Raw genomic sequence first — 144179 nt, 5'->3', positions numbered from 1 at the left:
TGTGTGTGTATGGACTCAGCAGTCTGTGTGTGTATGGACTCAGCAGTCTGTATGTGTGTATGGACTCAGCAGTCTGTATGTGTGTATGGACTCAGCAATCTGTATGTGTGTATGGACTCAGCAGTCTGTGTGTGTCTGTATCTAGGACTCAGCAGTCTGTGTGTGTCTGTATCTAGGACTCAGCAGTCTGTGTGTGTATGGACTCAGCACTCTGTGTGTGTGTGTGTGTGTATGGACTCAGCAGTCTGTGTGTCTGTCTGTGTGTATAGGGACTCAGCATTCTGTGTGTGTATGGACTCAGCAGTCTGTATGTATTTGTGTGTGTGTGTGTATGGACTCAGCTGTGTGTGTGTTGGATTCAGCAGTCTGTGTGTAAGTGTAAACATCAGCCTGTGTGCATTCAGCAACGTCTGTGTGCATTCAGCAACGTCTGTGTGTGTGTGTGTATTTAGAAGTTTCTCGGTGTTCGTATGTGTGTACTGTGTGTATGTACTCAGCAGTCTATCAATAATTACAATTTTTATTCCTGGGAGTTGTTGTGTAGGAATGGCCCCAGTGCACTGCTTTGCCCGGGGGCCCTTAACACTGTTAAGATGGTACTGCTTGTGTGTGTCAGTGAGCTTCTATTTATTGAGCATGTGTGTGTCCCTGAACTTCTTTGTAGTGAGCCTTGTGTTTATACAAGTGAGTCTGTCTGTAGTAAGCCTGTGTGCGAGTCAGAGAGTTTTTTGTCTGTCAGTGAGCCTATTTGCGCATGTCAGTGAGCTTGTGTGCTCACTGTAATATATATATATATATATATATATATATATTGACCTGTAGGAATGGCATACATTTTTTTTTCCAGGGCTGCTTTCCAGTTTGGCTCTGCCAGCGAGTGCGCTTTACCGCTGAATCATCTGTGTGAGCTGCCGCACACTTTAGCCCTGTTACACGCGTCTGGGAGCTGCTGTTGACAGGTACTTGTAGTCTAGAGATTGGGACATGGGGTATATGCTCAGCTATCTGTATAATACTATAGTGCTGTTCTCTGTATAATACAGGTCTGTGTCTGTATAATATCCTGGGACAATCATTGTTCCCTGTATAGTGCTGCTCTCTGTCTTGGGATATTATACACAAACAGATCTGTATTTACAGAGAGCAGCACTATACAGGGAGCACTGACTGTCCCAGGATATTATACACACAGACATGTATTATACAGAGAGCAACACTATACAGGGAGCACTGACTGTCCCGGGATATTATACACACAGCCATGTATTATACAGAGAGCAACACTATACAGGGAGCACTGACTGTCCCAGGATATTATACACACAGCCATGTATTATACAGAGAGCAGCACTTTACAGGGAGCGCTGAATGTCCCAATTTCTCAAATGTTGGCAACTATGGCACTATATCAAGGGAAATGTTTGTTTTTTTAATAATCCCTGGTGAAAAATAATGAATCCTCCACCAGGGATTATAAAAAAAACGAACAAAACAAAAAAACACATTGTGACGGGGGCGGGACTAAACATGCGGCAGGGGCGGGGTCAAACTGCGGCGAGGGCGTGGTTAAATGTGTCCCCCTACTTTTGTCCCAGGCCCACCATGTGCCCCCCCTAAAAATGAATCCTAGAGACTGGAGCCTGGAGCCCTTTGCAGAGACGGAAACAAAGAGGTTCTGCGGCAGCTGGCCGTCCTGCAAGCATCACATTAAACAGCTGTTCCCCATGCAGCCACAGGTGGCGCTGTGCTGGGAGAATGTGATTACTCTTCACTTCCTCCCAGCCTACAGAGCAGCGCATGGGAGAGAGAGAGGAGGAGGCATGATTTAATCTTACAATAAATCCTCTAAGCAAATCTTTATAAATTTGGGGGGATCAGCTCTGTTTCCACAGTTTATTGGTGTTTACTCTGATGTCTGTATTAATATTGAGGGATGTCTAAGTAGTAACGTCAGTTTGTGTCAGCAGGGCCAGCCGTTGGGGTGTGCACGCTGTGCGGTCACGCAGGATGCCTGTCAGGTCTGTCAGGTTCACTTGAAAATTCTGAATAGATTTGGAACACAACTGCAGATATCTGATGATTCTTTAATAAATCAATTTGGTTTTAAGCAAGCAAAGAGATTGACACAGTAGCTTTAATTATCAGCGTAGTTAGGCAGAGCAAGTAGAAGCAGATTCAGTTGAAGCAAGAGTTTATACTGATACTGTAGCTTTAAATGTCAGCGTGGTTAGATGAAGCAAGCAGAAGTAGTTTGCAATTTCAAGAAAGCAATTAGTTAGTCCATGAAAAATGACTGCTTCCTGGGAGTAACAATGAGGCAAGTTTGCAGGAAGGATTGTTAGTTGTAGCAATAGAAAGTAAGACAGACTTGCGTGTAGGTGAAATCCGAATTAGTACTGAAGATTCTACTTAGCTTTTGATGAGAGTAGTTCCAGCTTGCGTTTAGCTTGTCACTAAGCTGGGGAGGTTATTGAGCATGCAGGGGTGGTCCGTGATACAATCCAAGGTCGTGGTGAGAAGAGAGGGAGTCAGCGGTATCCAGTCCGGGTCAGGTACACGTGTAAAGAGAGCGAAGAACTTCAGCTGGGTATGTGATTGCGGTCGTAACCTTTTTCAATAATCCAGCAATTTAGATCTGGCGCGGTCTCCCTAAGTAGCGCGGGATGACCGCGTCAGAAAAGGGGGCATGGCAAGGCTCCGGCTACCCGGAAGTCTCAGGGTATCGGTGATACCATCAATTAAGCTATGACAATACCCCCCCGTTATGGAGCAACCTCTGGGTGCTATTGACATGGTTTGGAAGGGTACCGTCTGTGAAAGGCGGTGATTAACCTATCTGCATGAACGGTAGAGGAGTCTTCCCTAGAGTCTTCATCAATTCCGTATACCTTCCATCTAATTAAGTACTGGAGGGAACCACGATGGATTCGAGAATCCAGAATCTTTTGGATCTCATATTCTTCTTCACCTTGTACCAAAACAGGGTCAGGAGAAGTAGTTACATCCCTGTGGAAAGGGTCAGATAGATGTGGTTTCAGTAAGGAAACGTGGAATACAGGGTGAAGTTTTAGAGTTGGAGGAAGCTTTAATTTAACAACGTTACTGTTAATGATTGATACTATGCGGAAAGGACCAAGAAAGAGAGAACTTAATTTCTTCGAGGGACGGTTAGTGATTATGTTTTTGGAAGAAAGCCATACAAGATCGCCTACTTTGTAAGTAGGAGGAGGTTGCCTTTTGGTATCAAAGAATTTCTTTTGGTTATGTAATGCTATTTTGAGATTTTCTCTTAATTTGAGGAACAAGGAAGACACAAAAGAGTTTCGATCAGAAACGGCAGGGTTGGATGAAGGAATGGTGTGGTTGGGAAACGAAGAGGGATGGAACCCATAATTTGAGAAGAAGGGCGTCATTTTACTGCTGGTGTGAATGGAGTTGTAATAAGCAAATTCGGCCATAGGTAACCATGTGATCCAATCATCTTGTAGGTATGAACAATAACATCGTAGATATTGTTCTACACATTGATTAACCCTTTCTGTTTGCCCATTGGTTTGGGGGTGATATGCAGAGGACAGTTTGCGTTGGATTTGTAGAGAAAAACATGTTTCCTTCCAGAATTTGGAGGTGAATTGAGTTCCTCTATCTGAAATAATTTCATCAGGAAGTCCATGAAGTTTAACGATGTTATCAATAAATGCTTTAGCAAGCTCAGATGATAAGGGCAATTTCTTCAAAGGAATAAAATGGGACATTTTAGTGAAGCGGTCCACTGCTACGAGAATGGTGGTATAATGTTGAGATGGAGGAAGTTCTACTAAAAAGTCCATAGAGATGGATTGCCAGGGCCTTTCTGGGATAGGTAAGTTTAATAATTGACCAAATGGTTGATGATGTTCAGGCTTGGACCTCTGGCAGGTTGGACAAGTTTTAACATAGGATTCAATGGTTCTGTCCTGGCGAGGCCACCAATAATGTTTTGTAGATAATTCTAAGGTCTTTTTTATACCAGGATGACCAGCCAAAGGAGAGTCGTGAATCATTTTGAGCAATTCATCCCTAAATAAGGGAGGAATATAAATCCTGTTTTTGAAATAGAAGATGCTGTTTTTCTTTGTTAGTTTTGTTGACTTGGGAAGATCAAGATCTTCTTCTTTTAGATTTTTAATGTCATCAATCAGGGATGATATGACCCCAATGCTTTTATAGGGAGGAGTTCCTTGCTCAGGAAGATTCTGTATGCCAGGGTCTTGAGTGATTCAAGAAAGGGCATCGGCTTTTTTGTTTCTGGATCCTGGTCTAAAAACGATTTGAAAATTAAAACGAGAAAAGAAAAGATTCCATCTTACTTGTCTGGCTGAGAGTGTCTTGTTGGTGTAGAGATACTCAAGATTTTTGTGGTCTGTATAAACCACTATAGGATTTTTTGTTCCTTCGAGAAGATGTCGCCAAGTTTCAAAAGCTGCTTTTATACTGAGTAATTCCTTTTCACCAATAGGGTAGTTTTTCTCAGCGGGAGACATAGAACGTGAAAAGAAGGCGACTGGTTGGAGGGGATCTTGAGGTGATTTGTGTTGCGAAAGGACAGCTCCGATAGCTGTCTCTGAGGCATCTGTTTCCAGAACATAAAGAAATGTAGGGTTAGGCAGTTGAAGAATAGGAGCAGTTGTAAATCTTTCTTTTAGTTCGTTGAAGGCTGATTGAGCTTTTTCGTTCCAAACAAATGGACGTTTATTGCTGTTGAGGAAATTCAACGGATGGGCTATGTCGGAATAGTTTTTAATGAATTTCCTATAAAAGTTGGCAAACCCAGGAAAATTTTGTAAGTCTTTTACATTAGCAGGAACAGGCCATTTAATAATACAATCTATTTTGGAACTATCCATTCCTATGGAATGAGGGGAAATGACATACCCCAAAAAGGTAATTTCACTCACTTCAAAAATACATTTTTCTTTTTTAGCGTATAACTTGTGAGTTCTCAATCTGGATAAGACCCATCGCACGTGTTTCCTATGTTCTTCGAGATTGTTAGAGTATATGAGGATGTCATCTAGATAGATGATGACACAAACATCTAGAAGATCCCTGAAGATGTAATTTATGAAATGTTGAAATGTAGCGGGGGCATTACAGAGCCCAAAAGGCATAACAAGATACTCGTAGAGGCCATATCGGGTCCGGAAGGCAGTTTTCCATTCATCATCGGCTTTTATTCTAATAAGGTTGTATGCTCCACGGAGATCAAGTTTGGTGTAGATAGTAGCTGTTCTTAATCTTTCAATCAATTTGTTTATTAGAGGAAGGGGATAACGATTTTTAACAGTTATCTTGTTCAAGGCTCTGTAATCTATGATAGGACGGATGGTTTGGTCTTTATTTCTTACAAAAAAAATACTAGAGGCAGCTGGTGAGCTAGAAGGTCTAATGAATCCCTTTCGGAGGTTTTCATCCAGGTATTCTTTGAGATTTTCTAATTCTGTTTCTGAAAGAGGGTAGATGTGTCCATAAGGAATAGGAGCACCAGGAATAAGGTCTATTGGACAGTCATATGGACGGTGTGGTGGGAGAGACTCAGCTTCCTTTTTACTGAAAACATCTGCAAACTCAGAATACTGTGTAGGGATAATCGTTTCCCTGGTAACTTGGCAAATTGAGAGATGCTGTAAACAGGTTCCTTTGCAATAGTCCGAGCAAAAGATGAGAGAGAAAGGAGACCATATAATTTGTGGATTGTGTGTTCTTAACCAATTGATTCCTAATATGACTGGATAAAGTGGGGAAGTGATAACAACATCAAAAACAATAAATTCGGTATGAATATTGTTAGTAGTCATCCTTAAAGGAATAGTTTCATTTTTTATAGGACCTGAGGAAATAAAGGAGCCATCAATTACTCTGACAGGAACAGAAGTGTTTTTTCGAACACAAGGGATTTTATTGGTTGTTACAAATGCTGAATCGAGGAACACCCCATTAGCACCAGAATCGATGATGGCCTTAGTCGTAATTCTTTCTTTGTCCCACTGTAAAATGAGAGATATGGAAGAGAGGTGAGTGTTTGAATTAGGAGGAAGTACACTCGGTATAGAGGTAACAGAAGCATGCTTACCACCTCTAGAACAATTTAGTAAAGGACATTCTGGGATCCCACGATCTTGTGAGGCGCAGTACATGCAGAGGTTTAGTTGTCTTCTTCTTGTTCTCTCTTCTGGGGGAAGAGGACTTCTTATGACCCCTATATCCATAGCTTCTGTTTGTATTGATGGTTTCTCAGGTAACCTTGAATGAGTGACTGTTTTTTTCCACAATGAATTGGAAAGAGCTTTTTCAGCCTTTCTTTCTCTAAGTCGTCTGTCAATACTGATTGAAAGTTGAATCAGGGTGTTTAAAGTAGGAGGAAGTTCAGTTCTTGCGATTTCATCCTTTACTGCTTCAGATAACCCAATACGGAACTGGTTGCGTAAGGTAATGTCATTCCACTGAGTTTCTGTTGCCCATCTTTTGAATTCAGCAATATCATCTTCAACGGGTCTGTTTCTTTGTTGTAGGGTTCTAATGGTTAAATCCGCTGTGGCTTGTTTGTTTGGATCTTCATACAGAAGAGACATTGCTTCAAAGAATTCATCCAGGGAGTCTAGTATGGGATCATCATTTTCCAGAAAGGAGTGAGCCCAAGCCATTGGTTCACCTCTCAAAAAATAAATAACGGAACAAACTTTAGACCTTTCAATGGGATAAGATCTGGGTTTTAAGGCAATTAATAATTTGCAGGCATTAATGAACTCCCTATATTTGGATCTATCTCCACTAAACTTCTCAGGGTTGCAAACCGCAGGGTCACTGGTGGAGTGCAGAACCTGGTGGGGAGTATATATTTGCAGGTCTCTTACATAGGTAAGGAGTCTTTCATTTGTAATCTGCATATCTTGCATGCCTTGAGCAAGTGTATCCACTCTTTGAGTTAGTGCATTCATTCGAGAATCGATGTCTGCTGGATCCATTAAATTGGCTGGATTATTATGTCAGGTCTGTCAGGTTCACTTGAATATTATGAATAGATTTGGAACACAACTACAGATATCTGACGATTCTTTAATAAATCAATTTGGTTTTAAGCAAGCAAAGAGATTGACACAGTAGCTTTAATTATCAGCGTAGTTAGGCAGAGCAAGTAGAAGCAGATTCAGTTGAAGCAAGAGTTTATACTGATACTGTAGCTTTAAATGTCAGCGTGGTTAGATGAAGCAAGCAGAAGTAGTTTGCAATTTCAAGAAAGCAATTAGTTAGTCCATGAAAAATGACTGCTTCCTGGGAGTTCCTGGGAGTTCCATGAGGCAAGTTTGCAGGAAGGATTGTTAGTTGTAGCAATAGAAAGTAAGACAGACTTGCGTGTAGGTGAAATCCGAATTAGTACTGAAGATTCTACTTAGCTTTTGATGAGAGTAGCTCCAGCTTGCTTTTAGCTTGTCGCTAAGCTGGGGAGGTTATTGAGCATGCACGGGTGTTCCGTGATACAATCCAAGGTCGTGGTGAGAAGAGAGGGAGTCAGCGATATCAAGTCCGGGTCAGGTACACGTGTAAAGAGAGCGAAGAACTTCAGCCGGGTATGTGATTGCGGTCGTAAACTTTTTCAATAATCCAGCAATTTAGATCTGACGCGGTCTCCCTAAGTAGCGCGGGATGACCGCGTCAGAAAAGGGGGCGTGGCAAGGCTCCGGCTACCCGGAAGTCTCAGGGTATCGATGATACCATCAATTAAGCTATGACAGTGCCATGACAACAGAGGCGCCCGGCGGCCAACACAGCTCACAAGTTGGGGACACCAGCATATTCAATTTAAACGATTCGCTGGTGGTCCACTGGTGCGCACCAGCAGTAGGTGCAGTCAGATCATATCCTCTCCCTCGTGGTTCCGACGCTCAGTTAGTGAGTCAGAGCACAGGCTCAGAGATTCTCAGCCTGCGCTCTGACAACATTGAAAGTCAGAGCTGTGAAGGAGCGGGTATGGCAAAGAGCTACTGATTAGCATAACATCAATATCCGTTATAAAACCAGGAAAAGGTGGGCATGGATGGTGAACTGGTTTGGTGGTGCAATGGGCCACTTGACTGGTTTTGCCCCCCAGGCCTAAGGCTGCCAGCCTTCCCCTGTGTGACAGGGTCCATCGTTTTTAGGGAGGAGGCTTGCCTTCAACTCTCTCCACGAGCCAGGCCATCAGAGGCCTAGTGAAGTACTTTATGGGTGTGGAGTGGCCTCTTCAAAGAGGTAAGTGCCCTTACGTCTGGAGACAATGTAGGGGGTGCAAGCAACTGTGTATGAAAATATGAGATTGGGGATGATAAATATTTAATGATAAAGGGGTTTCAGTAGTCCAGGCAGGAAACATTGAGTGAGTGCATGCATAATGTTTTGAAGTACAATGAAAGAGATAATGGCAGTTTCTTCATATATTTTAAAGAAAAATGGGGTTGTAGGGCACAAAAACTTATGCTTAAAAATTCTGTCATACATATTTAATGGGGATCTGGATTAATCCTGTATACACCAGCCAGTGAGGGCGAAACTGCACGAGCATTGTAACCAGCGTCTTGCTCAATCTCTTACGCACAGCAATGAGAATAATTAAACTACCCACAGAAATACGAACAATGCAATAAAAAAGGCTCGTATTGGCAGCACAAGCACAATAAAGAGGCTGATGTTGGCATATTTATTTTAAAAATATCCCTACTACCAAATTAGCTTTTTCACTAGTCGCGTGTTACTAGTCATCACACATGACCTTACCATCCAAGTTTAATCTGTATATTTAGACATCAAATCAACTCGTGTATCAGACTGACTTGTATAATATATGGAAGACATGTTCTGCATGCACACTACTTGAAATACATGAGCACTTTAAAGGAGATCACTCTGAGCAACCTGCTGCATTAGTTATGGTGTAATAAGTAAGCAGTCAAAACTTTTAAGAACAGCTTGACAACTTATTAGGGTCCCATAGGGTACCTAGTGCCATAAACCCATTGCTCCTACAATAAGTGGGGTTCTGCAAATCCTGGCTTAGTTTAATTAAATAGGACCTATCACTTTCATGATTTTTAATACTATGTTTACTTATTTCCTTCCATTATGTGTGTGTATATATATATATGACTTTTCTTTCTGCATTTGTATCCAATTTTTGTATTACTCAGCCTTGTTACAATGCAGCCGCCCATCCCATGTGTTCCCTATTAAGGGTTAATAATGTATAGGGGTGTATATAAAAAAAAATAAAAATACCCCTTTCTGTCTCATTAGAGATTTTTGCCAGAGGCTCAAGGAAGCAAGGTGAATGGTTAGAGTTAGGACCCACCTAGGGGGGTCTGCCTTGATGTGGCAGGTGGGCTCAATCCTCTCATGGCCATTGGGGGTAACTAAAAGACCTCCATTTGTTTTAAAAATACATAGGGATAAAGGATAGAGCACAAGTAACATGTTTTTCTTTGGTTTTTACTATGTATTGGGGCTGATGTGTACTGTAGTCATTGCAGCCGCCCAGTAGTGATGGGAGTTGAGCGCAGGACTTTTCTTTCTGCATTTGTATCCAATTTTTGTATTACTCAGCCTTGTTACAATGCAGCCGCCCATCCCATGTGTTCCCTATTAAGGGTTAATAATGTATAGGGGTGTATATAAAAAAAAAAAATACCCCTTTCTGTCTCATTAGAGATTTTTGCCAGAGGCTCAAGGAAGCAAGGTGAATGGTTAGAGTTAGGACCCACCTAGGGGGGTCTGCCTTGATGTGGCAGGTGGGCTCAATCCTCTCATGGCCATTGGAGGTAACTAAAAGACCTCCATTTGTTTTAAAACTACATAGGGATAAAGGATAGAGCGCAAGTAACATGTTTTTCTTTGGTTTTTACTATGTATTGGGGCTGATGTGTACTGTAGTCATTGCAGCCGCCCAGTAGTGATGGGAGTTGAGCGCAGGACTTTTCTTTCTGTTTTGTATCCAATTTATATATATATATATGTGTGTCTATATATGTAAGAATATATTAATAAGTAGAGGTAGATGTTGTGATGGTCCCTGGCGAGTCTCCTTTAAGATGATAAAATAAATGCAGGATAAAAAAATATTGAAAAACCATACAATTTTGAGGGTAAAAAAAACATTTATTGTAATATACCATACAAAGTGAAATAAAAGCAAATTAAAAAGTCCTTCTGAATAGTCACAACCGGTTTCGCCCTTGGGCTATCTCACTTGATCACTTATATGCTAAATGAGATGCCAAAAACAGAAATGCCTACCTCAATCAGAACCTAATTTATTTAAAGGATCACTATAGGGTCAGGAACACAAACATGTGCTCCTGACCCTATAGGGTCCACCATCTAGCCCCCCTGGGCCCCTCATGCCCCCATAAATATATGTAAAAATCTTACTGTATTCAAGCCTGAAGCTGTAAATCTGCATACTGTTATACTCAGAAAAACAAGCAGTCTGCTGACATCATCAGAAGTGGATAGCCTGATCCAATCACAGTGCTTCCCCATAGGCAGGGCCGGATTTAGATGAAAAGAGGCCCTAGGCTATTCAACTTATGAGGCCCTTTCACCTCCCATTTTTAAGTTTGTAAATTACATGAGAGACAATAAAATAAATCATTACTGTGATATATATCAATATGTTAAATGAAACATGTTGTGATTGGTACTTACCTTTATAAAAAATGTGGCACGGATAATAAATTAAAAAAAAAGTCGAGAACACTTATTTGGACATTTATTCTCAGCACCATATATAGTACTTGTAACAATAACTAATCTAACATAACACAACTGTAACGGAACCGCTGGCACCCCGACCGGGTACCCTCCGCTGACGGATGCTCCTAGTGCTTTCCGAGGTCTCCAAGCACTCCACCAGACACCATAACCACTGTAGACTCCCACGAACCGCCGCAGCTTGGTTGGGGTCTCGCCACGCTACCCACTCTGGACCCAAGACCAGGGTCTAGCTTCCAGTAGATGGACCTCTCCGAATTCCAGAGCGCAGGAACAGGAACCAGCTCTTAGCAGAGCTCAGCAATTATACCCTGGGGAGTATAGTGATTATAGCAATCCCCAGAGTGTAGTTCTCCAATCCCCCCAAACATGAGCCGAAACTTCATGAAGGTACAAGATGATCTGAGGTGCTAGCACACCCAGTCTGCTTTTATTTCCATCTTACACATAAAAGCCCGCCCACAGGGACGGGGTAAAACAGCCAATAGCATAACGGTTACAACCCACAAGTTCCCTCCCCTCAGATAACCAGTTAACATAATTATTACAGCCAGGGAAAATACAGTTTTTATACATGTGCTATAACTTTAAAACCGTACATCCAATCTTCCCAAAAACCACATATTTGGAATCAGCACACTTTAAACATACACCCTTCCAAAAATCAGCCAAATCCCTCCAGCGGATCAAAAGTTAGCTGGAAGTCCTTTATGACCGACCGCAAGCACGTTTTCCTGCCCAAAACAGTTCCATAGATTTGGGCTGTGCGGCCGGTCAATTTCATGCGAAAAAACGACTAAGTCCCATTTCGAACGGGACTTAGTCTCTGGAGCTGCAAGTTCAGTATGGGAGAAGGTAAGGGTCAGCGGTGTTCGGTAAAATGTGTAGCCGATTTTAGTTCCACAGAATCTTTAGCATACACCGCTGACCGCATTCGAATGACTAAAATGGCCGCCGCCACGTGTTCGGCTGCCGAATGGCGGCCACCCAGCGCTCGGCAATTAACCTGCAGTAACCTCACAGCCTGGGAGGTAAATTGCCTGCACACTTTAGTTTCTGGGTGGTCCGCCTGTGTGGTACTTGGTTCAGTAAGCCCTATTTACTGAACCAAGTGGGGGAAAGCCAGGAACAAGTTATTTTACAGGTCTGGGGACATAGTCTTAAAGGGGCATTGTTCAGCAAAGTCACAATATGTCCCCAGACGGTTCTTAAAGGGCCATACACACACAATAAAAGTTCATACTTTTCAGGGGCCATAGTCTTAAAGGGTATTGTTACCCAAAGTCTCAATATGTCCCCAGACAGTTCTTAAAGGGCCAGCAGCAGTACAATAAAATGCCATTCACTGTGCTTAAAGGGCCAGCAGTCGCACAATAAAATACAATATGCCCAAATATAGTTCTCTAAACGTACCAATTTTCAAGGGGCCATAGTCAGCAGGTAGGAGGCGGGCAAACAGGCTTCTCCAATGCCCAGTGGCGAGGTTGGTTTCGTCACAACAACATTTACAAAGAAACAAAATTCAAATAATGAAAATAAAATATGCAGTAAAAATTATCATATTTTCTATCAAATAATTAAATATATTCAATACATTGAAGATTAAACCAAATTCAGTTCAGATACATTTATTTCACAATAATTCGCATTTAAAGTTTAAGTATGAATTATTATGAATTTTAAGTCTTAAACTAAACCAAAAATGGAACTTTATTCAAACAAAATCCAGATCACAAGAAAAGAAAATATCAAATTGTATATCATATTAAATGTTATGTTAATAGTTATTTTATTTAAGAACTGATTCAATCCAAGTATACATTTAAAATGAAATCAGATTAGAAGAATTTCTTTCTAAACTTTTTCACACAGAATTCTTCTAACGTTCATGAAAATCTATTTTTCTGAAGGTCTCATTTGCGATGCACAAAATACTCAATGAAGACAACCTCGTCTGGGTCATTGTGCTTCTTAATTGATTTTTGATATTTTTAAGTCTTGAAAATGACCTTTCTCCAGTACAATTAGTGACTATTAAACTGAGAAACAGCCGTAAGATTGATTCCACATTGGGGGGGGGGGGTGATTGTGAGAGGGAGGGGGTGACGAGGAGGGGGGGGTGATGAGGAGAGTGGTGGATGATTGTAAGATGGAGGGGGGTGAAGAGGAGAGGGGGTGATTGTGAGAGGGAGGGGGGTGATGAGGAGAGGGAGGGTGATTGTGAGAGGGAGGGGGGTGATGAGGAGAGGGAGGGTGATTGTGAGAGGGAGGGGGGTGATGAGGAGAGGGAGGGTGATTGTGAGAGGGAGGGGGGTGATGAGGAGAGGGAGGGTGATTGTGAGAGGGAGGGGGGTGATGAGGAGAGGGAGGGTGATTGTGAGAGGGAGGGGGGTGATGAGGAGGGGGGGTGATTGTGAGAGGGAGGGGGGTGATGAGGAGAGGGGGGGTGATTGTGAGAGGTAGGGGTGTGATGAAGAGAGGGAGGGTGATTGTGAGAGGGAGGGGTGTGATGAGGAGAGGGGGGGGGTGATTGTGAGAGGGAGGGGGGTGATGAGTAGAGGCGGGGCCGGTGCTAGGATTTTTAGTTACACAGGCGAAGATGCATTTTGGCGCCCCTCACCCTTCTTTAAAAAAAAATATGCATCTTCACCTGTGTGTATTTCCTCCCAAGCCACAGGCATCATTTTTCAGTCACACAGGTACACTGTCATACAAACACAGAAATAATCATACAGAGACATACAGACACAGACACATATAGTCAGAGACATACAGGCAAAGACATACATGCATACAGAGACATGAAGGCATATAAAGACACGCATACATACAGAGGCATACCGTCATACAGACACATACAGGCATACAGAGACATACATACAAAGACATACAGGCACATACATACATACATACATACAGAGACATACAGGCATACAGAAATATACAGGCATACATACATACAGGTATCCAAAGACATGCATGCATACAGAGACATACCGCCATACAGACACATACATATATACAGGCATACAGAAACATACATACAAAGACACACAGGCATACATACACATACATATGTACATACAGAGACATACAGGCATACATAAACATACATAAGTACATACAGGCATACATAAACATACATACAAGACATACAGACACATACAAACATACATACATACATACAGAGGCAAACCGTCATACAGACACATACATACAGAAACATGCATACAAAGACATACAGAGACACATACATACATCCGTACATACAGAGACATAAAGGCACAGAGTTACACACATGCATACAGATACATGCATGGATACAGAGACATACATACATACAGAGACATACAGACAGAGACATACAGACAGGGACATGCATACAGAGACATACATACATACTGAGACATACAGACAGAGACAGACAGACTTACATACAGACAGAGACATACAGACAGAGACATACAGACAGAGACATACAGCCAGAGACATACAGACTTACATACATACAGAGACATACAGACAGAGACATACATACAGAGACATACATACAGAGACATACATACAGAGACATACATACAGAGACATACAGAGACATACAGACAGAGACATACATACTTACATACAGACAGAGACATACAGACAGACACATACATACTTACATACATACAGAGACATACAGACAGAGACATACAGACAGAGACACACAGACAGAGACACACAGACAGAGACATACATACTTACATACAGACAGACAGAGACATACAGACAGAGACATACATACAGAGACACACAGACAGAGACACACATACAGAGACATACATACAGAGACATACATACAGAGACATACATACAGAGACATGCAGACAGAGACATGCAGACAGAGACATGCAGACAGAGACATGCAGACAGAGACATACATACAGAGACATACAGATACATACATACAGAGACATACATACTTACATACATACAGACAGAGACATACAGACAGACAAACATACTTACATACATACAGAGACATACAGACAGAGACAGAGACATACAGAGACATACAGACAGAGACATACATACTTACATTTGTACAGTTCAATCTTGTCCCCTGGGTGCATGCTGTCCGGCTCTGTGGAGTCCTGTAGCCCAGCCACATCACTGGGCGCCAGCCGTGCTGTGCGGTACACAGGGAGGAGAGATATGATGTCATTCATATCCCCGCCCCCTCCACACAGCCTGCGGCAGTCGGCAGACAGCAGGGTAGGAGGTGGGCGGGCAGAGGCTGGGCTCCGCGGGCGGGAATCTATGGGCTGCGCTCGGCCACGCTACAAATAGTAACCGGCTGGAGGGGAGCGCAGTGTAATTTTAATTTTGTTAACAATTTGAATGTAGGCCCCTCTTGATCTTGAGGCCCTAGGCTGAAGCCTAGTTAGCCTATAGGAAAATCCGGCTTGGCTGACACTGACAAAGAGGCAGATCAGGGGCAGAGCCAGCATGATTCAAACACAGCCCTGGCCAATCAGAATCTCCTCATAGAGATGAATTGAATCAATGAATCTCTATGAGGAAAGTTCAGTGTCTGCATGCAGAGGGAGGGAGATACTGAATCACAAGATGCTGTGCACAGTGCTTCCCTGTGCTCTGCGGACAGCAGATCTGAGTGGATGGAGGCATATTATGCCTCCATCAACTCCGAAGTCCCTCTGGTTCACTCTGAGTCACTGCAACTGGAGGTGTTCGTAGCTTTCAATGTAAACACTATTTTCTCAGAAAATAAAGTGTTTACATGAGAGAGGCTGCAGGGAGCTATAGTTCTCACCTGAACAACCTCATTAAGCTGAAGTTGTTCGGGTGACTATAGTGTCCCTTTAAACGCCAAGAAGGACTTTTGACTGAACTACACTAACGCATTACCTCCTCAAATCTTATAGAAAAAGACCATTGTTTTATTCCTCTGGGACTTTTTAAATATATCTAAATTATTTCTATCACTATTTGGTTTTATTGTATACATATATATCCATACTTATTTCAGTTTATACTTGGTGCAGTTTTCTTGTTTTCTACCTATTGTTAGGGTATCCAATTAACAGAATCTGCTGCCATTTAAGTGAGCGCTGTATCTCCCCCTCTCTTTTTTCTTATTTTGTATAGGTTCCATACTGCATTGGCTTTTACCCTCTACCACTCCGTGTATTGCTATTGTGTTTCTCTTTTCCTGGCTAATCATGGCAGCATATACAAATGGGTTAGCTCCGCCCCTTACAGCCGATAGGACAGGGAAAACACCAAATACTTTAAAAGGAGGCTCTATTCCTAAGGTCCTCAGTCTTTTTCCTATCCTACAGCCCTTAGGATGTGAGCATTTTGCTCCCTTTACTTAAAGACATATATGTGTGTATATATATATTTGTGTTAGGGGCACATAGCTGTATAAGGAGTAAGGACCAAGTATAAACGTAGGATGGTATAAAAGAGCAAGTTGGTTGTGGTGTGCCGGAACCGACGATGCGGTAGGCCTGTAAATAAAGAGAGCCCACCAAGGAGTAAGAAAAGAAAAGAAAAGAGAAAAATAAAGGAAGAAAAAGTGTTGAGAATGTGGAGTGGGGAGAGGCTCATTCAAACGCTGACCTCGAATGGTATGGAGCCAGGTAAGGGGTATTCCTTAAATAGGTAAGTAAAATAATAAGCTACTCCCACAATTACAGGCCAAATGGCCTTAATACTTGTGTTAGGGGCACATAGTCGTATAAGGAGTAAGGACCAAGTATAAGCGTAGGATGGTATAAAAGAGCAAGTTGGTTGTGGTGTGCCGGAACCAACGATGCGGTAGGCCTGTAAATAAAGAGGGCAAAAGTTATCAAAGATTTAATACGGTCAACAAGACATACAGATTAACCAGACATTTCCTTAAATGCATTACATATCTCTTGTACTGGTTTTGTATATGTAACGTGTATAAGCGGAGGATTTCCACCGCCCAAGTGATTTGATAATGTGTACCGGTATGTTGGCACTGGAGGCTGCCCATTTACGGAAGGAGTGGCCTGAGTAGTTGGAAGGGTTGTGGCCTAGCTGGGTTAACAGAGACCTAATATGTTTTATGAAGGTAGGGGTAGTAAGTACTGAGCCTTGTAACGCAACTAAAGGCTGTGAAGGTTGTAATTTGGGATTTTGAAAGTAGGGGTCTAGAACCGCAACTGGGCACCATTTATTGTGGGTTGGATAGTATGTCTGTTAACGAACAGACAATGTAAATTGTCTGCAGGACATAAAACGTACGAATGAAAACCGTAAAGTGTGGACCCGACCCGTGAGGACGCCGTGGGACTGTGCCTGGTGCGACGGGTAGATCCAGGGCCGGACTGGCCCACCGGGATACCGGGAAATTTCCCGGTGGGCCGTCGGCACCTGGGGCCGGGGTGACCTGCGGCCGCAGGGAGAACTTGAAAGGCGGCCGCAGGGGAAGCTTTTCATGAGGCCGCTGGGGGAGCAGGCTCTTCTGGGGGAGCAGGCTGTTCTGTCTCTGCTCCCCCTCCCTCGCGCGCTAGAAAGAGACCGGGGCCGGAATATGACGTCATATTCCGGCTCCGGTCTCATTAAGCTGCGCGCGAGGGAGGGGGAGCAGAGACAGAACAGCCTGCTCCCCCAGAAGAGCGTGCTCCCCCAGCGGCCTCATGAAAAGCTTCCCCTGCGGCCGCCAGCACAGCAATCAGTCTGCCCACCCACAGGTACCAAAAAGTGTGTGTGTGTGTGTGTGTGTGTGTGTCTGTCTGTCTGTCATGCTGTGTGTGTGTCTGTCTGTGTCATGCTGTGTGTGTGTGTCTGTCTGTCTGTGTCATGCTGTGTGTGTGTCTGTCATGCTGTGTTTCTGTCTGTGTCATGCTGTGTGTGTGTCTGTCATGCTGTGTTTCTGTCTGTGTCATGCTGTGTGTGTGTCTGTCTGTGTCATGCTGTGTGTGTGTGTCTGTCTGTGTCACGGTGTGTGTCTGTCTGTGTCATGCGGTGTGTCTGTGTCATGCTGTGTGTGTGTCTGTCTCTGTTACGCTTTGTGTGTGTCTGTCTGTGTTACGCTGTGTTTGTGTGTCTGTATGTGTCATGCTGTGTGTCTGTGTCATCTGTGTCACGGTGTGTCTGTATCATGGTGTGTGTGTCTGTATCATTGTGTGTGTCTGTGTCATGGTGTGTGTGTGTGTGTCAGTCGTGGTATCTGTGTGTGTTTTTAAAAATAGTGTTTTACTCACCTTTTTTTTTTTTTTCCAACGTCGTGCTGGTCTCTGCCTCTATGACTGAGATCATCAAGCTTGATGATCTCAGCCAATCCGCACTGACACAGGAAGCGCCTCTAGTGACCGTCTGAGTGTCTGTCACTAGAGGTGTCACTAGGAAGCAATGTAAACACTGCCTTTTCTCTGCAAAGTCAGTGTTTACATTCAAAAGCCTGCAGGGACAGGCTATAGACACCAGAACCACCACATTAAGCTGTGTGTGTATGTGCGCCTGCTAGTGAGCTTGCTTGCTTGCCTGTGTGTGTGTGTGTGTGTGTGTGCCTGCTAGTGAGTGAGCTTATGTATATTAGTGAAATTGTTTGTCTATGAGGCTGTGTATCAATGAGCTTGTGTGTGTCAGTGAGATTGTCTGTGTCTGCATGTGAGTATGCTTACTGTATAATTAAATGTTTTACTCTGAAAGGACCAATATATTATATTAGAAAAAGCAATATATATATATATATATATATATATATATATTTTTTTTTTTTTTTTTATATATATTACTCTATTATCTGGGGTGGCAAGACATATCCTTACATATTACATGCGACAATATATGGCGCAATGACTTATGGGGCTGGCATAGATTTTTTTTTCCAGGGCTGCTTTGTATCCCCAGTCCGGCCCTGGGTAGATCAACTTACGGTTTGGTGAGTATCAGGACTCAATCTGCATCGCTGATTAAAGGAAGAAAAGCTGTTTGAACGGAAAACCTTGCGGCTTGATTCCTAAAACACAGCTAAAGTAGAAGACCTCGTGGAGAACAGGTACTATCAAAATGGCGTCTGTATGAACCCGGAAGTGGATATCATTCAAACGCTGACCTCGAATGGTATGAAGCCAGGTAAGGGGTGTTCCTTAAATAGGTAATTACAGGCCAAACGGCCTTAATTCATATATATATCTTAATTAATTTATTTGTATTTGTTATTTTAGGTGTTTGGTGCCTTTATACAGTGGTGCCTTTATACTGAGATGCCTTTAAACTCTGGTGCCTTAATCAAGTGGTGCCAGAAAGTACCTAAAATGGAGGGGAAATTACAGTAAACGTCCCAAACCTATTGGAAGGCATTAGCAGGTTTCCCAGATATGGAGATAGATATGGAGATAGAAATTGATAGTGCCCTTTTGTACTTTAGTACTTTGCCACAGGGAATATTTTTTTATTTTTATTTATTTTAGTGTTTGTGTGATGTCTGAATCTACACCACATCAGCACTAAAAGGGCCTTGGAAACAATGCATATACGGAGTCACATCTGCATACAATGATAAAATCCTGCACTAGAATAATTAGAAGGCAGCAACATTCTTCCCATAGGGTTGCAAACTGGTGTACTGCTGTACGACCTCATACTCCAACAAACAGGATCTCCTACGGACCTCTACCCACCTCCGAGGACATCTGTGGTGGAACAATAAATACGTACAACAATGTATCATGCCGACAGAGTATAATTAATACCATGCATACGCTACGTACCCTGTTCGCCTTTGTTTGATTACCTCTGTTTGTTTAGGAGCTATTCCACTGGAAAACGTACACCTGTTTAATGTGCACTCCTGCTGTTTGATATATGCTGTAAACCCCTGGCATATACCGATAAATATATATTATACATGTGTTCAATGTGTAACACCATTGCTCCCTTTTCCCCCTTTTTTACAAAATAAAAATGGTCAAATGAAAAAAAAATGGTAAAAGATCAATATTAAGAAAATGTGTTTTCTTGAAAAAATCTTTTAGTTGTTTAGCAAATAGCACCATAATGTGGTATCTTTGTGTGGGATTGACATGGGATATGTTATGAAAAGGGCTTTTCTGAATTTAATCTGTCAGCTGTTCAGTAGATAGCTCTCTAATTTGGTATCCTTCTATCTAAAATATACATACACGAGGTGGAGAATTTCACATCAACCTGGTAAGCAATATATATAATTGATACAGAAGATGAGGTGGTCTACAAATAGAAAGAGAAAAAGACCAAATACTAGTGCAATGTTGTCTGTATGTAATATCAGGACTATATTAGTACATAGGTAGTACACTCGCAAGGTAGGAGCCAGTAATCACTAGGCTCAATGTGTAGCTTTGATAGCATTTTTAGGGATCCTATTCCCTCTTCTATATCTTGCGGTAGTGGCTTTCCCTCTGGCTTCAAGTACAGATCCACCAACTTCCATTCGCAGTAACAACAATGCTGTATTGATAATAAAATGTAGGAAATTTTCGGTATGGGGGATAATCTTACCCCCTATACCGAATATTACCTATAGGGGGCAAGGAATCTCAAAAATGTATTAGTTAAAGGAACACTACAGTCACCTAAACAACTGTATTTTAATGAAGCAGTTTTTTAGGTTAGATGGTGCCATGGACCTCATCACACCATAACAATGTCATTGTGATGAAGGTGTTATGGTGGCCAGAGTATCCCTTTAAAACCACAACCACAACTTGGAAAAGTAAGTTGGTTATTTGCCTGTCATTTAAATGCTATTTACATTTTCAATTTCATTTCATTTCCATAGACATCATGCAGTCAGCCATTTTTCCTACATCATAGATCATCAGGTTCTATTGTGATGTCACTGAGCAGATAACACATTGTGATGTCACTGACCAGATAACAGATAATCCTGTTACTGCTGGTTACACTGGCATTTCACAAGCAGTTTCATTGCAGTGAGATGATTTACAGAGACAATGGGTAACGTTATTTCTACGATTGAACGTCCCCTGGTTTCATGGCTGGCGGGTACTCAACCCCCACCCAAGAATTCTACTAAAAAAGAATTCAGAAAACAGCCAAACATCCAGCCTTCTACGGACAGGTAAGTGGTCAGCGGCTGCATGTATATTAGAAGATGGGGGTAGAATAAAGGATGGTTTATTAATGGGCATCATTTCTATAAATAACATTGTTTTCCTGTAGAATAAATAGTCATTTTGAAATGAATGGGAGTAATATATGGGCTAAAATCCTTAAAATGTGAATTTGAGTTTCACCTTCTCAAATTAGATAAAAAATGAACAAAACAAGGAATGTGTGTAGCCTAGCTCATTTGTAGTGATAGCTATAAAATAAGCCGACATACAGGGGTGCAAAGAAAGTAACATTTATAGAAATTAATAAAGGTGTTTTGAGTCGATCAAAATTGTCAGAATGATCAGACAGCACCATCCTGAGATGAAAATGAGTGTCGAAGAGTTTCACAGGTTTTACACATTAAATCAAATTATTTAACAATTACAATACAACCCAAATAACAATTCATAATATATAATGACGTATTTTATCATCTCCTAAACACACTCAGTTATTTCAAACACAAAACATCAAATGTGTGAAATATGAGACTTCACTAATCACTTTTTCTTTCCTAACTAGGCTACCTCTTAAATCAGAGCCCCAGACATTCCCCCAATTATCAACTAATCTGGATATTTCTCCAGAAACTGAGAAGGGGAAGAGATGGGAGCCACGGGAGCAGAATGGTGGGTTTGTGGAAGAAACTCTAAAATGTTGCCAACAAGGCACAGAGAGACGTCGCCTTCCCCCTTCTGTTTATTCTAAATTTGCTGTGCTTGACAAAAGGTAAATACTATATGATCACATTAACAAATTGCGATAATAACCTCTAGGCTGGGTGCTGTAAGAATTAGCCTGACCTTTTTTGTTTTTGTGTTTTTCTTCAAAAGCTTTAGGCATTATGATACTTTCTACTATGACAGATATAGAAAAGAGGAGAAGAAACCCGATGTACCATACTATATTCGGGTGACTCCAAAAAAATCCAACTTGGAAATTCGTTATGCTCGACCACCTAGGTAAGTGTATCACGAGACACAGAATGACCAACCATAATCTTATAAGGTTATCCAAATAAAACTGCAGGGTCCTCAGTAATCCAATACCCTGGTTCTCTCACTGGCTGTCTGTGTACACAGGAAACCAATGAGAGAAGATCCACAGATAGAGAAAGATGTCAATGCCCTTTTTGAGCCAACATCACAAATTTCTGAGGAGTACTACAGCAAGTGACTTACCAGGAATTACCTAATTTCTATAAAATATGTATTTTAATATAAACAGAAGCTTTTTTTTTTTTTTTATTCTTTATTTTTCTTTGTGCAAAGATTGACAGAACGTTTGCCCATGCCACAACAGCAGGAGTGAGAAATATAAACACAGTAGTTATACAGTAGTGACATGGAAATATCAGCACTTTTAAAAAAAATTTAAGTATTGAATAAGCTATTCGGACGTTGCCATTTGTGGTACACAGCTGATTAAAATCGTTTAGGAAACAATATGTTAGTGGTTCGATTGCTCTATGTGTTTCGATCATTTTTAGCAAAACTCAGTGCTAAGAACTACTCTCATGGCGGTAACTTGGGAGTAATTTGCATGCTAGGTGGTGCTGTTATGTAAAGTTGAAATAATTGGTTAAACGAGTGTTGGGATGTAAGTCAGCGGTTAACTGCGGGAAGCATGAAATAAAGCTGTTCGCACACACCTACAGTGAGGTAACGTGGTCTAGCTTTAGTCTTATGTGTCAGGTGAGATTATAAGACCAGGTGTAGGTACAAATTCACTTACGGACCCGTTATAACATAATAAGGTAACAAGCTTAACTGACTTACGTGTTTAGATATAATGTGCTACACCAGCATGCATATGTTGTCTATCGAGATTCACAGATTGGTACGAACGTACTGCACCTTAATTTGTGTTGACAACGTTATGGTTCAAGCTATACACATATATACATTTAGAGACATAAGTTGATTGGTGTTGTGTGGATGTCTCAGTGGGGTAGCGTAATGTTTATCAAGTTTAGCTGATGTGTGCGAATGTGTCGCCTGTACATAATCTGGGTTCCTGTAGATAATACGTGTTGTGTTACAGCAGTAGGCTGTATTGGTGCGGTGAGATATGCGGGTATATTATGTATGAGAATTATACACTGCTGAATAGATCTAGTGTATGCCTGTGTGGTTCGAGGGATTCTAGCCAGGAATTGCTGTAGTGTCGTTATTTTAGTGAATTGAACCCAGCCTAGATGTGTATGATGCTGTGTCGGCAGGGGTTCACTTATGGAATGTGAGGTGTCGCAGACCTGTTGGTAGGCATGCAGTGTCTACTGTGGTGTGCCTTGTCAACTCTAAATAAATGATGAGCTCAAAACTTAGGTTATCAATGAGAAGTAACATGGGGACCGTCCCGGTCGGAGAGCCTCTCGTGGCTTCATGTAGTCGCTGTAGCATACAGGTCCCCTGTGTGTCGTCGTGGTGTAAACGGGGCAATTTTGCTTGGGTCCCAGGTATGCGTGGTCCTGGTATCGGGTCGTGACTGAGGTTTTAATAAAAGGTCCTGTGGTAGTCCCAAGTCCCTTAGGAGTGTGCCTGCATCTCGTAGCTCCTGGAGCTGGTGTGTGGTCTCTCCGTGGGTGACCTGGAGCATGCGGGGCAGGCGCCAGCGGTATCCTATGTTGCGCTGTTGGAGCAGTGATGTAAGGGGCTTGAATTACCTCCACCAGGCCATTGTACTGCTGGACAGGTCGCTGTAAAATTCCAATGCCATATTTTCAAAGCGGTAGTTCAGCTTACCCCTGATTGTTTTCAGGATTGCCATCTTGTCTCCCCCGTGCCTGAACTGGATTATCAGGTGCTTGATGCTGTTGGTGGGGCTTTGGCTGGTTTGGGGATACGAAAAAGCCCGTCCAGGGGTGTTGTTTTGGCCTGCTTGGGTGGTAATAGGTCACCTATCATTCACCGCATTAAGTGCGGCAGCTCCGCGTCGGGTACCCCCCTAAGTTTCAAATTGTTCCGCCGTCGTAGGTCTTCTTGGGCTGCAAAGCAGCACTCGTGGGCCTGATTTTTCCGCTGGATGTCCTGCACCGCTTTCTCCAGCACCTGTATACGCTGGGAGTCCTGGTGAGTGGTAGTTTCTAGTGTGTCAATTCGGCCTGTTAGTCCCTGCAGCCCTCCACTTATCGTGGCAATGTCGGCTTGCAGGGTGGTCTGTAGTTCAGCAAGGAGTCCCTTTAAGGCAGATATAGTAACCGGGGATGTGTCCGAGGTTGTGGGTTTTGTCGGCGGGGGTTTTGCCGGTGTGAGTGAAAGTGTCTCTTCCTCCTCCGAGGCCAGGTCATCCGAGAAATCGGAACAACCACCCGACAGCGCGGCCATCTTGGGCCCGCTCGCACCATGTGCTTGGCGCCACATTTCGCCAATGTTCATCCCCAGGCTGGGTCTGTCCTGTTTGGGCTTTTTTGTTTTGCATCCCATGGTGGTAGGGTGTGTGGGTTTGATGTCAGGGATCTCGATATAGCGGGAAACAGCCCTTAAAAGTAAGATTTTGTTGGCTTTTGGTTAGGAGCTGCAGTGGCGTGCGACTTCTCTCTTTGGCAGCTAGGCTCCGCCCCCCAAAACAGAAGCTTTAATGGTACAAATTAGACTATTTACTGAAATTACTGTAACCAGAATGAAATGTATGCAACATAAATGATCTGATAGTGTCACTATAAGCTGTGCAATACTGACTGATAGATAACGAGTGATAGGGTAGCTGACGGACTGAAAGTGAGAGGAAAGCTGAAGAGGAATAAGATAAGTGACAAAATGGGCTGATGGATGGAAAGGGAGAAAAGGATATAATTGTTACAACTGTATTTTAACTTTTCCTATTGTAATTGCAGGGACCCATTCATATTCTCTAAGGTGAAGCCTAAATTACTTCCAAAACAATACAAAACAACTAAAAAGGCTGAAAGTGGAAATTATTGTGCAGAGTGTCATAAACAGGATAATATTCTACAACCTGAACCTGTCACAAGACAGCCTTCTACGGACAGGTAAGTGGACAGTTGCTGCAGGTATGTTAGATGGGGTTATTGGAAGATGGGGATCAGAGTTTGATAGAGATTAAATTAAAGTTTGGTTTGTTAATGGGCATCATTTCTGTAAATAACAGAACTTCCCAGTAGATTTAATAATGTTATCTTTAAATGAATGGTAGTAATCTAAGCGGTAAAATCTTTAAAATTTTATTTGAGTTTCACCTTTTAGTTATTTTTCTAAACAGATGAGATAAAAAAAAATGATCAAATCCATGAATGTGTGCAGCCTAGCTCATTTGTTGTGATGGAAATTGAAATAAAATAAGCAGGCATGATATACAGGGGTGTTAAAAAAAAAAAATAAAAGTCAAATATAAATGAATTACAGGGACATTATAGACACCATAACAACTACAGCTTAATGTATAAAATGTGTTTACATTGCTCCCTAGGGACAGGGCCCCCATCAGAAATTGTGGGGCCCCTAACACAGCTTAAGGTCTGGGCCCCTGGGTGCCCACCCCACAGGAATATACACACACAGACACACACACACAGAAAGATACACACTGTGGCGGAACCAACCTCGCCACTGTGCACTGGAGAAGCCTGTTTGCCCGCCTCCTACCTGCTGACTATGGCCCCTGGGTTATTTGGGCTAATGGATCTATATTGGGCTGCTGCTGGCCCTTTAAGAACTGGCTGGGGCCATATTGAGACTTTGGGTAACAATACCCTTTAAGACTATGGCCCCTGGAAGGTATTACCTGTTAAAAACTCTTTTAGCAGATTGGATTTTATAAGACTGTCCCTTTAAATAATTTGGAACAGTGCTGCAGCTTTAAATGGGCACTTCGGATGCAGCCGAAGTGCCGAAGTAGTCGAAGTGGCCGCCATTCGACAAACGAACACGTGGCGGCGGCCATCTTTGTTCAGCGGTATGTGTAGCCAAATTCATGGAACTGAAATCGGCTACACATTTTACCGAACACCGCTGACCCTTACCTTCTCCTACACTTCGTTTTTCAGCTCCAGAGTCATCTTCGAACGGGACTTAGTCATTTTTCTGCATGAAATTGACCGACCGCACAGCCCAAATCTATGGAACTGTTTTGGGCAGGAAATTGTGCTTGCGGTCGGTCATAAAGGACTTCCACCTAACTTTTAAGGTCCACGTTCATACCCAGTGGAGCCAGAGTTTTCAAGACAATATCCAAGACATTTCTTGGTATATTAGTCTCTTGGCCAGTTCTCCCCCTCTCCATGGAATATTAAACTTTTTGTATTCCACACTGTGAAAAAAAAGCCCGGCAGAGCGGGCGAAACGCTTTGAAGTGTTATCGGATACAGAGGTCTGAAGACAGCAACCGGCGTGGAAGTGATCACACACTGACGTTCCCATTCTGCATGCTATACCCCACCGTATCAGCGCTGAGATCGGGCGGGAGTTTTGAATTGCTGAGAGCAGTGGACGGTAAACGGCTGTTCAGCCTCTGATTTTACAATATGTGTTTGTGATATCTTGGAGACAAGTATCACCACTTGCTAATGTAAGGGTTCCTATTTGGGGGGAAGGGTATCTTCTTTATTATTAAAGCAGTTTTACACTATGCAAGCTTTTTTTTGTATCCTTTTAACCCCTTAAGGACACATGACATGTGTGACATGATTCCCTTTTATTCTAGAAGTTTGGTCCTTAAGGGGTTAAGGTATTATTTACGGAAAAAGCTACAGTGTATCCGTTGATGTTACATCTCCTACTGCAACACAAGATTAACCCCTTCAAGACTCCTTTGTAGAACTTTATGGACTCTTAAGCAAGTTCTTTACTTTGTGTGTACAATCTAACTTACTGTGGGATACAGGTGTTGATATATATATACCACCAATTTACAGAGACAAGTTTGATTTGCTACACATTTTTTATAGATTGCCTTATTGTAAGGCTATCGAATGTAGCGCTTTACACTTTATTTAAATGAAGACACTGAACATTCCTCTTCAAGATGCATCAATTTATGATTGTCCAGGGCAGCGTTGCCTCCGCCCCCAGCATGCCTTCTTGGCTGGGATCATTAAAATTAACTAACTCAGTCAATCCAATGCTTTCTAAAGGTAAAGCATTGGATTGGCTGAGATCATCAATTCTGTTTATCAGCCAAGAAGGCAGTTTAGGGATGGAGCCCCGTGTGGCACTGGAAAAAGGTGAGTTTAAACCCTTTTACTTTCCTGACAGGGGGGCTGAGGCCATAAATAGTAATATTAGAACTATAGTGTCAGAAATACATATTTGTTTTTCTGACACAATAATGTCCCTTTATTAAATGTGTTTTGAGACCCCAAATAGACAGCACCATCCTGGGATGAAATGCAGGATGTAATTAGTCTAGACGTGTCAAAGGTTTTACACATCAAATTGAATTATTTAATCATTACAATACAACCCAAATAGCAATGCATAATATCTAATGGCTTCTTGTATCATCTTCTAAACACACTCTGTTATTCCAGAGATATAACATCAATTTATTAATGAGCTCTTTGTTTTCTGGTGTGTTTTTCTTCAAAATCTTTAGACATTATAATAACTATGTCAGATTTGGAAAAGAGGAGAAGATTCCCGATGTACCATACTATATTCGGGTGACTCCAAGAGAAACTAACCAACTAATGACAAATGCTCGACCACCTAGGTAAGTGTATCATGAGACACAGAATGACCGACCACAATCCTATAACGTTATCCAAATAAACCTTCAGTGTCCTCAGTAAACCAATACCCTGGTTCTCTCACTGGCTGTCTGTGTACACAGGAAACCAATGAGAGAAGAACCACAGATAGAGAAAGATGTCAATGCTCTTTCTGAGCCAACATCAAAAATCTCAAATTGGAATATTTAATAATTACAATATGACCCAAATAATAACCTATAATATATAATGGCTTTTTCTATAATTTCCTAAACACATTCTGTTATTCCAGAGATATAACATCAATTTATTAATGACCTTTTTGTTTTTTTGTGTGTTTTTCTTCAAAATCTTTAGACATTATAATAACTATGTCAGATTTGGAAAAGAGGAGAAGATTCCCGATGTACCATACTTTACTCGGGTGACTCCAAGAGAAACTAACCAACTAATGACAAATGCTCGGCCACCTAGGTAAGTGTATCATGAGACACAGAATGACCGACCATAATCCTATAACGTTATCCAAATAAACCTTCAGAGTCCTCAGTAATCCAATACCCTGGTTCTCTCACTGGCTGTCTGTGTACACAGGAAACCAATGAGAGAAGAACCACAGATAGAGAAAGATGTCAATGGTCTTTCTGAGCCAACATCACAAATCTCAAATTGGAATATTTAATCATTACAATATGACCCAAATAATAACCTATAATATATAATGGCTTTTTCTATCATTTCCTAAACACATTCTGTTATTCCAGAGATATAACATCAGTTTATTAATGAGCTCTTTGTTTTTTTTTGTGTATTTTTCTTCAAAATCTTTAGACATTATAATAACTATGTCAGATTTGGGAAAGAGGAGAAGATTCCCGATGTACCATACTATATTCGGGTGACTCCAAGAGAAACTAACCAACTAATGACAAATGCTCGGCCACCTAGGTAAGTGTATCATGAGACACAGAATGACTGACCATAATCCTATAAGGTTATCCAAATAAACCTTCAGTGTCCTCAGTAAACCAATACCCTGGTTCTCTCACTGGCTGTCTGTGTACACAGGAAACCAATGAGAGAAGAACCACAGATAGAGAAAGATGTCAATGCTCTTTCTGAGCCAACATCACAAATCTCAAATTGGAATATTTAATCATTACAATATGACCCAAATAATAACCTATAATATATAATGGCTTTTTCTATCATTTCCTAAACACACTCAGTTATTCCAGAAATATAACATCAAACGTGTGAAATATGAAACTCCAATAATCACTCTTTCTTTCCTAAACAGGCTACCTCTTAAAGCAGAGCCCCAGAAATTCCCCCAGGTATCACCTAATCTGGATATCTCTCCAGATCCTGAGAAAGGGAAGAGATCGGAGCCACGGGAACAGAATGAGGGGTTTGTGGAAGAAAGTCAAAAATGTTGCCAAAAACGCACAAAGAGACTTTGCCTTCCCCCTTCTCTTACATCTAAATTTGCTGTGCCTGATAAAAGGTAAATACTGTGTGATCACATTAATCAAAGGGGAGACATCTTCTTTTTTTTCTATTGTTGATGTTTGTTTTAACAAATTGAGATTTTAGCCTCTCCACTGGGTGCTGGAAGAATTAGTCTGACCTTTTGGTTTTTTTTGTGTGTTTTTCTTCAAAAGCTTTACACATTATAATAACTATGTCAGATATGGAAAAGAGGAGAAGATTCTCGATGTACCATACTATATTAGGGTGACTCCTAGGGAAACCAACAAACTAATGACATATGCTCGGCCACCTAGGTTTTTAATGAGACAAAGAATGACCAACCATAATCCAAAAAGGTTATCCAAATAAAACTGCAGTGTCCTCAGTAATCCAATACCCTGGTTCTCTCACTGGCTGTCTGTGTACACAGGAAACCAATGAGAGAAGATCCACAGATAGAGAAAGATGTCAATGGTCTTTCTGAGCCAACATCACAAATCACTGGGGAGCACTACAGCAAGTGACTTACCAGGCATTATCTAATTTCTATAAAATATTTTAATATAAACAGAAGCTTTAATGGTACAAAGTAAACTATTTACTGGAATTAGTGTAACCAGAATGTAATATATGTAACATAAATGATCTGATAGTGTCACTACAAGCTGTGCAATACTGACTGATAGATAACGAGTGATAGGGTAGCCGATGGACTGAAAGTGAGAGGAAAACTGAAGAGGAATAAGATAAGTGACAGAATGGGCTGATGGATGGAAAGGGAGAAAAGGACATAATTGTTACAACCGTATTTTAACTTTTACTATTTTTTAATTGCAGGGACCCATTCATTTTATCTAACGTAAAGCCTACATTACGCCCAAAGAAATATAAAACAACTAAAATGGCTACAAATGTCCAAGAAAAAGAAGTGGACAAAAAAGAACTGGAAAATGAAAAAAAATATTCTGCAGAGTATTATAAACACAATATTATTCCACAGCCTGAACCGGTCACAGGTCTAGAGGATATTCCCTGTCACTTGCTGCAGGCAAGGTCTCTAGAGCGTACAGAGATTATCACACATCTAGAAGACAACACTTCTCTAGAATGCTCTGTTTCTACTATTGAACCTCATACAAGTGGATTGCCAGAGGAGTTGCCAGTAAACCTTGGTCAGCCACAGTCCACTTTACATTGTTCACCTGAGCCTGCAAATCTATATTCTCAGAACCCAGTTACAGTTATTTTACTACAGCCTACCTCTGTAGAGCCTACAGAGGTTATCACACATCTAGAAGACAACACTTCTCTAGAATGCCCTGTTACTACTATCGAACCTCATACAAGTATATTGACAGAGGAGTTGCCAGTTAACCTTGGTCAGCCACAGTTCACTTTACATTGTCCACATGAGCCTGCAAATCTAGATTCTCAGAACCCAGTTACACCTATTTTACTACAGCCTACCTCTCTAGAGCCTACAGTGGTTATCACACATCTAGAAGACAACACTACTCTAGAATACCCTGTTTCTACTATCGAACCTCATACAAGTGGATTGACAGAGGAGCTGCCAGTAAACCTTGGTCAGCCACAGTACACTTTAGATTTTCCACCTGAGCCTATGAATCTATATTCTCAGAACCCAGTTACAGATATTTTACTACAGCCTACCTTTCTAGAGCCTACAGAGGTTATCACACATCTAGAAGACAACACTTCTCTAAAATGCCCTGTTACTACTATCGAACCTCATACAAGTATATTGACAGAGGAGTTGCCAGTGAACCTTGGTCAGCCACAGTCCACTTTACATTGTCCACATGAGCCTGCAAATCTAGATTCTCAGAACCCAGTTACACCTATTTTACTACAGCCTACCTCTCTAGAGCCTTCAGTGGTTATCACACATCTAGAAGACAACACTACTCTAGAATATCCTGTTTCTACTATCGAACCTCATACAAGTGGATTGACAGAGGAGCTGCCAGTAAACCTTGGTCAGCCACAGTCCACTTTGGATTGTCAACCTGAGCCTATGAATCTAGATTCTCAGGAGGCTGTCAATGATCAAGATCCAGGTATTCTGCTAGTGGGCCCAGTTTGTCCTGCCAAATCAGGCATTGGTGAAATGTTAGAGGAGCTGCCAGTAAACCTTGGTCAGCCACAGTCCACTTTGGATTGTCAACCTGAGCCTATGAATCTACATTCTCGGGAAGCTGTCAAGGATCAAGATACAGGTATTCTTCTAGTGGGCCCAGTTTGTCCTGCCAAATCAAGCACTGGTAAAATGTTAGAGGAGCTGCCAGTAAGCTCTGACACTGTGATTTATCACTCCGGAACTACTTTGGATTGCCCCACTGTTCAGCCAGAGGAGTTGCTTCTAATTATTCAAGAGGGCACCCCTGAGGAAGAACAAAATGAGATGAAGAATAATCAGCCAGGAACACATGCGAGTCTGAGCAGTGACCATGAAGAGCAGCCATTGTCAGAAGAAAAACAAAAAGAACCTCCTGCTGAGGCTGATATCGTTCAAAAGAAAAGCCAAGACCTTCCAGTACCTGTACTCCAAGAGAAGACAAATATTAAAACAAAGGTAGAAAGGATACACTATGACAGGGATTCTTTACTTAAATTTAAATCTATTACACAGGAGCCAAGGGACTTGTCTGAAATTGCTAAACTCTACCAAGGAATGCTCATTAGACCTCACCTTCGACCACGATTTACCAGCAGGAAATGTACACCTCTAACTGGAAATTTCATCCACCCTGCTGAGGATAATTACAGATTGCCATGTGGAATGGGCCAAATGAGGTCTCAGCAGGGTCCTGGTAAGGAACCTCGCAAAATCCTTCATGTAACTGAGAATGTAAAACCGCATACATCTGAAAAGGCTTGGAAACCTCCCATTAAAAGGACAAACGAAGATCCGACTATGGCCAAGGCTCAAGAATTGGTTCGCAAAGTTCGCAGTATTCTAAATAAAATCACACCTCAGACATTCCAGCACCTAATTAAGCAAGTGAAAGAGCTCTCTGTAGACACAGAGTATCAACTAAAAAGTGTTGTAGAAGTCATATTTGAAAAAGCAGTAGTAGAGCCACATTTTGCTGTTGTATACGCCAACATGTGCAACTGGCTAATGATGGTTGAGGTCCCAACAGAAGACAAGCCTGAAGAAAGCATTACATTCCGTAGGCTGCTAATAAGACTCTGCCAGAAGGAATTTGAGAGAGGTGAAAATGGGAATGAAAGAACTGAGAAACTGCAAAAGGAACTGGATGCTGCCACGTCACCGAGAGAAAAGACTCGACTAAAAGAAGAATTGAGTGATGCTTGCAGTAAAGCACGCAGGCGATACCAAGGAAACATCAAATTGATTGGGGAGCTATTTAAGTTAAAATTTCTCTCTGAAGACACCATGAAAGACTGCCTAATGAAACTACTGAACAGAAACAGCGAGGAGTCCATGGAATGTATTTGCCTTTTGCTCACTACAATTGGAAAATCCTTGGAAAATGGACAGTGTCGCTTGGACAACTATATCAGCAAGATTGACATCTTTATTAAAAAACAGAAAACTTCTTCGCGGATTCGATTTTTGGTGCAGGATTTGATGGAATTAAGAAGTAATAACTGGGTACCTCGACATAAACCTCAGGGACCGAAAACAATAGATCAAATACATAAAGAGGTAGAACTGGAATATAGACAAAAAGAGCAGTGAACAAAAAAAAAGACTACTCATTGCAAGGACACATGGATAAACACAACGTATGCACAGGGACACGGCTGCAGATTCATTCCCATAAATACATTCAAAATCATTCAGGCAGCAACACCAACTTTTATGCACAAAGAAACACATATGCACAAGCACAAACATTTTTCAAAGACAAATTTAGACATTCATGCAAAGTCAAACACATCCTACCTATCGGCAGCTTTAACACGTGAACAAACAGAATATTTATTCAGATACAAAGGCAATCCCATGTTATGAAACAAATACATTAACGGTGGCATAAAAACATGATTTAGAATTGCACTTGGTAGTTTCATCATAGCCAAATAATATACACAGTGAAACTCACATTAACCACATGCATGGCTCACTGGCCTTCACACTTGTCAGAACCACTATTGTTTTCCTACAAACATATTTTGTATATTGTTAATTTTATTAAAACAATAAAGTATATTTTTAAAATTTATCCTGTTATATTGATGTCGGTTTGTTCTTTGGAGTGTTTTATTTCCGTGGCCGTTGCTGGGTTTCAAATATAACTATAGATTCAGTCCGTAATATAACTATAGATTCAGTCTCACAGACACCTTCCTAAGGCCTCATCCCTTGGTTTTTTGTAGCTGTATAGTACACAGTCCCTTAAAGAAATCCTCCAAGCACCAGCAGTCTGTGGTAGTTATAGAACCTGGAGTGCCCTACTGCCCTCACAGGATAAGTAGTCAAACTTTTTGAGACAGAGAACATCCACTTGCGGCCCAGAATCTCCTACATTGAGCTAAACCAGTGGTCCAGGGCTCAGCTCATTGGTTGAGAGAGCTCAGCTGACTCCCTCAGCCAGCGAGCTTAAAAAAGTGGAGTTAATGGAAGCTCCTTCTTTGACTACTTACCCTGCGGGGGTGCGAGGGCACTCCTAGTACCATAACCACTGCAGCGGACTGGTTAAGGTGTTGCAAATATTCCTTTAAACCCTTTCAGGGCTGGGTATAAATAGGGAATTGTTTTGGAGCAAATTAATGCATGGCATATGTCAGTCACTGAAAGGGTTAAGGTGTGCCGGCTGTTGATCTATGTCTCCCTTGTTGTAGTCCATTGGACATTAATATTAGGAAGTTAAATTATTAATTTAATGTTAAAACCAAGGCACATATTTGATGAACATTTTCTGGGTTATTCACTACAGTATGGCTTTAAAGTAAATTTCAATTTAAGGACAAAATAGCCAAATTGGAAGCATTGCTGTCTTGGAGAATGTTTCCATTTCGCTTTTTTCACTTTGAATTCCCAGTAATTCTCACTTTAGTGCATAACTCTGAAAGGATCCATACTCACTGGCAGACTGAGAACCATCTGTGTTTTATGTAATTACTATGACAGCAAGTTGCCCCACGTGTATTTGGAGAAACAATGAAAATCATAAATGTTTCAGGTGAAATCCCCTTTAATTATGTACAAAGCCGTTATTGTACTTTCATAAAGAATTATCAGAAAACATTTATGTTGCATATTGCTACTCCAAATAAACGTGATACTAGTGCATCCTTAAAGGACCATAGGCACCCAGACCACTTCAGCTTAATGAAACTGCTATGTTTACACTGAGGGTTAATCCAGCCTCTAGTAGCTGTCTCATTGACAGCCGCTAGAGGCGCTTCCGCAATTCTCACTGTGAAAATCACAGTGAGAAGATGCTGGACATCCATAGTCTATGGACTGATTGAATGCGAGCGCGGCTCTTGCCGTGCATGCACATTCGGCGGATGACGTTGGAAGAGGGAGGAGAGTCCTCAGCGCTGAGGGAGCCCGGCACTGGAGAAAGGTACGTGTTTAACCCCGTCCTCCCCCTTTAGCCCGGTGGGAGTGGGACCCTGAGGGTGGGGGGACCTATTAACACTATAGAGCTAGGAAAACAAGTTTGTTTTCCTGGCACTATAGTGGTCCTTTAATATGCTATTAACACTTTTAGCTATTTGTCCTGGCTTCATACTGTAAATTGCATTGTAAGAACCAAACAGTGATACTGCTAATGGCTATATTTGGCAGCATAGGGGCAATCGTATCGTTCAGGTACCACATTCACCTGCTATATTTTTCATTTTGAATTGACGTGTCTATGATAGAGAATAAACAAAAAAGGAAAAAAAATGCCATTCTACCTGTGTATGATTTACTGAGAAGATTATAGGCTTAAAAAGTAACTTTTAATAAATAAATCTAAAATAAAAATATATTAAAGAAAAATAATAATATGAACAGCAGGAGTGAGTGGAGACTACACTCTGTGACTACTTATACAAGCTGTAAAAGTGTATACATAATAACACGAATGCTGAAGCAATACTGTTTTACTACAATATAACATCAGGGTATTCCCAAGTAATAGAAGTGATACTATATTATATATCACTAATAGCTGTAACAAGAGGGGGGAGATAAGACGACTGCTAAACCAGTGCTGTCAATAGTTGAAAGATTTATGGATAAGTAAATCCCTACATGATAGTACAACTAACGACATGGGTTAACTCCGCATACAATAATTGATACAATAATTGATAATGTTCTATGGTACTTAACCTCAGAAAGATCAAAGATAATGGTTCAGCTAAGACAGATTTCTGACAGACGGCGATTAGCCGATTAAATATCACAAAAGCTGCCTAGATCATAGCAGGGTATTGATAATAAATAAAGGTTTCTGTCAAGCAGTAAAGTGAAAAATAAGGGGTTGCTGACCTGGCTCCATTTTTTCTGCAAGATACCTAGCAGTATATTCTAGTGTAACAACGGCTGCCTGCACTGAATGATGTTATCCTATGCTTGACCACAGTGGAGCACAAAGTAGTAGCTCACCTGTGAAGGACTGCTGACAGGCAGCAGTTAACCGGTTAAAAGTCACACAAGTTGCCTAAGTGCTAGCTGCATCCAAATAATAGGTCAAAGTATAAAGAGAGGGTTTACAAACAGTTTGGAACAGGTTGCCTAGGTGGTAGAAAATATACAGACAGTGACAGAAGATTCCTGAGTCTTGTGCCTTCGAGGGCACCCCTTAATAAAATGACTGGTCTTATCAATCTCCCCCCATAAACATAATAAAGGAAAAAGAAAGAGAAATAAAGTATGTACAGAGTACATAAAATTAGTGTTAAGAGTCTCCAATACGCACTCCTGGGATGCTGGACATGAAATAACTTGATGTCGGTAATTTAGCAATTGATAAGCAGAGAGTTAGGTGCCGACACCAATAATGTGTCAGTATATGTCCAGAGCCCCTGACGTGCATGTACTGGCTCAACGCGCGTTTCGGCGCTTAAACTTGCGCCTTTGTCAAGAGCTTACCGGAATGAGTAAGCCCGCCGTATTTTTAAAGCACATAAGCCCGCCCATCGGACTACCGACGTCATCATCACACTCGAGCGGCATTGGTCGGTGGGCGGGGACTGAATGTTTGAATGGCATAAGCAGCCATCCGGCAAAGGGGTAACGAAAAAGTTAACCCTGTGTTTGCCAAAATCCTGGATGCATGCCAAAAAAGAGTCCCAAGGGGGACTGTGGTATAAAGTATCATATTTTAAAATAAATTGGAGCCTATTACTACAGGAAAGTAAATAGATAAATGCTATTGAAAGTTGGAGATGCAGAATCTCTTGATATTTAGAGGGATGAACAATTGAACAGATAAATTGAACAGATAAATAAAACAAAATGAAGTATATTCCAAAAAATAAATAATAGAAAAATGATGAATAATGTATAGAGAAAATATAAATATATATTACAAATATATATGCAAGCAGAGAGGTGAAATTAATACATTGTCAGAATGACTTAAAAATATATAATGACAGTGAACTGTGTTGTTCATGTATGGGAGACATATCCCAAAGAGTGTCAGCACCCACAGGGGTGCTGCGTCCCCAAGGGGCCAGTAATGCATGTAAATATTGGATAAATATTGGACCTTTTTCGAATTTCCAGATGATGACCACATGAAAGGGTCATATTTTTTGATGTAGTGGTAAGGTGAATATCTTCACTCTGTTTGACCACCCTACCACGGGTATTTGGGTATTTACAGATTTTCTGATAGTGGCCATAAGGAGGGATCACTTATTACGGATCTTTTATTTATAGGCCCTTCTTATCCTTTTATTGTGAGGGACCCTTGTGAGATGCCGTAATGTATTTATATAAATGGTGCAAATGAAAACCCTTCATTTAGACCCCTAGGTTGTAAAGTCTTGAGCCTGTATATCCAAAAGCTTTCACGTTGCCTGAGGAATCTATCGTAGTCACCCTTCCTCTTGTCCCGTTTCACCAATTCAAGACCACAGAAACGTAGACCATGTGATTTGCCTGAATGTTGTTCCCTTAGGTGACGAGCAATTGGCGTTTCAATAGTTCATTTGGGTGATCTAACGTGTTCCTTAATCCTTTCTTTAAAAGGGCGAAAGGTTTTGCCTACGTATTTACAGTTGCATTCGCAAGTGAGTAGATATACTAGGCCTGAGGTGTTGCAGTTGAAAAAAGATGCAACATTAAAGGTCTGTTTGTTATCACTATCAGTCACTTTCTTAGAGTCTCGTTTAATATATTTGCAGGCGACACATCGCCCGCATTGGAAAGTGCCAGTGATGGGTCTATGGAGCCATGTTTTGATCCCCGAGCGTACTGGTTGAAAATGGCTGGGGACCAAGAGATCTCTTAAGTTCTTGCCTCTACGTGCCGTGATATCTACTTTTGGACCCAAAATCTTTTTAAGATGCACATCCCCTGTTAGGAGTGGCCAGAATTTTTGTATTCCGGATTTCACTTTGTTCCAACCAGCATCGTAAGTTGCGATCAAGCGGGGGCTGGAGATGGCGGGTGGTGTAGGTTGGCTAGCACTCAAGAGGGTCTCTCTCTCAGACTCCAAGGCTCGTCTATAGGCTCTCTTTAGGCACCGATTAGGGTAGCCTTTGTCCTTGAACTGTGATCTCAGGATGTCAGCCTGAGTCTTGAACTCCTGCAAAGTACTGCAATTTCTGCGTGCCCTAAGGTACTGGCCTATGGGGATACCTTGTTTGAGGGGTTTTGGGTGAAAACTGTCCCAATATAGAAGACTGTTTGAGGCAGTCGGTTTTTTAAAAAGTGTAGTTTGAAGCAGTTGATTTTCAATCGAGACAGTCAAATCCATCGCTTTATTTTTAAGACTAGGACTCTATATTAGGATTTAGGTCTGTTTGTTGCATTTCGAGCTACACATCTAAGCGACGGAATATTAGGAGCCAACGATTTCTTTGCAGGCTCTCACATGGGATGCCAAGCTCTACCCTCTATGTACAGCCAGTGGGCTATCAATATTAGGAACCTCTACCCTCTATGTACAGCCAGTGGGCTATCAATATTAGGGGTCTACTGTCTGTCATTTACTAAGGGGGAATCTATGTCGATCAGTTCTATTATTTGGGGCTAGCCTTAGGGTGCCGTGCATAATCATACATCGTTTAATTACTATACTCTATCGCTTTAGTATACCTTGTGAGGGGAGGCTTTTGTTCCCTCCCCCCTCTAGCGACTCTGCTACTTTGCAACTCTATTAGGGTGACACCACTGTCTGTCCCTAGATACATTTTAATAGCTACTCTTAGCGTCTGAAACTTGGTTGCAATTTATTTATTTTTTGATAACAAGGTATACTGTGAGGTCAGCTTTCGATAGAGGATCCCTACTCTGTCTGTATATACACTGTTGATACTGTATATACACTGTTTTATTTTATATTTTGTCGTGTTTTTTCTTCCCCAGAAGGGACTACGGTAATAAAAATTTATTATTTTTCATATTTTTTGTATGTATGTTCCACACTGGCAATTCCTAGCCACTACTATGAACAAATCTATTCAGGGGTATTGAGACTGATGATTGGGAGGACCTGTTTGTAATCCCTTTTGTCAGCCTTTCTCTTTTCTTTATTACTTCTTATGGGTTATGCCCGTTATACCCTGCAACCCTTACCAACTCCAGTGTAGGATTGTATTTATTCATTTATTTACTCTCTTCCACTGGCTGTTGTGTCGTTTCTCTATAGCGCTCCACTTGTTGGTATATAGTCTATACCTCCTTTGTTGAATATTTGCACTTTATTGTGGATTAGGGTATTCCACTTTTTTGTGTTGAGCTGCTTTAATTTCAGGCACTTTAGAGTATCACTCACTATCTCCGTAAAGGGATAGTTGTTTTTGTGTGTGTCAATATTAGATGGGGTTATTGGAAGATGGGGATCAGAGTTTGTTAGAGATTAAATTAAAGTTTGGTTTGTTAATGGGCATCATTTCTGTAAATAACAGAACTTTCCAGTAGATTTAATAATGTTATCTTTAAATGAATTGTAGTAATCTAAGCGGTAAAATGCTTAAAATTTTATTTGAGTTTCACCTTTTAGTTATTTCTCTAAACAGATGAGATTAAAAAAAATGATCAAATCCATGAATGTGTGCAGCCTAGCTCATTTGTAGTGATGGACATTGAAATAAAATAAGCAGGCATTATATACAGGGGTGTAAAAAATAAAAATAAAAGTCAAATATAAATGAATTACAGAGACATTATAGACACCATAACAACTACAGCTTAATGTATAAAATGTGTTTACATTGCTCCCTAGGGACAGGGCCGCCATCAGAAATTGTGGGGCCCCTAACACAGCTTAAGGTCTGGGCCCCTGGGTGCCCGCCCCACAGGAATATACACACACACACACCTCATTTATCAGCCACCCTCCTCTTACCTTTAAGTTGCAGGAGGGTGGCTGGGGATGATGGGAGTGGATGCCTCTGGTGTCCTCTCCTGTCCTGTCCTCTGCTCTCCCGCTCCCCCTACGCGTAGTAAGCTGTGAGGAAGTGACCGGCCGTCACTTCCTCCCAACAGCACTTGCGGTGTAGCCGCAATTTATTTTAAAGGGGCCCGGTCGCGCAATTACACGGCCGCAGCGCGGACCGGGCCCCTGAAGATATAGGGCCCATCGGGTGGCCCTAAATGCATGGGCCACCTGATGGGCCCAGGTGAAGATGCACCTGCGGCAGTTTCGCCGCTCCACGTGGGGCCTGGGCCGCCAGGCCCATGACAACCGTCATGGTTGTCACCCTCTGATGGCAGCCCTGCCTAGGGACACCTACAGTGGCAATCACTCCGACAGCCACTATAAGTGCTTCCTGTGACAGTGCTGCGACATTCAGCATCTCCACACTCTGCATGAAGACACTGAACATTCCTCTTCAAGATGCATCAATTTATGATTGTCCAGGGCAGCGTTGCCTCCGCCCCCAGCATGCCTTCTTGGCTGGGATCATTAAAATTGACTAACTCAGTCAATCCAATGCTTTCTAAAGGTAAAGCATTGGATTGGCTGAGATCATCAAATCTGTTTGTCAGCCAAGGAGGCAGTTTAGGGATGGAGCCCCGTGTGGCGCTGGAAAAGGGTGAGTTTAAACCCTTTTACTTTCCTGACAGGGGGGCTGAGGCCATAAATAGTAATATTAGAACTATAGTGTCAGAAATACATATTTGTTTTTCTGACACAATAATGCCCCATTTATTAAATGTGTTTTGAGACCCCAAATCGACAGCACCATCCTGGGATGAAATGCAGGATGTAATTAGTCCAGACGTGTCAAAGGTTTTATACATCAAATTGAATTATTTAACCATTACAATACAACCCAAATAGCAATGCATAATATCTAATGGCTTCTTGTATCATCTCCTAAACACACTCTGTTATTCCAGAGATATAACATCAATTTATTAATGAGCTCTTTGTTTTCTGGTGTGTTTTTCTTCAAAATCTTTAGACATTATAATAACTATGTCAGATTTGGAAAAGAGGAGAAGATTCCCGATGTACCATACTATATTCGGGTGACTCCAAGAGAAACTAACCAACTAATGACAAATGCTCGGCCACCTAGGTAAGTGTATCATGAGACACAGAATGACCGACCATAATCCTATAACGTTATCCAAATAAACCTTCAGTGTCCTCAGTAATCCAATACCCTGGTTCTCTCACCGGCTGTCTGTGTACACAGGAAACCAATGAGAGAAGAACCACAGATAGAGAAAGATGTCAATGCTCTTTCTGAGCCAACATCACAAATCTCAAATTGGAATATTTAATCATTACAATATGACCCAAATAATAACCTATAATATATAATGGCTTTTTCTATCATTTCCTAAACACATTCTCTTATTCCAGAGATATAACATCAGTTTATTAATGAGCTCTTTGTTTTCTGGTGTGTTTTTCTTCAAAATCTTTAGACATTATAATAACTATGTCAGATTTGGAAAAGAGGAGAAGATTCCCGATGTACCATGCTATATTCGGGTGACTCCAAGAGAAACTAACCAACTAATGACATATGCTCGGCCACCTAGGTAAGTGTATCATGAGACACAGAATGACCGACCATAATCCTATAACGTTATCCAAATAAACCTTCAGTGTCCTCAGTAAACCAATACCCTGGTTCTCTCACTGGCTGTCTGTGTACACAGGAAACCAATGAGAGAAGATCCACAGATAGAGAAAGATGTCAATGCTCTTTCTGAGCCAACATCACAAATCTCAAATTGGAATATTTAATCATTACAATATGACCCAAATAATAATCTATAATATATAATGGCTTTTTCTATCATTTCCTAAACACATTCTGTTATTCCAGAGATATAAAATCAGTTTATTAATGAGCTCTTTGTTTTCTGGTGTGTTTTTCTTCAAAATCTTTAGACATTATAATAACTATGTCAGATTTGGAAAAGAGGAGAAGATTCCCGATGTACCATGCTATATTCGGGTGACTCCAAGAGAAACTAACCAACTAATGACATATGCTCGGCCACCTAGGTAAGTGTATCATGAGACACAGAATGACCGACCATAATCCTATAACGTTATCCAAATAAACCTTCAGTGTCCTCAGTAAACCAATACCCTGGTTCTCTCACTGGCTGTCTGTGTACACAGGAAACCAATGAGAGAAGATCCACAGATAGAGAAAGATGTCAATGCTCTTTCTGAGCCAACATCACAAATCTCAAATTGGAATATTTAATCATTACAATATGACCCAAATAATAATCTATAATATATAATGGCTTTTTCTATCATTTCCTAAACACATTCTGCTATTCCAGAGATATAACATCAGTTTATTAATGAGCTTTTTGTTTTCTGGTGTGTTTTTCTTCAAAATCTTTAGACATTATAATAACTATGTCAGATTTGGAAAAGAGGAGAAGATTCCCGATGTACCATGCTATATTCGGGTGACTCCAAGAGAAACTAACCAACTAATGACATATGCTCGGCCACCTAGGTAAGTGTATCATGAGACACAGAATGACCGACCATAATCCTATAACGTTATCCAAATAAACCTTCAGTGTCCTCAGTAAACCAATACCCTGGTTCTCTCACTGGCTGTCTGTGTACACAGGAAACCAATGAGAGAAGATCCACAGATAGAGAAAGATGTCAATGCTCTTTCTGAGCCAACATCACAAATCTCAAATTGGAATATTTAATAATTACAATATGACCCAAATAATAATCTATAATATATAATGGCTTTTTCTATCATTTCCTAAACACACTCTGTTATTCCAGAGATATAACATCAATTTATTAATGACCTTTTTGTTTTTTGTGTGTTTTTCTTCTAAATATTTAGACATTATAATAACTATGTCAGATTTGGAAAAGAGGAGAAGATTCCCGATGTACCATACTATATTCGGGTGACTCCAAGAGAAACTAACCAACTAATGACAAATGCTCGACCACCTAGGTAAGTGTATCATGAGACACAGAATGACCGACCACAATCCTATAACGTTATCCAAATAAACCTTCAGTGTCCTCAGTAAACCAATACCCTGGTTCTCTCACTGGCTGTCTGTGTACACAGGAAACCAATGAGAGAAGAACCACAGATAGAGAAAGATGTCAATGCTCTTTCTGAGCCAACATCACAAATCTCAAATTGGAATATTTAATCATTACAATATGACCCAAATAATAATCTATAATATATAATGGCTTTTTCTATCATTTCCTAAACACATTCTGTTATTCCAGAGATATAAAATCAGTTTATTAATGAGCTCTTTGTTTTCTGGTGTGTTTTTCTTCAAAATCTTTAGACATTATAATAACTATGTCAGATTTGGAAAAGAGGAGAAGATTCCCGATGTACCATGCTATATTCGGGTGACTCCAAGAGAAACTAACCAACTAATGACATATGCTCGGCCACCTAGGTAAGTGTATCATGAGACACAGAATGACCGACCATAATCCTATAACGTTATCCAAATAAACCTTCAGTGTCCTCAGTAAACCAATACCCTGGTTCTCTCACTGGCTGTCTGTGTACACAGGAAACCAATGAGAGAAGATCCACAGATAGAGAAAGATGTCAATGCTCTTTCTGAGCCAACATCACAAATCTCAAATTGGAATATTTAATCATTACAATATGACCCAAATAATAATCTATAATATATAATGGCTTTTTCTATCATTTCCTAAACACATTCTGCTATTCCAGAGATATAACATCAGTTTATTAATGAGCTCTTTGTTTTCTGGTGTGTTTTTCTTCAAAATCTTTAGACATTATAATAACTATGTCAGATTTGGAAAAGAGGAGAAGATTCCCGATGTACCATGCTATATTCGGGTGACTCCAAGAGAAACTAACCAACTAATGACATATGCTCGGCCACCTAGGTAAGTGTATCATGAGACACAGAATGACCGACCATAATCCTATAACGTTATCCAAATAAACCTTCAGTGTCCTCAGTAAACCAATACCCTGGTTCTCTCACTGGCTGTCTGTTTACACAGGAAACCAATGAGAGACGAACCACAGATAGAGAAAGATGTCAATGCTCTTTCTGAGCCAACATCACAAATCACTGGGGAGCACTACAGCAAGTGACTTACCAGGCATTACCTAATTTCTATAAGATATGTATTTTAATATAAACAGAAGCTTTAATGGTACAAAGTAAACTTTTTACTGGAATTAGTGTAACCAGAATGTAATATATGTAACATAAATGATCTGATAGTGTCACTACAAGCTGTGCAATAATGACTGATAGATAACGAGTGATAGGGTAGCTGACTGACTGAAAGTAAGAGGAAAGCTGAAGAGGAATAAGATAAGTGACAAAATGGGCTGATGGATGGAAAGGGAGAAAAAGACATAATTGTTACAACCGTATTTTAACTTTTCCTATTTTTTAATTGCAGGGAACCATTCATTTTCTCTAAGGTAAAGCCTACATTACGCCCAAAGCAATTTAAAACAACTAAAAAGGCTACAAATGTCCAAGAAAAAGAAGTGGACAAAAAAGAACTGGAAAATGAAAAAAAGTATTCTGCAGAGTATTATAAACACAATATTATTCCACAGCCTGAAGCGGTCACAAGTCTAGAGGATATTCCCTGTCACTTGCTGCAGGCAAGGTCTCTAGAGCCTACAGAGATTATCACACATCTAGAAGACAACACTTCTCTAGAATGCCCTGTTTCTACTATTGAACCTCATACAAGTGGATTGCCAGAGGAGTTGCCAGTAAACCTTGGTCAGCCACAGTCCACTTTACATTGTCCATCTGAGCCTGCAAATCTATATTCTCAGAACCCAGTTACAGTTATTTTACTACAGCCTACCTCTCTAGAGCCTACACAGGTTATCACACATCTAGAAGACAACACTTCTCTAGAATGCCCTGTTACTACTATCGAACCTCATACAAGTGGATTGCCAGAGGAGTTGCCAGTAAACCTTGGTCAGCCACAGTCCACTTTACATTGTCCATCTGAGCCTGCAAATCTAGATTCTCAAAACCCAGTTACAGTTATTTTACTACAGCCTACCTCTCTAGAGCCTACACAGGTTATCACACATTTAGAAGACAACACTTCTCTAGAATGCTCTGTTACTACTATCGAACCTCATACAAGTGGATTGACAGAGGAGTTGCCAGTAAACCTTGGTCAGCCACAGTCCACTTTAGATTTTCCACCTGAGCCTATGAATCTAGATTCTCAGGAACCAGTTACAGCTATTTTACTACAGCCTACCTTTCTAGAGCCTACAGAGGTTATCACACATCTAGAAGACAACACTTCTCTAGAATGCTCTGTTACTACTATCGAACCTCATACAAGTGGATTGACAGAGGAGTTGCCAGTAAACCTTGGTCAGCCACAGTCCACTTTAGATTTTCCACCTGAGCCTATGAATATAGATTCTCAGGAACCAGTTACAGCTATTTTACTACAGCCTACCTTTCTAGAGCCTACAGAGGTTATCACACATCTAGAAGACAACACTACTCTAGAATATCCTGTTTCTACTATTGAACCTCATACAAGTGGATTGACAGAGGAGTTGCCAGTAAACCTTGTTCAGCCACAGTCCACTTTGGATTGTCAACCTGAGCCTATGAATCTAGATTTTCGGGAAGCTGTCAAGGATCAAGATCCAGGTATTCTTCTAGTGGGCCCAGTTTGTCCTGCCAAATCAAGCACTGGTGAAATGTTAGAGGAGCTGCCAGTAAACCTTGGTCAGCCACAGTCCACTTTGGATTGTCAACCTGAGCCTATGAATCTAGATTCTCGGGAGGCTGTCAAGGATCAAGATCCAGGTATTCTTCTAGTGGGCCCTGTTCAGCCAGAGGAGTTGCTTCTAATTATTCAAGAGGGCACCCCTGAGGAAGAACAAAATAAGATGAAGAATAATGAGCCAGGAACACATGCGAGTCTGAGCAGTGACCATGAAGAGCAGCCATTGTCAGAAGAAAAAGAAAAAGAACCTCCTGCTGAGGTTGATATCGTTCGAAAGAAAAGCCAAGACCTTCCAGTACCCGTACTCCAAGAGAAGACAAATATTAAAACAAAGGTAGAAAGGATACACTATGACAGGGATTCTTTACTTAAATTTAAATCTATTACACAGGAGCCAAGGGACTTGTCTGAAATTGCTAAACTCTACCAAGGAATGCTCATTAGACCTCATCTCCGACCACGATTTACCAGCAGGAAATGTACACCTCTAACTGGAAATTTCATCCATCCTGCTAAGGATAATTACAGATTGCCATGTGGAATGGGCCAAATGAGGTCTCATCAGGGTCCTGGTAAGGAACCTCGCAAAATCCTTCATGTAACTGAGAATGTAAAACCGCATACATCTGAAAAGGCTTGGAAACCTCCCATGAAAAGGACAAACGAAGATCCGACTATGGCCAAGGCTCAAGAATTGGTTTGCAAAGTTCGGAGTATTCTAAATAAAATCACACCTCAGACATTCCAGCACCTAATTAAGCAAGTGAAAGAGCTCTCTGTAGACACAGAGTATCAACTAAAAAGTGTTGTAGAAGTCATATTTGAAAAAGCAGTAGTAGAGCCACATTTTGCTGTTGTATACGCCAGCATGTGCAACTGGCTAATGATGGTTGAGGTCCCAACAGAAGACAAGCCTGAAGAAAGCATTACATTCCGTAGGCTGCTAATAAGACTCTGCCAGAAGGAATTTGAGAGAGGTGAAAATGGAAATGAAAGAACTGAGAAACTGCAAAAGGAACTGGATGCTGCCACGTCACCGAGAGAAAAGACTAGACTAAAAGAAGAATTGAGTGATGCTTGTAGTAAAGCACGCAGGCGATATCAAGGAAACATCAAATTTATTGGGGAGCTATTTAAGTTAAATTTTCTCTCTGAAGACACCATGAAAGACTGCCTAATGAAACTACTGAACAGAAACAGCGAGGAGTCCATGGAATGTATTTGCCTTTTGCTCACTACAATTGGAAAATCCTTGGAAAATGGACAGTGTCGCATGGACAACTATATCAGCAAGATTGACATCTTTATTAAAAAACAGAAAACCTCTTCGCGGATTCGATTTTTGGTGCAGGATGTGATGGAATTAAGAAGTAATAACTGGGTGCCTCGACATAAACCTCAGGGACCGAAAACAATAGATGAAATCCATAAAGAGGTAGAACTGGAATCTAGACAAAAAGAGCAGTGAAAAAAAAGACTACTCATTGCAAGGACACATGGATAAACACAACGTATGAACAGGGACAAGGCTGTAGATTCATTCCCATAAATACATTCAAAATCATTCAGGCAGCAACACCATCTTTTATGCACAAAGAAACACATATGCACAAGCACAAACATTTTTCAAAGACAAATTCAGACAATCATGCAAAGTCAAACACAAACAGTCATGCAATGCCTATCGGCAGCTTTAACACTTGAGCAAACAAAATATTTATTCAGATACAAAGCCAATCCCATGTTATGAAACAAAAACATTAATGGTGGCATAAAAACATGATTTAGAATTGCACTTAATAGTTTCATCATAGCCAAATAAAATACACAGTGAAACTCACATTAACAACATGCATGGTTCACTGGCCTTCACACTTGTCAGAACCACTATTGTTTTCCAACACACATATTCTGTATATTGTTAATTTTATTAAAACAATAAAGTATATATTTTTAAATTTATCCTGTTATACTGATGTCGGTTTGTTCTTTGGAGTGTTTTATTTCCGTGGCCGTTGCTGGGTTTCAAATATAACTATAGATTCAGTCCGTAATATAACTATAGATTCAGTCCGTAATATAACTATAGATTCAGTCCGTAATATAACTATAGATTCAGTCTCACAGACTTGCTGACAGGGGAGCCGACCGGAGGAGAGAGAAGGGAGCTGACAGGAGTTGCTGTGAAGGTAAGGTACAGCTCTCTGCCAGCCCCCATCAAGACTGCCGGGCTTGTAATGAGTCCGGCGGTCCTGTCTGTATTATGGCAATGTAAGTTGCCATAATACAGACACTCACTCGAGTATAAGACAAGTGGGGGTTTTTCAGCACAAAAAATGTGCTGAAAAACTCGTCTTATACTTGAGTATATACGGTACTATCACAGCAAGTTGCCCCACGTGTATTTGGAGAAACAATGAAAATCATAAATGTTTCAGGTGAAATCCCCTTTAATTATGTACAAAGCCGTTATTGTACTTTCATAAAGAATTATCAGAAAACATTTATGTTGCATATTGCTACTCCAAATAAACGTGGAGTGATACTAGTGCATCCTTAAAGGACCATAGGCACCCAGACCACTTCAGCTTAATGAAGTGGTCTGGCTGCCAGGTCCATCTAGTATTAACCCTGCAGCTGTAAACATAGCAGTTTCAGTGAAACTGCTATGTTTACACTGAGGGTTAATCCAGTCTCTATTAGCTGTCTCATTGACAGGCGCTAGAGGCGCTTCTGCGATTCTCACTGTGAAAATCACAGTGAGAAGATGCTGGCCATCCATAGTCTATGGACTGATTGAATGCGCACGCGGCTTTTGCCGTGCATGCACATTCGGCGGATGACGTCGGAAGAGGGAGGAGAGTACTCAGCGCCCGGCGCTGGAGAAAGGTAAGTGTTTAATCCCTTCCTCCCCCAGTGGGAGTGGGACCCTGAGGGTGGAGGGGGGGGACACTATAGAGCTAGGAAAACAAGTTTTACTGGCACTATAGTGGTCCTTTAATATGCTATTAGCACTTTTAGCTATTTGTCCTGGCTTCATACTGTAAATTGCATTGTAAGAACCAAACAGTTACATAGTTACATAGTTAGATAGCTGAAAAGAGACTTGCGTCCATCAAGTTCAGCCTTCCTCACACCTGTTTTTTGCTGTTGATCCAAAAGAGAAAAAAAAAAAAAAAAAAAAACCCCAGTTTGAAGCACAATTTTGCAACAAGCTAGGACAAAAAATTCCTTATTGACCCCAGAATGGCAGTCAGATTTATCCTTGAATCAAGCAGTTATTACCCTACATTGAAAGATTATATCCTTGAATATTCTGTCTTTGCAAGTATGCATCTAGTAGCTGTTTGAACATCTGTATGGACTCTGATAAAACCGCTACTGCTAATAACTATATTTGGCAGCATAGGGGCAATCGTATCTTTCAGGTACCACATTCACCTGCTATATTTTTCATTTTGAATTGACGTGTCTATGATTTCAATTATTTTTCGAAAGTTATATCGCAAATATTGCAAGGAGTGAATTATAATTTTTAAGCTAAATATTTGCAAAACATGACATGAGTGAACTATACGTCTAACAGCAATCACCAAATTCAATAGTGCTATACAAAGTAAATAAATGTAAAAGTTAGAGCCGCCCATCAGGGGATTTAACTAAGAGCATTTTGACACTTCATTTAACCATTGTATCAGTAATCTCTGCCAGAACATTTCAATTCAAGGTTAATTTCACAGACCTACCATGTACCATTACAGTAAATACTGCAGATTTTTATTTATAGGAAGTTTAAGGGTTATATTAGGGTCGTGCTATTTTCAGTGTTGCAATTTTGACAATTTGTTTTATTGGACCCACGTGATTTATTTTTAGGAAAAATTGCATTCCCAAACAGCACTTTATTCCCATTGGGGCATTTTGTTTGCAAAATAAGACAAACTGCTCGATTTCATGTGAGTCTTTTTCAAGGCTTTTTATTTCATCACCAATTTCTTTTTATTTTATTTTTTTTATTTGTAAAAAAAAAAATATTTTGGTGTGCAAGATTAAAATAGAAATGGCAATACACATACATATAGTTTAGCAATTAAAACCACAGATAACAATTTATCAACATTTACAAGGTCGACATTGAGAGCATATATAAATGATAACCACAATGCAGTCAGGAAGCTCACACGATGGTAAACTAAGCTATCTGTAGGGTCAGTGTTAAACAGAGTGCTGCACATTATGAGCTATACTACCAGGAACAGAAACCCCCAAATAAGGCTCCGCACTCGGTGCCAGTGACCACCAGGAATCAGGATTACCGCCTCCCTAACCCAAGCTAAGCATCAGAGAGGTGGGAATAAACTACAGTTTATTTTTCTCCCCTACTATCAGTCTCGCCCACCGGCCGACGGAATCAGAGGGAGGAGCGGCGCGGAGGAGGAGACAGCGACGAGGGACAATCGTCGCTGCCTCAGGTAAGTGACTGAAGGGGTTTTCACCCCTTCAGTAACTGGGGATTGGGGGGTGGGAGGGAGAGGGTACCTCCAGTGCCAGGAAAATTGATTGTTTTCCTGGCACTGGAGTTTTCCTTTAATTAAATTGGGAGAAAATTTGGACAAACGTTAAACGTATTACCAGGCTTAGGCAATGTTATCATTTGTGCATTCAAAGCTTCCTCCACCATGACACCTGTGGACCAATATTGATTAAATAATCAAATTAAATAAGGTGTCAATAAGCTGTAGTTGTTCTGGTGATTAAAGTATCTCTTTAAGCAAATACCCCACACAATCTTCTACAATTCAGATATGTTGCAAAAAGGTGAGAAGAGAGTATATATTGCTGAGCAGACCCTAAATAGTGAAACATGTCAGCACCAGCACGTTAGCCAATCATGTTGCACTGATGCAATTATCCCCCCAAAAATCAGGCAGCTGAGAGAGCGGATATACATGTTCACGGTGCAATTCCTCAGCATGTTTCCTCCCATCCATACATCAATCTTCATTACCCCCAGACATATTTCCACACCCATTAATCCCATCCATAAACCCTGATATTCATCCACACCAGGGCCATCATTAAAACTGATCGCACAAGCATTTGCTTTGGCCCCCTGGACCTGCCCCAGCCACCTCCCCTCACTCCCTGGCATGCAATCAAGCCCTCCACCCCAAAGCAGTGCCGAACTAAAGAAGAAGTAGCCCTGGTGCAAGAGTTGTTTTGGGCCCCCAATAGCAAGGGTGGCCAGAAGGTAATTCCCTATCTGTCGTGCAACTCCAACAATGCTTTGACAGCTGGGGCTCTACCATTTCCCATGCTTGCAGGGTTGTATTTAGCAATGAGCAGTATTTGTGTGTTTGAATATAAGTGTGACGGACTGCCTGGCACCCCGACCGGGTACCTCCATTAATCGCTGCTTCCTAGTACTTACGAGTACCATAAGCACTGTACTGGAACACCATAACCACCGTAGACCCCACGAACCGCAGCAGCTTGGTTGGGGTCTCGCCGTCCTCCACCCACCCTGGACCCAAGACTAGGATCCAGCTTCCAGTGGGTAGACCTCTCCTAGTCCAGAGAGCGTAGCAGGAACAGCTCTTATAAGAGCTTAGTGATTATACTCAGGGGAGTATAGTGATTATAGAAATCCCCAGAGTGAATGCAGTTCTCCAATCCCCCCAAACATGGGCCAAGACTTCATGAAGGGGTAAACAAATCTCTGTTTAATGGCAGCCACACTTGGCCTTATTTGACAATCCCCATGCAAGGGGCACGCCTACAGGGACCTTGTGGGGGACTGATTTGCAACTTCACAGACCAATAAGTTACAAGGCACAACACAGCACACAATCCCTCCCTTCTGCCTTGGAGATAATTGGATCAGTAACTGTGATAATTCTAATCAAATTATCTCCAAGCACAGAAAAAACACACTTTTTAAAAACACCCACAAAGTACCATAAAAATACATAAAACCCCACAAATGTTACATCCCCTGATAGCCCTGGTCTGGGTGACCAACATATTCAAAAATCCCCTAGATCAGTTCAGGGGTTTAGGAATTTCCTGGAAGTCATTTCTTTGACCGACCGCAGGCATGGTCCCATAGCTGAAAATAGTTCCATAGAATCGCGGCTAAGTGCCGCTAGAGGACCGACCGGGAACCGCAGAGTTTTCATGCCAAAAATAGTACCAGGGCATTTGCAGCTAAGTTCCCCAGAAGTCAATTCGCAGTTTTGGTCCATGCAAATAAGATGACCGCCACCTCATGGTCGTCCATAGGAATTGCACCCACCCAGACGAACACTTAGACCACTGCGGTGGAAATTGCAACAATGTATCATTTAAGCTTAACAAGCTCCAGGGTCGTGTCCGGTTCGTGCGGTTGTTCGGTAAAAGAACCATATAGTCCCAAGTGCACGAACAGAGCCTGTTTAAAGTATTTTAGCCAGGTTTATTGCAGGGGCCATAGTCACAGGGTAGGAGGCTGGCAAACAGGCCCCTCTAAAAACCAGTGGCGAGGTTACTTTCGACACATATCTTCCCTCCCAAGGGGAGATTAACCAGGTACCTGACCTTCTGTCGGTCGGTACCTGAGTTAGTTGAGTAACCCACCCATAAGCAAATACGGCACCTGGTGACTTCTCTAGCCCATCTCAGTCCTGTATTCCCGCCCGCCCCCCTGGTCAAGTGGGCACCTGCTATTCCCGGTCGCCCTTCTACTTCCAGGCATGGAGCTGTAGGTACATGGTGGGCAGAGGCCAGCGGCGTTCTGCCCTGTAGCCAGCGTTACAGCTAAGTAATTCAGGGGTTCGTCCAGTCTTGGACTGAGGACAAGGGGTGGGCAGAAGCCAACTGCGCTCTGCCCTGTTGCCAGCACTTTTGTTGGGGTGGCCTGTGGGTATTCAGGCCCTGGACAAAGGGAAAGAAGAGAGCAGAGGCCAGCTGCTCTCTGCCCAAATGCCAGCTCTTTTGCTGGGAGGACTAGTACATAGTCCTGCCCTGTAACAAGGGGGCATGTAGGTCAGAGGCCAGCGGTACTCTGCCCTGATGCCAGCTCTTCTGCTGGGATGGGTAGTGTGTACGCCACTGCAGGCACATATACTCTCAGACATACGAACACACAGACACACACTGGCAGACATACTGGCACACACATATACACTGACAGGCATACCGACAGTGCCTGTGTGTGTGTGTGTGTGTGTGTGTATTCCTGTGGGCGGGATTTGGAGGCAGTTCTTGTGGGCAGGCCCCCAGGGGCCTAGACCCTGAGCTTAGTTAGGTACCCTGTATCTGTCAGGTCCCCTGCCCCCGCACCGTTTGCGGTGACCTTGCTTACCTCATCACAGCGAGCGGGGTCATCTGGTCCCTGCCTCCAGACTGGCAGTGTGTCTGGCGCTGCACACTCCAGAGCAGCATCCTTATATGTGTGCTACACCCGGTCATGTGACCCGGCACACAGTGATGACCTCAGAGACCACAAGCGAGGAAAGAAACTCCTCCCACGTGTTGTGGTTAACACTAATCGGAAATTAGCCAATCAGATACACCCTGTGTGTATATAAGCTAACCCCTCCCTTGCCTCAGTGCCCTTTTGTGGTCTTTGGTTTACCATTGAGAGTTGCACGTGTTATTTGGATTTCCTGGTTACTGATATTTGGCTTTGTCTTTTGTTCTTCCGTTTCTCTGTTTCCCTTGACCTCGGCTCGTGTTTTGACTATCCCTTTTTGCATAACCCGACCATTCTAAGGATCGGTATTGCAATTCTCTCTACTCGGTTAGGGTTCCCTAGTGAACATTACATTACCACAGGGCCAAGACATCTCGTAGCAGTTAGCTGCTCAGAATTCCAAGCTGGAGGAGCAAGACCACCGTTTGGATCAGTTCGCCCAGGCATGACAGATTATTCTGCAGCGCACCGCTCACCTCCGACTGTGGGCACAACAAGCTGATCCACTGGCCCCTGTTAGCATATCTGTAAGGAAGGTTCCTCTCACTCTGTACACATGACACAACCCCAAAGGTATAATGGTGATCCTGCCCTTTGTCGTGGGTTTCTAAATCAGGTTGATACACACATGGTTATGAACCCATGCTCCTTTCCTACTGACAGGACAAAAATAGCTTTTGTCGTTAATCATCTCTCTGGCAGGGATTTAGCATGGGCAAATTCTATATGGGAATCTGGTCCCAACATCATCTATGTTCATTTCCTGTCGTCCTTTTCAGAGAACGTTTGACATGCCTGGTAGGATAGCTTCCGCTGGCAAAAGCCTTGTTACGCATCAAACAACTCTACTCTGTCCTGTCTGCGTGTTAGGGTTCCCTAGTGAATTTTACAGTATCCATCTATACCCACTAATCCCTGTCAAACTTCAACACCCATCACCTGCAGCCATCCTACATGCATTAAATAAAAGAGGACAAAGAGGAACCCGTTAAATTCTAGGGATGTGGGTAAAGGTGTGGCCAGGGTCAGGGCCGTTCTGACAAATTCTAGGTAATTTGCTAATAACAATTTATGCAACAAAAATGTAATTTATGATAAGAACAATGTATCTTATTTACACAGACTGATTTCTAAACACATTTATTTTAGCTTAAAGTTACATCATTATTATTATTATTATTATTGCAACGGAGCTCGGGGTTATACACTCAACCACACCAACAACATGGAACACCCATGAGCGACTTTAGAATTTAAAAGAAGGAAACAGAGGGATTTGGACTAAAAACAGTGACTGTCTCTCCGGAAGCTGAATCGGTTATTAAAATGGTTGCTGACATGCCCAATCATTTTTATCTGTAACCAAGCTGACAAAATGGACAGATTGTCAAAATACAAATACAAAAAGAGAAGTCCTGCGCTTAAGCAGCAAGGACTACAATACACATCAGCCCCAATATATAGTAACAACCAAAGAAAAGAAAAATGTTACCTGCGCTTTCTCCTTAATCCCTATGTATATTTAGACAAATGGAGGTCATTTAGTTGCTCCAATGGCCATTGGAGGGAATGCCCGCCTGCCAACGTCAAGGCAGACCCCCCTAAGCGGGTCCTAACACTGACCCTTCAGCCTGCTTCCTTGAGCTTCTGGCAAAGATATCTCTAATGAGACAGAAAGGGGTATTTTTTATATACACCCCTATACTTATTAACCCTTAATAGGGAACACATGGGATGGGCAGCAGCATTGTAACCAGGCTGTGTGATACAAAGTAAATACAAATACAAAAAGAGAAGTCCTGCGCTTAAGCAGCAAGGACTACAATACACATCAGCCCCAAATATAGTAAAAACTAAAGAAAAAAAAATGTTACCTGCGCTTTCTCCTTAATGCCTATGTATATTTAGACAAATGGAGGTAATTTAGTTGCTCCAATGGCCATTGGAGGGAATGCCCGCCTGCCAACGTCAAGGCAGACCCCCCTAAGCGGGTCCTAACACTGACCCTTCAGCCTGCTTCCTTGAGCTTCTGGCAAAGATATCTCTAATGAGACAGAAAGGGGTATTTTTTATATACACCCCTATACTTATTAACCCTTAATAGGGAACACATGGGATGGGCAGCAGCATTGTAACCAGGCTGTGTGATACAAAGTAAATACAAATACAAAAAGAGAAGTCCTGCGCTTAAGCAGCAAGGACTACAATACACATCAGCCCCAAATATAGTAAAAACCAAAGAAAAAAAAAATGTTACCTGCGCTTTCTCCTTAATCCCTATGTATATTTAGACAAATGGAGGTCATTTAGTTGCTCCAATGGCCATTGGAGGGAATGCCCGCCTGCCAATGTCAAGGCAGACCCCCCTAAGCGGGTCCTAACACTGACCCTTCAGCCTGCTTCCTTGAGCTTCTGGCAAAGATATCTCTAATGAGACAGAAAGGGGTATTTTTTATATACACCCCTATACTTATTAACCCTTAATAGGGAACACATGGGATGGGCAGCAGCATTGTAACCAGGCTGTGTGATACAAAGTAAATACAAATACAAAAAGAGAAGTCCTGTGCTTAAGCAGCAAGGACTACAATACACATCAGCCCCAATATATAGTAAAAACCAAAGAAAAGAAAAATGTTACCTGCGCTTTCTCCTTAATCCCTATGTATATTTAGACAAATAGAGGTAATTTAGTTGCTCCAATGGCCATTGGAGGGAATCCCCGCCTGCCAACGTCAAGGCAGACCCCCCTAAGCGGGTCCTAACACTGACCCTTCAGCCTGCTTCCTTGAGCTTCTGGCAAAGATATCTCTAATGAGACAGAAAGGGGTATTTTTTATATACACCCCTATACTTATTAACCCTTAATAGGGAACACATGGGATGGGCAGCAGCATTGTAACCAGGCTGTGTGATACAAAGTAAATACAAATACAAAAAGAGAAGTCCTGTGCTTAAGCAGCAAGGACTACAATACACATCAGCCCCAATATATAGTAAAAACCAAAGAAAAGAAAAATGTTACCTGCGCTTTCTCCTTAATCCCTATGTATATTTAGACAAATAGAGGTAATTTAGTTGCTCCAATGGCCATTGGAGGGAATCCCCGCCTGCCAACGTCAAGGCAGACCCCCCTAAGCGGGTCCTAACACTGACCCTTCAGCCTGCTTCCTTGAGCTTCTGGCAAAGATATCTCTAATGAGACAGAAAGGGGTATTTTTTATATACACCCCTATACTTATTAACCCTTAATAGGGAACACATGGGATGGGCAGCAGCATTGTAACCAGGCTGTGTGATACAAAGTAAATACAAATACAAAAAGAGAAGTCCTGCGCTTAAGCAGCAAGGACTACAATACACATCAGCCCCAATATATAGTAAAAACCAAAGAAAAGAAAAATGTTACCTGCGCTTTCTCCTTAATCCCTATGTATATTTAGACAAATGGAGGTCATTTAGTTGCTCCAATGGCCATTGGAGGGAATGCCCGCCTGCCAACGTCAAGGCAGACCCCCCTAAGCGGGTCCTAACACTGACCCTTCAGCCTGCTTCCTTGAGCTTCTGGCAAAGATATCTCTAATGAGACAGAAAGGGGTATTTTTTATATACACCCCTATACTTATTAACCCTTAATAGGGAACACATGGGATGGGCAGCAGCATTGTAACCAGGCTGTGTGATACAAAGTAAATACATATACAAAAAGAGAAGTCCTGCGCTTAAGCAGCAAGGACTACAATACACATCAGCCCCAATATATAGTAAAAACCAAAGAAAAGAAAAATGTTACCTGCGCTTTCTCCTTAATCCCTATGTATATTTAGACAAATGGAGGTCATTTAGTTGCTCCAATGGCCAAATTGTCAAAATAACTCATGAGTAAAGTGCATGCCAATTTTTTATTTTGCTATTTGATAAAAATTGTGGGTAAACTAGACAAGTTTGCTACAAGATGCGAACAGAAGGCAGATATGTGAAAATACCTCATGCAATTCAAAAAGAATGCACAATGAAAATTGCTCACGTGTTACGACAGGATGTAAATAGGGTTGTGTACGTCCAAATCGTACTCTCTAATACATTGACATCTCGTAGATTGTTGCAAATCTAAAAGTGAACTGCAGTGCCACCTACTGAATCCTATATGCAATACAACCAGACTGCTAAACTACTGTTTGTTTGTTTTTTGTTTTTTTTTGTATCAATCAATGCATTTGATTTTGTTTTTTTTACTGCTGTCTCATCCTTGTGCATATGTACTGCAGATAAAACAACTAAAAAGAAAATAATAAATCTAATACAATTATGGTTGAGATTCACAGGTTTAGTAAGAAACTCAACATGCAGCTGGTAGAATTGAAAAATAAATTACAATAAATAAATGTTAGCCGCTTGGAGCATTTCTTGACATATCCTTGAAATAGCGACTAAGAATTACAATAGCGATATCATCTGACACACACTCCGGACTAGGTGGCCAAAAAGGCATTAGTAAGTATGATTGATAGTGTTCCAGGTAATAGCTGGCCATTTTATCCGATTGGCAAACTTACTGGGCCTTACTAGATCATCAGTAATTTAAATTGATTTGCTAGTACACACCCAACATTGGAAGGTATGGAAGTGGATTGAAAGTGGCCAGTAGTGGGGGGGAGTGATATGATGACACCAAGCTTAAAGCAACCTTGCAGGCCAGCCCATCTCGCATACAGCCAAACACTGGGACAACCTGTGTCAATGGCACCACCCAAAGGGGTGGCTATCTCAGGAAGGTCCATGGCCCACTCAGGAAGGGGCATGGCTTCTCATTAAAAGGGCATGTCATACCAGGCCGGTCAGGAACAATAAGCCGAGTTATAGTAGTGGTAGTGTAAGTCAGTTGTGGTGTGCCGTACCGACGTTTCGGTAGGCCTGTAAAACGGAATCCTCCATTACCTTGGTACTTTGTTGCCTGCTGATTTGGGTTTGCAAGGTTGGGATACGCTTCTATTAAAAGGGAATTATTTTAGGCTTATGACTCTCCATTGCCCTCTGTTAATGGTAATATTGAAAAATGCATTGATGACATAATAGCAATATGCGATTAGTATTTTGTAAAAACTGACACGTTGCATCAATATATATCTCTCTTTTCCAAAAGTTTGGAAAGTTGTAATTATGTTATATATTTGAGGCATTATTATGTTGCTTGTTCTACACATTATGTATATTTCGATGGTTGTCGCTACATGTTTAAGGACCAATCCCCAAAAGCTAGTGGAACAGTGTGTCCTGTGTGAATTTGTTCGGACCTGTTGGCTGGCTGCAAGGTCCCTGTAGCCTGGGAAAAGTGCAAAAGAACTAGGCCTGAGAGCCACAAGTGTCTTTATAAAGGCAGTAGGTAAGGAGCTGGAATCACTATAAGCTGAGGTGTTGATACCTGCTTGGGAGAGGAGCCGTAGAGGCAGAGGGGACATTACCTATCTGAAAGAAGGGAGCTGCAGCCTGGTCCAGGGTGGAAGAGATCCAAGTCAAGCTTCAGTGACTGAGTCTTCAGAGATACTCAGTCAGAATATGGGAGCTCCTCCACAGAGGGCAAAAATCTTAAAGGACCACTATAGGCACCCACACCACTTCAGCTTAATGAAGTGGTCTGGGTGCCTGGTCCAGCTAGGGTTAACCTTTTTTCTATAAACATACTAGTTTCAGAGAAACTGCTATGTTTATAAATGAGTTAATCCAGCCTCTAGTGGCTGTCTCATTGACAGCTGCTAGAGGGCTTGCGTGCTTCTCACTGTCAAACTTGATAATGCTTTCCTATGAGACTGGCTGAATGCGCGCGCGGCTCTTGAGGAGAGGAGGAGGAGGAGAGCTCCCCGCCCGGCGCTGGAGAAAGAGGTAAGTTTAACCCCTTCCTCTCCATCCAGCCTGGCGGGAGGGGGTCCCTGAGGCTGAGGGCACCCTCAGGGCACTTTAGTGCCAGGAAAACGAGTATGTTTTCCTGGCACTATAGTGGTCCTTTAACAGTTTAAAACATGTTGACATTAGGTAACCAATACTTTAAATGCCTGCTTTATTTCCCACTCCGGTTGAGGGATGCATCTAGTGCAGGGATAGGCACTCTAGATGTTGTGGACTGCACTCCCCATAATGCTCTTACACCCATAAGTCTGGCATTATGGGTGTAGTCCAAAATATGCATGCAGATGATCTCCCCCATATCAGCCATAGATGACATGTACTTGGATATTCCACTAGGGACTGCAGAAGCAACATCTATTCTAAAAGAATGATCTGAAAATGTTGAAGGTTGTATCAAAGCAATTATATGGTGTTGTGAGCCAATTTAAGGTTGAGGTAGCAAAGGGATATGGGCGCCACCATGGTATTTACTGAGTACAGATTAACGGTTAGAAATTCTGAACCAGGCAGTATTGGCCCAGCAGAAGGGGCGGTGGGTGGTATAAGAGTAAAACATTTACTCAAAATGTAGATTTTTCACCAAGTTCAGGACAGCCAGCATGAGGTGGTACAATCCCCACCTAGTGATGTCATGGTAGAGACCTTTTTTGTGTTTGAATTGGTTACAATATCTGGAGTCCTCTGGCGTAGTCCCTGCATTCATAATGAAACCATATTTTAGCAGTTTAACACTAAATAAGGGTCCCTGGCAGCCCACAGCCCTAACCCCACTGGAGGTATGGCTAAGGCAAAGATTGCACACATCTTCCAACCATACCAATTCATACCAGCAACAGGTGCTGTGATAGGCTGAAAATGGTCAGCTGTAAATCTCAACCATCACAGTTATCCATTGCTGCTCAGGTTAATGCATCCTCATTAGGCCGAGCAGCACAGAGTGGGGACTCATTTAACGTTCAATGGAATGATGGTGCCATGGGCTCCACTTCGATGAGATTAAACGGTTACAGTGCCTACACTGACCCTTTAAATTTACCTTATTATTTTTGCATCTGATGGAAAATTTACATCTACAAAAGCCACTCGGCTGTGATATAATAATAATAATAATAATAATAATAATTAATGACTAACAGGGCTATTGTTTACTAAATTGAGAATTAGAAGTGATTTAAAAATCCATTTCAAATTTAAGATCAAAATAGTTGAACTCGGTAAATTCTCTAAGTGCGCCTGGGTTTCAGTTTGGCGACTCTGGCCTTAAATTAAAAATTAACGTTGAATTCTCACTTTGGTGAATAACCCTGTAAATATTGCAAAATAAAACTGGCTCGGGTTTCACTGCAACTCACACTCTATTAACATTTTCATTCATATTGGTATTCATTTACACATCTGAAAAAGTCTGAAAAATATAATTAAAACCCTATAATATGCTTTATATCTCCCAGTATTGTTCCCAGAGCTCTGCCCGGCTGCCCTTTTAAAAAATGGCCGCCGCAGCCCTGAAGAGAAAAACGTGCGAAGCCGTAACTCCAATCCAGATAGCGCTCAGACGTGTCCCACAGTTAAGATGGCGGTGACTGGCCTACTGTACACTGAGGAGTTGAAGCCAAACTACGGTAGCCGGAAAGGTCCAATCCCCACCCCGACTCCTCCTCTTCCCACGGCTCCTGCTCTCCACCCCGGCAGCGGTGCCCGGATGTTCCCGTCTCCCTGTACTGCTGATAGAGAAGCTGACGGATCCATAATGGCTGCTCCGTCCTGAGAGCATAGAGAGGCCTCAAAGTGACAGCAGCTGCACCCCGGAGGGGTAAGATGGAGGGCATGTAGATCAGACAGTGTGCTTCTTATCACTCAGTCACCAACCTCCCCCTCTTCATGTGAAGCTCCTGAACCCCCCCCCCCCCCCCCCTGCCCCTCACTGCCTGATTGCAGTTACCCCTCTGTCCAGATTTACCCCCAATCAATCTGCATTGGTCCCCCAGAGACCTGCACCCTGCATGGATGTGCAGCAACTCCCTGGGCCTACACCCTCCTCCATAAACCTGCATTGCCTCCTGGGCCTAGTCTTATAGACTCTAGCCTTCCTGCCCCCTTGCCTCTCAGCTTCTTTTTTTAGCTGAAAGGCCCATCATGGCTTCTACCTCTCCCTGAAGTTACCTGCCCCCCCCCCTCTGCCGCCTCGCCCTCAAGCACCCTGCTCCACCTCTGCCGCCTCGCCCTCAAGCACCTTGCGCCGCCTTGCCCACAAGCACGCTGCCCCCTGCGCCGCCTCGCCCTCAAGCACGCTGCCCCCTGCGCCGCCTCGCCCTCAAGCGTGCTGCCCCCGCGCCGCCTCCGCGCCGCCTCGCCCTCAAGCACGCTGCCCCGCGCCGCCTCGCCCTCAAGCACGCTGCCCCGCGCTGCCTCGCCCTCAAGCATGCTGTCCCCTCCGCCGCCTCGCCCTCAAGCACCCTGCCCCCCCTCACACTCAAGCACCCTGCCCCCCTCGCCCTCAAGCACCCTGCCTCGCCCTCAAGCGCCCTGTCCCACTGCGCCGCCTCGCCCTCAAGCGCCCTGTCCCCCTGCGCCGACTCGCCCTCAAGCGCCCTGTCCTCCCGCGCCGCCTCGCCCTCAAGCGCCCTGTCCTCCCGCGCCGCCTCGCCCTCAAGCGCCCTGTCCCCCTGCGCCGCCTCGCCCTCAAGCGCCCTGTCCCCCCGCGCCGCCTCACCCTCAAGCGCCCTGTCCCCCCGCGCCGCCTCGCCCTCAAGCGCCCTGTCCCCCCGCGCCGCCTCGCCCTCAAGCGCCCTGTCCCCCCGCGCCGCCTCGCCCTCAAGCGCCCTGTCCCCCCGCGCCGCCTCGCCCTCAAGCGCCCTGTCCCGCCTCGCCCTCAAGCGCCCTGTCCCGCCTCGCCCTCAAGCGCCCTGTCCCGCCTCGCCCTCAAGCGCCCTGTCCCGCCTCGCCCTCAAGCGCCCTGTCCCGCCTCGCCCTCAAGCGCCCTGTCCCGCCTCGCCCTCAAGCGCCGTGTCCCGCCTCGCCCTCAAGCGCCGTGTCCCGCCTCGCCCTCAAGCGCCGTGTCCCGCCTCGCCCTCAAGCGCCGTGTCCCGCCTCGCCCTCAAGCGCCGTGTCCCGCCTCGCCCTCAAGCGCCCTGTCCCGCCTCGCCCTCAAGCGCCCTGTCCCGCCTCGCCCTCAAGCGCCCTGTCCCCCCGCGCCGCCTCGCCCTCAAGCGCCCTGTCCCCCAGCGCCGCCTCGCCCTCAAGCGCCCTGTCCCCCAGCGCCGCCTCGCCCTCAAGCGCCCTGTCCCCCAGCGCCGCCTCGCCCTCAAGCGCCCTGTCCCCCTACCGCCTCGCACTCATCCACCTGCTTTTCCCACACCACTTTCTCTCACCCCGCCTGTCCTATAATACTTGCAACCAGAAGACCATTTCATATTTAGAATCGTACCTTTTCAGATTAGTTTAAATGAACACTATAGCGTTGGGACTCCAAACATCAAACACTGTAGTGACCTGCTAACTAGTTGGCTTACTGGCACCACCCTGTGTGAAGGAGAAAAGTGAGTTTACTTTTTCTCCCTCGCTGCAGTGCTCTCAGCATGGCCAGCTTTGCCTTCTTGTCTGAGATTATCAGTCTTTATGGTCTCAGCCAATCCAGTGCTTTCTTACAGGAAAGCATTGTGAGGTTAGTGCGCATGCGCGGTAAAATACCACTCTGCGTCAATCCGCATCTTCTCATAGAGATGCATTGAATTAGTGCATCTCTATGGGAAGCGTTCACTGTCTCCATGCAGAGACATTGTGTAGCACTGACTCAGTAAGCACCTCTAGAGGCCGTCAGTTACTGCCTCTGGAGGTGTTCCGGGGCAGTAATGTAAGCACTGACTTTTCTCTGAAGTTATTGTGTCCCATTAGTTTTTATTTTATTTTTTTTTTTTATGTATTTTCTATCCACCCTGCTACCAAGCCTTTTCTAACCATAATACTCACAATGGGCCTGGTTTTTCAGTTTTGTGGCCATCAGTTTTATTAAGACACCAAAGCTTATTTTGTGTTTTATATGTCAGCTAAGTATTGCGTTGTAAGCGTGGTTTTTGTAACTTGTTTCACCTTACATTGTTAGTCATATGGTGTTTATTTTCTTGTTTTGTTGTTGCCTAACTTTATGGAATATGTCTGTGCTATAAAAATAACTAAGGTGCTATGTGAAAGATGGAGGTGTGATCTAGTAGCATGAACGCTATAATTGGCATCTGTTTTTTAGTGCTCTGCACTTGTATGAAAGTAGAAGACGAAATAAAGAGAGGATTTACTTTAAATGTTCTGGCTTTTTAGCTTCTGCAGTGAGCTCTGTTGAGACCGAGAAGGGACTCTTCTTTCATGACTCTAACACATCTCACTATAGGAGTGCTCTGCAAATCACAGATTTTAAGTGGCAGGTGACATACAAACAATTGAACTTTTTTGAAGAAAAAAATTTTTTTTAACTTTCTTTTTCACCTTAACATCAATGATATTTGATATATTTAGAGCTTCCCTTTTGTTAAAATAAAGTTGAAAAAAAACCTTTTTCAAGAAGTAACTGCTCTCCACCCATGATCAATTCGTATGCTTCTCATAGACAAGATTTGCAGACCCAATGTGCTCCAATCATCATCTTCTGGAAATCTGATGCTTCTCACACATAGAAGCACTGAATCCATGAGAAACCCTATTGGCGTTTGACCTATTAATGCGGTCTGTGCGTAATGAATATGAATGTGATGCCCTTTGAAAATCGAAGGTCTTTGCCACCTTGGTACAACTTCAGAAGTTGTACAACAATCTTTCTTGCACTTAATGACAGAAGTACTTTTTGTATTTTTTTTTTTGCTTTTTGTACTTAATTGCAATATGCATTTTTTCTTCTTTATTTCACCAATACATATTCTGACTTTTTTTTATTAATTTTTTTTTAGGACAAAATGGGTTTTAATTTGATGTGACCTACATTTATAAATTCTCATTTAATATTAAAAAAAAAAAAAATACAAAACAATTTTTTGGCAATCATAATTAGTGCAGCTTATGAAAAGCAATGGAAAATTTTCCTGATTTACGGAGTACGTATTTTGTCTAGGATTTCCATTTATTTTGAGTTACAGCTCGCAAAATACAAGGTATTAAACACAATTTCAATGTGGAAGAATTTTTGAATATGGTATATTTGTCTTGTGCGTTTAATAACCATCACAGAAAACAAAAATGACCATACAAAAGAGATCTCAGGCTATTATCTAAGGGTATTTGGACACTTATTTAGTAATGTTCTAATCTCTGTTAAATACTGTAGGATTGATGGATTTGATTGGCCTACCATTTGTGAAAGGAGACATTTTATGGACTCTCATATGATGTATATTGTGCCTTAACGTTCGGCAATGTTTCACCAATTTCTTTGCTGGGTATGTGTTGTACATTTGATGTGCGCTACTGTGATAAAGTTCCCCAAATTATGCCCAGTCACAACTTCTGAGTAAAACAATATGCCCAATGTGAGACCAAGACACAATTTTTTTTTCTTCTATTTTGTGAAGTGTTAGTGCTGTACCAGAAATGTGTTAATTTTCATAGATTGTGTTGAAGGGTCCGTGTTCTATTTTGGAGCATTTTAGCAGGTTGCCAAGTCAAACTACACCACAAAGGTTTACCATTTCTGAAAGAAGGCACACCAGGGTATTTCAAAATGCATTTGGAACCTTTGTGTGGGATTTTTTTTACTAGTTTGTACCAAGTGTAGTAGTGAGCATTTTATTTTCTGCCGTTTTGAAACACACTTTAAGGCTTTAAGATTTTATTGTATATTTTGCAAATCCTTTTGTGCTGTGGCAGTATAATACTCCATACGAGGCTCAGCTTTGTCACCTGAGTACAGCAATACCGTGGTCTATGGGTCTAAAGCGACTCTTTAAAGTGGAAAGCCCAGGGTACATATGAATGTTGAAAGGGAAAGTTTGAGGCACACCAATTTCATATTTTGCCCAAATTTGATGCTTTGCCTATGTCTCATTTTAGAGCCTGTTAGCGGCACATGATTGCAAATTACACCTGTTGTACAATTATCAAAGGGTACCCAGTCAACTCCATCATGGACAACACCAGGGGAGTCATGTGTTTCTTCTGTGGGTCTTGCAGAGTCGGGCAAAAATGAAACTCTGCATTAACCTGTGTCAATATTTGAAGCACTGTCTGTCACCTCTGAGTCCGCTGTCCGAATTCTGTAAGCCTCATTGACAGTGAACTTCTGAAGCATTTTGAACTGTACACAAGACCTTTAAAAAAAAAAAAAATTTCACGCTTAACCACTAACATGACAGTTAACACCTCAATTTCCCATGAACTATCACCCACCGCAATTAACTAAAAAATAATAATAAAATAGTCAGCAGTCAGAATTTTAGCAGTCCTCTTCATCTTTAAACAGAAGATCCACTAAATAAAAGTGACCTGCCTCAGTTCTTCTGCTGCTAGTTCCCACTGATGGTTTCCTGCTGTGGCACTCAGGGAGCAGCCCTAAAATCAAGTAAAGTATGGCAGGGCTCGACAAATCCCACGCGACTAGGAGTTCTGTCCTGGCGCCTGGGTATTTGTCAGCCTGTTAACTCCGAGGCGGCTGGCCGGCTGTGGGAGTGTGGAGCTAGACAGACGGGCAGCCAGCTGTAAAGAATGGGGGCGGCAAGGGAGCTGTAATCTTCTTGCTGTGCTCCCTCGCGCTCTCTGCAGTGATGCTGGGAACAGGGATATGACATCACTGCGGCATCATTGAACACCGCGTGAGGGAGCAGAACAAGGGCTTGAAGATCACAGCAGCCACACTGTGTCGGTCACTGAGTGTGTCTGTTTAGGTGACACCATGAAAATTGTGTTTTTACTCACCTTTTTCCCCACGCTGTGCCAGTCTGTGAGGAACGTTTAATGCCTCCATGCAGAGTGTGGAGATGCTGAATGTGGGTTCTGCGCAGAGCTGAGGTAGGAAGCACTTTAGTCGCTGTCTAAGTGACTGCCACTAGAGGTGTTGCTAGCCAGCAATGTAAAAACTGCATTTTCTCTGAAAAGGCAGTGTTTACATTGAAAACCCTGCAGGGACACGCTATAGACACAAGCACCCCACTACATTAAGCTGTAGTGGTTTTGGTTACTATAGTGTCCCTTCAAGAATTTTATTTTTGTAGCCTGAAAATAAAGCTTTGTTAGTTTAAAAAAAAACAGTCTCCTAACTTTTTTTTATTTTAAATCTGGCTCCTAGATTCAAAGCAAATTTGTCACGTTTAGAAGTATGGCTGCCCACCAGTATTGGACAGGTCAACTCCCGCCATACTGCTTAACGCAGACTGGCACCCGTTTTGTTTCCCGTGTGCCAAGAATTGCAACCCTGCAAGTGTGTGTTCACTGTGGATTGTTAGAATGAACACATCCTTTTTATCTTTGTACTTTAGAGCCAGTAGAGAGCAGCTGTTCCCCCTTTTAAAATCTTTTTTTCTGCTTGCTTTTGGGAAACCTGTATGACTTTTTTGATTCATGCTACAGACCACAGTATCAAAGTAGTGAAGCAGTTTAAGCATTGGTATGCTATTGTAGTAATTGTCTATATACAGGTGGTACCCCTTGTTTAGTAAGGGGTTAATTAGGTCTCAATTTTTCCACTAGTCCTAACTATATCTGGGCCTCCTGGGGAATCCCGGTGGCTCTAACTCCACGTTAGGATACTATTGTAATAATCGTCTATATACAGGTGGTACCCTATGCTGCAGTCTGTTTAGTGATCACTGCGTTTAGTCTGATCAATAATTTCTGCATGGCCACTCGCCCTCAGACCAAACCGAGTGATCTCAGACTCTGGGAACAGAGAAGTAGAGGAAGAGTGAGTGCATGGCAGGTACACACACAGCTACACACACACACACAGCTACACACAATAGCTGACGTAAAGTCATAAAACAGTTTTTTGTGTATTTGGGTCGACTTGAAAGTACTGTTGTTTGTTTTTTTTAAACACTTGATTATAATTTGTCAAGGGGTCTTATCTGAAACTGCCCTTATTGATGAAATCACAGTTTATTTTGCGCGGAATAAATATCAATGGCTTGGGCCATCTGTGCTTTGTTCTGTTGTTTTCCCTGTGTCTGCGTCTCTCCGCTGCTTGATTCTTGTGTTTGTGCATTTCTATATGTGTGCCTGTATCTTAGTGCTAAAAGCTTTGTGTGTTTCTCAGTCTCTTGTATTGCTGTTTTCTTTATGTCCGCATCTATCTTTCTGTCACACTGAATACGTTCTTTCATTTGTATTGTTTTTATGTTTGTTAACTTATCGATTTACTGCATCAGTTTTATTTATTAGCCTTGGGAAACCCAACACATTACGGCAGGAGGAAATTAAAGCTCAATGGCCAAGATTAATATATAAATAGGTCACAATTGGTTAACTTGGAAAAGGTAGAATTTCTCTCTCTCAAAATTTTTTTTTTTTTTTTTAAAGGGGGGGGTGGTACAGGCAATGGAGCAATAAAAGGAAAAAATAGCCATGGTCACAAATTAATTCCATGGCACAGCTCATGCTCAAAATGCAAGTAAAAGGATCTCTCTGGTTTGACATGGAAGGTACATCTTGGTGAAAACCGACATCGTAAAGTGTCCAAATGTCCCGTGTTCCCAGAGTATCCGGCAGTAATCCACCAGTATTGCATCTCCTGCAAAAGTAAGTTCATCAGATGAACACAGACCAATCTGGTACTTATTTGTCCATACATTGCAGAATCTTTAACCAGGCCTGGTTGTCCTCAAGACATTCATGTTATGTTAAACTGTGAAAGTGTCTTGCCGGCCAGTGGTGATCACCTCCTTTACCTACGTTGTTTAACGGATTACTCCAAACAACATGATCACTTCAGTAATTTGAAGTGGTCATAGTGTCCAAATTCACTGTGTGCTGCGTTTCGCTGCACGTGAGATGAGATTACCCCTTTGCTGCCGGAGGTGCAATTACATCTATGGCCGCTTCTTCAGGCAAATTTTGATGCAAAGATTATCTGCCTACAGAGATGATCAGGGGCCAAGCAGGACCCAGGCAAGAGGTGTGTCCCATGAATGGGGAATGGGGTCCTTTTGGCATGCTGTAGTGGTTATGATACTTCAAATAACTTTTTAGAGCACCTCTGTCAATCCCTCCCACCAGGTATCCCAATAATCCGGAATAACCTTTGCTGAATGTTTCCAAATAGCAACACCCTTACAATGTCTCTCAAGAACAGTGGTCAAGAGTAAATGGTTCTAAGCCAAATCTTCTGCTTGGCAAAAAGGTTTAATATTGTGGTGTAGTTGGAATATTACTGATATTATGTGCTAGGTACATGAGTGATGTTATAAGCCTCACTGCACCAAGCACCTGGTAAAAGACATCTAGAGGTAAAATATGTGTGTGAGGATGGCACACTTTGTACCGTGACTTACCATCTACTTTCTTACTCGCTTGATATAGATCAAAATATTGATCTTTTATCATATTCAGAGGAAGCCCAAATTATTATTTCAAGTGTATTTGAAGGAGTGTGAATTCAGACACCAGACAACTGTTTCTATTCAAAATAAGCCTCTGTCGTTTATTTTTCAGTTGTGTTTCTATACATTAAAAAGTAAGTGCTTACTTGCAAATATTCATTGGACAGTAGTAGAAAGGGAGTGAAAGGGTGAAAGGAGTACAGATAAGACATAGGGATGAACATCCTGTACATATAACAAATAAGTTCAGAGAAAGAACAGACTGATTTAGAAGAGACAGCTCAGGTGGGGGCTATCTGCTCCAGGGACTAGACATATATAGTCTTAAGTGTCGTTTTAAGCATCAAGCATTTCCTGATTCCAAGTTAGCCAATTTTAATATAGGATATCATAATATGACACCTATAAGCTTGAACCTTGGAATCAAAGTAAATTCTATCACACTCTGCACACTCTTTTTTTTTTTTTTTTTTACTTGTACTTCCCTAGTACTTCAACCATCACTATTGAACAATGGATTTTTCCAATACTTTATATAGAACTTTTTTTTTAAAATATTTTTTTAAAAATATATTTGGATTTCCAAAGAGAGAGCTTATGTGGAACTCAATGCTAGCTTCAAGTTTTTGGTTAGATTTGCAAGACGACGAACAATATACATGTGAGGAAACAATCAAAACAACAGCCTTATTGCTAGGATGACAAGGTAGATCAACCACTCCAGTTGGTCACAAATTTGTCATTGTGCACAGTCAGTTTCAAAATAATAAAAACGAGAGATCTTCATGCTAAAGATTTGTACAAACCTAAGAATAATTTGGGACCTGTCCATAGTGAAGTCTAGTGCTTGGTTCTGTCTCTTAAACTAATGTATAGTGTGTGTGTGTGTGTGTGTGTGTGTGTGTGTTTGTTTATTATAATATCATTTTTTTTTAACATATTGATACCTTTTATTGGATGTTTTAATAAGTATTAGGAATGTAGGGTTTAAGTTACGTTTGTGTTCTGTTCGCTGTGTATTTTTTCACTCCAAATTTTTAGGTCTATAACTCAAATTGCTTTTGAAAAACCTTCTCTAGGTTTCACGCTTATTCTTCTTTCTTTCACCTTTCAGAGCTGTTTGGTTGGAGGACGAATCCTTAACGTGGACGGTGGGTGGGAGGAGTAGGAGTAACTCATCCAATTGTGGACCTCTTGTGATGGCCCACCTTAAACGGAGAAGAGACCAGGCCTGGCCAGAGGAGAAGAATGACCGAGTGCATGGATTATACAGTTTGCACCGGATGTTTGACATTGTTGGGACGCACTTAACGCACAGAGATGTGCGTGTCCTTTCGTTTTTGTTTGTAGACGTTATAGACGATTATGAAAGGGGAATGATTCGTAGTGGAAGGGACTTTTTGCTGGCTCTGGAGAGGCAAGGGCGGTGTGACGAGACAAATTTTCGACAGGTTCATCAGCTCTTACGAATAATTACTCGTCACGATTTGCTACCATATGTCACTTTGAAGAGGAGGCGAGCGGGTGAGTTGGTTATTGAGAAATTGCAACTTTGTAGCTATATAATCAAAACGAATTAATCTGCAAAATGTTCATAACCATTTTATGAAACGTGAATCCTCTTCTGTCAACAGTCTTTTTGATGAATGATGGTATCTTGACATTTGGTAACTCAATATTGAGGTGGATAGGAGAAGGTCGAGCTTATTTTTTATTTTATTTTTTGCCAGACTATAGTCATGAGTGACTCTTTAAATTATTCTGTGGGTTTTGTGCAGCATTGTCCATTAAAAATAGTAAGTGGACCGGGATTGGCAGAAACATCTAAGCCCCTTCCTGTTTCTAAAGAAGTTGTAATAATTGTTTGTAGCCTTCTATGTAATAACTAAATCTATCATATTATGGCATGCCCTTTCTAAAAATTGTGCAGTTCCATAGGATTGGAAGGATATCTTTTATCATAGTGTTATGACATCATTGTTTGCATTATTGGGGGAGGTTTCCCAAGGCTACCAGGTGTTGGTAATAGAGAAATGAGGGAAAACTTCAAAAATTGATTGCTCATCTTTTCTATTCTTGACATGGACAAATCCTTTTCTTTCCCATCTCACAGTGTAATATAAACCGTGGTACATTCTTTGTGCCGTTGCTGCTGTTGTACTATGCCTGCATTCTGAAAGGAATATACATCCACGCCATGTTGCAAACAAAGGAGGGATCTGCACTCTAATCGCTTGTAGACCTCGGTACACTGTACCTAGGGCTGGCAAACCCCCATTCCGTTTAGTGAAGACAATGTAGTCCAGGCACTCGGGGTTTTCTTCAAACAGCAGTTTTAGTGGAGAAACACGGCAAACACAGGCTGTTTTTTTTTTTTTTTTTTTTTTTTTTTTTATGCTGTTTGCCATGTTTCTCCAATAAAACTGCTGTTTAAAAACAGCAAGACCATGAGTGCCTGGACTACATTGTCTTCACTGTACATCCATGCCAGACATGAACTGCAATCTACATAGAATGAAGCTTCTAATATCCCCTACGCTCCTAGTTTCTCTATTCCCCCAGAGGCTTTGCACTGCTCTCATCTGGACTCACCACCGATACCCCACCAAGCAGGATTGTACACATGATAAATGAACACTCTAAGTCATGGTGCCATGGCGACTAGGAATTTTGCCCTGGCACCAGGAATTTGTCAGCCCTTTAGCTAAAGTGAACAATGGAGCTGGCCGGCTGAGGGAGCAGTAATCTTCCTGCAGTTCCTCTCTGCTCCCTCGTGCTGTTTAGTGATGCTGAGAGCCAGAATATGACGTCACTCTGGCCTCAGTATCACTACAGAGAGCCCACAGGGAACAGAGGAATGGCAGGTAGATCACCTCTCCTTCGCGCAGGAAGAGAGCAGCCTCATTTGACCCCAGGGGAAAATCCACTATGCTCTCCCCAAAATAGGAAGCCTGGGTGGACTGAAATGAAAAGACACATGTCTGTCTGTGTGTATGTGTCATGAGAGGGGATTTTAGTCACCTTTTTTCCCACGCCATGCTGGTTTCGCCATGGCCGGTCCCGCCTCCATTGGTGAGGTTACCAATATTTATGATCTCATTGGAAAGCATTGGGAGTGTATTGCACATGTTTTCTATGGGTAACATTTAAAGACTCCATGTAGAGCGTGGAGGCGCTGAACTGATACTGGACTCTCTATTGACTGTCTGAGTGACTGCCACTAGAGGTGTTAGTAGAAAAGGTAGTGTTTACATTAAAAAGGCTACAGGGATAGGCTATAGACACCAGAACAACTACAACAATTAAAGGACCACTATAGGCACCCAAACCACTTCAGCTCAATGAAATGGTCTGGGTGCCAGGTCCCCCCTAGTTTTAACCCTGCAGCTGTAAACATAGCAGTTTCAGAGAAACAGCTATGTTTACATTGGGGGTTAATGCAGCCTCTAGTGGCTGTCTCCCTGACAATTACTAGAGGCTGCTTCCGCGATCCTCACTGCGAAAATTGCATTGAGGACACACTGACATCCATAGGAAAGTATTGAGTAATGTTTTCCTATGGTCGGTTTGAATGCGCGCGCGGCTCTGGCCGCGCATGCACATTCGGAGCTTACGTCGGCAAGGGGGAGAGGAGCCTGGCGCTGGATTAAGGTAAGTGGCTGAAGGGGTTTTAACCTCTTCAGCCTAGCAGGAGGCGATCCCTGAGGGAGGGAGGGGTACCTAATAACCCTATAGTGCCAGGAGAATGAGTTTGTTTTCCTGGCACTACAGTGCTCCTTTAAGAATTGCATTTTTCTCATTGAAAATTGAGGTTTGTTCATTTACAAAAAAAACTGGCTCCTAACTTTATTAGTTGACTCCTAGATTGAGATTCCAAACAAATGTGTCAAGCCCTGCCCTAAGCATTCACTTTAAGAACATTTTGGCATAAACCAAGGGTCTTCCTTGCACAGATGGACTGCCCCTTTCTTATCTGCATTGATAATGTTGAATTAACCGTTTTGTCAATGTCCGTTTTGACTAGCTTGGACTTGATTGGCTAAGAGTGCTGCATTACATTGCTCCACGTTATTAAAAGGATTCTATAGTGTAAGGAATACAACGTTGTATTCCTTACACTATAGTTCCCTCTGGCACTCCCACCCCACTCCCAGCATGTTAAGGGTTAGAAAAAAACAAAATACCATTAATCCAATTTTTGCGCAGATGTCCTTCGCGGCTCCGCCTCCTGCGTTGGAAGGGCTAATGCACATGTGCAGTGAGCGCATTAGGCCCTCCCCATGGGAAAACCATGCGTCAATGCTTTAATATGGGGATTTCACGGACGCTGGATGTCCTCATGCTGCAGGCTACTTTCCCTGCTACACAACAGTATCAGCACTGTTCAACAATAGATGGCTATTTTACAATAAATAAACTATCCTTCCGTTATTTCTGTTATTTTATACAACGGCGTAACATTTTGCAACAGGCTTGTTCAAATCATTGAGAATGTGGTAACTTGAAAGAAAAAAAAAATGAGTATTGTGAATGATATTAAAGCGGAACCGACATTTAGGAAATTCAAACTAAATAGAGAAATATTTTCGTACCCCTGGTCACTACCTGGTATTGCCGCAGATGGAAGTGTGTTTCATATTTTCCTCCTCTTCACTGACCGCAAGCATTAAGAGAAATGAGAGAAGGTAGCAATGTAATGAGCTTATAGGTGATATTTCCTGTTTAAATTACGAGGGAGGTTTTAGTGTAACATAGATGGAGAATTTTGTATTTTTGTGATGAAACTGAACGGGTCTTCTAAGATAAGCTTATGGATTGAGTTTATAGATAGATTACCATCAGTTTCTTAAAGGGTTAGTCTAAGCATCATAAGCTCTTTGCATAATTGCAGAATGAATGTTGTTTTGTGCAGATAGCTGTGTCTGAGGGTGAGCTATAATTGGGGTTTACCAGATCCACCATGTTTTCAGGGACACATATCATGTATATTAGGGCTTGACTAATTTTTTTTTTTTTTTATAAAACAAACAAAGCTTTATTTTCAACTACAAAAATACCATTCTTAAAGGGACACTATAGTCACTAAAACCACTACAGCTTAATGTAGTTTTTCTGGTGCCTATATCCTGTCCCTACAGGCTTTACATAAACACTGCCTTTTCATAGAAAAGCTGGTTAATGACAGTCACTCAGACGCACACTAGAGTTGCTTCCTGGGTCAGTGCTGCACTGTGCAGCACCTGCATTCAGCATCGCCAAGCTCTGCAGGGAGATGCATTGATTCTATGCATTTCTACAGGAAATGCTGACTAGTGCATGCGCAATAGCCTCCTAAATGCTTGGCGGAGATGATAAAGATTGATTATCTAGCCCTGGAGGCAGGGAGACCAGCAGTGAGACCGGCACAGTGTTGGGGAAAAAGGCGAGTAAAAACACTTTTCCAATATGATGTTAGAGGGGTAGATTGGCACATCCACTGACACAAGGTTTGACGCAATGTAACACACACATTCACTGACTGGCAGACACATTCTCACACTCACAAAGTGTTTGTTTATTTATTTTTTTACATTTAAGTCCAACTGGCCTTCCTACCTATTGGAAGAGCTAGAGTGGATCCTTAACCTGGGGTCCAGTGGAGATGCTGTGATTCTGTAATCTTCTTGCTCTGCTCCGTCGCACACTGTTTAGTGAGGGCGGGAACGGAGTGACCTCATATCCCGGCTTCCGGGAGCAGTGTTAGAAGAGCTTGAAGGTTACAGCTCCTCTCCCGCCGCCCGGCTACATTTTCTCTCGTCCACCTGTCTGCATTCTCCTTCAGCTGGTTGGCCACTGTGGCTGAACTGGCTGAAAAACACCAAGGCACCCGGACAAAATTTGTCGAGCCCTGATGTATCCCTATTGATGGGCAGCACACGAGAAGGGTTGCCCTGTAGTATGTAGAATTCGGAAGACTGTGTATAAGATTCAGCAATGAAGAATTCCGCATAATATGCATTATACATTCTGCAGTGTAACCCTTTTCGATCATTTGAATAAATATGAGAAAACTGTGTCCCTGATTTCTAAATTTAAAATTAAAGAAAAATATGACAACCTTTGTGAGCTGCCTTGTAGCAACAATTAGGCAACCAAGAACACTCAGTTGTGGATTGTCCGTGCCAATTCTGTCCCTATTATTCATGTGGTGTGCAAGGAAGAAGCCGTGCCTCTTTAAAACACAACCTAGTTCACTTCACCTTATATGGGGCTATGTATAAATTAAAGCGGCACTGCCACAAAAAATGTTTTTACTAAAGATACATAGAATCTTTATGGAATACTGATACTGACTGTATTGGAATTTCACTGAAATGCCAACCCCGTCAGAAGATATACTGAGACAAAGTAGGGACTACTTGGTCTCTGTTCCTCCATCTGACACGTATAGATACTGGGCGGAGCTACCGCCGTTTTGGAGTGTCAAGCCCTCCAAACGGCTCCGTGGAATTGGCTTTATGTGTGGAAGGTCTTGTGGGACCCTCCATAGACCATAATGCTGTACTCACATGAATGTGCGAGAGTACAGCAGTGCTGTTTGCTCCTGGCGCTGAAGTGCCAGTAGCTGAAGAGGGCCCGCTATGTTCAGGCAAGTAGAACTCGCCTTTGCTAATTCTACAGATGGTGACAGTGCTGCTTCAAATTGCTGCTTCAGTGTGGGTTCTATAGTTTATAGAACAATTCCGGTCATCCCATGTGATAATTGAAACTGCCGGTAGAGGAAGATAAGTTTCCTTTTGGACATGAGATTACGGCCCTCATAGACCAGAATGAAAAGTTCCTAGAAGGATTCTCTCATACTGGTTTGTGAGTGGCCTGCTTTGGGCTGCAGGCAAATACACTGATAACTAATATATATTAGTAGTAGACTACAAGCACCATAACCACTACACAGTGGGCAATTGAAAGGAACACTGTTAGAAATATAAAAAACATACTCCATAAACGTGGTAGTATGCCATGTCCCTAACTTATTAGATTGCCCCCACCTGCGGGCATGAAAGGGTTAACACGCTTATTTTTCCACTTGCATGTTTCCAGTGCCGAGGTTCCTTGCCTCTGTATCGGTCTCCTCCTCCTGTGGTGTCATGCTGATGGGGGTAGATAATGCACATGTACGGTGCCATAAACCTTCCCCATAGGAAGGCATTGATTTAATGATTTCCTATGGGAATTGGAAAACATTTGACGTCCTCCACTCCGTTTGAGTCCAGAAAGCGCCTCTAGATGCTGTCTGGAAGACAGCCACAACAACATTGTTTTACATTGCCGGGTTGGGGTGCCTATAGTGTACCTTTAAGTAATCAAATGGGTTTTGGAAATGAATTGACCACTTATCTGGGGTACGCATGTCAACCTCCTCCAGGAGAGCCAGAATCTCACTGATCTTGCCCAGTGGTGCAGGACTTGGCTGGTTCTTTTTATCCACACGTCACTGACCCCTTTCAATGCCAAATGTCACTTCCTATGCCTTGCCAGGCAGCCACATTGGGAACATGTCACTTCACCATTCATATCTATGCATATGCTTCCTTCCTTATTCCTCTTCCTTGTGATCTTTTCCAGTGTGTGGGGTCCTCAACTCTGATGACTGTTTAGTTGAGCTGCATAGAGCTGTACTTCTATCACTGACAATTGAAGGTTCCACTCAGCTCACACTATAGTCTTTGCAGAATGTTGGGCGTAAAGTCACTTCAGCTGAATCTTCTGGAAAATATTTGAAGCTGCATGCTGTGTATAACCATTGAGGACCATAAAAAAAAACCCATACAACAGGGCTTGACTTATTTGCTTGGAATCTAGGAGCCAGCTAAAAAATGGAAAGTTAGCAGCCAGTTTAAACGTCAAAAATAAAATTATTAAAGGTACACTATAGTCACCAGAATCACTACAGCTTAATGTAGTTGTTCTGAAGCCTATAGCCTGTCTCTGCACGATTTTCAATGTAAACACTGCCTTTTCAGACATTGCTGCCTAGTAACACCTCTAGTGACAGTCACTCAGTCCGCAACTAGAAGTGCTTCCTTGGTCCGTGCTACAGTGCATGGAGTTGCTGAATGTTCCCAATAGAGATGCATTGATTCAATGCGTCCATATGAGGAGATGTTGATTGGCGCAGCATTGCGTAAATGTATACCTCAATACTAGCCTTTGTGTAGCTACTTGTAATTAAATAAAGAATGTCAAAATCTAAATAACAAAAAGTTGGTATGAATGTGGGAATATGAACTTCAGCTTTACTATTGCAGCTCAGAACGGAAGCAGCACAGGTGGGGGACAGACAGGTAAGTTCCTTAATGGTTTGAAAGTTTACTGTCGAACCCTGGGGATTTCTGCCTCTACAATGAGCTCTAGTGGTTATGGTGCTTAGGAGGACGCCCTTTAACCGGTGGCCTTCCACAATATGCAGCAGCTGGTTAAGAAGGTATCCAAAGGTATTGTATGGCAGAGCTTCACAAATCCCAAGTGCCTGGTGACCAGCTGCCTGAGTTTGGAAGTGGGCAGGGGGCTCATGGAAAGCGGAGGCGGGCAGGCAGCTCACGAACAGCTGAGGGAGACGGGTGACCAGCTCGGGCAGAGTGGAGGCGGGGATGGAGCTGTCATCTTCCTGCTCTGCTCCATCACGCGCTCTTCAGTGATGCTGGAAACTGATGTCACTCTGGCCCGGGCAGGGCGATGGTCAGAGCAGCACCACTGGAGCCCAGGGAAAGCATCTAGCTCACCCAAACGTAGGGACACTAGGTCACTGCCAGTGAGGAAACTAGGGCAGTATGTACACTAATCTGTTCGCCAGGCACTCTCCTCAGAAAACTCTTCCCATAGTGTCTCACTTTCTCGAAGGAAGGTATTTAGTTTCTGACTTGGGCTGTTAGTGTCTTTTATGTATCACACAATCCACTACAGGTGTCTTATGCCTCAACCAAGAGCTCTCAGAGCTGTTAACATAATCCTTCCCAATAACGTTCGCTCATGGGAACTGAAACTATCGATGGGTCTAGAAAGCAAAAACACCCAACGATCCAAGTGGATGGACCTATGGAATAATACGAGAGGCCGTTTTGCGAATATCTAACCAAATAAGTACATGCGGTGGTACGTACGCCTGTGCCCACACAGGCTCCCACACAAATTCAAATCCATTTTCCCCCAGGTGGAATAATTTTACTGGTGTTACATACCCACATAATACTGCACTGCACATTCATACCAACTTATACCAATCTAGAAATATAAAACCTTGGCTGAGAGCTGACTTCTCTGCCACTTTAGAGTTTCTCATTTAAGTCCTCCTTTTAGTTATTTTATTCAATCTTGCTCTCTCATTCCACTAGGGAGAGGTCCATTAAAGGAACAATCCATATACCATAACTACTGCAGGCCTCTGGAGAGGATATGGTACCAGGAGTGCCGCTGTCCCAGAATTATCAGTTTAAGTACAGTTTGACTCTATTTTTCTCAAAGCTGAAGAATCCAGTTGTCCGTGTGTGTTCAATAAGGCTACGTATTTAGTTTATTCCTAGGCTGAGAGTGACACGGCATTGCGGGCCATAGTGGCAATGGTGCTGGGGGGGGTTTGAGCTTTACAAATGACTGTACCGAATATCTCTTAATTCTCTTAATGCTAGCAGATCCTTACATGTCTATGTAAGTGGCTTTCAGAATGCCCCATGAGCCAAATTAGCATGTTTCTGGATATTTGTGTGTGCAAACATGAAATGTGTTCCTTTCTGTCTACCCAGTGTGTCCGGACCTCGTAGACAAATACCTCGAGGAGACGTCCATTCACTACGTCACGCCACGGACAGTCAGCAGTCCAGAGTGTAGCACCCAGCACCCTCAAACATCAGGTAAGTCTCCGAGTGGTGAGGGACAATCCTCAATTTATACATTGCAGCATTTCTATTAAGTGATCACAGATAACTTACTCCCCACACTTGTGAATGGGAATCCACTCTGGAGTAGAACACCCTGTAGCAGCTATCGCAGCTCCTGCCCTTAACCTGTATCTGGCCAGCCTGGTCCTCACTAGACCCCAGGGAAGCCATCCACACTGCTATATATTCACAGAGCTGCAGAATTAGCCGCCCCCTCCCCTCAAAAATACAAATAGCCCACAATACACCACCACTGACCTCCACATACATGCACACAACACCCACAAGCAGCTGCACACATACCACCACCAAACAAAAGCTTTCAATACTTACCTGATTCCGAACTGTTCTCCCTTGGCTCTCTGCCTCCTGAAACGTGCGTGAGATAAAGTGGTGCTTATAGAGTCCTTTAACATAAAATTCAGTCTGAATCCTGAGGAATGAGCACCACTCCTTGAAATCATTAGGGCACTGGTGAGGGTATTGCACATGTCTACCTTTCTACCAGTTATGTTCTTTCACTCTTTCAGCTCCTCCTCAACACCCTGTGGTATGTTCCTCTACCCCTGGACATCCTGTATGCACTAAAAGGCCAGGCAGAGGAAGACCACCATTAAGCAGCCAGAGGAAGAGAAGAAAGTCCATTACACCAGATCCAAAGGAAAAACAGACATGTGGTATGTGGACATGTCCAGTCACTCATTGCTTGATGCTGAATTTTCTCTTCTCTAACCCTCCATAATGTTATGCTGGATCACAATGCCCTGCTCTCCAATGGATTTTATAAACAGGGATATTGGAAATCTTGTTTGAAGAGCAGTGATGTGCAACAACACAAATAGGCATGTGTAACATTTAGACCGTGACGGCACTACACATGCATGCGTACCATTACAGTATGTTAGAGTATGATACCCAGAGGGCTTAAAGTCGTGGCTTGAGGCTGCACTGGCAAGTCTTCAAATTAATAAAACCATTGCGCTTTGGGAAAACTTAGATGGGGGATGTAACAAAGGTAGGCACTGTAACAACTTAATCTAGATAAATTATAGGGAGTGCAGTGTTGCTTTACGTTACACATTTTGTTTGATGTGTTCAAAACAAAAGGAAAAAGCTTTGATGTCAAGGTCAAACATTAAACTGAATTTGATTGTCACACACTTTGTTTTTACCATAGATATCCGCCTACGGGTCCGAGCAGAATATTGTCAACATGAGACTGCACTTCAAGGAAACGTGTTCTCCAACAAGCAGGACCCTTTAGAAAGACAATTTGAACGGTTCAACCAGGCCAACACCATCTTAAAATCCAGGGACCTTGGCTCTATTATCTGCGACATCAAATTCTCTGAGCTTACATACTTAGATGCATTCTGGCGCGACTATATAAATGGCTCATTGTTGGAAGCCCTCAAAGGTGTCTTTATAACAGACTCTTTAAAGCAAGCTGTAGGACACGAAGCTATCAAATTGTTGGTCAACGTGGACGAGGAAGACTACGAGGTTGGCCGCCAGAAATTACTTAGGAATTTGATGGTGCAAACTTCACTGTGACGCTAACTAACACTTTAGGTTGTGTTTACTAAGCACAGCTAAGCTGTACATCCCTCAAAGACTTAAATGCTGCTTAGTGAACATGGCTCTTGGAGTCCCCTTATCCTTATTATTTTTGAGTACTTTTTTTTTTTTATATATATAATTAAAAGGTAAAAAAAAACAATCTAAGTAATACAAATGTATAAATATATATAATGTAAGCACTTTGTTGCTTTCAAGCCCGTGAAAATGAGGAGTAGACCGGTCATCCAAGCTGTTAATACGCTGTGCACCTTTAACATTAACACAAATATATATATAAAATGTATATGTATGTGTAATGTATATGCAAGGTGGAGAGATTTCTGTAGGCTTTTTCGAGAGAGGTTTCGTTAACACATTGACATAATTTTTTTTTATGTTTAGAATATTTTTTTATTTTTTTGTACTTTGTCATAACAGATTATCGAACATCCCCTCATAACTGTCACACTGTTATCCCTCTAAGCCAGATTTAAATGTCTTTTAGGTTTTTCTTTTCTTTTCTTGCAGTCAACCAAATACTGCAATTCTTTCTACAGATTTGGGAAAATAATCATGTTAATTTATTGTAAAGCATATTTTTTTTTATTATTTTTTAAGGAAAGAAACCCCTATTCCCTCCTCCCCACCCCCACCAAAAAAGGTAAAAAAATTGAATAAAACTGTCCTGTAAGACTCATGGGTAGAGGTTGTGTACTCGTGGCCAACTGTGCTCTACTCTGACCAGCCTAGAACATTTTAAAGAATTTATCATGTTTTCCAGTGTGATACGTAGAAATGTGCCTCTGCCTTAATTTCATATAACCTGTGTCACCTCATATTTATCTGTGCTGTGATTAGTAACATTTGTTACTTCACCTCTGGTCCGTCAGAATGTCCAGTTTTATAAGACAATAATCCTTTTTCTGATTGGTTCAATGTATTTAACCTAATCCTGGCCACATGCATAGAACAATTTTACCTCAGAGAACTTTACTGAAGAACGTAATGACAATTGATATAGAACTAACAAAAAAAAAATAATCAATTTTTGTTTTTAAAAGAAAATGTTGACATTTTCATTCTCTGCAATGTGACCTGTAAAGTTGTGATTACTTCAAATGTTCTGAATTCTGTTTGGCAGATGAAATCCAAAATGGCCACGTGTCCATATACTTCTCCCGAATTCTCCTACAACTATGGGCACTTAAAATGTTCACACCTTGTCGCTATATAGACCTGATGCTGCGTGGTGTCTCTTGGAACTGCATAATAATAAAAGTCAGGATGTGTTGGTCCACGTGGAGAAAACTTAAAAAGAACTGATTGTATGTTATATTCAGGATATGTGCAGAAAATAAATAATGGACCGTAATGGCACGTTTTATGATGAAACTGATTTATTTTGAATAGAAGGATTTAATGTATGTGATTGTCAGATCTCAAACAATGTCTTTTTGTCAGTGTTAACATATTTTTATCCCTCCCTCACGTTTTTGGCTGCTTAGAAAGAGTAAAATATTTGTAATTCAACCTGCAATTTTTTATTTTATATATATTATATATATATATATATATATTTTTTTTTCTCCTCGAGTGGCAAGGAATGGTATATACAGCTCACTGATCTAAAAGTTTCTTGTGTGCTAGAATTTCAATTAAATGTTTCTATTCCACTTTTAATTTTATTTTTCCTTTGGCGAATCTGCAACCTTTTGCTCTAAGCAGTTGGTAAGTCCTGCTAAATCTAGGCTCCAAATAAAACTGTCTCAAGAAGTGGGCTTCCAGAGTCATGTTCGGTCTTATTTGTGTGATTGAGTATATGCACAAGTGTTATTTTGTTGGGTGGAAGTGTAATACCAGTAGCTTTATAGGGTCGTTCCTACTTTATAGCAAACTGGAGAGAGACAGCAGCACTCAATATCCTAGTAAGCGGCATTTGTGAAACCAGAGACAACCTTCTTCTCTTCCTCATGACCACTTACAATGGAGGGCTTAAATATCATTTAATCATGGGCTCTGCTGCTGCAAACTCTCTTCCCATTGTAAATTGGAATTATGTTGGTAATTTATTTTACTCTCTCTGTGTCAGTGGGAACTGAGAAAATTACTGGCAAAGTGATTGAAATTCCTTCAGGTCCCACTGCATAGCGCTAGTGAAGTGTTTTTAAAGTAGTAAAATGTGATATTTCAGAGTTATTTAGTATATCCTATATACACAGTACAATTTCTATAAGACAACTTATGTACTGAACATCCCAGGTGTGCATTGAATGTGACATGGCTAACCGTGGTTTTTTTTTTTGTTTTTTTTATCCCAACCTCTAAATCCTGTATAGCGGGAGCATGCCCAGTTGGATTTACACTGATCGGCCACATTAAAACCAGTTGCCTAATATCATGTAGGTCCTCCTTATGCTGCCGCCGCTGCCAGTTGCCTAATATCATGTCCTTATGCTGCCGCCTCTGATGTGTTGAGGCGTGACTGCCACCAGATTTCTGAACTTGTCCGGTGGTATCTGTCACCAAGACATTAGCAGCAAATCCTTTAAGAGTTGCAAGTTGGGGCCTCCTTGGCCTGGAGTTGTTGTTCTAGCACTGTTCACAAATAACCAATCTGATTGAGATCTGGGGAGTTTGTAAGCCAAGGCAACACATTGAACTTGCTCATGTTCCTCAAACCATTCCAGAAACTTTTTTTTCAATGTGGCAGGGTGCACTATCCTGCTGAAAGAGACCACTGCCATCAGAGAACACCATTGCTATTAAATGGTGTATGTGGTCTGCAACAACCGCCACGTAGGTGGTATGTGTCAAAGTAACAACCCAGGGGTATATTCATCAGAGCATAACTGCCTCTGCCAGCCTGCTCTTTTCCCCATAATGCATGTTGCTTATATTTGTTTCCCCCCAAGGTAAACAATGCACATGCACCAGCCATCCACCTGATCTAAAAGAAAAACGTGATTCATCACAACAGACAACCTTCTAACATTGCTCTTAGGTCCAACTATGACTCCCGTCGCCGTTGAAGGTGCTTTTGGTGGTGGACAGGTGTCCTAATGGGCACTCTACTGTCTGTGGCTGCAGCAAAAATGCAATGCAGAACACTGTGCTCTGACACCTTTCCATCATGGTTAGCATTAAGGTTTGTAAGCAATTTGAGCTATAGTAGCTGTTCTGTGTAATTGGACCAGACAGACCTTTGCTCTCCTGTCCATCAGTGAGCCTTGGGTGCCCATGAGCCTAATGCTGGTTCACCGGTTGTTCTTCCTTGCACCACTTTTGATACCTACAAACTATTGCATATCGGGAACAATTCAAGACTTGCTTTTTTGGAGATGCTCTCGCCAAGTCATCTAGCCACCCCTTCACTCAGTGTATATAAATATTTTTTGAGCAGTTTAACACTAACTACTAGTTCCTGGTCACCCACAGTCTGCCCCCATCCTCCCTCGCAGAAGGTATGGATAGCCATACCAATTCATACCAGCAAAGTCCAATACAATATGCTGAAAGCCAGCAGCTGACACACTCGGTCAATCCAGAAACAAGACTGGATTGGCTGCCAGGGACTGTCATTTACCATTAAAAATGGTTTAACAATGAACGTAATGTTTGTGCCAGGGCACTCCAGACAATATAACAACTTGAATGCGATAAATCAACCTTTTAATCTATCCTCTCTGCCCCTGCCCTTTCCTTTACTTCATTTGAAGTTCACACTGTCTGCCTTTTTGAAGCCCACTCCTTTAAGAATTGCTGTCATCTATCTCCCCCCCCACGTCATCCTAGACTTTTCATTGAACACTTTTCTTCCTAGCTAGCCCACTTTCTCTCCTCTAGCACTCTCTCCCTCATACTTGTGGACATTAACATCCCAATCAACAACCTCAACTGCCCTGATGCCTCCAGTCTGCTCTGTGTAACCTCCTCCTTTGGCCTCACTCAGTTGTCTACTTCAGCAACTCATACAACAGGAAACACTCTTGACCTCATCTTCACCAATCTCTGTACCACCTCTAATCTCTCCACTGTTCCATTTCCTTTGTCTGACCAGCATCTGCTAAGATTTTTTTCATCAGCATACCCCGTACCCAAATTTCACCACCCTTAACGCTCTAATCTCGCAGAAACCTCAACTGCCTTGATCTCCAGCATTTCTCCACCAAACTCAAAACTCTCATTTTACCTATCTCAAATCTAACTTGCCCAAACTCTGCTACCTCACTCTACAACTCAACTCTCTCCTCTCAACTCGACATCATGGCACCTCCTACAATTAAACGCAGCAAGCGCCCCCAATTACAACTCTGGCACACCAAGCTGACCCGTCACCTCGAAAAATGTTCCAGAACTACTGAACGCTGCTGGAGAAAATCTTACTTCCTCCACTATAAATTTATGCTGTGCTCCTACAGCCTGGCTCTTTCTTCTGCAAAAGTAAATTACTTTAACACCCTCATCAGTACGCTGTCCCACCAACCCAAACACCTATTTCACACTTTTGATGCTCTTCTTTGCCCCTTTACTCCCCCTCCTACCACTTTGTCCGCCACAAACTTTGCATCTCACTTCACTGAGATCTCTACAATCAGAGAAGAGAGCTCTAATTTCTCATCATCTCCTATGAATACATCACCCAACCCCACTCCCTCCACCATTCTACACTAATTTGCACCTGCTACAGCAGAAGAGGTTTCTGCTCTGCTCCTGTCCTCCTGCCCCACCACCTGTTCCCTCGATCCTATTCCCTCGTATCTCATCCACACTTTGTCTGCCTCTCTTGCTCTTCCTCTCACTAGAATTTTCAATTTCTCCCTTTCCTCTGGCACATTTCCTTCACCCTTCAAACATGCAACTGTAACCCCGATTCTAAAAAAAAAAAAAAAAAAGCCAAATATTGACCCCAACTCCCCATCCTACTACCGCCCTATCTCGCTACTGCCATTTGCCTCCAATATTCTCAGGAGAGTTGTGTACACCTGACTGACTGACTTTCTCGAATCCAACTCTCTGCTTGACCCCCTTCAGTCTGGATTCCGCGCTGGTCATTCTGTCGAAACGGCTGTGACCAAAGTATCCAACACTTTAATTGCTGTTAAATCTCGCGCACATTACTCTATCCTAATTCTCCTTGATCTTTCTGCTGCCTTTGACACTGTTGAAAATCAACAGCTTCTTCGCATTCTCTGTAATTTTGGTCTATGGGATACTGCTCTCTCCTGGTGCTCCTCCTACCTCTCCCAGCGCTCTTTCAGTGTTTCTTTCTCTGACTCGGCCTCCTCCAAACTACTCTCTGTCTGTGTCCCCCAAGGTTCTGTCCTTGGTCCCATACTGTTCTCTATTTATACTGCCTCCCTTGGTAAACTCATCAGCTCCTTTGGCTTCCGTTATCATTTCTATGTGGATGACACGCAAATCTACCTGTCCTCTCCTGATCTCTCTCTGCCCATCTTGACTCGTGCCTCTCTGCGATTTCCAACTGGATGGCCTCTCACTTCCTTAAAACACTTGCACCACTGTAATCTATGAATGCGGCAGCGAGGCTCATTTTCCTGTCCGCCCGCACCTCTCACGCCTCCCTGCTCTGAAAGTCCCTGCATTCGCTTCCAGTTAGATATAGGCCTCAATTTAAAATTCTGGTGCTTGCTTACAAGTCCCTACATAATGCTGCTCCAACCTACCTATCCTTCCTAATACACAAGTATGTCCCGTTGAGGCCCCTGCCAAAGACCCACGTCAATCCTCTGTCCGTACTTCCACCTCTAATGCTCGTATCCAAGACTTCTCTGGGGCTGTACCTCTTCTGTGAAACACCTTTCCCTTCTCTGTTAGACTTTCACTCAGTCTCCACTCCTTAAAAAAAATCTTTGAAAATTTAAACTGTTAGCAGGTTTTTCTCCCCCACCCACCATGACTGCTCTCCTGCAACTGTCAAAAAAAAAAAAACTACTAAGCCCTCCGTGAATACTTTTCTAACAACCTACTTTGTACCCCTATTTTTACCCTTTGTGTCACTATACCCCACTCCCTCTAGCATGTAAGCTCATTGAGCAGGGCCCTCCACCCCCTCTGTTCCTGTACGTCCAGTTGTCTGGTTACAATTACATGTCTGTTAGTCCACCCATTGTACAGCGCTACGGAATCTGATGGCGCAATATAAATAATCATAATTTGGCTCCTGTCAAAGTCACTCAGCCCATTGTTCCTGCTTCCAACACAAGAAATTCAAGGACTGTTCACCTGCTGCCTAATATATATCAGCCCTTGACAAGTGACATTGTAATGATCTAATCAGTTATTCACTTCACCTGTCAGTGGTTTTAATGTTGTGGCTGATCATTAATTACATTAGGGAGCTATTAACAGTCAACCAGGTTGAGAGGTAGCCATACGTCTTGATGTCTGTAGCTGCTAATGATCCTTGGAGTATGTAACCTCTACCTCCACACACAGCATTGAGTATACAGGCTGTATACCAGGTAGGCAATAGATATAGAGCTCAGAAACCATATAGAAAGGTTTTTTTTTTAGTGTTTATTTGAATATTCAAACCTAAAAATATTCACACTGACATAACTTGAATGTGGAATTAAAGGACCACTCTAGGCACCCAGACCACTTCAGCTTAATGAGGTGGTCTGGGTGCCAGGTCCTTCTAGGGTTAACCCATTTTTTCATAAACATAGCAGTTTCAGAGAAACTGCTATGTTTATGAATGGGTTAAGCCTTCCCCCTATGTCTTCTAGTGGCTGTCTCATTGACAGCCGCTAGAGGCGCTTGCGTGCTTCTCACTGTGATTTTCACAGTGAGAGCACGCCAGCGTCCATAGGAAAGCATTATGAATGCTTTCCTATGTGACCGGCTGAATGCGCGCGCAGCTCTTGCGCGCGTGCGCATTCAGCCGACGGGGAGGAGAAGAGGAGGATCGGAGGAGGAGAGCAGAAGGAGAGCTCTCCGCCCAGCGCTGGAAAAAGGTAAGTTTTTACCCCTTTCCAGAGCCGGGCGGGAGGGGGTCCCTGAGGGTGGGGGCACCCTCAGGGCACTCTAGTGCCAGGAAAACGAGTATGCTTTCCTGGCACTAGAGTGGTCCTTTAAAGGTTTGTTAATGTGACAACTGTGTTTGTATTAATTGGGATTAGGCACAATGCCATAAAGTAAAAGAACACAAACAATAGGAATTATAACATTAGAAATACAAAACTAATGTTACAGTAAGCCCCAGCCCTTACTTTAGGGACCATGCAAAGATTAAAAACACTTTTTTTCCCTTAAAGGACCACTATAGGCACCCAGACCACTTCAGCTCAATGAAGTGGTCTGGGTGCCAGGTCCCTCTAGTTTTAACCCTGCAGCTGTAAACATAGCAGTTGCAGAGAAACTGCTATGTTTACAATATGGTTAATCCAGCCTCTAGTGGCTGTCTCATTGACAGCCGCTAGAGGCGCTTCTCACTGTGATTTTTCACAGTGAGAAGATGCCAGCGTCCATAAAACTAACTGAATGCGCGCGTGGCTCTTGCCGCTCATGCGCATTCCGTGCTGGAGAAAGGTAAGGGATTAACCTCTTCCTCCCCCTAGAGCCCGGCGGGAGGGGGGCCACGAGGGTGGGGGGGAACCTAAAGACCATTTAGTGCCCTTGGCGCTGGATCAGGCGCCTCCTCCCGCAATGTCAGACCAATGGAGGGCCTTTTGTTCATGCAGTACACCTTCCCCAGAGGAAAGCATTGAATAAATACTTTCCTATGTGGATTTTGTATAAATAATAAAATAAAATAAAAAACCTGGGGTGCAATGTCGTTTCATGGAGTTAAACTGTGAGAATCCAGGAAGTGCCTCTAGTGGCTGTCTTAACCGTGCAATGTTTTAACTTGCAGGATTAATGTCTAAACGGGCTAGCCTTTGCTCCTCACGACAGAGGCACTTCTGGGTGCTTATAGTGTTTCTTTATATTTTTGTCTGCCTTTTGCACTTTATATGTATTCCCATATGGTGGTTTTGTATCCACAATTATTGAAACAATGTACATCTTCTATGCTGTCAAATCAAATTACACAGCTTCTTCCTTGCTGTATATCACTGCCAAATGTTTCAGCAGAGGTAAAGTTCCATTCCATAATGTGGCACAGTGCCTGCATTCTCTGGAACTAATAATAATTGCATTGGTTTGCCTACTGATCGATGAAACTTGATCGTGACTCTGTTCTGATTTCAGAGATTAGTTAAGTGTTATATTTCGTTCAATCAACAATTTATGGCAATTAGAACATATTTCTCAGGAGATCTGCCTTGTTGCATGTAAGACTGAAACTTTCAGTCGTTTGTGTTCATGGCTACCTTGCCATACAAATCGGTTCTCCGGTGACTCTGCACTGGCATATCCCTGCGGACGCGGCTGAGAAAGGGCAGGTTGATCTCGGCATAGCACAGTCCTATCCCGTCCTGACACTGTGCAATGACTGAGCCCCATGGATCTACAACCATAGCGTGGCCGTACGAAGATCTCTTCAGATTGTGACTACCGGTTTGTGCTGCTGCCACAACATAGCACTGATTTTCGATAGCACGGGCTCTTAATAAGACCTTAAATTAGAAAATAAATATCTCAGTTAAGCCTTAAGTGAAAGCACATATATAATGCATTGTTTATCCCAACTTAATGTACTCTACTAATAAGAGGTGATTGACTAAAAGGCTGGTGGGCTGCATTAAAGGCAGTATTGTTGTATAAGTTGTCATAGGAGGGCAGTTACAATATTGTTTGTTTTTTGTTTGTTTTTTTAAATAAAGACCAATTAAAAAAACCTTGCTCTGTGGGCTTGCTCTCTCTCCCAGTACACTGCCAGCAACCATGTTTTGGGTGGATAGAAGTGATTTACGTGGTGTGCACCTGCCACAACTTAAATGGAGGTTAAATGGCAAGGTGAAACTTAAACTCCCGTCTGCAGTCTATTTCAGATGGCGGTTAGCTGGAGAGATTTGTGCATAGAGAACAATGTAGTTGAAGTTCTGTCAGCTCATCATCCACTGTTAAACCCACCCAGCTAGCATTTAGCAGTGCACAAGCTGACTAAAGTATTTAAAACACAAAAGCATAACGCTTGTTATAAATCAGACATTTGTGTTCTAATTTGGTCAGTGTTGTTATATAACAATATACATAGAGGTATCATGTGAACAGATTTCTCCCTGTGATCAATTTATTCTGTGAACTAGCATAGACTAAAAGTGGGCAGTATAGAACTCCCCATAATAATCAGATATAACGTTATTATGGGCTGGGCATCATTAGAAAAGGCACAATTGTAAGGTACTGGACCAAGTGCATTATGGTATATAGGCCCCTGCATATAAATCTACTCAAAACCTGGTGTTTGACACACTGCCGGCTCAACATTTCGGCTTTAAATGAAGAGACTGACCTCCCAGTGGGCAATCCCAGTAGTAACGGTGAAGGCCGAAGGGTAGGTCAAGAGTTCTGCTCCTTCCTGGATCAGCGCCAGGGCCATTTCTGGGAAGCGTAAATCATAGCACACACCAAGACCAACCTGAAGGGAAGTAACTACTTTAAAACGAGATCGTAAATATTGACAAGGTAAAATAATAATTTACATATGTTTGCAAATATGACAATCAGGGTTATATTCACTAAAGTGAGAATTTATGGAATTCAAAGTGAATTTTAAATTTAAGTCTAAAATAGACAAAATGGAGATATTCTCCAAGTCCGCCATGCTTCTATTTTGGGTACTTTAGTCATAACTTTGAAATGCATTTTTGTTATTTATACAGCCAAATCGCACATTTCAACATATTTAATTGTAGAATGGTTTAGGAGTGGCAACCAGTAGCTAGCTTTAAACAAAAAAACATAAAAATGTAAAAGTAACATCTGGATACATTGATAAGCAGAATAACGACAAATATATGTCCAACAGCTGACATTGCACGCTGTCATTGCAACCTGCAAAAAAGGTCTGTAGCGTGAGCAAGAATGCTTAAAGCTGAACTTACAAAAAAAACATTGTAGAGTGTGGGAGAAGGGAGGTTGAGTGGCATTTATGATCCAGTACAGAATGGTATCCTGACATAGAAATGTATTTCTCTGTTGGGTGCAAAACAGCACTGGAGCAAAGGGAAAGGTGATTTTGGCTTTACGGAAAAAAACTATTTGTTTTTCATTGTTTTGCCATGCAAAGAAAATTAACACAAAGTATGCATGTTGTTGGGATTGAAGGGGTTAATAATATTAGGTATATAATATAATAATGATCTGATAGACTGATTTTCTCTCCTCACCTTGCCAGCAGGTGTGTTAATTGGCGGAATGAGGTCTGGTCCAGGAATGGTAAATTTGCTTTCTTTCAACGACACCCCACTATGCAAATCTACATCAAAGAGGTGGGTTTTGCGATAAATGGATACAATGTGACCTGTATGAACACACCAAATGGAATAAGGAATAAAAAAAAAAAGAAATATTGAAGTGGAACTATCACTTCCCAGGAATATTCATATTGATTTCACTTATTCTCTCTGTTTAAAGGGACACTATAGTCACCTGAACAACTTTAGCTTAATGAAGCAGTTTTGGTGTATAGAACATGCCCCTGCAGCCTCACTGCTCAATCCTCTGCCATTTAGGAGTTAAATCCCTTTGTTTATGAACCCTAGTCACACCTCCCTGCATGTGACTTGCACAGCCTTCCATAAACACTTCCTGTAAAGAGAGCCCTATTTAGGCTTTCTTTATTGCAAGTTCTGTTTAATTACGATTTTCTTATCCCCTGCTATGGTAATAGCTTGCTAGACCCTGCAAGAGCCTCCTGTATGTGACTTAAGTTCAATTTAGAGATTGAGATACAATTATTTAAGGTAAATTACATCTGTTTGAAAGTGAAACCAGTTTTTTTTTCATGCAGACTCTGTCAACCATAGCCAGGGGAGGTGTGGCTAGGGCTGCATAAACAGAAACAAAGTGATTTAACTTATAAATGGCAGAGAATTGAGCAGTGAAATTGCAGGGGAATGATCTATACACTAAAACTGCTTTATTTAGCTAAAGTAATTTAGGTGACTATAGTGTTCCTTTAACAAATATGTGTGTGAACTTTGAAAATAACATTTAATGTAGAAATCTACAGAGCTGTACTTAAATCTATCCTGGAACTAAGTGGCTCCATCTTGGCTCCCTGTCAATCATTATTAGAAGCTTTGTCCTTTTTTGGTCATTAAGCACAATATGTGGAAAAATAGAAACACAATGTTGATCTTTCTTCTCTAAAGCAATGTGTGCCTGTGTGCCTTGACTGAACAGTATTGGGTTTTCATTTTTTAAATCTTTAACCCCTTAAGGACACAACTTCTGGAATAAAAGAGAATCATGACGGAATATATCCGTCATCTGTCCTTAAGGGGTTAAAAGAACACTTTAGGGTCAGGAACAGAAACATGTATTCTTGTAGATTATAGCAATGTTAACATTTTGGGGCTAAATACACCACTCTAGAGGCTGTCTTCTCTACCGCCACTAGATGGTGCTTTCGTACCCACAACTGAATCAGACTCCGTTATTTGTAGTTTGATGTCTGCACACATTGCATGAGTTTGTAGAACGTCCTCTGATGCTTCTCATTGGATTTAATACTTCTCTATTAAAAGCATTTGATTGGAAGAGTGCAGCGCTTGCCACACATGCTCTTCATGTCCACAATGCTTCTCTGTAAGAACATAAATTGTCATGACACATCTTGATTAGACGGAAAAGCAAATACCAGTCTTGATCAGCAATTAACACTCTCGTATAATACCGAAGTTTGAATTTTGCTTTATTTTGTTTTATGAGCAAAGAAAAAGTGTTGTTGAATAATCACCTGGCAAGCGCAGAGCATGGTGAATTTACCTGTATTATCCAGGACCACGTGAGAGTTAAATATCCTGCGATCAGTTTCCCAGTTGGGTCCTTTCTCATGAAACCCTCCCAAAGAAAGCCAGACACTGCATCTCCTAACACATCACAAACAAACAAACAAAAAAACAACCAAATTATAAGTGTAAAGATTTCAATGTTCAACATTCTTGAAAGATGAAGGTTCCCCTCACATACAGTATGGGTCATGACTAGTGACGTTACATATCTACAAAGTGTCCCTATTGAGGGTATGAATCCCCATATCCTTCTATTCTAGGAGCTCCATATTGCTGGTGAGTCTGAGTGTATAACAGAGCTCCGCAGCAATAACACTTACTGTAATGTGTTTAAAAATCATTCTGTGTAAATAACACACATTGTTTTTGTTCTAAATTACATTCTAGTTGCATAAATTGTTATCAGAAAATCACCTATAATTTCTTAAAGCAGCCCCATGCCACATTCTCAGGAACACCCCTAGAATTAAAGTGTCCCTCTTCATCATTTGAAATGTTGGGAGATATGAAATTATAAACAGAGATTTTTTTTTTTTAACAATGTCTCCCCATTGAGAAATGCTTTCCTATGGACTGTTAGAATGCGCGCGCGGCTCTTGCCTCGCATGCTTATTCCGCTCCACTCGGGAGCTGACGGCGGGGGAAGAGAGGTCACCGGAACTGGATTAAGGTAAGTGGCTGAAGGGGTTTAGGGCCCCCCAAAGATTATCTAGTGTCAGGAAACGGGTTTGTTTTCCTAACACTATATAGTGGTCCTTTAAAAACTGATAAAAAGATTTTAAAATCATTAAAATTCAAAACCAGGTGTATGCAGACAATGATCAACAGCCATACACACCTGGCAAGGCTCATGTACCGCTGAATAATGTCCCCCTTCAATGTCTCAGCAAGACTTAGGGTCTCCTCGGTGCTGCCACCGATATAGTCAAAAGCCTCAGGGAGAAACACCATGCTTGCCTTTCGAGAGGCTGCTTCCTGGATCAGTCCTGAACATACAGTGAAATTCTTCTCTTTATCAGACGTTGAGGTCATCTGGCAAACGGCTATCAAAGGCTTGAGAGCATCCATTGTGGTGGACATAATTCTAATCCTTCAAAATCACATTACAAAACACAGTTTAGAGTCAATATATGGCTGCAATTTGTGGATTTTTAGATGTCAATGAACTACAACATGCATGATTTTGTTTGCTGAGGATCATCAAAGGATAAAATTATATGAAACGTAGCAGTGTTCTAGATCACCACCTTCTGACTTGTTGTTTCTGTCTCTCTGATGTTTACAATCAAAGCTGAGTATCAGTTAGCCATTGTGCCCTCGTTGCATTGCAATTGGACCGGCCATAATAACATACATACAGGCACTCCTCACTTTGCAACTGAGTTCCATTCTTACGACTCGGTCGGTAAGTGAGGATGAGCTACGGAACATGCGCACCAGTGTAGGTCTATGTTCGGGGAAAATTTCCCTGAACACAGACAAGCACAGCAGAGCAGGGAATCCCTCAAATCTATGTTCGGTGAACATTCCATTGAATTCCCATGCTAGAGAGCTGGTTGTAAGTGTGAGCTGTCGTAAAACAGGTAGGTCGTTAAGTGAGGACCACATGTACCAAAAAACTTCCATTTTAGGTTGTGTGGGGTATTGTGAGATATTTTAGGTGAATTACATGGCTGATAACCATTTACATATATGTCATGTACAGGCCAAATCATCTTATGTACAAAGAAAGATTTCTTATGGGTGCACTCTAGGTACTGTATCTAGTTCATCTACTTTAAAGGGAAACTCCAGTTCCAGGAAAACAATCTGTTTTCCTGGCACTGCAGGTCCCCTATTCCTCCCACCTCCCAATCCCCGGTAGCTGAAGGGGTGAAAACCCCTTCAGGTCACTTACCTGAGACCCCGCCGATGTCCCTCGGCTGTGGTTTCTTCTCGCCGCCGCTCCTCCCAGTCATTACGTCGGCCAGTGGGCGAGACTGATCCCGCCCAACGGCCGGGGAAACCTACTGCGCATGCTTGGCAATGCCACGCATGCGCATTAGAGCTCCCCATAGGAAAGCATTGAAAATGCTTTTCAATGCTTTCCTATGGGGAATTGAGCGACGCTGGAGGTCCTCACACATCGTGAGGACGTCCAGCGACGCTCTAGCACAGGTTTATGTGCTATAGAGCAGGAAGTGCCCTCTAGTGGCTGTAATTGCAGATTACACTTGCAGGGTCAAGGGTAGTGGGAGTTGGCACCCAGACCACTCCAATGGGCAGAAGTGGTCTGGGTGCCTGGAGTGTCCCTTTAAATGGTTATCGTGGGCTGCAGTGGTTATGGTGCTTAGAGTGTTCCTTTCAAACATGGAGGAATAATCGCTTTTAGTGGAAAACTGTTCTTTAAAACGTACCTTTTTTTTTTTTAAAGGAATGGGTTGGTACAGGCTGGCTTAAAGAGTTAGCTGACCCTCTAAGCCAATCAGCGGTGGCCCTGTCCTGCGGCATTCCGCGCTTTCTGTATCTCAGATTCAGAAGCCGGATGCCACGACGTGGACCTGAGGAACAGAGCTGGTGGCAAACGTTTAAAGACCGGTTTAACCCCTGAAGGTAAGAGTGCGCCTCCTGGCACCATAACAACTTTCATTACATGAAGTTGTTATGGTGACTGGGGTGTCACTTTAAATTCTTAGCAACTTTCACTTTAATAAATGACCCTGAGTGACTCACTGTCTGTGTCTGGGGGATACTGATTACCCCCTCAGTGAAGGGTTCAGTTGCTCGTGACGTCACTCACCCGCGCCGGTGGAGGAGGAGGCTGTCGACTCGCGCTCTCAGCAACCCGCTCCCCGCCATCCGAGCTGCTCTGCCCTCAGTAAAGATGGCGGCGGGGGAGACCCGACCGGAAGTTACGTAGAAGAAGGATGAGTTCCTGTGCGCAGAGTTGGTGCGCGGTGCGACGACAGCGTGATGGCTTCAGCAGCGGCGAAACAGATTGCCGCCGAGCAGGTAAACCGGCCGCCCCGCCCTCCCCGTTACAGCGCCGAGTACATTGTCATTCTATAGCGATATACTCGGTGTGTGAGCGGCCGCCCAGCCGGGATTCCTGTCAGCGAGAGCGAGAGATCACTCAGTGACCGCATGACACACCGCGAGCGCAACTCACCACCACCACCACCACCACCACCATCATCATAATAATAATAATATAACATAACCCGGCAGGCGGACACTGACATCCCACAATGCTGTACGGCATCCACATCACACAACCTGTCCCACCCGACCCCCCGCAGCCTGACACAACCTGTCCCACCCGGCCCCCCGCAGCCTGACACAACCTGTCCCACCCGACCCCCCGCAGCCTGACACAACCTGTCCCACCCGGCCCCCCGCAGCCTGACACAACCTGTCCCACCCGGCCCCCCGCAGCCTGACACAACCTGTCCGACCCGGCCCCCCGCAGCCTGACACAACCTGTCCGACCCGGCCCCCCCGCAGCCTGACACAACCTGTCCGACCCGGCCCCCCGCAGCCTGACACAACCTGTCCCACCCGGCCCCCCGCAGCCTGACACAACCTGTCCCACCCGGCCCCCCGCAGCCTGACACAACCTGTCCCACCCGGCCCCCCGCAGCCTGACACAACCTGTCCGACCCGGCCCCCCGCAGCCTGACACAACCTGTCCCACCCGGCCCCCCGCAGCCTGACACAACCTGTCCCACCCGGCCCCCCGCAGCCTGACACAACCTGTCCCACCCGGCCCCCCGCAGCCTGACACAACCTGTCCGACCCGGCCCCCCGCAGCCTGACACAACCTGTCCGACCCGGCCCCCCGCAGCCTGACACAACCTGTCCGACCCGGCCCCCCGCAGCCTGACACAACCTGTCCGACCCGGCCCCCCGCAGCCTGACACAACCTGTCCGACCCGGCCCCCCGCAGCCTGACACAACCTGTCCGACCCGGCCCCCCGCAGCCTGACACAACCTGTCCGACCCGGCCCCCCGCAGCCTGACACAACCTGTCCGACCCCGCCCCCCGCAGCCTGACACAACCTGTCCGACCCGGCCCCCCGCAGCCTGACACAACCTGTCCGACCCGGCCCCCCGCAGCCTGACACAACCTGTCCGACCCGGCCCCCCGCAGCCTGACACAACCTGTCCGACCCGGCCCCCCGCAGCCTGACACAACCTGTCCGACCCGGCCCCCCGCAGCCTGACACAACCTGTCCGACCCGGCCCCCCGCAGCCTGACACAACCTGTCCGACCCGGCCCCCCGCAGCCTGACACAACCTGTCCGATCCTGCCCCCCGCAGCCTGACACAACCTGTCCGACCCGGCCCCCCGCAGCCTGACACAACCTGTCCGACCCGGCCCCCCGCAGCCTGACACAACCTGTCCGACCCGGCCCCCCGCAGCCTGACACAACCTGTCCGACCCGGCCCCCCGCAGCCTGACACAACCTGTCCGACCCGGCCCCCCGCAGCCTGACACAACCTGTCCGACCCGGCCCCCCGCAGCCTGACACAACCTGTCCGACCCGGCCCCCCGCAGCCTGACACAACCTGTCCGACCCGGCCCCCCGCAGCCTGACACAACCTGTCCGACCCGGCCCCCCGCAGCCTGACACAACCTGTCCGACCCGGCCCCCCGCAGCCTGACACAACCTGTCCGACCCGGCCCCCCGCAGCCTGACACAACCTGTCCGACCCGGCCCCCCGCAGCCTGACACAACCTGTCCGACCCGGCCCCCCGCAGCCTGACACAACCTGTCCGACCCGGCCCCCCGCAGCCTGACACAACCTGTCCGACCCGGCCCCCCGCAGCCTGACACAACCTGTCCGACCCGGCCCCCCGCAGCCTGACACAACCTGTCCGACCCGGCCCCCCGCAGCCTGACACAACCTGTCCGACCCGGCCCCCCGCAGCCTGACACAACCTGTCCGACCCGGCCCCCCGCAGCCTGACACAACCTGTCCGACCCGGCCCCCCGCAGCCTGACACAACCTGTCCGACCCGGCCCCCCGCAGCCTGACACAACCTGTCCGACCCGGCCCCCCGCAGCCTGACACAACCTGTCCGACCCGGCCCCCCGCAGCCTGACACAACCTGTCCGACCCGGCCCCCCGCAGCCTGACACAACCTGTCCGACCCGGCCCCCCGCAGCCTGACACAACCTGTCCGACCCGGCCCCCCGCAGCCTGACACAACCTGTCCGACCCGGCCCCCCGCAGCCTGACACAACCTGTCCGACCCGGCCCCCCGCAGCCTGACACAACCTGTCCGACCCGGCCCCCCGCAGCCTGACACAACCTGTCCGACCCGGCCCCCCGCAGCCTGACACAACCTGTCCGACCCGGCCCCCCGCAGCCTGACACAACCTGTCCGACCCGGCCCCCCGCAGCCTGACACAACCTGTCCGACCCGGCCCCCCGCAGCCTGACACAACCTGTCCGACCCGGCCCCCCGCAGCCTGACACAACCTGTCCGACCCGGCCCCCCGCAGCCTGACACAACCTGTCCGACCCGGCCCCCCGCAGCCTGACACAACCTGTCCGACCCGGCCCCCCGCAGCCTGACACAACCTGTCCGACCCGGCCCCCCGCAGCCTGACACAACCTGTCCGACCCGGCCCCCCGCAGCCTGACACAACCTGTCCGACCCGGCCCCCCGCAGCCTGACACAACCTGTCCGACCCGGCCCCCCGCAGCCTGACACAACCTGTCCGACCCGGCCCCCCGCAGCCTGACACAACCTGTCCGACCCGGCCCCCCGCAGCCTGACACAACCTGTCCGACCCGGCCCCCCGCAGCCTGACACAACCTGTCCGACCCGGCCCCCCGCAGCCTGACACAACCTGTCCGACCCGGCCCCCCGCAGCCTGACACAACCTGTCCGACCCGGCCCCCCGCAGCCTGACACAACCTGTCCGACCCGGCCCCCCGCAGCCTGACACAACCTGTCCGACCCGGCCCCCCGCAGCCTGACACAACCTGTCCGACCCGGCCCCCCGCAGCCTGACACAACCTGTCCGACCCGGCCCCCCGCAGCCTGACACAACCTGCCCCCCGCAGCCTGACACAACCTGCCCCCCGCAGCCTGACACAACCTGCCCCCCGCAGCCTGACACAACCTGCCCCCCGCAGCCTGACACAACCTGCCCCCCGCAGCCTGACACAACCCGCCCCCCGCAGCCTGACACAACCCGCCCCCCGCAGCCTGACACAACCCGCCCCCCGCAGCCTGACACAACCCGCCCCCCGCAGCCTGACACAACCCGCCCCCCGCAGCCTGACACAACCCGCCCCCCGCAGCCTGACACAACCCGCCCCCCGCAGCCTGACACAACCCGCAGCCTGACACAACCCGCCCCCCGCAGCCTGACACAACCCGCAGCCTGACACAACCCGCCCCCCGCAGCCTGACACAACCCGCAGCCTGACACAACCCGCCCCCCGCAGCCTGACACAACCTGTCTGACCCGGCCCCCCGCAGCCTGACACAACCTGTCTGACCCGGCCCCCCGCAGCCTGACACAACCTGTCTGACCCGGCCCCCCGCAGCCTGACACAACCTGTCTGACCCGGCCCCCCGCAGCCTGACACAACCTGTCTGACCCGGCCCCCCGCAGCCTGACACAACCTGTCTGACCCGGCCCCCCGCAGCCTGACACAACCTGTCTGACCCGGCCCCCCGCAGCCTGACACAACCTGTCTGACCCGGCCCCCCGCAGCCTGACACAACCTGTCTGACCCGGCCCCCCGCAGCCTGACACAACCTGTCTGACCCGGCCCCCCGCAGCCTGACACAACCTGTCTGACCCGGCCCCCCGCAGCCTGACACAACCTGTCTGACCCGGCCCCCCGCAGCCTGACACAACCTGTCTGACCCGGCCCCCCGCAGCCTGACACAACCTGTCTGACCCGGCCCCCCGCAGCCTGACACAACCTGTCTGACCCGGCCCCCCGCAGCCTGACACAACCTGTCTGACCCGGCCCCCCGCAGCCTGACACAACCTGTCTGACCCGGCCCCCCGCAGCCTGACACAACCTGTCTGACCCGGCCCCCCGCAGCCTGACACAACCTGTCTGACCCGGCCCCCCGCAGCCTGACACAACCTGTCTGACCCGGCCCCCCGCAGCCTGACACAACCTGTCTGACCCGGCCCCCCGCAGCCTGACACAACCTGTCTGACCCGGCCCCCCGCAGCCTGACACAACCTGTCTGACCCGGCCCCCCGCAGCCTGACACAACCTGTCTGACCCGGCCCCCCGCAGCCTGACACAACCTGTCCGACCCGGCCCCCCGCAGCCTGACACAACCTGTCCGACCCGGCCCCCCGCAGCCTGACACAACCTGTCCGACCCGCCCCGACGCAACCTGTCCGGCCCGACGCAACCTGTCCGGCCCGGCCCGACGCAACCTGCCCGGCCCGGCCCGACGCAACCGGCCCGGCCCGACGCAACCTGCCCGGCCCGACGCAACCTGACCGGCCCGACGCAACCTGCCCGGCCCGACGCAACCTGTCCGGCCCGACGCGCCCTGCCCGACGCAACCGGCCCTGCCCGACGCAACCGGCCCTGCCCGGCCAGGCGCAACCTGCCCGGCCCGACGCAACCTGCCCGGCCAGACGCAACCTGCCCGGCCCGACGCAACCTGCCCGGCCCGACGCAACCTGCCCGGCCCGACGCAACCTGCCCGGCCCGACGCAACCTGCCCGGCCCCCCGCAACCTGTCCGACCCGACATGTTGCCTCAACACTAAATGGCACTGCAATGGTTCAGTCAGTCAAGGACAGATTACCCACTGATTGCAAAATTATTATTTATTTTTTATTTGCAGGTGGTGGCCGGATTTAACAGACTAAGGCAAGAGCAGAGAGGCTTGGCATCCAAGGCAGCAGAGCTAGAAATGGAACTGAATGAGCATACGTGAGTGAACTCTTCCAGTATACTGTGTGGTTAAACAATGTACGGTGGGAAAATTCACTCAATGACCCCGTTCTAATTATGCTATACAGTAGAATCGAATTGAATAGAGTACTGATGCGTCCTTTCCAGTAACACTTACCTCTCTCCAAAGGTTAAAATACCAGATTATCTATCTAAAACAAAAGTGTTGATATTTGTATTCTTCATGTAGATTGGTTATTGATACCCTGAAAGACGTGGATCAGAGCAGGAAGTGCTATCGATTGGTTGGGGGTGTTTTGGTGGAGCGCACAGTGAAAGAAGTCTTGCCAGCCTTGCAGAACAACAAAGAGCAGGTAATACATTTTGATTTCTTACCAAATGGAAAAGTGCATGCTACACTAGTCATGTTAATTATCATTTTATTAAACCAAAACTTATTGTGGTCGTACAAGAGGAAGCGGATTGCAATTGTGTGGTCGGTACATCACTCAATGAAACATAAGTTGCTACAGATGCTTGTTTGGACATTACAATCTAGGTGTGGACATGAAGAGCGTGCAGGACAGGATGATTGAAAAACAAGCAACATGAAACCATGGTTATGTATATGCAACTGAATAGACTAGGAGAAATTGAAACTAGAAGGTAGGATGAGATTGATCAAGTCAGATATGGAATGATACTTCCTGGTGTTTTACATTAAAATCAGTTTGAAGGCTGCCTTGTAGGACATTGTGGGATCCATTTTTTATTTTTTTTTATCAGATTCTGTTTTACCTGTCTCAGTTGCCTTGTTTTTTGTATTTATGTACAATGAATGATACTATGAGGCCATATAAGAGATGAGCTCTGTCATTAATCCAAGTCCTGTGTATAATTGTATGGTTACTCCTGCCACGTTGCTAGTTTTGAAAGGTACAGAGCAAGATGTATTCTTGTCTGCTTTTGCATCCATTGAAGAGCTAATGTGTAAATTTTTAACCATGTTGCAGATTAACAAAATCATTGAGACACTAAGTGCACAGCTGCAGACAAAGGGGAGAGAGCTGAACGAATTCCGAGAGAAGCACAACATACGCATCATGGGGGAAGACGAGGCCAAGCAGCCCCCCAAGGATAACGGGGATGGCTCTGGGGCCAAACAAAGTTCTGCGGGTGTCTTGGTATCTTAAAAGGCCAAGAACCCACACAACCTTGCACTGATACCCGTCCTCCTCAAGGCCGGAGCAGATCTTTTTTTTTTTTTGGTTTGTCTATGAACGTTAAACTTGCCCATTGAGTTTGGTTACTGTGTCACAGCATGTTCTTCCAACTAGTTTCATCACGATACGCTGTAATATTCCAGTCCTTAGTGACTGCAAGCTGGAAATTTTTTAAGGCTATCACAGACATAAAGTTCATGTGACGTAACCTTCCCTTAGTTTACAGTCATTGTCTCACTGGAGATTGTCTTGCATACTGTTTTTTTTTTTTTTTTATTTTTTTTTTTTATATCTCCCAGATTTCAAGAATTGGAATTGAGAGCCAGCTTCACATACATCCATCACCTGTCCCGTAACATTTTGAGTTTCTTCCCCCATTTAATATTTTTGATCTTGTTAAATAAACTTATTGTTTTCTCTCCCATATTTGGAGGTCTTAATCCAGATGGAGAGCAAATCTGCTTGGTTTGACTGCTGCATGTTGCACGGATGTGACATTTAAAGGTGGTTGTCAGGATAGGCCTTGTATACTTTTTCACCAATCTTCTGGAGTGTTCACTCTTTTATGTGTTCTCTGTAGGCATGATGTAGGTTTTGATAACATTAGCAAAACTTGTTGGGTGCAGTAAACATATTAATACAAAGTGCAAATACACGACGACCTTTGTCATTTCTGGCACATTGCTTTGGGCAAGTGACTAAGGGTCTACTCGTAAACCTTTCTGAGTGCTGTCTGGAGAGTTTGTGCGTGTTTTTAAATCTTAGGGTGAACAAATACTATAATTTTGTAAAAATAAATATGCCATCTTTAATTTGCTACACAGAGAACATATTTTTTTTTTTATCAAACGTTAGGAAACTTTTACATCAGAACAATCTCTTCAATGTCTCACTTGTTGGTCTGAAATAAGAGACACGGAGAACAGGCTGTAGTTATTTCTAAATAGGTTTTCTAATACGTCTCTGTCATACATATTTATATACGATTTATTTGAAATTATATCTTTGCATAAGGCTGGTGTCCAACACCACTAGCCAGCTGTAAACGTTACTTGCCACAGGAAACCTCCTTCTGTAATGTGATGGCTGGGACAGCCACCCTTTGTAAAAGCTTTGTCAGATTTATACTCTTGCAGTTTTTCTATGCGTTTCACCTTCTCAGTTGTATGTCATCTTGCAGTCCCTATGCACTCAGGCTCAATAAGAAAGGTGGGTGGGAGAATATAAATCAGATGGGGTGGGGCTTAAGCCCAGTTGCATTTCAATTCTGAAAGCATTAATATACTTATTTCACTGTTGTAACCTCACTTGTGAAGAATACAGTTCAGCCCATGGAGCAACTTTCACAACATGCTGATTTCAAACAGCACGAAGGATCCTCACAGGTAAAGGGGTTTCATGACTCACCTGGCAGGGTGAATTTTTCATTAAACAATGAACAATGGGACAGTGGTATTTTTTAACCTCGCTATCAACGTATGCCTCACATCAGTACCTGTATTTCGTAGAACAGTCCTGAGTTTAGGCCCCCTGTCATGTTTTCAATAATCCTTACACCTGAGAACGGCCTGATCTAACTTGGGCAATAACTATTAAAAGTGATGCAGTACACTACTTTATAAGATGAATACTATCATCAAACTAACTCAGCAGGCCATAAAAAAAGCCTTGATACTGGAAATTTTACTTTTGGCAATCACAGTGATTCTCAATACTCCATATGGTGTCTCATGGACACAGCTGCTCCCTATTATTTGACAAACTGTCCAAAACTGGAGAGGGGGCTTCCTTCCGACTGCCACTACACTCTACCATGCCTAAAACAGGTGAATCTGAGCTGGGGAGGCTAAAGTGTCAGCCGACCTATGAATGCATATTAACATAGATATTTCTTATTTTAGAGAGAACCTAGCTTGGAGTTTTAGTCTGATTATATCAGTGGAACATTTTGTGCACTCCCATGACACCAGATTGGCTGTGTTGGAGCAGAAATTCAATGAGCTTCAACAGGTCCAACAAATGATTAAAATATTCACATAGCCATGGCTGTATATCAGGCACCTTTCCTGGTTGTTTAGCTCAGTGGACCCAAACACGACATTCATGCAAGACTTCTCATTGAGCTGCATTAGGACATCTGATTATGCAATCCATATTTCCTGTCCTCACATGTAACTTTTCCCTGCGATAGATCCTTTTGGTCCATGTTATGTCTATTGTTTCCCTCATTTTATGGTTATCAAATGCCACTACAGCCATCCCAGATTTCTCCTGTTTCATTAAGATGGCACTGACTAACGAGCGCAAGACAAGCAGCTGAACATGCTTATATTCCTGGCTCCTCATTACTGACCTCTTAGGATGTTGACACCTGATCTCCATTTTTGTCACATGCAAAGGCTGGGGACATCGGCCCCATGTACTTTTATTTATTTATTGGACAGTTGTTTACCTGTGGCACATGGTTTTTCTTCTTGTTTGGCTTTATGTGGACATTGTTGAGAACAGTATCCTGATTGTGACGTTTGTGTTTATTTTATGTGTGTATATCCATATTACTGTTAGCTCTTGGTTTTAAAACCTTACCCACTACCGCCCGTTTGAAAATTTATTTTTCATATGCTTACTATAAAGGTTAATTATCCACCCCGGAGAGGTTTGTCCTAATGCGTAGAATTAATTTTAAGGGCCAGAGACTATTATGGAGGTTTGGTTTTTTTTTTCGTTGTTTATTTTTACTTATATTCTTTTCTCTCCTTTTGGAAGAAATTCTGATTTATTTATTTTTAGGAAGGTTGCTTCCAAGAAAAACTAGTATTCATGGCATTAAGTAATCAACACAGATAATTCAAAGCAAGCACCACTACGAGCTATTGGATTGAGAAAGCATTCCCTTGGGGCTTCAATGCTAAAAGTAGAGAGGAGTACTTGGGAGGTCTTCCCCATTGTGTTCCTTAATCCTCTTCCACTTCTTCTATATGGTTGTGTGTGTGTGCCTGTATATTATACACACACAGTTACATACAGTACAGAAAATGTCCACTACCCATAACGTTCCTGCAATAATGGAGAGGCACACATCCCAGTGCCAAAAAAGCTGGGCCAAAGATAGACTCCAGATGTGGAACTACAGCTATTTTGTCAAAGCTTCATGCCATCCCATGAGTAAGCCTTTGTTTAATAGATATTTTATTCTGACTCTATACCACATTTATACTAAATGAATACCCCTTGACTCAATCCAAATTATAATTCACAGTTGCTTTACAAAAATAGGAAGTAGTGAAAAATTATGTCTTATTCTAAAATATCTAGCTGTGACTCACATTAAACACATTTATAAGGTGGTAATTGTTTATTCTGTTTAACATTGTGAGTGAATCGAGGCGCGGTTGGATGTGCCCGTCATTGGGGAAAGTCCAGTACACATATATCCGAGCACGGAGTCTTTCCGTCTGCACCAAATCCTCCCACCAAATAAAGACTGTCGTTAACTAGGCACGTTCTGTGACCAACTCTCTTAAGGCGATTATCGGAACCAGGAAAGTGAAACCAGGATGGAGGGGAGCAGCCTTCAAAGAGAGAGAGAAATTTATACTTTTTTCACAGTGTTGTGTATTGCACCAGTACCCTGTCCTCTTCTCTAACTATACTTAAATATGCCAGTAGGTGGAGCTCTACCACCACAATAAACACCATATTGCTAAAAAAAAAAAAAAAAGTAACGTAGCACAAACTTTCTACCTATTCCTCATCTGGTCTGTCATGCAGTAACAGTAAAGCACCACCTGAATAATCTGGCCTGTCGTTATAAACAGCAAGGCACCACCTGAATAATTACTTTCCCTTTTTAGTTTCTAAAGTGTAGTAATCCACAGGAAGTAAGATCATTTGAGTAGGGTCGTCTTTAACCTATTGTTCCTGTAAGGTTTTGTAATTGTCTAATTTATCGTTAAATCTCCCACTCTGATAATATTGTAAAGCGCTACGGAATATGCTGGCGCTATATAAATACCAATAATAACTGTTTTTCTCTCACTGACCAATTAATAAATCTCTCATTTGCCCTGATCTAAAATAAACAATTTGTGAAGACAACAACCAGATAAAATAAGAACACGCACGTGTGTCATAGATGAAGAGGTCATTGCAGACGGCATCTCGACTTTTACTTAGACTTTCTCCTCCAAACACAACCAGGAAGGGGCCAATGAGGGAACACGAATGGTGCTTTAGACCTTTTGGTGCAGTTCGGCTGATGCCATCTTTGTTAACAAGTCTTGCCAGCTGCTCTGTCAGTTTTGGACAATGGCCCGCTCTCACCTGTGACAGAATTAAGCAGGCTTGTTGAATTATGCATTAATCGATTTCTCTGCTTTATTAAACAGACCTCCCCTAAGGAAAATGAGGAGTAATGATGGAAAATGAGGAGTAATAGACCCTACTTGTCTCGTTATGGCAAACGTTTACTGATTTGGGCTTTGGGATTGCCTAATGCATATTCCAGCCATTATTCCATTCCTTCAGTGTGTTAAGATTAGATTCACTGGGAAGCTGTTGCATGTGTCTACTACCCTTTTTATATTGTTAGCCTTTATTACATTACCTCACAAGGTGATTTCTGAATCACTTTTAGCTTTTACTACCTCCACTGCAAGGCTATTCCAGGCAACTACTATTCCTCTATGTATGTATTAACTATATTGGAAAAATATTCCAGGTAGCTATACCCCGTTCTAAAGCACTGTTTGGTTTTCATAAACCAACTGGAGGGCTAATCAAAGTATCTGGAATGCTTCCTGTGTTGTGATCACCTTTTACTGCTTCCACTGAAAGGCTATTCCATGTATCTAACATCCTTTCTATACCAGCAATAGCTTTTAAATGGTTAATCTAAACTTTTTTTATAGTAACTATTGGGCACTAGTAGCTTGTTCACCCGCCCACCATCCTTTTTACACCTTTTTAATTAAAACAACAAAACCCGTAAAAGAGTAATACACTTACCTTGAATCAAAGGCAGAGCAAGGTTCTTCCACGCACCGTCCAATGTCACACAATGCATTTTACCCTTTAGCGGTCCAGTCAAATACTTCTCATAATCATATGATTGGGCCCGTCTCTAGGGCTAGAGTGGTCATGTAGGTTGGAGTAACCCTTTAGATGACCACTCCACACCCATTAACTACTTCAACTTGCTGTACTTCATCAGTGAGAATTATTCTATTTTGCATCCAGTTTATAATATTACTGAATTCTATGAGAAATCACTTTTATTATTAAATTACGGAATACCTCCCAGCCAGGGTGTTTTTTTTTTTTTCCTTCCTCTGTTAGATAACCTGAGCCAGTGGAAGTGGCAGGCCCTCTTTTACTGAACATGCCTGCCTCCTCCACCCGTGCTACTCACAGACCTCAGACCAGACACTCACACACAGTTGGTGGCTTCTCAATGAGAAACGTCTTATTGGCTATTTACCTGTGAAAATACGGACAATCTCTTCCAGGGAAATAGGGGAGGGCTTGAAAATGCCCCTAGAACTGTAGCTTTTGAAAGCTCTTTCAATATATACCCCTAATGATTATATTATTTTGTGTGAAGTGATCCTTTAACCTTTCCACTGGAAGGCTACACAAGGTATCTACTACTCTTTCTTTATCACCTTTAGCTTTTGCTACTTAAACACTATGCTGTTAACTCCTACCCATTTCAGTAAAGTGTACATTTTAGTAAATCAGAAGAGATGAAATGTACACTTAATTTGCTACTTCGGTCTCCACCCTCCAAATTGATATCATGCCCTTTTGCTCTATTCACTGTATCCTGTAATTACAAGACAGCTGATGAAACCTACCTGGATTTTGTCTTTGTTCCACTGACCAGCAAAGTCAACTGAAGATGATTCTCTTCCACCAAAGACATAAAGGGAATACCCGGATGTTTTTGTAGAAGTGGTATCGCTTGGCAACAGGACTGCAGCGTGACCTGACCGAGATGCTGTGCGGGATTCCTCTTCTTTATACCTGGAAAAGGTCAGACTTTAATTAATACTTGAGATGCTGTTTGATTAGGTGGGAGGATTTGGAGATGCTGTTTGATTAGAATATATTAAAGACTATCCCCCCCCCCCCGGCCTCCCAATCAACAATATATATTTTAAGAGACTATTGGGCCCCACTACATCCCCCCCCCAATAAGAATTTCCTCTAAATTAAGTTGTTCTGGGGGCTAGAGTCAATGGACACGTTCTTACCTTGCAAGGTAAAATCATTTTTTAAGTTGTGTCCCTCCTGGCTGCCAGTTCACACTCGCTGTTACAGTAAGGTCCATAAATATTGGGACATTGACACAATTCTAATCTTTTTGGCTCTATACACCAACACAATGGGTTTGAAATGAAATGAACAAGATGTGCTTTAACTGCAGATTTTCAGCTTTAATTTGAGGGTATTTACATCCAAATCAGGTGAACGGTGTAGGAATTACAACAGTTTATATATGTGCCTCCCACTTTTTAAGGGACCAAAAGTAATGGGACAGATTAACAGTCATAAATCAAACTTTCACTTTTTAATACAGGGTTGCAAATCCTTTGCAGTCAATTACAGCCTGAAGCCTGGAATGCATAGACATCACCAGACGCTGGGTTTCATCCCTGGTGATGCTCTGCCAGGCCTCTACTGCAACTGTCTTCAGTTCCTGCTTGTTTTTGGGGCATTTTCCCTTCAGTTTTGTCTTCATAAAGTGAAATGCATGCTCAATCGGATTCAGGTCAGGTGATTGACTTGGCCATTGCATAACATTCCACTTCTTTCCCTTAAAAAACTCTTTGGTTGCTTTTGCAGTATGCTTTGGGTCATTGTCCATCTGCATTGTGAAGCGCCGTCTAATGAGTTCTGAAGCATTTGGCTGAATATGAGCAGATAATATTGCCCGAAACACTTCAGAATTCATCCTGCTGCTTTTGTCAGCATTCACATCATCAATAAATACAAGAGAACCAGTTCCATTGGCAGCCATACATGCCCACGCCATGACACTACCACCACCATGCTTCACTGATGGGGAGGTATGCTTTGGATCATGAGCAGTTCCTTTCCTTCTCTTCCCATCACTCTGGTACAAGTTGATCTTGGTCTCATCTGTCCATAGGATGTTGTTCCAGAACTGTGAAGGCTTTTTTAGATGTTGTTTGGAAAACTCTAATCTGGACTTCCTGTTTTTGAGGCTCACCAATGGTTTACATCTTGTGGTGAACCCTCTGTATTCACTCTGGTGAAGTCTTCTCTTGATTGTTGACTTTGACACACATACACCTACCTCCTGGAGAGTGTTCTTGATCTGGCCAACTGTTGTGAAGGGTGTTTTCTTCACCAGGAAAATAATTCTTCAGTCATCCACCACAGTTGTTTTCCGTGGTCTTCCGGGTCTTTTGGTGTTGCTGAGCTCACCGGTGCGTTCGTTCTTTTTTTTTTTTTTTTTGTCAATCTTTGTTTTATTGAGGCATGTTAGGTTTCGGGTACAGAATAAAGAGGGGAAGACAATAAAAAGTTGTTACAAGTCGGGAGTGTCACATCGCAAAACACATTATCTTCAAGATTCGACAGCCTCATTTTTTTTTTTTAAGAAAAACAAGTATATAGCGGCATAGCATGTGTAACCATAAACAGTGCCTATCTAGGTGAGTTAACAAAATAAAGAGTCCGTAAGCTATATAACACCATAGATATACTGTAGGCGATTTAAGTGGCAGGTTGAAAACATGTGACGGTAACTGTATGTTGCTTGCAACTGCGCCACATATAGGCATGCACCTGCCAGACAGTGGTCCAATCATCGAAAGCCTCGATATCAAAACCAAAGTAAAATAAAAATAAAAATTAAAACGAGAACATTTTTGGTCTATGCTTAGGATTACATAATAAAATAAAATAAATTATAACATGCTAGGTTAAACTTTTGTGTGAGAGTAGGTAGTGTTTCCTCAATCTGAGCTTTGCACGGAGAACATATATTAGGGTAAACATGCTGAACTACACTAGCAGACATAATAAGCGTGATCTCGCATATAAACGGACACTGCACCTTTTAGTTTATCGTAACAGGGGAAACAGACAGTGAGGGGATAAGACAGATATTAAAAGGGACAATTTTATCCTACTATCCAAGGTGCCGATGTTAGTTACTGACCAATATGTATGGTGAGCGCTGTAAAAATAAATGCCTCACTTAGAGGGACAAACCCATAAAGTCAGAGAGCATATAAGTCACTGAGTCCCCTCGTATCCATGTGTAACTGAGATTGCCGCTTGAAGTAGGTCTTGCACCATTTATACCCACGGGTTAGTGGCACGGTGATGCAGGCGGTTGATGGTGGCCACATGGAAAACAACCTAGGGTGGCTGGGGACCAGTCCTGCAGCGCGAGTCTAGCGTCAACCGATGCCGGCGCTCGGGGGCCTGTTGCAGTTGTTGTGGTGCGGTGGGAAGTAGGTGCAATGATCAGTGTCTCTCCGGCCCCAGGCCCCGACGAACGTTCGCATCTCCGCTCCACGGATCCTCACTTCAGGGGCTCCTCTAGGCCAGGGGCTGCCCCCTTCAGCATTCCATAGAATGTGCACCACTGTGGCTCCTCGCTTAGTGGTAGTGGCGTTAAGGGGATGGTATGGGTTCCTGGTTCCCGGATCAGGTGAGTGACTTGTGTGGGGGCCGTGTTTGGCGTGGCTTCTCTCGTGCATATGTGGGTCCGTGCGTTTGCCCAGACAGCCAGACGTCTTTTCAGGTCTGTGGGGTCGCTTGTCGCTGCGGATCGTGGCGGCCTTTCTGGGTGCCTGCGGTGGGTACCTGTAGTGGAGGCGACGGGTTTTCGGACGGAGCCATGTGGCCACCAGCTTGGCAGCCAATCTGTGAGCCATTCCGCGATCGTGCAGCATTGCCCGGAGGCTCGCGCAGAGCCGATCGAGTGTCAGTAAAGGGTCTGTTGCATGTCGGGCACGTGTGCTCCGCCTCGTGGGCCTACGATAGACGGCCATCTTGGCTTCGTCCCCGTCTAGTGCCTCCTGCAAGTGGGTCTCCAGGTCGCCAGTTAGCTGTGTGGGTTCACAGATTGCGGGTGATTGGACCGGGTTAACCCCCACCGGTCCTGGGGGGGGGAGGAGAGGCCCGATACTTCAGGTGCCGCACGCTTTGATGAGTAGGGAGAGCGGCCGCCTCTCCCCTGCACCGCGTCGTGTAGGCCCCAAGCCTCTGATCTACCGATCCAGTGGTCTTTCCGGGTGTGTGGGGTATCATTCTGCTCCCCATCTTTGGTGTCGTCGAGTAAGGTAAGTTGGGGTTCAGGGTCTGGGATTTTCCCCCCGTTTTCTGCTGTAAATCAGGACCGGGCTCGGGAGCTCACAGATTTTGCGTCTAGTCGGCTCCCCGGTCAGGCTCCGCCCACCGCGTTCTTTCTTTTTAAGGATGTTCCAAACAGTTGATTTGGCCACACCTAATGTTTTTGCTATCTCTCTGATGGGTTTGTTTTGTTTTTTCAGCCTAATGATGGCTTGCTGCACTGATAGTGACAGCTCTTTGGATCTCATATTGAGAGTTGACAGCAACAGATTCCAAATGCAAATAGCATACTTGAAATTAACTCTGGACCTTTTATCTGCTCCTTGTAAATGGGATAATGAGGGAATAACACACACCTGGCCATGGAACAGCTGAGCAGCCAATTGTCCCATTACTTTTGGTCCCTTGAAAAGTGAGAGGCACATATACAAACTGTTGTAATTCCTACACCGTTCACCTGATTTGGATGTAAATACCCTCAAATTAAAGCTGAAAGTCTGCAGTTAAAGCACATCTTGTTCATTTCATTTCAAATCCATTGTGTTGGTGTATAGAGCCAAAAAGATTAGAATTGTGTCCCAATATTTATGAACCTGACTGTATTTCTTATTCGTGGCCACTACATTGATCAGCAAGGATTGGCTTGATACGGGTGATCCTTATCTGACACTCAGCATATTACTAACTGCCCATTACCATAGTACCAATAACACTTACCAGTATTTTTTGGTGCTGGTATTGACCCTAAGGGTGTATATGCTGGCATAACGCCTCTGCATGCGTAGCCCTCCTTCTCTTCCAACCACCCCTAGCTCGTAGTCGGAGATCTTGGTGCATGTGTGACTGCTGAGTCCTACTGGTGGGTTGTTTGTGGGGGCCTCCTCCCACGGCTCCCACTCCTCTTTTTCTGTGTCATAGGGGAAAACGGAGGACACTCTTCGAGAGCCATCCCATCCTCCAACCACACACAGCCACCGGTCTCCCAGCTCTACCGCATCATGGTGACTTCGTTTAAAGGCATCTTGATGAGCTGTACTCTGTACAATCATCTGCTCAGGATCAAATGTCACTACATCACCAAGTGGAACAGCTTTAGGGTCTCCAGACTTAACACCTCCAAAAATATATAGCTTTCCTCTTATCACTGTGCAGGTGTGGTAGCCACGGGCAAAAAGCTCATCTTGTGCCACAGGCTTCCACGTCCACAGAGAATGTGTAGATGTCATCTTGTGCCTGGTGCTGGAATGAAACCAGAAAATGTAGTGGTGAAAATGGTTATGGAAGATGTCCAGGTAATAGTAGCAGAGGAAATTATAGTAAGGCAATTCACGAGTCATTAAGATCACTTATGTAACCCAGGAAAGTGAAGCATTCTGGTTAAGGTAGTACAGGACAAAAAAAAAAAAAACAATCTACATTTATTATTTTTTATATATAATGACATCACCCACTCAATACTACTTGTACACAAAATGTTTGTTTGGCTTAAGGTCACAATACATTTTATTTCTTTTAGAAAACAGCAAGAAAAATACTATAAATACAAAAAGAGAAGTCCTGCGCTTAGTCCCATTACTGCTGGGCCAGCAGCAAGACTACAATACACATCAGCCCCAATATATAGTAAAAACCAAAGAAAAGAAAATGTTACTTGCGCTTTCTCCTTAATCCCTATGTATATTTAGACAAATGGAGGAGGTCATTTAGTTGCTCCAATGGCCATTGGAGGGAATTCCCCGCCTGCCAACGTCAAGGCAGACCCCCTAAGCGGGTCCTACACAGACCCTTCAGCCTGCTTCCTTGAGCTTCTGGCAAAGATATCTCTAATGAGACAGAAAGGGGTATTTTTTATATACACCCCTATACTTATTAACCCTTAATAGGGAACACATGGGATGGACAGCAGCATTGTAACCAGGCTGTGTGATACAAAGTAAATACAAATACAAAAAGAGAAGTCCTGCGCTTAGTCCCATTACTGCTGGGCCAGCAGCAAGACTACAATACACATCAGCCCCAATATATAGTAAAAACCAAAGAAAAGAAAATGTTACTTGCGCCTTCTCCTTAATCCCTATGTATATTTAGACAAATGGAGGTCATTTAGTTGCTCCAATGGCCATTGGACGGAATGCCCGCCTGCCAACGTCAAGGCAGACCCCCCTAAGCGGGTCCTAACACTGACCCTTCAGCCTGCTTCCTTGAGCAACTAAATGACCTCCATTTGTCTAAATATACATAGGGATTAAGGAGAAAGCGCAAGTAACAGAAAAATACTATAGACTGAGCACACTTTGCGGTTCAGATACATTTTAGCAATCATTGCACAAAGGACATTTTCTTTTTATATACCGTATGTATTTCTATGACACAGAGAGTAAATGAATGAATTAGCACTAGTGCCTCATGCCCTGAAGTTCTGAATTTTCACAGGAGATCTATCAACTGCACGGTGCACAAGACACATAATGAAGATTATGGTGTGTGTCTTTACATTTCTGATCCCTAGAGCTGACAGTCCCCTCCAATAATAATCCTTCCCTAATCTCACCTTGCACACGTGGGTGTTTTGTTTGTTTTTTTTGCAAATTGTGTCTACAGCTTAAATGTGAAGTAGAAGCAAAGGCTTACCTGATAAGAGATTGCACTGTAACTCTGCTTCCACGGCAACCTGCCTGGAGACCCACAAATTGCCTTAGCAACCGCCTAGACAGCCAGAAAGCAGTGCCACCTGCTGTAAATATGCTGAGTGTCTGCTACGCCTCACAGTGTCATTCATGCATTTCTGCTCGGTACACAAGCATTCCTGAGCTGTAACAAAAGGGAAATAGCCCTGTTCTGCAGACCATCTCATTTTACGCAGCACCATCTGATTTAGAATGCTGCGGAACAGAAAAGTCTTTTTTTCCCCCCTACAAAAAAATGTTGTGTTTTTTTAATGATCCTTAATAATCTACAGCAGTAAATAACATTATAATAAATTATATATATTTTTAAATGTAGTCCATTTTCTAAAAATGAATATGTAGTATACATTTTTTTTTTTTAGAAATAATGAGCAATGTTGTAACATGTCTTTTGTACAGTTTGTTATAATGCAAAATCTGAGATCCTTGGCTAGGCTCGTCATATCTTATAGTCTGATTTCTGTCTCCGTTGGTTTAAAACACTGCCTTTTCTGGAATTACATCTACCTTGAAAAGACATTCCAAGTACCATAACTACTACAGTTTTTAAAGAGCTAGGCGAACATTAGTGAAGTCTCTCTCTGGTTTTTCTCAAAGTGTTTTGTTAAAATTTTTTTTTTTTTTTAAAAACATAGTCATATGATTTCCCTGGCTCCCCATACACACCTCCTCTTATTGTGAAGTCACTTCCTCATTATATGTTTACATTTTTGTTACGGCACATTGCATGCGCCGAATCCGCACGCCATGCAAGCGAGGGCTTTAGCACTGAGTTATAGGAGTAAGTGGCTGCAAATTAATCATTGTCTAACACTTTCACATTGATTGACACAGGTCGCCTATACTAATTTAATATACTAATTTTGTATACACGTACCTGGGAAGTACAGTTTGGTTGACGGTTCCACTTTAAAAAGAGGTGGGTCTGGCTTCCCCAGCTGCTATTGACAACAGTAATTTTTGGAAATGTAGTCAAATGTCGAAGAGGGCTTACATTGCCCACCCCTAGTTAAAGATATAGCTTTCTGCCCGTTGCTGGTGTACTTGAATTGTTCTATGAGTTTGATGTTATGTTGAACAGTGTTTGTTGTAGCCGGGCAGAGCCTTGTATCCTCATTAATCTCAGGCCTTCTAAAGATATTTGTTGTGGCGCAGTCAGTTTGTAGTAAATGGCAAAATGAATGGCTTAACACAGAAAGTGAATTCCTGAGATTTCCAAACTACCCAGTACGTAAAAGTGGCATCAGAATATACACAGGTTGTGGTATCTGGGCATTAGAGCTGGACTGGTTACGCAGTCCAGCTATACACTTGTGATTGCAGCCGGTCATTACATGTCTTCCCAAACTGCATACAGTTCTACCTTCTTTATATGTTTAAAGGGACAGTAGAGTTTTCAAAAACATGAACACTAAAATATGTACATACGAATCATACCCACCCTTTGGATTTCTCTCCACTCTGTCTGCAGCAATGTACCAAGACGTGACTTCCATTTCTCCTCGATGCCAGATCCCATTGTTGACAGATTCTTCCCAGCAGTAGTAGTATGACATTTGCAAGACAGACCAGAGTTGAGGTGTGTGCTTGGTCTGCATTGATACATGTAGGAAAGACAAACCCAAAAAGGGGGCATGTGAGCTTGGCACACAGTGAAAGGCAGCTTTGCCAGCTTATCTGGGCTGGCTGCCCATTAACAACAATGCCTGCATTGGCCATGTACAGTTCAATCATGTGCTTCTTCTATGCATTTTGGAGATGTATCTCTGGAATATGACCGATACTAGGTGCATAATTAAATAAAAGCCTCTAGGCCAGGCTTCCCAAAACTCCGGCCCTCCAGATCTGGCTGAACTACAACTCCCATGATTCTCAGCCTATTTCATTCATAGAGTTGTAGTTCAGCAACATCTGGAGGGCCGGAGTTTGGGGAAGCCTGCGGCTGTGTCTGTCAACTTGTATCCTGACAAAATCCAATGTTTAGCGAATAGCCCTGTTAGTATTTCCATGGTGTTTTCACTAGAGGGCATCAGTCACCTCCAATGACAGGGCACAGAAAATCCACCAGTTCCATTTCAAGCTAAGGTATGTAGAAGGTGGTATGGACTTGGCATCATCTGAGCAACATCTGGAGGGCCGGAGTTTGGGGAAGCCTGCGGCTGTGTCTGTCAACTTGTATCCTGACAAAATCCAATGTTTAGCGAATAGCCCTGTTAGTATTTCCATGGTGTTTTCACTAGAGGGCATCAGTCACCTCCAATTACAGGGCACAGAAAATCCACCAGTTCCATTTCAAGCTAAGGTATGTAGAAGGTGGTATGGACTTGGCATCATCTGAGTGAGCAAATCATGCTGTCTGGATTGGTATCTTAGTGTGGTTTTACTGTTCTCTTTATTCCAGTCCCCAGACTGAAAGAAGGAACTTGTATTTCGGGGGCCACAATATCTACGATATGGACATACTTACATCTAATTACTTCAAGAAGCTGTAACTTGCTGAGATTTTTCTAGTCTTTAAGAGCAGAAACACGCAACACGTGTCTGGGCAGAGAATGCACTTTATCATCAGGGCGGGAATGATATCTAAATACTAAGACTATACTTTTACTTAGAACATAAAAAAACTAAACATACAACAATAAGGATGCAGTGTCATGATGTATTGGTTCTTATTTTCAGAGGTCACATATACAGGCAAACTTAGTAAAGGATGTTTGCCAGAAAGCCACTGATACACCTTTCTCTTCCGGTGCCTATATTTATTTATAAGTGCTAGAAGTGAACTATGCTTCTTTGCTTGCAGACACTCGGACAGTGCTCTATAGACTGTGGCTCTTTGCTTGCAGACACTCGGACAGTGCTCCATAGACTGTGGCTCTTTGCTTGCAGACACTCGGACAGTGCTCCATAGACTGTGGTTCTTTGCTTGCAGACACCCAGACAGTGCTCCATAGACTGTGGCTCTTTGCTTGCAGACACCCAGACAGTGCTCCATAGACTGTGGTTCTTTGCTTGCAGACACCCAGACAGTGCTCCATAGACTGTGGCTCTTTGCTTGCAGACACTCGGACAGTGCTCCATAGACTGTGGCTCTTTGCTTGCAGACACTCGGACAGTGCTCCATAGACTGTGGCTCTTTGCTTGCAGACACTCGGACAGTGCTCCATAGACTGTGGTTCTTTGCTTGCAGACACCCAGACAGTGCTCAATAGACTGTGGCTCTTTGCTTGCAGACACCCAGACAGTGCTCCATAGACTGTGGATCTTTGCTTGCAGACACCCAGACAGTGCTCCATAGACTGTGGTTCTTTGCTTGCAGACACCCAGACAGTGCTCAATAGACTGTGGCTCTTTGCTTGCAGACACCCAGACAGTGCTCCGTAGACTGTGGCTCTTTGCTTGCAGACACTCCGACAGTGCTCCATAGACAGTGGCTCTTTGCTTGCAGACATTCAGACAGTGCTCGACTGTGGTTCTTTTCTTCCAGGCACTCAGTCGGTGCTCCACAGATTGTGGTTCTTTGCTAGCTCCGACAGTGCTCCATAGACTGTGGTTCTTTGCTTCCAGGCACTGAGTGCTCCATAGACTGTGGTTCTTTGCTTGCAGAAACTCAGACAGTGAGAGTGGGGTTCTTAATAATCTATGGGATTGTGCTGGGGCGAGATGGATTGCCACAAGGAGGTAACAAATGGTTTTGCAGTTTAGTATATTGTAGCTGCCAGCGAGAGCATGACAGGGCGACCTGATAATGACTACACAGTGATAGCAACAGCCCAGTGACAATGAAGCTGTTGTCTTGTATCTCTATTAAAATTATTTGTAAAGCGCCAACAAATTCCGTACCACTGTACAATAGGTGGACTAGCAGACAAGTATTTGCAACAAGACTAGTTGGACGCGCAGAAATAGAAGGTGTTGAGGACCCTGCTCAAACAAGCTTATATACTAGAGGTAGTGGGGTAAAGTGGTACAAGAGGTAAGGGTAAGATGTATTTCATGTATTGGAAAAAGTATGTTGCTTAAAGAAACACTATAGTCACCAGAAAAACTACAGCTTAATGTAGTAGTTCTGGGGAGTATAGTCAGTCCCTACACAATTTTCGCACTTGGCAAACAGGCAGTGTTTACATTACGGCCTAGGGACACCTCATGTGGCTAATCCTCAGATGGCTACAAGAGGTGCGTTCTGGAGCAGTGCTACTGACATTCAGTGTCTTCACGCTCTGCATTGATACACTAAACTTCCCCCTTAGAGCTGAATTGATTAAATGCATCTCTTTGAGGAGATGCTGATGGGCCAGGGTGGAATTTGGCGCTGGCCCACCTCCTTGGCTGAGATAATCAGAATTGACATTCTCAGCCAATCCAATGCTTTCCTATGGAAAAGCATTTGATTGGCTGAGATCATCACTTCTGATTATGTCAGCCAAGGAGAACGATCAGGGGAAGAGCCAGCAGCAGCAGACTGGAATGAAGGTAAGATTTTACTATATTTAGGGGGTTAAGAGGGGTCCAGGTGGGCTAGATAGTGTTTTTTAACACAATAGGGTCAGGAATACATAGTGTTCCTTTAAATAGTTTACAATGAAGGGTTAGTTTTGTGACGGAAATAGTTGCAGGAAATGAAATAAAGGAGGGTCATCAAGCTGTGGGTAAGGAAAGCTATTAACAGTTTTATTAATATACATTCCTAAAGCAGTGCGTTTCAATGATTGTTTGAAGGATCGGAGATACAGGTCTTCTGCAGAGCGTAGGGGCCTTGATTGGACATACTTATATATTAGTGAGGATAGATAGGTAGGAGCAACATTATGTAGAGATTTGTAAACAAGCACCAGAATTTTAAATTGAGCCTTATATCTTATTGGAAGCCAGTGTAAGGACTAGCAGGTGGAGGCGGCGTGAACAGTGCAGGCAGACAGGAAGCTGAGCCTCGCCACCACATTAATTACGGATTGTAATGTGGCAAGATGGGAATGCGTAAGACCACTGAGAAGCGAAATGCAGTAGTCAAGGTGAGCGAAGATAACGGCATGGACCAACACCTTACCTGCAATCCGGCACTGAACAGGGGAAGATACAAGCTATGTTTTTGAGATTGAAGCAGCAGAATTTGGTGAGTGACTGTCCTTGAGGGGTGGAGAGGTTAGATTTAAAACGAATACCTAGGCAGCGAGCCTGCTTGGTAGAGCTGATGCTAGCGCAGTTAACTTGGAGGGAGACAGACACAGCTGTTGCAACACATGAAGGACAAAAGACGAGAAGTTCTGTTTTGGACAGGTTACGTTTAAGGAAATGAGCAGCCATCCAGTTAGAAACAGCAGAGAGCTATCAGAGACACAAATCAAGAGGGACAGCGAGAGATCAGGAGAGGAAAGATAGATTTGCATGTCATCCGCATAGAGGTGATATTGAAAGTCAAAGGATGAGTTTACTAAGGGAGAACAGTACGGATCAAGGACTGAACTATTGGGAACACCAACAGAGAGGGCCTTGTGGAGAAGAGGAAAAGCCAGAAAAAGTAAGAATGCTGGCAAAGATGGGAGGAGAACTAGGAGAGAGCAGAGTCTACAGAGGGTGAGGAGTTGGTGAGATGCCCTTCCAATACCCCTCAAGTTACTGCAGTGACCCCTTCAGTTTGGTAAGTAACGGGTTTTGAAATAGGAAGTAAGTAAATGTTGTACATATCAAACACTAAAAGCAATATAGTTTTGGCTAAAATGCTCCTGTAGGTGGCTGCTTACTTCACCTATTACCACATCAAGCCCTGTATATGGAGGCATGGTGATTTAATAGTCCTCGGGTATATTTCACTCTCTGAATGTCTCTATAGAGGTACCGTTTCTCTTATACACAAATACTGATGTACCATCTAGTTTTTCTTTAGCTTTTATGGCTTCCTGATATACGTACATATGGACTCAGAACAAAAAAAACGGAAATCTCTATTATATACAATACTGTTTTGTCTCTTGGTTTCCATGACTGCAGGTTTTTGTCTTTCCCATATATTTAAATGTATTTTTTATGTTAATGCTCGCTCTCTAGAAGACTCGTGACCTTGAAAACCTGTTAGCACAATTCTCAGTGTAATGCATGTCGATCCTTCAAGGCACGAGACACAGATCAGAGCCATAAACAAATAAAATACAAAAAGTTTGATTTTTATTTTTACTAGACTGCTGCCCAGACAACACAGGGGTCATCCTCTAGCACAAGGGTTGCCAAAAGTTAGATCTCCATCTGTCATACAATGCTATGCCAGCTGGGGATCTACATCCTTCAAGGCTGTATTTATGATAAGTGTTTGTGTGTTTGAATATAATCATGTTTTTGTATGGAGCATGTGTGTGCAGTGGTGTATCCTGGTTTTGTGCTGCCATAGGCAGGACAAAACTCAGGCGCCCTTCCCCCCGCCACCCTACCCCACCCTTCCCACCAGCCCCGCCTTCTAAATACACACACACACATTCACTGACAGATACGCATACACTAGCTAACAGACATACAGACACACACACACTAACACACACACTCACTAACACACACACACAAATACACACACTAACAGACACACACACTCACTCACATTAACACACTCACTTTTTTTTTTTTTTTTTTTTTTTTAATTCTTTATTTTTGTTGTGCTTGAAGGAACAATCGCACATCAGTAATGCCACAGCAACAAACGCTTGTTACAAACGCTTGTAAAAAACACATTTTTGTCGACTGCTATACAGCATTTCGCTTAAACGCACACATTTTTTTAAAATTAACAATACACGCTAAGTACAAGCTGAGTAACCACACTTGTCATAGTGGGTTAAGATGTCGTTTAGGGACAGTAGTTTATAATTAATATGTAATATCATCGCTGCAATGTCGTTTGTATAGTAGCACCAGTTTTCCGTAGACATGACATGCATAAACATAGGTTGGTTCTAGCATTTGTAAATAACAATTACAGGCTATTCAGCTTTGCCCCGCTGGTCATAAAACAGCCATTAGTACCTCTACTTTGAGAGTGAGTGAAAGGCAACATAAAAACAATAAGTAGTGTGTTAAAACTAAAAGATAAAACATGGTGGGCAACATTAATACAAGCTGCTTAATTATTTCTAATATAATGGTTCACGTTATGGTCGTCAGGCTTAAACTCGAAACATATAGTGCTACAATATCAAGCTGACTATGATGAGAGGATACCAAGGAAAAAGCCACAGTTTTAAACAAAAAATTTCAGTTAATAATAGGTGCTTGACGAGTTAAATATGGTAGCTTAGTTGTACAATAGGAACAGTGACTTAGCTTTAAATGCTAGAAAAAAAAAAAAAAAAGAAAAACGAATGCTGGTACAGTATAAACATCATGCAGAACAGTCAACGCTTTGTACACCTAGATGCTGTTTCTGTCTGGGGTTGTGGTGTCACTGCTTCCAGGGACCGCCTATCTTCGGCCTGAGGCCTTGAGGGGTGCTTATGCCTGTTCGCCATTGATCCCATCAGCAGGATCGTGGGCCCAGGGTTCCGATGGGTCTCAATCCTCTCCCTGGGGGTATGGCAGGCTGTGGAGGAATCCTCCCAGTGGGCACCCAGCTCAGATGAAGGGCGAGCAGTCCCGTCGGCATCCCATACCATGGGGGTGGTGCGTCGTTATGAGATACTGGCGCCAAGTGCCCAGCATGTCTCCAGGCTTAGTGGCTGCTGTGTGGGGGTGAGTTGCTGGTATTGGTCGCTTTTAAGATCAAGCCCGATGGTGTCTATAGTCTGCTGTCGGGCACCGCGGCTCGGCTCCCGCGCACATGGCCCCCGCCATCTTTGATCTAGGCCCTAAGCCTGTCTGTCGGTGCGGCGCCGTTTCTTCGCGTGGCTGTGATGCCGCTTGGTGGGGACCGGGAAAATTAGATCCTAAAAAAATATATTAATTGAATATTTATTTACAGTGTGTGTATAATGAATGCAGCGTGTGCGTATGAGTGCAGTGTGTGCGTGTTGCAGAGCTTTGGTGGGGGATGGGCAATGTTATTATTTTTTACATTATTTTCATATTTTTTTTATTATTTCTTATTATTATTTATTTAATTTAATTATTTTTTTTATTTTATTATAATTTTTTATTTATTTTTTCGTCCCCCCTCCCTGCTTGATATATGGCAGGGAGGGGGGCTCTCCTTCCCTTGTGGTCCAGTGGCATTGGCAGTTCAGTGGGGGGGAGGAGGGGAGCTGGCAGAGCGTTTACTTACCTTTCCTGCATCTCCTGTCAGCTCTCTCCTCCTCCGCGCCGTCCGGTCAGCTCTTCTGTTAGCTCCCAGTGTAAATCTCGCGAGAGCTGCGGCTCTCGCGAGATTTACACTGGGAGCTGACCGAGGTGCTGAACGGACGGCGCGGAGGAGGAGGGAGCTGACAGGAGCTGCAGGAAAGGTAAGTAAACGCTCTGCCAGCCCCCACAGCCCCTGTCTGTATTATGGCAATGCAAATTGCCATAATACAGACTATTGACTCGAGTATAAGCCGAGTTGGGTTTTTTCAGCACAAAAAATGTGCTGAAAAACTCGGCTTATACTCGAGTATATACGGTACCTTGAAATAGGGCGTGGCCGAACAGGGGGCATTACCAAATGTGCAAGAATTATTTCAATGTCCCTAGTCAATCCTCCATCTCATTATTTGTAGGATCTCATCAATAGAAAGATAATAATTTCATTGATTGTACAAAGGCAAAAATAGAAAAACAAGAAGAATTCCCCATAGTCCCTTCTTTGCTATTCATTCTAAATACCCTTCTGATCTAAATATCCAATCAAATTATCACAATGATGCAAGCCAATTGGAGGTAAAGCAATTTTGAGGCTGCATGTTCAATGTTGTCTGTCTACTCTTAGGGGAGGTACACTTCTCTATGCAAGTAAGTTCAAAACGTGTGGAATGTATCCTTAGCACACTCAACATACATCAAAAACATATATTCTACATCTGTCCCTGGGCCAGCTAACACTTCCTCTCTCTCTGGCTTAATCTACAACAATTTAAATAATAGCAAAATAGTTCAATAGTTCAGCTTCCATAATTCAGTATAGTTAAAAAAAAAAATGAAAATATAAGTCTTGCAAGGAATATAAGGAAATCATTTTGGACACCATAAATTGTTTCATAAGAATGGCTAGTGATAGCAAGATGACCGACAACAAGGCAATGTCAGCTTCCACATAGTTCTAAATACTTCCTTTTATTTGCTGGATATTTACCACAATGCTCTGTGCAACACCTCAGTTGTTGAAAGAGTTATTACAGAACTTGGATATCACTTCCCCGATACTTGCATACAAAGTTTATGTTCTCATAAGTAAGCATCTCCGGTTTTTTTAGCCTGCATGGGTTTTGGCCAAACAGACGCAATTGCAAAATAGTTAGAATAGGGTCAGCCAGAGGAGAGAGACAGGTGAGCAGGTCCCAAGAATCTGGCGGCACATGCCCTCCGGGACAGTCTCTACAATCATACAGACACAAGGATTAATACGACATTATCAATTCCCAACAGGATACATTTATCATTATCCATTAATCAATTACCTAGACTTAAAGTCAAATCAAATCTTAAAGTTAAACCCTTAACTGGTGTATCATGTTCCTCTCTCAGATTTGCAGAACACGTTTGTAATGATTAGAGAAGAATTCACTTTACATAAACACTTGATTGGACAGTATGGGTACTAAAACGCTTTCTCTCGCAAGTGACTGATTTTTTTTATTATTTTTTTTTATTTATTTTTTAAATTCTTTTTGTTTTTGGAGTGCATGGAAGTATAACAATTTGTCTTGTCATGCCCCAACAGCATTGACAAGTATATGGCAAAACATTTGTTAACAGTTGGTTAGCATGTTAAAAAAAAACAGCACAAATTTTATAGAGCAACATATTCAGATTAAGTGTTCCTATCGTGAGATGATCAGTGTGTAATATGCTTGTCTGGCGGGAACATTTCTAGACGTGCAGAATATATCTATTATGTTATTATAAGAACAAGATGATCCGTAGATTAGTCTAACATGTTTAACTACAGGAGTAAACAGCAGTGTTTCTTAATAGTAGCTGTTACAGTGACGTAGACCAGAGACTTACATTGTGTATTATGTGGTGATAATCTGTGTGGCCAGGTAGGCATAGCAATATAGCAAACGGTTTATCAGGTGAACAAGCCATGGAGGGTGTTGTTGGTGCGCCCCTGGGCGTAGTGTCAGTGGAAAGGTGTACTGCTGTGACAACATTCAGAGTATGGAGGGTGTGCAGAGAGGAAAGTAATACATGGTAAAGGCACATTTCTCAAGGCTTGGTGTATAGCATGTAGAGCTCAGAAATTTGTTGTTCTGGGTGTTAGGCAGAAAATGCATCCGTGTATCAGTCTCAGAGGTAAAGTTAGAATAGGGGCATGTACGGGACAAAAAAGAAAGCCTAGTCATCGCGAGAGTCCGCCAGGTGAAACAGGGTCTGCATTAGGCTTAGACATTAAGGATTAATATATTCCGAGGTATGCATAGCATTATAACACGTGAAGCCATATACAGCGCAATATGGAGTTCACGATTCTTAGTGTCCAGTCCGGGTTGTTCACCCTACACCTGATGCGTGGAGGGTGATGCTGGCGTGATGGCTCGTGTGCGGATCTCCATCTGTGTCTCCTTGGCAGAACCCCCATGGGCCGGGTGCTTTGCTGCGGCTCCGGGTCAGTCTCTCTGTTGCGGTCTTCTTGTCGGGTCTCCTGCCCTGCCGACCCACCACTCGTTCCGGCCTGCCCTGTTGGATCCCATGTCGAGTTTTTGCGTTTAAGGTAAGTTGCTTAGAAAGATGCTTCTTAAGTACCTGTGCGGCCTCAGGTAATGGCCCCGGTCTGTTGCTGCTTTTTGTGAGGCTTAAGGTGTTAGGCCCCCGGCTGCTCTTTGCAGGCCACGGTTGCTCGCGTGCGTGCCGTTGGGGTCGGGTGTAGTTACTCTCCACTTGTCAGCTCGTTGTGAGCCCTGTTGTGAATTGTATTCAGGAGTTTGGGGTCTCATGCGAGCCTCCAATTTCTTCCAAAACACGGCGAAGATTTCATTCAGTCAGAGTTCCATTTCGAGACCCGCGCTGCCTGGGCCTGCAGTGTGAGGGACATCCGCCATTTTGCAAGCTTCATTAGTGTTAGGCTCGGGCCTCTGTGTCTCTGTCTCCCTCTCATTGCTCTGCTGGGGAGTTGCGTGGGGGCGGACCGGGATGACCCCCACCGGTACATAGGGGGAGGAACAGGTGTTCTGGGTCACGTTTCTAGCCAGTCTTGGCGACGAGAGGGCGGCCGTCCCTCCCGCGCCCGCCATGCTGGTAGGCCTCATCTATGTGTCAGGTGTGTACCGGGGTGATTGTCGCTCGTTGGGTATCGCCGTGTGTGTCCCGGTTTCTTCTGTCACTTGGTGGCCTTTGAGCAGTTTAGTGGTGCAGTTTTTGTGGCTTTTTTCTCGTTTTTCAGCGCTGTTCGGCAGGAGCTGTAGAGGTTTGCTTCCTCTCAGTCCTGCAGTCAGGCCCCGCCCCCCAGTGACTGATTTTTTTTAACATATACTTATGGGGATACTTCCCATTAAAACTTGGTTCCTAAACTTAAACCTCGATTTAATAATCCCAATTAATTAATTTAATAATCTTGGATTAGCTTCTAAGTGATAACTTTTCAAAAACACCCATATATCAAATGTTAAAGGGACTCTCCAGTGACAGGAAAACAAACCGTTTTCCTGGCACTGCAGGTCCCCTCTCCCTCCCACGCCCATCCCAGGTTGCTGAAGTGGTTAAAACCCCTTCAGTGGCTTACCTGTAGGGACGGCGCTGGTTCAGGTTCCGCCCACGCTCCTCCCCCACCGACGTCATCCGGCTGGGGAGACCTAATGCGCATGCGGGGCAGGGGAGACCTAATGCGCATGTGCAGCAATGCCGCACACACGCATTAGCCCTCCCCATAGGAAAGCATTGAAAAATGCTTTCAATGCTTTTCTATGGGGATTTCAGCAACGCTGGAGGTCTTCACATAGCATGAGGACGTCCAGCGACGCTACAGCACGGAATGTGTGCTATAAACCCGGAAGTGCCCTCTAGTGGCTGTCTAGTAGACAGCCACTAGAGTAGGAGTTAACCCTGCAAGGTAATTATTTATGAAAACTGCAATATTTACAGTTGCAGGGTTAAGAGTAGTGGGAGTTGGCACCCAGACCACTCCAATGGGCAGAAGTGGTCTGGGTGCCTGGAGTGTCCCTTTAAAAACATCTAAATATAAAAAAAACATGAGGACATTGTCTGCATTATTAAACCTCGTAAAAATCCAGGAATTCTTCAACAATCGATTAATCTCTTTCTACAAAATCCTATACTTCGTTCCCAATAACGAAAAGAGCTAGGGCAAGATTACATAAACAACACAACTCTTCTCCTGTTAAATGAGTATATGATCTATATCCTCTTCGGGGTCAGTTTGCTGAAATGTCTTCTAATAAGGTCTTCCAGCAAAATGCTTTTAATTTACCAATACAATTATAATACATTAGTTCAATAGATTACAATTGCCTCACTTATAAACGTACTAATTTCAGCATAAATTCATCTCATCATTATTAAGATATAATGTCACCATCGCTATGATCAATAAGGTACACTAAATGAACCTTACGTCAGATAAACTATACTACCCTCTCTTTTTTTTATTTTATTTTTTTAGATGTGCCGGGACCATGACCGGTTAAGTCTGTGCCTGATTAATAAAGGCATTAACTGTAACCTAAGAGGACAGGTAGCATAGTACCTAAATCCCAGCCACTCGTGTATCAAAGATGAAAGGGATTAATACAGTGTAAATAATAAGAATATAGCAAAATGCCATTAAACCAATCAGTATGGATAACATATCCCTTAACACTAACAAAAAAATGTACTATTTGTTTGTTTTTTTGGACTTTGAAAGAAAAAAATTAACTCTAAGTTGGACAATACTCCCCTTATTGCAACTCTTTAGAAGGGAGAGCTATCTCCTTGTCCATGCAATATGTTACCAATGGAAGAATCACATTCAGGATTAGTCATGGTACAATTTGGAAATGTGGATCCAAGATTTAATCAGGTCTATTTTTTGTGGGGCCTCTTTCAAGTAAGATGTAACAGGCGCTTGTCTTGCAAAGTCGATCATCAAAAATCTCCAGGAGTGTAAGCATGCAATGGTGTCATTCACGTCGGCTGTACAGCATGTGACCTGTGTTAAAACACTAAGGTTTGCCTTAATGACATGCAAATATTACTCATTACTATTTAAACTCATAGTCAATGGACAAGGACACACAACACATCTATCCTTCACAAAACATAGAATTCATACTCAACAATCATTGCAATTGTTGTCATTCACCAAAACAGAAAATAAGAAAGTAGTGGATACACACAGTGGACAACCAGCAGAGTTGCCAATGCAAAAACCACAGTCTTGGATACACAGATAAACCACAACCAACCTAAACTAAGTTAATAAAAAAAAAGGTAAACAAACACAGTAACAACTTAGTAACAATTGTCAGTTATGCTGCACACTTCATATATTCATACCTTTAGCTCCAACAATGGCATTCAAACCACACCTTAACATATAGTCACTGCATCCACACAGCTGTAGTATTTATAACATATTATTTTAAGGTATACCATTTTATTATATTCTCCCATCCTCTACCTATGTTTAATTGTATTTACTTAATCATTTTATTATACTTAACCCCTTCCCGCCGGATGACGGACCTGGTCCGTCATGGCGGGGAGAGGGTTAACGCTGGATGACAGACCAGGTCTGTCATGCGGTAAAGTTAACCCGAGATCGCGGGGTTAACGGTGCTCCGGTCTGCCTCTGTATTAGAGGCGACTACAGTTTACCTGGCACTAGACTTTGGGGGATATCCTAAACTCCCTGCTAAATGCTAGGTCTATCTAATAAATATACCCAGGACAATAGCTACTCACTGCCCCATTTGCCGCACTGGTCAATGACTCATCTTTTCTACAGTGCTACTACTATCTATACCAAGACCTTTACAGGACAAGAGCATTTTACCAGTCATACTGGCCACTGCATAAGAGTCTATATAGTGGAATTCCCACAGACTTAACTGGGGTATAAACCTGTATACACTGTAACCATTATTTGTTTGGTGTTACAGTTATCTAACACTAGGGTTTCTTTGGGGGGATATATCGTATTCCCTCCTGAATACTAGATTCATCTACCAACCTATACAGGATAGTAGCTATACATTGTCCATATGCCGTGTTGGTTTATGACTCCCTTATCTACAGTGATAATAACTGTCTATACACAGACCTGTTTAGGACAAGAGCCTTAAACCATTCACATAGCATATAGGAACCATTGAGGTTCTTCGTAGTGACCTATTCCTGAGATATCATGTCAGCTATCTGACAGACACTTACTCTATACACTCCTAACTCTGGACTTGACCTTTTGTTTTAGCCTAATAAAGTCAGTAGTCAGTCGTTATTTCAGAGTTGTATAGGTAATAGGGTTTATTAACCTTTATAGAGGTGAGCCATTAAGGCAAGTTTTCACGGATTTTTTCACTTTTTCACTTTTTTACATTTTTACATATCTATTATTGAATTATCTCTATTACACTGTACATATCTATCGATTCATATCCAGTATATACTCAGCCAGTCTGGATTATTCCAGCTCTTTGAGTATTTTGTTTGTTCTCTAGTCAGTAGGGGTCATGCCCCAGGACACCACTGGAGTGTCCACCAAGGTGTTCGTCCACCAGTGAGACGGTTCCTACGTTCTGGACCCATCCTCACAGGTGGATTCAACTTTTTTGTTACACTAGATCATCAATACACCCTAACCCCAATACTGAGAAACACTCAATTCACACCAGGCATGACGTCCCAAAACTTTGAAGACAATGAGCTCATCCGGATCTGCCACTTTTTTCGCAATGGCGCACTTCTCCCCTTCACAGACCTCCTAAACACCCCCTCAACACTTTCAATCACTTCCGCTATCTCCAAATCCGCAGCTTCCTATCCACCCCGAACACTGCGGCAACCGCGACAGCGAGACTCACACTATTCGAGAAAACGTGCCTGCGCTCCCCTATACAAAAAGGACAAATATCCACTCTATCTAACATCTTAACGTTGAAAACCCCATCGGAGGCACTCTCCTATATAACAGTCTGGGAGAGGAACGTAGGCCCCCTGGGAGACCCATCCGATTGGGCAGATGTTTGGGAAGCTACGGCTTCGATAACAATATGTGTTAACCATAAAGAGCAGTCATATAAGACCTTGTTTCGCTGGTACCTGCCCCCCCGAGACTCAAACAAATGGGAGGCTCGGACTCTGCCCGCTGCTGGAAGGGCTGTGGGGAAAAGGGGATGTACATCCACATGTGGTGGGAGTGCAGATACGCAACCACACTGTGGAAGGAGATAGCCAACCTTACTTCCAGGGCACTACAGGTGGACTTGCCCCTGGACCCGTGGATTTGGCTACTATCTAAGCCCAGCGAGGAACTGACCAGAGCACAAAATAAACTACTAGCGAAGGTGGCACTGGTGACCAGGAGGACGATGGCCACCCATTGGGGCAGAGCGAAGATTTCAGCTGCCCCAAAGGTTCTACAAAAAATCACAGAATCCATGGAACCTAACAACCCGGACTACCCGGGAGCGCTGAAAGGGACACCCGGTCGAACACAAATTGATACAGCTAAACTGACCCAAGGTCCAGGAGAAGATTCTAGCAATACACCCACCACCATACATCCCCACCAGTTTAACCCAGAACCCCCACAACCACACCCTTCATACTCCTCACGGATTTACACCACACAGGCCCACTAAAAACCTCAAATCCAACTCACGGTAGAGGTCAAATCTTCAAAGACCGCAAGGTAGACAAGGAAATCTGAAATAGTAGATAAACCAAACTGTCAAATAATGTATTGACTAGCAGACATATTATGCAAAATAATGCAGTAAAGAAAGCTCTGCAAACTAACCACCTATTTTTCCTTTCTGTATATTTTTTAAACACATGTATCCACTGTATCACCTTTGCTTTAATACTACTGAAAATAAAGAATTCATTAAAAAAAAAAAGTTACAAAGTTTTAAAAAGTAAAAAAATACATTTAAAAATGCTCATAACCACTACACCTGGAACAAACTAGAAAAAAAATGATCCCATGCAAAGGTTCAAAATACGCCTTTTGAATTACCCCAGGGTGTATTCTGTAATAAATAGTATGTGTTTGTGGGGAAGTTTCAATAACCAACCATCTAAACTACTCCAACATGGAACATGGACACAGCTTAAAACTTCAAAGTTAGAAAAAAAACGGTCTACGTCTCAAATGTGCACCTTCAACATCCACATATACCTGGAACACACGGGGTATTGTTGTACTCAGACGACATAGCTGAGCAACATATGAAGTATTATACAGTCGTAGCACACATAAGGTTTGCAAAATATACTGTGCAAACTCACTTTGTGTGTCAAAAAGGCAGAAAAAATGCTTATTACCACTACACTTGGTACAAGCTGGCGGAAGAATTATCCCACACTAAGGTTCAAAATATGCCTTTTGAAATACCCTGGGATGTGTTCTTTAAGAAATGGTATGCCTTTATAGTGTAGTTGTAATATGTAGCCTGCTCAAGTGCTCCAAAGTAGGACACGGATGCATCAAAACCCTCCATGAAAATTCACACTTAAAAACTTGAACTTGTCACGTCTCTTTTACAGCACAGTAACTTCACAAAATAGTGTCTAGGCCATACATTGGGCATATTGTTTTACTCAGAAGACTTAGCTGAGCATAATTTGGGGGGTTTGAACTTAGTGGCACATATGAAATATACAAAATGCCTAGCAAAAATTTAATCCGTATGTAAAGAATGGCCAAAATTTTTTTTTACCACATACTTTGGTTGGTAAAAATATGGGGGCATGTTAAGGCACAATATGCACCATGTGAGATACCCCGGAGTGTCTACTTTTACAAATGGTAGGCCTTTGTGGGGTTTTTTTGAACAGTCAAACTGCTATAATACTCCAAATTGAAGCATAGGCCCATTAAATCCGTCTCTCAAAATTCTACTGTAAATACTGACAAGGACAGGTCTCCTATATGGCACTGTAGCTTCACAAAATAGTGCCAAAGACATACAATGGGGGTACCGTTGTACTCAGCAGATGTAGCTGAACGCAAAATAAAACTTTGTACAGGAATAGTCCAATATTTAGCAGAGATTGGCGGTGAAATGGCTACGTAGAAAGTGTCAAAACAACCTTAGGACAATAGCCTGTGATATCTACTTTATAAAAATATATACTTTTGTGTGGCAATTTTGTTTTCTTTTATGGCTATTAAGCTTACAAGACAAACATACCAAATTCTAAAATCGCTCCATATTAAAAGTTTATTTTACTACTTGTGCTTTGTGACTTGTAATTACCAAAAAAAAACTTAAAATCCCAGACACATTATATATTCTGTAAATAATAACAACTAAATTTATTTATTTGTAATTACTTTCCTTAACCTGCACTAATTAGGCACACATTATTGTTGCAAAAACTGTAAAATAATATTTTCTGCATTTTTTTAATAATAAATAAGCATTCATATATATATATATATGTTACATCAAATTAAAGCCCTTTCTGTCTTTAAAAAACAGTATATAATATGTGTCGGTGCAATCAATTAGTAAAATGCAAATTGCAGTTGAACGCAAACAACAAAAAATTTAAAAATTGCTTGTGTCATTAAGTGTAAGACAAGCTTCTGAAGCTGTGTCCTTAAGGGATTAAAGCAATTTGGTATGTTTTAGAAAGGAGGGGTCCCATTATATAGCGCTTTTTCTTACTTTAACTTTTATTTATCAATTGCATATATGCCGGCTACTCCGGCCACGGCACCTTTGTCCTCATATTGACCACCCCCATCAATGAATCATATGACGGTGAATTTTTCACTTTGCACCACAGCGGGGCGTGTGTTTACTCTTTTCCACAGGAACTGACTGATATCCTCAGCAGCCTATCTGTCCTCATACTGACAGGCACTCAAAGGGTTAAATTGACCATAGACCCAGTGGTAATTTAAATGCCTCAGTACTAACTCCCCATTTCAGTTGTTTCAGCTTTAAGTGAATACACCCTCTTAGGTTGTATAAAGGCTTACCACTAATGTATCTCTCATTTACTGTGTTATTTTAAATTGTAAAAGTATACTAAAATATTGAAGGAGATTTGTTTGATTTTTTTATACCTTGTTACCACAACTGTAGACTCCAGGTGCGTTCGGTTTGAGGTTTTGGTCATGCTTGTAGTCTGGATCAGATAATCATGGACAATGGTATTTTCTGCTTTTGTTTGACCACCTTGCCCCTCTATTTCTCAACCACACCTGGACCATGCCTTTCCTACACTTCAGACTTTCTCCCAGGCTACTGAACAAGAGGTGACTGCGCTTCTCCTTTCCTCTCGCCCCACCACTTGCCCGCTTGATCCTGTCCAGTCTCACCTTAACAGATCTCTCTACTCTTGTGCCTTCCTTAACACACATCTTCAACTGCTCTCTCTCTTCTGATGTTGTCCATGCTGCCCTTTAACATGCAACTGTAGTACCCATCCTAAAAAAAATCTCTTGACCCGTCCTCCCCTTCTAACTTTTGTCCCATATCCCTGCTCCCTTTTTCCTCAAAGCTTCTGGAAAGATTGGTCTTTACCTGTCTGACTTGTTTCCTAAATTCCAACTCTCTCCTTGACCCTCTTCAGTCTGACTTCTGCCCCCTCCACTCTACTGAGACTGCTCTTATTAAAGTCACTAACGACCTAATCACAGCTAAATCCAAAGGCCACTACTCCATACTAATTCTTCTTGACCTCTCTGCTGCCTTTGACACTGTTGACCATGTTCTCCTTCTCCAAATTCTTCAATTACTGACACTGTCCTCTTTTGGTTTTCCTCCTATCTCACCCAACGTTCATTTAGTGTCTCCTTTTCTATTGATACCTCCTCCATTCGTCCTGTCTCTCTTGAAGTCCCCCAAGGCTCTGTACTTGGTCCCCTTCTATTTTCTCTTTATACCTCGGTTTACAAACGCCTTGGTTAACATAATTTTCGGTTTACAAATGAAAATCCATTGAAACTAACACCTCGGTTTACTATTTTTTTCGCAATACAAAGCATGTTTCCCCAGGATGCATTGCGCCTGGGATGTTTATAGCGCCGCCCCCGTGCATGCTGGAGTCTGTGGGTAGCACATGGCGTCAAGTATAAAGGTGTTGGAGCGGCTTTTGCATCTGGAGCCATTCTGGAAATTGTTTGCAGTGGTTTTGGGACTTTTTGGAACTTTCTTGGTGCATTTCTCAAGCGGTGGAAAGGTAGGGAGCTGAGCTTCGTCGTTTGCATGCCTTTTACTGTGTGTTCTGCATAGGGATGCACCGAAATTTCGGCCAAAAATGGGCCTATCCTGTTTTGGCTGAAAATGGGTCAAATTTGCCGATATAAAAAAAATATATATAAAAATATATATATATTTTTTTTAAGTTCATAATTTACCAGACATGCTTGCATTAACAATTCAGATGATTATATATCACAATGAAATATAGTAATGATAATTTGAAAAGTCAAGAATACTGCACTTAGGACGGGGGGAAGAACACTATGGGAAAGGGGAAGGGGGGAGATCACTATGGGAAAGGGGAAGGGGGGGGAGAACACTATGGGAAAGGGGAAGGGGGGGAGAACACTATGGGAAAGGGGAGGGGGTGAGAACACTATGGGAAAGGGGAGGGGGGAGAACACTATGGGAAAGGGGAGGGGGGAGAACACTATGGGTAAGGGGAGGGGGGGAGAACACTATGGGTAAGGGTGGGGGGAGAACACTATGGGAAAGATGAGGGGGGAGAACACTATGGGAAAGGGGGGAGGAGAACACTATGGGAAAGGGGAGGGGGGAGAACACTATGAGAAACGGGAGGGGGAGAACACTATGGGACAGGGGAGGGGGGAGAACACTATGGGACAGGGTGGGGGGAGAACACTATGGGACAGGGGAGGGGGGGGACACTATGGGACAGGGGAGGGGGGACACTATGGGACAGGGGAGGGGGGGACACTATGGGACAGGGGAGGAGGGGAGAACACTATGAGACAGGGGAGGAGGGGAGAACACTATGGGACAGGGGATGGGGGAGAACACTATGGGAAGGGGAGGGGGGAGAACACTATGGGACAGGGGAGTGGGGTGAGAACACTATGGGACAGGGGGGGAGAACACTATGGAACAGGGGAGGGGGGGAGAACACTATGGGACAGGGGAGGGGGGGGAGAACACTATGGGACAGGGGAGGGGGGGGAGAACACTATGGGACAGGGGAGGGGGAGAACACTATGGGACAGGGGAGGGGGGGGAGAACACTATGGGACAGGGGAGGGGGGGAGAACACTATGGGACAGGGGAGGGGGGGAGAACACTATGGGACAGGGGAGGGGGGGAGAACACTATGGGACAGGGGAGGGGGGGAGAACACTATGGGACAGGGGAGGGGGGAGAACACTATGGGACAGGGGAGGGGGGAGAACACTATGGGACAGGGGAGGGGGGAGAACACTATGGGTAAGGGTGGGGGGGAGAACACTATGGGTAAGGGTGGGGGGGAGAACACTATGGGAAAGGTGAGGGGGGGAGAACACTATGGGAAAGGTGAGGGGGGGAGAACACTATGGGAAAGGGGGGAGGAGAACACTATGGGAAAGGGGAGGGGGGAGAACACTATGGGAAAGGGGAGGGGGGGAGAACACTATGGGATAGGGGAGGGGGGGAGAACACTATGGGACAGGGGAGGGGGAGAACACTATGGGACAGGGTAGGGGGGGAGAACACTATGGGACAGGGTAGGGGGGGAGAACACTATGGGACAGGGGAGGGGGGGACACTATGGGACGGGGAGGAGGGGAGAACACTATGGGACGGGGAGCAGGGGAGAACACTATGGGACAGGGGAGGAGGGGAGAACACTATGGGACGGGGAGGGGGGGAGAACACTATGGGACAGGGGATGGGGGAGAACATTATGGGAAGGGGAGGGGGGAGAACATTATGGGAAGGGGAGGGGGGAGAACACTATGGGACAGGGGGGGAGAACACTATGGGACAGGGGAGGGGGGGAGAACACTATGGGACAGGGGAGGGGGGGAGAACACTATGGGACAGGGGAGGGGGGGAGAACACTATGGGACAGGGGAGGGGGGGAGAACACTATGGGACAGGGGAGGGGGGGAGAACACTATGGGACAGGGGAGTGGGGGGAGAACACTATGGGACGGGGGAGGGGAGAAGAACACTATGGGACAGGGGAAGGAGGAAAGAACACTAAAAAAGAGGGAGAAGAGAGGAACATTAAGCGGGGGGGGGGGACCACTAAAAGACAAGGGAAGTTTTTTTATATTAGATTAATTAAATAGTCTAATATTAATAACATTTTAGGAAAAAAACTTTTTAAAAATCATTTGAGGAAAAAAGTCAGTTTCAGTTTTTTTTTTCACATCAGCGTATTTCAGGTGTCATAAAAGTTAGACAGTGGCATAGTAATTCGCACAATTTTTTATGTTTAACATGCTTAACTAAACAGGAGGTTGGCAAAATAGGTCCAAATATAGTAATATAAAATAAAGGAGATGGTTGCTTAACATTGCTAGATCACCTATGCTAGGGAAGAGCAGTATCTAGTTATAAACAGTATGACTTAACATTACTTAGGTATCTTCACGTTATGACATGACATTATTATAAGGTGGACCTTCAGGCTAAGTACAAGCTGGGTATCTACACCTGTCTTAGTGAGTTAAATTGTCGATTAATAGCAGTGGTTTATGATTAATATTGAGTATCATCGCTTCATTGTCTAGGCATTTAGATTGCTGTGATTCTGCTTAATCGTGCTTAAGTGAGGGGCTTGCTTTCTGTATAATAACCGTAGGTCTCATTAGCCATAACATGCATAACATACATTAGTTCCAACATTATTAATAACAAACGTGAGACCTATTTTCTCATAGCATGGTAGTAGCTTGCTTAATAATTATAATTTGTATAAGAACTGAACAAAACATGCTTTCAGTAGTAGTGGCATCACATAGTCTACTTGTTAGCTAGAGCATAGTAGGCACAAGTGCATATATATGTTGGTGAGGCTGTAAATTCAAGCATGTTAAGCATTATTAGTAGTTTCTAACTCAGGAAGAAAACAAGCATAGCATTCATTTTTGTCTGAGTATATGACATAGTCCGTAGTTATCGTGGGTGGCCATAGAGTTTGTACAGTTCAGACGCTTTACCCAATGCCTGCCTGCGGGTGTACAGTGTCCTGCTGCCATGTTGCTTGCCGCAGGCTTACCCGGCTCACAGTGGATCGGTAGGTGGGAGCTGTCGGTGGAGGAGTTCCACCTGATGCCTTCTTGGTGATGTGCCTTCTGTTGCATCCCCACCGATGTCGTGCCGATCTCTCAGGAGGGTTCCCGCCTTTTGCTCTGTGAGTGCGAGCAGGGTTGCGAGCAGGCTGGGGGAGTCGTCGGCGCCATTTGCCAGCACTTTTCCGCTTGGGGATAGTTTGTCGATGGCGTGAGCTGGGTGATGTTACGTCGGGTAAGGTGACTTTTGGCTTGCAGGGTTGTTCCTGTTCCAGTCTGTCAGCTAGTTTTAGGGTCAGGGGATCACCCCCCCGGTCCAGATGGGGGGGGGGGGGGGGAATGGGGCCATTTCCTCCCGGGTCTGGCCCTTGGTTGAGTACCGATGGGCGGGATAGCGGAGCAGTGGCCGTCTGCTCCACTCACTGCCGGAGTAGGCCCCGTGTGCGCCAGTGAGGATTCTTCCTCCAGGGGACTGAAGCCCTTCTGGCCAGCCTTAAACTGGGTCTGGTACTCTCCACCCGATGAGGGACACCGTTGCCGGTCGGTATTTTATGTCAAAATTCCCAGTTGCATGCTCATTTTTCCGTAAGTTTTCAGGAGCTGGTCTGACATGCGACTGTCCTGCTCGGCGGTCCGGCCCCCCCCCCGAATTTTAATTTCGGTGCATATCTAGTTCTGCGTTGTTGGTTTTCATGCTAGCAAATTTTGACTTTTTTCTGACCTACAGAACGGATTTATTGGTTTTCAATGAATTCCTATGGGAAACCGCGTTTCGGTTTACAAATTTTTCGCAATAAGAAACGTCCCGGAGAATGCATTAAATTCGTAAACCGAGGTACCACTGTATATGGTTTTCATATCAGGACATAATAACAATCATCTGTTTGGCAGGTCTTAAAATTGGATAAATACAACCTCAGATGAACAGTAACACATGACATTTTACACCGTGTCAGGATTTATTTAACAAAAATAGTCAAAATGGAGAAGCCATGTGTGAAAAACTAAGTACACCCTTACTGCTTCCATAGAATTAATAGCTAAGTAGCAGACATTTGCTGTTAATCAAGTGCCTTTGATTATTTGATCATAAGCAAATGTGACTACATCTATAATAGCCACAGTTTTAACAGTTGGCTGGTCATGAGCATTCAGGTTTGTGTTAACACAATGCCAAGGAGGAAAGACATCAGTAATGATCTTAGAGAAGCAATTGTTCCTGCCCATCAATCTGCGAATGGGTATAAGGCCATTTCCAAACAATTTAAAGTCTATCATTCTACAGTGAGAAAGATTGTTCAAAAGTGGAAAACATTCAAGACAGTTGCCAGGAGGGGACGTCTCAGCAAATTCAGCCCAAAGGTCAGAACGTGCAATGCTCAGAGAAATTGCTTTAAGCCCAAGAGTTACATCTCAGACTCTACAGACCTCAGTTAGCATGTTAAATGTTAACGTTCATGACAGTACAATTAGAAAAAGACTGAACAAGTATGATTTTTTTGGAAGGGTTGCCAGGAGAAAGCCCCTTCTCTCTCTCTAAAGAAAAATGGCAGTACGACTTAGGTTTCCAAAGTTGCATCTAAACAAACCACAAAACGTCTGGAACAATGTCCTTTGGACAGAAGAGACCAAAGTGGAGATGTTTGGCCATAATGCACAGCGCCACGTTTTGGTGAAAATGCTTATCAGCACAAACACCTCATACCAACTGTCAAGCATGGTGGTGGAGAGGTGATGATTTGGGTTTGTTTTGCAGCCACAGGACCTGGGAACCTTGCAGTTATTGAGTTGACCATGAACTCCTCTATACCACAGTATTCTAGAGTGAAATGCGAGACCATCTATCAGGCAGCTCAAGCTTGACTGAAATTAGGTCATGCAGCAGGACAATGAACCCACGCACACCAGCAAATCTACAACAGAATGGCTGAAAAAGAAAAGAATCAAGGTGTTCCAATGGCCTAGTCAAAGTCCAAACAATAACTCGATTTAAATGCTGTGGCAGAACTTTAAGAGAGCTGTGCGTAAACAAATGACAGCAAACCTCAATGAACTGAATCAAAGTTGTAAAGAAGAGTGTCCCAAAATTACTCCACAACTATGTGAGAGACTGATAAAGTCATACAGAAAATGATTACTTCAAGTTGCTGCTAAAGTTGGTTCTACAAGCTATTGAATCATACAATGTATTTGGCATTGTGTAAACACAGCCCTGAATGCTCCAGACCAGCAAACTTCTAAGACTTCGACTTTTATAGAGATGGTCACACTTGCTGATGATCAATCAATTAAGGGCATTTGATTAGCAGCATCTGTCTGCTGCTAGGTCTCTTAATTCCTATGGAACCAGTAAGGGTATACTTGGTTTTTCACACATGGCTTCTCCATTTTGACTTTATTTTTGTTAACTAAATCGTGACACGGTGTAATATGTCATGTGTTATTGTTATTGTACAGATGGGGGTCAAAGTTAGAAAATGTGTGTTTTTTTAAATTTTTCATCATATTTTATAAAAAAAATTATAGTAAATTATATGATAGGATGAAAATAATGGCATCTTTAGAAAGACCATTTAATGGCGAGGAAAACTGTATATATGTGTGTGGGTACGGTAAATGAGTAAGAGGAAAATTACAGCTAAACACAAACATAGCAGAAATGTAAAAAGAGCCCTGGTCCTTAATGGTAAGAAAATTGAAAAACGGTCTGGTCACTAAGGGGTTAAACTGCTTCCAGAGAATCTTCTTAAATGTATGCTTTCCTTTGGCCGTGTCTGCCCCTTTGCAAGGGACAATACCAAATTCTTTACCTTAACAGAGCTCCCAGGTACTGTATGATAAATAGGAGGGGGGGGAGGGTTTTACAGAGCTCCCAAGAATTGTCTGACAAATGTATCAGAGATTCCTTGGTCCTAGTTACAGCGTTTAGGAGGGCCAGTGTCCAGTACATACATAGCTTCCCAGTGCTGTCTATCTCATTTAGGAGGCACAATGACCATTACATAAAGGGCTCAGTGTATTTTAGGCAGCATGTCTATACAGGAAGTCTTATAACCTAATTATTTTTGCGCCCCAGGCACAGAGAGTTAAAGTGTGATTGCTCCAAGGTGAGAAGCAAGGAGCAGGGCACGCTCTGGGAATATGATGTTTAAATGTTCAGCCATCTGTCTAGCATACTGAATCAGGCAGCATGCCCACATGTTGGCTTGTGGTTGTGCCAATGCAGTGGTAGAATGAAAAACATAGAGATAACGCGGAAGTGGAGACCAGACAGGCCCCCGCTATTTTCGTCCGATGTTGATGAGATTTGCAGTGTAAAAGCAGTTATACATCAAAAGCACTTCCAATGGGGGAACTGTTAATTTCCACAATTTTTATACTATGTTTACCTATCCCTATTTGTGAGATATTCAAATTGAATGTAGAAATCCACACCTCTTAAACCCGCTGCTGGGCGCCTCCATCTTGGCTCTCTGTCAATCGTGGTCATAAACTCTGTCCTTTACACCTGGCAGTCAGCATAGACAGAGCATTCAGAGAAGAGTAGAAATTAAACAATGTTTCTATTTCTTACCTCATTAGCAATGTTTGCCCTGTCTTTGCCTTGTCTGGACTGGATTATGATGTAATTCGCTAAATCTTTCATATAAATTTTAAATGGACTGGCGCATATCATGATAAAAGGTGAACACAAATCATATGTGATTTTTATGCGTTAGTTGGTGGAGCAGGTACTACACGAATTGGCAGTTCCACTTCTCATATACTTATTATAGTTATTATTATAGTGCCTGGTCATATATGAAAGTGATTGTCATTATTTATATTGCAACGGTAGAGAGCATATGCACACACTATCCGTGGAGTACTTCCACCCATCAGGGTGCTCCAGACAGGAAGGGCTACAAACCCAGGAAAGATTCTGTAGAACATTGTAGATCAGGGCACCCCTGGTGGTTTCTTCAGTAGGCAACTTTATTTTAAAGTGCAGAACAAAATACATATTCACCCCCATACCCATGACCCAGAGGAAGTCGTAGCTCACCCTTTCAAAAGCCTTCTCTGCATAAGGGGGCCCATGGTTTAAATTTTACTATATTGTCCACCTTCTGATATATTTTATTTGGCCCCCACATCACCTACTTCCCATTAAGTCCACATGCAGATAGAGAAGGAGGGGGCAGGGCCTGACAGTGATGGCAACTGGAAGTGTTCTCTTAGAGCTCCTCATGCATGGCACAATTTAGGTCAGTTGCCTGTGGTTTTCCTGATCCACCTTGAGCAGCTAGAGACTCCTTAACATAATGACTCTGCTGTCCGGCTATGGGTTGATTCGAGCAGTTAACGGTTTGGACGGAATTCTTGGCAGATTGAGGATGAGGCCTGGTGGGTGCTGGGGTAGGGAGAGGTGGCCGATTTCCCGACCCGATGCGTGCCAGCTCATAGAGCTGATGCCCTGCCACCCCTTTGGACCAGTGGGGATTATTTCTGTCTCCACCCTGAGTCGGAAATCCTCATCCTGGGCTCAGTGCGCCTGCGGAGATGGAGGCACAGCCAGAATATTTTTTTTTTTAATGCCTAACTTAATTATCCCTGTTATATATCAAGGGCATTCTGGGCTAGTACTCCAAGCTGTCTGATAATCCCTACCTTGTGTACTATTGCCTAGAAGATAGCACAGCTATAAAAGTTCTTAGTTTAGTTCACGTTTCATTTTTCAGACAGGTATGCCTAGCTTGTTTCAGTTGATACTTTTAAAATAAATCGATTGCACTCTACTTTGACACTTGTGTATATTCCTTTTGACTTCTTCTTTTTTTTTTTTGACAGTATTTATTTATCTGTTATTTTCAGGGTTAAATGGGGATACAGAAGAGAATAGGATGAGGATGTTAGTCAGGAGTAGAAGATTCGCCTTAGCTGTAGCGAACGTCCATAATCACAGGTTTATTACAGTGAATTGTGTCTCTCTTTTAGCTTCTTGCGGTTATCTAGGTTTTAGTGGCATGAATAGAGCTTGCTTGTTTATCACAATGTTTCAAATTAGCGTAGGACATTTATATCGTACACAGTGGATCTCGTCTATGTTTTAGATGTTCGGCTGCATTTGGATGGTTACTTCGCCTCTTGAGTATGTTCGTCCTGTTGGAGGGTTGTCTATGTGTAGGCTAGTCGGGCAGGAGTACCTATGTGGCTGGCCCTACTGCGGTGTCCACTATGTGTGTAGTTATAAGTCGATGGGCATCTAGGGTGTCTTAGGCGCACGCGATATAATATCCTAATTATGTGGATCTTGTCTGCCAGCCTCCCTATCGCCTGCGTGGGCTGTGGCGTCTGTGCGCAGATCTTTCATGGCGTGCCTGTTCTGGACCATATCTAAGAGTGAGACAGTCTGGTACGGCAACGGTCGGAATGGAGGGGGGGGGATGAGGAAGAGGAGAAGGGTGTAGGGGTAGGGGAGAGAGAGGGGGGGTGTGTATCTAAGAGGAAGAGGTGGAAGTGGAGGATAGGGGGGGAGGGAGGAAGAGGGCCAAGGTTAGGGTGCATTTGTTTTAGGGGACAGCTCTGTCCGCAGAAATGTACAGGAGCCAGGGGGTCCATGTCAGGTTACATTTTTCTGTGCGGCCCTGGATGGATGCCGTCATGCTTTCCATGGTATGAATTTCTCTCACTCTATCTACCCCGGGCTGGAAGGTGTGGGGCTGCCGTTTGTTTCCATTGGGTGGGTATCAGGGATTTTGCTGCTGTCAGCAGGTGTTTCGTCAAAGATTTCTTATAGGTTTTTAGTGTCATGCTTGTGTGGTGTGGTAGCATGGGGAGGGGTTGGAGCGGGAGTTCCGGGTCCGATATTTCGCGTATTTTGGTGTTTACCATCTCCCAGAAGGGGGCGATGGCTGAGCATGTCCACCAGATATGGAGCATAGTGCCTTTCTCCTCTCTGCACCGCCAACATGTATCTTCCATATCTGGGTTCATGCGGTGTAGCACGTCAGGTGTTCTGTACCAGGTTGTTAACAGCTTGTAGCTCATCTCTTGAAATTTTGAGCTAACGGAGCTTTTGTGTGTGAGCAAAAATATCTTGTCCCAGTCCTGGGTTGTCAGGGATTTTCATAGATGGATTTGACTGGCTTATGTCTCATTTTAGGGTATTATAGCAGCGTGTCTGTTCAAATAACCAAACAAAGGGCTTTCATTTGATAAAGCAGACACCCCAGGGTATCTTATATGGTGTATATTATGCCTTAATATGTCACCATTTTTTCACCAATTTATGTCAATGTTTGTGGTAAAGGGGGGGGGGGAGGGGGAATGGCATTTTTACATATATGTTGCATTTTTGCTAAGTATTTTTTACATTTGATATGTACCACTGTAATAAAAAACCCACATTATGCTCAGTTATATCTTCTGAGTAAAACAATACGCCCAATGTACTATTTTGGGAATTTACAGTGCTGTAAAAGAGACGTGACAAGTTCAGGTTTTGATGCATCCGTGTCCCACTTTGGAGCACGTGCACCATAAAGACATACCATTTCTTAAAGCAGACATCCCAGGGTATTTCAAAAGGCATATTTTGAACCTTAGCGTGGGATAATTTTTACGCCAGCATTTTTTCTGCCTTTTTGACACACAAAGTTTGCACAGTATATTTTACAAACCTTATGTGTGCTACAACTGCATAATACTTCATATGTTGCTCAGCTATGTCGGCCGAGTACAGCAATACCCCCGTATGTACCTTTGCCAGGTATATGTGGATGTTAAAGGGGCACATTTGAGACGCAGCCATTCTGTTTTTTTCTAACTTTGAAGTTTTGCTCTGTGTCCATGTTCCATTTTATCCAAACTTCCCCACAAACACATACTATTTATTAAAGAATACACCCCGGGGTAATTCAGAAGGCATATCTTGAACCTTAGCACGGGATCTTTTTTTTTTTTTTAGTTTGTTCCAGGTGTAATGGTAATGAGTATTTTTTAATGTATTTTTTTACTTTTTAAAACTCGTTTTCAATTTTTTTTTTACTTATTAAATTTTTTTTACTTTTTAAAACTTTCTCAACTTTTTTTACACTTTTAAAAAATGTTATAAACTTTTTTTTTACCGTTAACCCATAACTATGGCGCTATATGAATAATAAAATAATAATAATAATAACTAGCAGTAAGCAGCACTAACCGTAAATTCCCCAGTTTCCCATAACTCCCACCCACCCCAGCTAGCAAAAAATATAATTTAAAAATATTTAATTAATGAAATAAATTGAACCCCTGAGGGTTAAAAAATAAATAATTCCTCAGGGGTTTAAAAAAATTAGATCACAGTATAATGACTGTGTTTTTTTTTTTTTTTAAACGTTATTAAAACATTTTTTAAAAACTTTTTTAATATTTAATGTTAATGTTTTAATTTTTAATAAAATAAGAAGAAAGTGTCTAGTGCTGCTAAGAATCACCAAGTGTAATGTCACTCTTTACACTTAAAGAAACACGTGATTGTACAGAATAAAGTGACTAGCGCACATAAATAAATGTTTAACTTAAAATACATATAATACAGGTTCTTTCTTAAAAGTGTCTTTTTGCCTATATTAAATAAAACAAATACACATAGTGTGACCTGTATTTAAACAAATATTATGAATAAAAGTAGTCAGCAAACTCACAATTTTTAGAGCCTATTATAAGTTGGCTCTGGACTTATGGTGCACTTCATCTCACTTCAGGAGATTTGTAGGTAGAAATTCAGCAGTCATACCCACAGGAACTCGATGGTTTAATGTAACAAAGATTCCAGGGTCCAAGGTGGAAATTAAAAGTAAATATTTATTTGACTTAAATAAAAAGTACAAAGAATAATAAAAGCACAACCTATATAAGGTCTTCCTCAGGTGCAGGTATCTCATACACTGAATATCCATCATTTATATATGTAACATACTTAATTACAAAATAATATCACCAGTTTTGGTGTATAGATCATGCCCCTGCAGTCTCGCTGCTCAATTCTCTCCCATTTAGAAGTTAAATAACTTTGTTAATACAGCCCTAGCCACACCTCCCTGCATGTGACTTGCATAGCTTTTCTAAATACTTCCTGTAAAGAGAGATCTAATGTTTAAACTTACTTTAGCGAAAATCTTGTTTAATTTAGAATTTCTTATCACCTGCTCTGCTAATAACCCTAAATAAACCCTGCAGGAGTCTTCTGTGTGTGATTAGTTACATTTTTTTTTAAAACAGGAGATAAAAACTTCTAAACCAAATGAATATCTGTTTTATATATTTTCGTGAAGGCTGTGTGAGTCACAGCCAAGGGAGGAGTGTCTAGGGCTGCATAAACAGAAACAAAAGTAATTTTAAATTCTAAATGGAAGAGAATTGATAAGTTAGAATGCAGGGGCTTGATCTATGCACTAAAACGACTTCCTGCTAAAACTACAAACTACTACCAAGTTGTTTTGGTGCCTACAGTTTCCCATTAAATTTGAAATTCGCCTTGGATGGACTTTGAACTCTTACTGTAGTGAATAACACTGTGTGTCTCCTAGAAAATGTGGTGTGTCCTCCCCCCCCCCCCCCCCCCCTCCCCCCGGGGTAGTGACTTGCAATGTATCTCTCTTTTGCAAGCTTATTAGTACAAGTTATACTAATAAATCACTCATTGAGACATGGTCTCCAAGCTATAATGGGCAGAATCCCCCAATACACTAGTCTTCCAATAATATGCTAAAATGTATAATTCTTTGGACAATGTCTAAATCAATAGATTGCAAGCTTCTTGGAACACCTTGGATCTTGGATCTCCTGTTTTTTATAGATGCTATTTATATTCAGGTGAGATCAGT

At 43.3% G+C, this 144179-nt stretch overlaps 4 protein-coding genes across 6 annotated transcripts; 2 read left to right on the top strand and 2 right to left on the bottom strand.

The window, feature by feature from the left end:
* Positions 1-60411: 60411 nt before the first annotated feature.
* On the top strand, positions 60412-81153 carry DEDD (death effector domain containing). Its single transcript, XM_063439520.1, has 5 exons — positions 60412-60608; positions 69422-69831; positions 78087-78194; positions 78752-78898; positions 79399-81153. The coding sequence occupies exons 2-5, from the start codon at positions 69507-69509 to the stop codon at positions 79773-79775; spliced, it is 957 nt and encodes a 318-aa protein (XP_063295590.1). The 5' UTR covers positions 60412-60608; positions 69422-69506; the 3' UTR covers positions 79776-81153.
* A 6090-nt stretch (positions 81154-87243) lies between these two features.
* Positions 87244-94577, bottom strand: NIT1 (nitrilase 1). The gene is made up of 6 exons (XM_063439156.1): positions 94488-94577; positions 92547-92798; positions 91683-91786; positions 90080-90213; positions 89203-89328; positions 87244-88363 (listed from the first exon to the last, which is right to left on the bottom strand). The coding sequence occupies exons 1-6, from the start codon at positions 94544-94546 to the stop codon at positions 88094-88096; spliced, it is 945 nt and encodes a 314-aa protein (XP_063295226.1). The 5' UTR covers positions 94547-94577; the 3' UTR covers positions 87244-88093.
* Positions 94578-94593: 16 nt separating this feature from the next.
* Positions 94594-101230, top strand: PFDN2 (prefoldin subunit 2). Its single transcript, XM_063439157.1, has 4 exons — positions 94594-94699; positions 99534-99622; positions 99834-99957; positions 100597-101230. The coding sequence occupies exons 1-4, from the start codon at positions 94661-94663 to the stop codon at positions 100774-100776; spliced, it is 432 nt and encodes a 143-aa protein (XP_063295227.1). The 5' UTR covers positions 94594-94660; the 3' UTR covers positions 100777-101230.
* Positions 101231-104148: 2918 nt separating this feature from the next.
* KLHDC9 (kelch domain containing 9) lies at positions 104149-113867 on the bottom strand. 3 transcript variants are annotated; one of them, XM_063440325.1, is made up of 6 exons: positions 113704-113867; positions 112771-113021; positions 110857-111378; positions 106662-106830; positions 104931-105129; positions 104149-104378 (listed from the first exon to the last, which is right to left on the bottom strand). In XM_063440325.1, exons 3-6 carry the CDS (start codon positions 111363-111365, stop codon positions 104212-104214), a joined length of 1044 nt encoding a protein of 347 aa, XP_063296395.1. In that variant the 5' UTR covers positions 111366-111378; positions 112771-113021; positions 113704-113867; the 3' UTR covers positions 104149-104211. The 3 variants fall into 3 exon arrangements, with proteins under 3 accessions (XP_063296395.1, XP_063296393.1, XP_063296394.1); XM_063440323.1 differs by having other exon boundaries at positions 110857-111372; positions 113704-113866; XM_063440324.1 differs by lacking the exon at positions 113704-113867 and having other exon boundaries at positions 110857-111372; positions 112771-113029.
* Positions 113868-144179: the final 30312 nt, after the last annotated feature.

This window comes from Pelobates fuscus, chromosome 13 (genome assembly GCF_036172605.1).
Source record: "Pelobates fuscus isolate aPelFus1 chromosome 13, aPelFus1.pri, whole genome shotgun sequence".
Taxonomy (NCBI): Eukaryota; Metazoa; Chordata; class Amphibia; order Anura; family Pelobatidae; genus Pelobates; species Pelobates fuscus.
This window is presented reverse-complemented; position numbering and strand designations above follow the sequence as displayed.

Excerpts from the sequence above, each read along its gene's own strand:
- DEDD (XM_063439520.1), top strand. The coding sequence starts at position 69,507 with ATGGCCCACCTTAAACGGAGAAGAGACCAGGCCTGGCCAGAGGAGAAG. Across the intron at positions 69,832-78,086 it reads TTTGAAGAGGAGGCGAGCGG|TGTGTCCGGACCTCGTAGAC; the intron begins GTGAGTTGGTTA and ends CTGTCTACCCAG. Across the intron at positions 78,195-78,751 it reads CCAGCACCCTCAAACATCAG|CTCCTCCTCAACACCCTGTG; the intron begins GTAAGTCTCCGA and ends TCACTCTTTCAG.
- NIT1 (XM_063439156.1), bottom strand. The coding sequence starts at position 94,546 with ATGGCGGGGAGCGGGTTGCTGAGAGCGCGAGTCGACAGCCTCCTCCTC. Across the intron at positions 92,799-94,487 it reads CTCCTCCTCCACCGGCGCGG|GATTAGAATTATGTCCACCA; the intron begins GTGAGTGACGTC and ends GTGATTTTGAAG. Across the intron at positions 89,329-90,079 it reads TTAACACACCTGCTGGCAAG|GTTGGTCTTGGTGTGTGCTA; the intron begins GTGAGGAGAGAA and ends ACTTCCCTTCAG.
- PFDN2 (XM_063439157.1), top strand. The coding sequence starts at position 94,661 with ATGGCTTCAGCAGCGGCGAAACAGATTGCCGCCGAGCAG. Across the intron at positions 94,700-99,533 it reads AACAGATTGCCGCCGAGCAG|GTGGTGGCCGGATTTAACAG; the intron begins GTAAACCGGCCG and ends TTTTATTTGCAG. Across the intron at positions 99,958-100,596 it reads TGCAGAACAACAAAGAGCAG|ATTAACAAAATCATTGAGAC; the intron begins GTAATACATTTT and ends ACCATGTTGCAG.
- KLHDC9 (XM_063440325.1), bottom strand. The coding sequence starts at position 111,365 with ATGACATCTACACATTCTCTGTGGACGTGGAAGCCTGTGGCACAAGAT. Across the intron at positions 106,831-110,856 it reads ACCAGCACCAAAAAATACTG|GTATAAAGAAGAGGAATCCC; the intron begins GTAAGTGTTATT and ends GACCTTTTCCAG. Across the intron at positions 105,130-106,661 it reads GGAACAAAGACAAAATCCAG|GTGAGAGCGGGCCATTGTCC; the intron begins GTAGGTTTCATC and ends ATTCTGTCACAG.